Source organism: Sceloporus occidentalis, unplaced genomic scaffold, assembly GCF_023333645.1.
Source record: "Sceloporus occidentalis isolate IW3139 unplaced genomic scaffold, rSceOcc1.0.p SCAF_42, whole genome shotgun sequence".
Taxonomy (NCBI): Eukaryota; Metazoa; Chordata; class Lepidosauria; order Squamata; family Phrynosomatidae; genus Sceloporus; species Sceloporus occidentalis.
This window is the reverse complement of record NW_028317022.1, coordinates 1,447,857-1,575,000: the sequence shown is the minus strand read 5'-3', so window position 1 is coordinate 1,575,000 and position 127,144 is coordinate 1,447,857. Positions and strand designations below refer to the sequence as shown.

The 127,144-nt window shown below is 38.9% G+C and overlaps 1 protein-coding gene across 1 annotated transcript; it reads right to left on the bottom strand.

The window, feature by feature from the left end:
* Positions 1 to 10,519: 10,519 nt before the first annotated feature.
* LOC149289865 (vacuolar protein sorting-associated protein VTA1 homolog) lies at positions 10,520 to 110,016 on the bottom strand. Its single transcript, XM_089490165.1, has 8 exons — positions 109,908 to 110,016; positions 82,176 to 82,270; positions 53,317 to 53,444; positions 49,106 to 49,181; positions 44,662 to 44,773; positions 23,800 to 23,967; positions 22,196 to 22,279; positions 10,520 to 10,665 (listed from the first exon to the last, which is right to left on the bottom strand). Exons 1-8 carry the CDS (start codon positions 110,011 to 110,013, stop codon positions 10,520 to 10,522), a joined length of 915 nt encoding a protein of 304 aa, XP_089346291.1. The 5' UTR covers positions 110,014 to 110,016.
* Positions 110,017 to 127,144: the final 17,128 nt, after the last annotated feature.

Below are 127,144 nucleotides of genomic sequence, written 5' to 3'. Positions count from 1 at the left end.
AATGGGATTGTTTTTAGGTAACAGAAGCTTTTCTACTACCGTAGACATCTGCTTGGTCTACTATAAAGTATTTTACATTGTAACCACTTTTAAGTATGGCTATTCTATTCTTTACTTTTGAGTCCCAATTTTACCTTTATGGGCAGACTAGATTCATGGGCGTAGGAACCCCTAAGAATCTGGGGGGACAGCATTTTCCCCCATCAGATCCCCACATGCATGTATAGATTAACTGAATAAGACATACAACCACTGCACTGCAGTCGGGGCAGCTTTGAGGCGGGTGGCGGCGGCAGCAGGGAGCAGAGGAGACAGAAGTATGCCGAGCTGTTGCTGAAAACAACCGCTCGGCACCCCTCTCCTCCTGCGGCCCTGGGGGGGGATTTCTTCATTAACAGTCCCCCCCCACATGAGTTACTGGAGGGGATCTATCCCCCCCATCCCCACGCCCATGACTAGATGGACTGAAAGATTCTTATCTGCTGTAAAACTCCATATTTCTATGTTTGGCAGTTCTATATGTGGCAGTGTGCAATGCTGTATTTAGGCCTCACAGCGCCCTCGCCTCTACTAGCATTTAAATCTGTGCCACCATCCTTTTTGCTGAGTGCTGTTATATGATGTCATATCTCGGGGTTCCACCTTGTGGAATCTTAGGATGTGGAGAGTGGGTAGGAAGAGGTTAACTGTTTCTGCTATTCGGTGATAAGAGTCTGATGCACTGGGAGGTAACGTTTGATTTCCACAACAACCTCTTAAGGGCACAACTCAGGTACATCATGCTAGACACCGACCTCCATAGTTAAATAGGATGTTTACAAGGGATGCCCAACTGGCTCATTAAGTAACCTGTGCACCTTAAAACCTGACCTCAGAATAGGGTGATCATTAGTAATATGATGTATGTATCCAGAATGATTCAGAAAAAAGACATAGTAAATTAGTATACTTACATTAAATCAACACTATAGCATGTTTCATTTCTTGTGTTATTTTGTTAACACTTACTAATGTGATATGTATACAGAAACCTAATATGGTTTTGACCTCTCCAATAATAGGATGCAGTACAAAGCCAGAATCAAAACTGTGCTAAATTAAAGTTAAATATGGTGGGAGAAATAACCCGATCTACAGAAGTATATTGACATTCTGGAGAGAGTTCAGAGGATGGCTACTAAAATGGTGAATGGCTTGCAGGATAAAAATTTTCAGAAAAGACTAGCTTAGAGGAGAAATGAGAGAGATGAGAAATATGTAATAATGATTTAACAAAAAACTTCAAGGGAGCAGAAACCTTAGAACAAGAAGCCATAATCTAAAAGTAGAGGGTCAGAGGCTTAAATGTAATGTAAGTAATTTTTACTTTACTATGGAGGTGGTAACAAGAAGTGGCAACGGCTAATAAAGTGAGGGAATTTAGATATGCACAAAGTTATTCTGACATAAAAGTGGCTAATTACATTAAAACAAGTCTTTACATCAGTGAAACAGACATACTAGATGGACTGAATGGTTCTTATCTGTCATCAAATTTTATGTTTCTATGTTACATAGATGGACAAAAATAGATAGATAATTATGAAAACAGAAGGGGAAAAAAAGAATTGATGACGATTGTACATGTAACTTTTTTCCTTTGGTTAAATACATACCACTTTCAAAAGTATTTTTCTTTTGGCTCCCCTCAGCACAATAATGAAATAAATTGGAATGTAAGCTGTTTAAATACATGGCATGTATGGGAATTATTTTTCTATGCTTGAGAGTTAGAATGTCATTCGAAATTGGTATTTGCTTAAAAACATTTTTACTGCTCCCTACGTCATTCACCTAAATAGAGGTGATCTTAGTGATGATAAAGGTATTAAAGAGATCTATTCTTGTAGCCTACTCCGTATAGGGCTTGTTTTTTGTTTAGCTTCTAAATCATTTGAGGGCACACCTAATTACACATTAGCCTCCTTTCAAAGCAAAGCCATCAATATACCTCAGCTTACTTGAGGCTATTACATTTTAAGAATATTCATTGCATCATTACTGCACACAGACCAAACCATAATAAACTTAGACTCCATGTGATAAATACACTGTTTCGGGTCAAGGTATCATGTACGTGGTGTTTTTTTATATTCGTTAATCTTTCAGAATGGTCAAAGCACTAATCCAAATCTGATGCTCAAATACAGCTATGATCTATTAATGACACTCTAAATTATTATTTTTCAGATTAGTCAAAGGAACAGACTGGTGACTTTATGTTAGGTACAGGTTATTACACAGGCTACCACATTTTGCTACTGTGATGGTTGTTCATATATCTTATATAAAGCACCTACAGTGTGTGTGTGTGTGTATGTCATTATATATTGCAGTTGGTGAGCTGAATCAATTCACAATTGGTACAATTTCTACTGTTTTATAGAGGATTTATGAAGACTCTTAGAAGCATTTCTGCTGCATACCATATAATTACTTTTAACAATATAATTTACTGGTAAATAATAGTTAAAGGATCGCAATTACTGGCATTTAGACTGTTTTAGTTTTATTGATATTTTCTGGGATATTAATTACATGCATGTGGGACTAACTTCTTAACAATACAATGTCATGGGAGGTGTCATAATAATAATATTAAATACAATAGAAGCATTGTGACAGAGGCTCAGTAATTACAGATGATTATTACATGTAGACATGTAAAATAAAAAAAAATGTTTTAATATTTTAAAGTTGACATGAGGTTCATGAAAAGGAGTTGTACATTTTCGAGTGTCAGTAAAGTTTTGGGCTCAATATCAACTTGGAGTCTAGACACCCACCCCAACACGGGCCATCATCCTAATCCCCTAAGGAACCCTACATATTTGAAAAAAGGACCGCTACTTCTTTTCACAGGCCGCCCCCCCATATTAAAGAAGTACAGCTCCTTTTAGCCCTATGTTGCAAGTACCTACATTGCAAACAATGCATCCATATCCAAGGTAGAGATGCTGGGGTGTACACCAGTGTGGGAATAAGAGGGCCTCATAACTCGTCGTACTCCCTTCATGGTAGCTCTAATCTTCACCATACAACATTTGGTTTGCTTTAAAACACTTTGTTCATGCATAAAATGTTCAGACAGCTATCAAATAGCTGTGTGGGCCGGGTATTTGAAAAGACGTACATAAAGAATGTCTAAAGACCAGCTGAGAGAACTTTAAGTTGTGGTTTCATTTAGCCAAAATATTAACTGGATTTTTTAGCAAGCTTAACAAAAACACCTTATCAGATGTCATTTTATTATTTCCTCTGACGAGTTAATAATAAAAAAAAAATACAGCATAGAAAATTATGAGAAGCCATTTTCAATTTCTCTGACAACATGGTAGCATTCACTTACAAAATAGATTGTGCAGAGTACCTTACACAGACTACCTCTGTAAACGCTCAATTATTTTAAATATGGGGAATAATTATTCATTTTTCTATGCTCACTAGGTAAAATTACACAAACAAAAATTGCATTGCTACTTTATTCAGTACTAACAGGAGGCACACAGTGTTGCTCCATGTTTACAAGCTTAAGGAAATAATATCAAGAGTTCTATGGTTAGTGGTGGCTACAGTTCCTTAAGTTCAGGGGGGTCTTCTACTTTAACAACCAAAGGCAAAAAAACACATTCACTACAGCATCAATCAACAATTCTTGTGTGGTTGAAATTATCACAACCCGTTAAACAAACATGCCTCATGTGGACACAGATGGGCTATGTTTCAGGGTTTTTTTTTAAAAGGTAAAGTTCAACCTGATTGAGAATTGAATACAATCAGAACTATTTAAGGTCAGCTTTCATTTCAGATGGTAACATTTACACAAAGGACTTTCAGCTGCTGAGATCACAAGCATGTACTATTTCCATGTGATTCCTCTGGGGACGTTCCTGTAGAAATCATTTAGTGTTTTCTCTTTCATGGGACACATTTGTGTAAGTCTGGGAATTGGTGATATTTTACAGAAACCCCAGGTCAGACTTGTTAGGAAGGCAGCTCCTAAAAGGATATAAATATAGTGCAGAAGACAGTATTCATGGGATTATGCTTCATCTCTCAAGAGTAACTGAATTAAAGAAGACATTTTAATCACTGGTTCCTATAGAAGACATGCCTCTAAATCATTCCATGTGTGTCCTATTGATAAGGTTGGTCACTTACTTCCAACGTATGAAGTTTTCTGAAATCTACACATGCCTTAAAGGCAAAGTATGGTTTATTTCGCTTTTTTCTGTTAAATAAAATGTATTATATGTCAATGGAAGTTGAAAATTCAGACTAGAGAGATACCTTTTGTAGCCTGCTTAACAATAATTTAATCTCTCATTATATATGTTTATAACAATTTTTTGAAATCTTTCATTTAATAATGTAAATTGGAAAAAAAAACAAACACCACCAACCTAGCTGGTAAGGCCAAACTAAAAAATATAGGATTATGGTCTATTCCAAGTTCTGTTAACGTATCAGACCACATGATTGTTAATATTATTTCAATTAACTTTCATTGACTTACAATCCTCTAGCTTTAAATATTGGCTAATTAATATAATTTCCTATATAGTTAAGATGTTGGAATTATCCATGTCATGCATTTTTGTGTCCTTGTCGTGTATATAGTTTGCCTACGATGCCTTTTTGGCACAGTAAGCTGCTTTGCTGCTAAGTATTAAATGTTTCCTTGTGTAATACCAATGCTGAACACAGGCATAATTGTATTCGTAAATGCCAGCAGCAATAAAGCTGGAAATATTTACAATGCATTTGAGGTGAGATGGAAAAAAAGCCAGAGAAAAAAGTGATGGGAAGGGCTAAAAGACTCTTGTAAAACCAGTTAAAGACATTTTGAACAATGTTATGCTTCCAACTTTGTGGGAACAGTTTATGGAAGGGGTTTTCTGTTCCAACATGACTGTGCCCCAGTGTACAAAGCAAGGTCAATAAAGACAATGTTGGATGAGTTTGATGTGGAAGAACTTGACTAGCCGCACAGACCCCTGACCTCAATCCCATCAAACACCTTTGGGATGAACTGGAATGGAGATTGCAAGTCAGACCTTCTCCTCCAACATCAGTGCCTGACCTCACAAATGCTCTACTGGAGATACACTCCAAAATCGCATGGGAAGCCTTCCCAGGAGAGTGGAAGCTACTATAGCTGCAAAGGGGGAGGGACAACTACATATTAATGTCTATGTATTTAGGATGCAATGTCCAAAAAGTCCCTGTTGGTGTAATGGTCAGGTGTCCCAATACTATTGTCCATATAGTGTATTACAGTTCTGAGCACTAAATAACCTACCCTTTTCAGATTAAAATTAGGTATTTATAGATGGTATATACACTCACTGGTCACTTTATTAGGTCACCTTGCTAGTACTGGGTTGGACCCCCTTTATACTCCGTGGCATACTTTCTACAAGGTGCTGGAAACATTCATCAGATATTTTGGTCCATACGGACATGATGGCATCATGCGGTTGCTGCAGATTTGTCAGCTGCACATCCATGATGCGAATCTCCCGTTCCACCACATCCCAAATGTACTCTATTGGATTTGAATCTGGTGACTGTGGAGGCCATTGGAGTACAGTGAACTCATTGTCATGTTCAAGTAACCAGTTTGAGATCATGTGAGCTTTGTGACATGGTGCATTATCCTGCTGGAAGTAGCCATCAGAAGATGGGTTCACTGTGGTCATAAAGAGATGGACATGGTCAGCAACAATACTCAGGTAGGTGTGCCAAGAAAATGTCCCCAACACCATTACACCACCACCAGCCTGAACCGTTGATACAAGGCAGGATGGATCCATACTTTCATGTTGTTTACGCCAAAGTCTGACCCTGCCTTCTGAATGTTGCAGCTTGAAACGAGACTCATTAGACCAGGCAATGTTCTTCCAGTCTTCCATTGTCCAATTTTGACCTCTGACATCAACAAGGCATTTTCGTACAAACAACCACAGATCACTGGTTATTTTCTCAATCAACAACCATGCCATGTTTAACGTTACTTAAGTCCCCATTCTTTCCCATTCTGATGCTCAGCTTGAACTTCAGCAAGTTGTCTTGACCACGTCTACATGCCTAAATGCATTGAGTTGCTGCCATCTGATTGACTGATTAGCTATTTGTGTTAAGCAATTGAACAGGTGTACCTAATAAAGTGGCCAGTGAGCTTAGATGTGCAGGGGGAGAGCGTGCCAGAAAAAATAGCACTTGAAAATTGTTTTACGTTACATTTTTTTCCTTAACAATGTCGTAGTGTAAATGCAGTCCTCAAATAACAGTATGTACCGTCAAATAAAGGTCAGCATTTGTGACAGTGTAACATTTTCTTCCTGCCTTTTATATCTTTGCTTTATGATGACAGACTTATATGCTAGCAGGAACCCATGAATAACAGAGTTTAGTTCTGTTACCAAATGTAGCATGTACTGTACACACAGAGATTAGTTTCATAGAAACACATAGGAAACATGTAACTGGATTTCATGTTATTTTCTTTTTACTTTATAAATCTTATCTCTTGTAATTTGATATCTTAAGTATATAAAAAAAATCCTACATCTTTTGCATATGGGAAAATATTTTTTGACATATCCTACCACTCAGTAGTAAGAACTGTGGCCGGAGAAGGGGTAGAGGCAGAAAGGTGTGCTGCCCTAGGTCGGTGCCACATTAAAAGCTGTTGCTATAATATATAGCATTGCCTGATAGAATAACTTTAAAAAGTAAAATGCACAACATCACTGATGAGAAACACTCTTCTACTTTTCAAAAGAACCATGTGTAATGATTATTATTGAAATATAATATTGTGCCTTTAATGTGTGTGAACAAAAACACATTATTCAATACTCATAAGCACTATAAGAAAAACATTGGTAAATTTATTAGACACATTGGACAAAAATATGTGAAAATCACTGTTCTTTGTGGATATCCCTGTATACAACATAACCTATGTCGTCTGTATACAATAAAAATAAATTAGGGCTAAGAGATTGCCTACAGAGAATAAAATTGTGCTGAATGACTGTATGTGTGTGAAGCATTATATTGCGCCTTTATATAGCTGGGTTTTTTACGTCCTCTTTTTAATACCCCTCTTATTACTTCTAGGAAATGATTCAGTTAATGCTGAAATATTTGGCATAATGGGAGGTTCAGTGTGACACAGCAACAAAACTGCATATTCAGGAGCTGCTGAGCTTAAAAGAGACCTTTGACATCTGAGATAAAGTTTGAATCCTGCAGTTAAAAAAACAGAAAACAAAATCATGAAATATGTGGCGCTCATTGCAATACAGAAAATAGATAGAATTTGTGTGTTGAATCTTGAGCAATAATCATAATTAAAATACTATTAAAATAGACTAATAATCAAGACTGTGGATAATTTGAAATGTGAAAAAAAAAAAAGCCCAATTGCTGAATCTGCCAAATTTTACAACAAACTAGACTGTTAACTAATGTAATTCATACATTTTCAGTATGGTCAAAGGGCAATTTCCATTGGTTGCAAAGATTTGGTATGTAGCACCAGAATATTTTTTTACAAATATAACCAAACACAGAAGGTGGCATACAATTGTAAATATGTAACGGTGCAACATAAATCAATAATCATACTAATTAGGTCTGTCCTTAGTTTGGCGACAGTTTCAGGGCAACTTCACTTTTGTGGGTAGCTCATTAGCAATCACATGTAATTGCAATGAGAGATAAAGCTGAGAACATGAGAGCTCCCCAATTTCTCACGGTGATTTCCCTGGTGTGCCGCTAGATTCCCAAAAACACCCTGTGAAACAAAACTGTGAAATGCACTAGGCGGCAATTTTTTTACCTGCCCTTGTTGCAATTCCTTTTTGTTATATAGGTATGTACAACTAACCCTACACCATACATTTACACATACATACTCCTCTTTTACCTTGAGTGAAGTCCTGTCTCCAGTGAATCTGGGAGCAGGACCAGTAGGAGGTAGGACCCTGATGAGCAGGCAAGGGGCCTGGATGGCCTCCCTGTTTTGCCCTGTACAAAGGACAGCCCTAATAACAATTGATACATTTATTAAACAAACAAGAGTAGACCTACAAATTATATTTTTAGTTGTAGTCAATTTTACATAGTAAATTGAAGCATGCAATTAGAAAATTAGACTGTCTCATTTAACTACTCCCTTGCCTCTACGGAAGACAGGAAATGTAAGTAGGAAGAATGAAGAATACATGCACATGCCTAATTGCATGTATGTTTGTTAAACCTCAGTGTTTAAGCATACCTGGGATTAGCTGCTGCTGCTCTCGTTTGCTAGAATGGTAGTGCTCCCTGATGTCAGAAGAGGCAAAGACAAAGGTCTTAGTTTCTAACAACAATAAATAAGGAATGCCTTCAACGATTTGATTGCAGTGAAATGGATAGGAGCCCATAAAAAATGTGTAAGAACAGTTTTGGATCTGCTCAAATGCCATAAAGTTAAAATGGGAAAATCCAAATCCATTCATAAGGTTTTAATTGTGGTTTGGGGAGGGGATATTTATATTTTTACAACCATCCTTAATTGATACTTTATTAGAGTTATTTTAGTTCAAACGAGTATAATGATTCTGAATCATATGACACGTTACTCACACAGGTAGATTCCATGCAATTACAGTAATGGTTAAACATAGATCACAAAATAATTTGTAAGAGTAAGTTAATTCAACTTCAGTATCTTCAAATAGGTTTTGCTATTCTTTGTTATTAGTCATTTGTGTTTTCATTCAATTTAGTTAAAAATCTGCTTTCATTGACTTTAAAAGGCATTATAGCATATAAGGTTATGTTTGTGCTTTTCGAACACATTCCCTTATAGAATAAATATTTCAGCTAAGAGGAAGAGCTGTATAAAATCAAGAATACGGAAACATATTTTTTGGTGTTGAACAAATAAGAAATAAGGGGTATTCCCAATGTTATGGCTTCAAATGGGGATGTTTAATAAACATAATTTTTCCTTTTTCATTTTTACTGAGTTTTATAAACATAGCCAAATGGAATTATGGGATAAGATCCCACCAGGTCACGAAGCAGCATGTAATATCTTGCTAGATGCTTACCAGGGCTTTTTATACAGGAATATCCCGACTAGTTTTAGTACTGCAAAAGGCTTCAAAATATGAAGTGGATAATTGTTTTATGCCATATTCCCAGCAATATGGCAGATCTTGACCCTCTGGCTGAAACATGCCCCATTTCTCAACAATCAAGTTCACATGCTGAACATTATTATATAATATGCAATCTGAAGGAGCATTTCTATTAAAATCAAGACAAGGAACATATTTCTGTATTTAGTACTTTACCTTATTTATTCTAACGCAAAAAGAAAATCTTTTCATGCATTTAAAAGTCATGCACCCTTTGTTCCACACTGGGATATGTATTACATTTCAACAACTGGTTAATATTATTAAGTGTACCAGATCCAAGACAGTTAGGTAAATATGATAACAATCAAAATCATAATCAGCTGGAAAATCTGTAATTTTTTTTTTCTTCAGTGCAAAAATAAATTGGGTAGACAAAAATATTTGGGTATGAACAGTAAATATTGGGGTTTTCGCTTAAGCTCTGCCTATCAAATAAAATGTAGCTAAACAAAATTATAGGCAATTAACCCACATTTCTGTGTTATTGGTAGATAAAAGTCGACCAGAAACCTTAATGGAGATGATAAATGATGCAGCTCTAGTGCTTGGTTGAAACAGGATATGTTTGATTTCTCATCACCGTTGATCATCTAAGTGTCTCAGGCACCATTTTTCTTATCTCACGGTATAAAAATAACACAACTAAGTATGGTGTGAAGTCAATGCATTGGTACTACAAACTTTTTATAACTACACAATGGTGGAGATAGATGATTGCAGGCCCGTGTAAGGCATTTGGATGCTTAAGGGATAAAAAATAAATAAGTGTCAGAGTAAGTGCTTAAGCATCAATGTATATCTGGACAACATGTTCTACCCCCTAATATTTGTTACAATTTTAGTTAAGTATGTTTTAACAGTTTGAATTCACGGAACTGTGCGTTTCAAAGCATACTCAGCAGTACGTGTCATAAGTCAAGTCTAGTGATGCATCGTAGAAAGACTGAGAGAAGCTTTGTGTTTACTGCTTTGCTGAACTAAAATCAGACTTCCAGTTAACAACAGACCAAATGTGTGTATTTATTTTAGTGATCCTATAACATGTAAACATAGCAATTTTTTTATTTTTTTTTTAACATCCATATGCATCAAACAGCAACCTCACTTGATTTCCTGGATTATTTTAAAAGAATTGCATACAGTTATGGTAATGTTAGAGGAGGTTTGAAAAAAGGAGAGCAAATTGCTGTGCCTAACAAGAACAAGGGCTTTTCATAAATCTGGTATCTGTGGATAGAGATGTATTTGTAAAGCCCAGCATGGAAATAATGGAGACTTCACTCTCTGCCTGTAGTGAGTAGCTTCAGGGCTTTCTGCAGATTCTGCACGGCTGTGTTCACATCTTCATACTGTAATGCACTCCCAGCGTACTTGCAATATTTCTGTGCTCTGGAAAAGTCTTCAGGGGTCAAGCGAATGTCTCCTGCTGAGAGAGAAAAGCAGAGTTTAAACACCTCTTCACAACAACAATTAATCGGTGGTGATTGATAAAGGTGTCACAGGCGCAAAACATACAAAACCATAAGGGATTTTGTGACATTTTGAAATATGGAATAGAAATGGAATTACAATCAAACCATAAAAAAGTATACAGTCCCATATATAAATACTTAATCAGTTTTCTTATTTGAAAGCCTGAAAAAATTATAAAAAGCCAATAACGGACATTTGGATATACATTTATCCTGAGGAAATCAGGCTGAATTACCAATGAAATGTGTCAAGGAAAGACGGTTTGGATGCAGAAAGACTGATATTGTATTATTGTTCATGATCTACTTTATTTTTGTAATTTGTATTTTATCCATATATATACACACATATACATATAAATAGATTTTTCGAACAATGTTTTTTTTTATATATATATTGATATTAAGCTATTGTGTTCCTTTTTCCCTTGTTGGCAAACAAGAAGCCCATAAGATTCCAAGGATTGTATGAGCCTTTATTTACTCTTGGATTTCTTACATGCACATATAATTTTGAATTCACTCAGCTCTGTATCCAATATATTTTTGCTTTTCACATGGATGTGCCCTGCTAAAAGTCATTTGAATGTGTGCACTCAGTGCTGCACTCCATAAACAGGAAGTTTATTTTGTATTGTATCCTGTCACTTTAAATTCATTTCTTACATTGTTGATTACACATTATTCTATTTCATGGTCATGATTTGTGAATCATGACAATGCAGCACTGTGGACCTACACCGTTGTTGTGAAGAGGTGTTTAAACTCTGTTTATGTCAACATTCAGTGAAGATATGCAAGCTTTGTAACCATTACCTAGACAAGACGTGCAGCTCATTTTGTATCTGTGGCACTCTCCTCTTACAGACTGACTTTTAAAACATAGATGCGTACATTGTAAGCTTCTCTTTTCTATTGGGAAAGCCAATACCTTTGAGAAAGGTCTGTCCTTCAGGTGTGACAGATGAAGGAGCCTTTTATTCTCCAGTAATCACTCTTTCCATCTCCGTACAAGCCAAGGGAAGCCCCAGCCATACGCATCAGGCATTATGCCCCAGAGCTGGTTCCTGGCATTCAGTGTTCTGTTCTATAACCAGGGAATTTGTCTCATTCTTCAATAACATTTTACGACACCTCTATCAAGATGTACTAACTGTAAGTGCAACGGCACATTACCTGTTATAACAATAATTTTAAGAACTGCATTTGATGGTTTTTTCCTAGCTACAATTTTTTTACTTAACAAGATTTTGGCTAAATAATTGTCTCTGAAAACACTATGCTAGCATCATGGAGGTCTAGAAGGCCTTTTCTCCTGAAGGCGTTTCTACTTCCTATCCCACAAACAATTTGATGACTTGAATTAATGATCTAAAACCCTTTGCACAGCATAGCAGCGTGGTAGTATAAGATACAAGCTTAACTTGAGTCAATTGCATGCTAGGTAAGATCCAGCACCAGCTCAGCTTTAAGAATGTGCACAGACGTCTGTATACAGCACCATCTGATTTATTTGAAGTCATAATGTTTTGGACAAGGGTTTTTAGTGCCTGTCATTCAGAAACGGACTGTTCCTCAAATAACAACAAATTTGTTCATGATGCTTGCAAAACAGACCATACGACTTTCTAAAATATATATCTGAATAACCCTAGCAAGCACCCAAAATCCTCTCACTGGAGTTTACTTACTAGAGTGGGAGTTTTTTCTTTAAAAAAGCACCAAACTTTTAGGGTGCGGCCTATATACGGGGGCGGCCTATATCCGAGCCAATACGGTATATTTATATATGATTGATTGCAAGGCCATCCAAGCTATTATTGGAGCCGAAGCTCACTTTAGTATAACATTACAAAATCAAGGAGATAAAACTCTCTCTCTCTTGTGACTAAACCTATTTTTGTTTCCCCACACAAGGTCCGTCTCGCCCCTACAACAATCTATGGTGTCCACGCAGAGCATATTGCTGCCCCTTTTCTCATTGTGTTTTGTCCCTCCACACAGCATGCCATCAGGCTACCTTAAACCTTCTGTCTGACTTGCTTGCACTCTATACAGTTTACAGGAAACCCTTTAGGTTGTATACTATGTATTGTAATCTTTGTGGGTGCTATAACATAAATATACAATTAATTATTTGTGGAAAAATAACACATTCCATGAAGTTTCACTTGAGTAAGAAAAAAAATTACTCTAGTTACTGGAAAGCAAATATATACAAATAAAAATTAAGCAGAGATGTCATATTAAAAATTTGTATTAAATACATTAAGAAGAAATGTCTGTAAATCATTCTCTGTTTTTAGGCATTTAATGAAATATACCAAGACTCTAGGACATTAGGGTATTTCCACGGGAGTAAGCGTACATGTGAGAGTCAAATACAGGGAATCTTGTGTGTGCTACCTGCTGGGAAGTGAACAGTCAGTGCTCACGGAGAGGTTCATTCTTTGAAAAAACAAGCAGGGCTTCAATCCAGCTCTTACCGGAAGCAACTAATCTTATTTTTACAGGACTAACTCTCAATTGCTGTTTTGTCATGCCCAACGCCTCTGATTTCTATTAAGGTGCCAGTCAACCCGACTCTCTTAAATAAAAATAAATAAATAAATGGTTTGTTTTGTTAATTTGGTTTTCAAATGAACAACTTAAGACAGCCTGTGAGTGTTATATACACAAAGGGATTGTAGAGAGAAAACTTTGTATAAAGTACAAATAACACGTATGTGTTTCCACAAATGTCTTGGTGGCTTTACATACATATAAATAAAAAATATAGTTTATTCAGATTCATCATTACGTTGTTTCTATTGGTAGTTTGGTGACTTATGAAGGACACACACACATATTTACAGGTTTACAGAGTAAAGGAGGTCAATATATTAGGATTATCCCAATTTATTGAGAGGGAGTAAGGCAGAGAGGGAGGAAGGGAGAGAGAAAAGAAAGGAAGAGAATGAGAGAGATGGCAGTAGAGTTTGCAGGAGAATTGTGGATTCAGCTGACTAAATTGATACTTTAAAGACCTATCATTGTCAACTTCTCTTTGCAAGAAGGACTGAGCTAGCCCTGTACAGCACACCTTCAGAGGTCTAGGGGAGTCCATGCCTCGATGGGTCAGGGCTTTTTTGGCAACAGTGGTGAACTTTCCCTGGAGAGGCCAGCCTACCAATATTCCTCCAAGAACGCATCAACGACACATCCAAGAAGCCATGTAAAGAACTGCAGGCCTGACTTGTTTCATTTAAGATCAATGTTCACAATTTCACTATAAGAAAGAGACTGTGTAAAAATGGCATCCACGGGAGAGTTGAAAGGCTAAAATCATTGCTGACCAAAATCAACACAAAGGATCTTCTCACATTTCCCAAAAAACATCTTGATGCCCCAAGACTTTTTAGATAATATTTTGTGGAAGTTTTTGGAAGACATGGGTCCCGTTACATATGCAGTAACTTTAATGCAGCATTCTACATTAAGAACATCATACCAACAGTCAAACACGTAGTGTGATGGCATGGGCTGGTTTGCTGCCTCAGGACCTGGTTGATTTTGCATAATTAAAAGAACCACAAAATGTGCTTTCTACCAGAAAATCCTGAAGGAGTATGTCCGGCTATCAGATCCTGATCTAAAACTCAAGCATAGTTGGGTTATGCAGAACAGTGATCCGAAGCGCAAAAGCATGTCCACACATGTTCATACTCGAAAACTCTCAAATGTGGCTAAATTAAAACAATTCTGCAAAGAAGAGTGGTCCAAAATTATTTCACAGCAATGCAAAAGACTCATTGACAGTTATCGCAAACCTTTGATTGCGGTTGACGCTACCAAGGGTGGCACCACCAGTAATATTTTTCCCATGGGTGATATAGGTTTTGATTAACTCAAACTCAATATATTATTGTTTAAAAGTTGAATTTTATGTTTATGCATATTGTCTTTGTCTTATATTAAAACTAAATAATAAACCCTGCTGTGACGTGGACACAGTGAACGGGATGATAATTCTTACATATAAAAAATCAATTTATAAATGACATTTTAGGTATAAATGGTTTTACTTGAGAGAACCATTATGAGGAATTTCCTCCTTGACTGCGTTTTCAGTTGTAGCTCTAGAAAAACTAACATATAATTGTCCATGACTAAATATAAGTTGAGACAAATATAGTCCAACTTTACTTAACCCTTTAAGGACCAGGCTGTTCTTTAATGTTTGTAAACTTCATTACCAAGGCTGTTTTAACGCTTCTGCGGTGTTTAGCTGTAATTTTGTTCTCTCTCATTTACTGTACCCACACAAATTATATATAGTTTTTTTCAAGACAAGAACAGCTTTTGATCACATTAATTTAGAAAAAATAATAAAATATGGTGAAAAGTAAAAAAAATTAGCCATAATAACATTGTAACCCTGATATCTGTCATGAATCCCTAAATTGTACATATTTTTCAAAAGTACACAACCCAGCGTATTCAACTTGGGGTATTTTTGGCACTTTTCATGTAGCCATTTCACCATTTATTTTTGCCAAACTAAGAATTTAAAGGGTTACTAATTAACAACACCCAAATATGTGTTCAGCAACATCTCCTGAGGACAGAGATATCACCCAAGCATCGACTTGTCAGGCTGCTTGGGGGCTAACAGGCCACATTAAGGACATGCACATCCAGGATTTCGACTTCGAATTTTGATAGCTGGTCATCCTGCGCCTATGTCTTATTTGGGGCATCGTTCAAGCTGGCCAATTCACTTTAACGCCATCATATATTTTTGAAAATAATAGTATTTGATAGTAATAATTTAATTACACAAAACAATTACTACCACCAACTTTGACAAAGGCTCATTTGATGATCATTTCCCAAATGCTCTTTCCAGCAACAGAGTGCCACAATATTTTGAGACATGCGTCTTTCCATAGAGAAATCACGCAGGGCCCGTACATTTTATTGTGTAGCTGAATGCCTCAATGTCGAGCGAATGTTGCTTATTTAAGGCACATTATTAGTCCTTAACTGCATGGTTTTCCGTAATGTGCCTGGCTTTTTCACAGCACTGTACATACATACAATAACTCAGGCAAAGTTCTCTTCCCTGGGGTGGCCAGGGAAGAAATTCAGTTTTAAACTGTCTGCCTTACTGAAGCCAGGGCAACTGGATCATTGCCTCTACTGGTTCAGATGTTTCTGAGCTGAAAGAACTAATGCATGTCTTTACAATCACAATTAAAAAATAAATCAGCCAAAGGAAGCAGCCAAACTCATCTAAGTCATAATCTTAATGTGATGATCATTAATATTTACATTCTAGCAGTGCTCAATGCACAAAGCTATTACTGCTAAGGTGGACAGCTAAGCAGAGGGCTGGTATATGTCTGAAATGTGTCTTGTGTGGAAACAGAATGGTGGCTTCACACGTGAATCATAGTTTGCTGTTCACTGAGCACTATATATTTTTCCTAATCACAGTTTGAACTGCAGGCTTCACAACAGAGGAGATGCTTTGCTCTCCATGCAAAGGTGGCCCCTGCCTTCAATCTCACACAACAGTAGTTTCACAGGGTTGGTCAATAGCCGACTGTGGTTGAACTATGTTTCAGAGACTAGCAAATTATTGACAGACAGAGCTCCTATTTTCCCAAACATGGAGAACTTGTCCAAGGCATTCAACTTCACTCAAATGTAAAACTCACTGGCTTGGGCAGAAAACAGACTTGGAAGGGAACCTCTATTAAATATATGTTTTTTAGTGGTCCCTTCGCTCACCAAGGTTTCACATTTTTTGATGAGGTTCACATGGGTATAAACTGGTTATCCAAACGTTCTTGGGATCGTGTTTCAAACTCTCAGAGAAGTGGCACCACAAATGTTTACCAGTTCCAGGTCATGACGGTTATAGCACTACTTAATAAACATGCCCTTGTCTCACCAACACTGCTCTTATTTAAACTCTTCGTTACATGGAGTATGGGTTACAGCTACATTATTTCAAAGTGCAGTGCTTGGATAGCAGCCATTATAAGTATCCCAAAACAGGTTTTAAAGCCAGCATCCAAAAGAAAAAGCAGCTTAAAATTCATGGTTTTAACCCACTGAGTACTACCAAGATGTGCAACAAACTATGAACACCGCATCACAATAATGATACACAGTACAAATTAAGCTAGTGTGTATTTATATAGTTTATATAAATTACTATGTCAACATTAAACCATGCAGTGTCTTAAAGATGCTCTTCCACCTACTGTGTTAAATATATCACAGTAATGTGTATATGAATAAACTGGCCTGCAGTATGTTAAATTTATAGGAGTCCAGTTCTAACCAACCCAAAAGCTTCATGTACAGGTCTGCTATGTCCTGGGTTTAAGATGGTAAAATTGCATTTTTAATTATATTGAGTAAACTATTCATCTGGAAGTGAAGCAATTTATTTTTCAATCCATGACAAGCCACATTTTACGCAAAACCGTGGGACACTATTAAATAACTAGTTTTTGAATCAACAAATAGAGCTGCATGGACCAAATCACTTGAGAACCCTATCCCGTCACAATTTACAGCAAAACAGAACTCCCTATTTTCTTATGTTCTGATATATTTGTGAGCAGAAAAAAACACCAGATCCTGTTTTGAGGGAACAACTTAATACCAGCTCCTACCAGTTCATGTTTACAGTAGGATATTAAGAAGGTCACCTATGATTACATTGTTATTTTGGAACAGTGGACTAAGAATTATTATAGTACACACCAGGATTATAAAAGAAACCTGCATCATAGGACATTAAGAAAATCCTCTTGGCTCCGAAAAATTACTCACAAAATAGATAATTGTAATAACTTAGCAATTACACACAGGGGGATCTATTCATTTAAGGCTGAGTTTGCAGACTTGTGCATTTGGATTCACATGAATTGCAAATTTAACAAATGAAAACGAAGCAAAAAGTTCAGAATTTTCATTAAAATGTTGTGGGCTCATTCACTCACAGTTTCATTCACATTTTCTAACAATCTCATTCACTCACTCTCTCGGGCTCACTTAATATCTCTCCCTGGCCCCTCAACAGCTAGCTTGTGCCATCAGTGCCCTCACACATCTGGTCTGTGTCTTCTTTGCTCCCCTTCCAACATACAACATATTTAACCACACACAAATAACACACTTACTCATACTCACTAACAAACACTCCATCTTACCCCACTTACACATCCATGCTAGCACACACACAAGTACACATGCATGCTCACATATACATATGCAAACACATATACATATAACCCACCCTCTGTTACCTCTCACCTCTGCTGCAGCTTTCCCTCTGGCTGCCCACGCACACTGTGCTAGCAGCCTCAGTTTCACCCTAGGGTCACATGACCCTGATACGTTCTTGTCTTCCTGTGCGAGTTCAAAATAGTTTAGAAAGGGCCCTTCTGACATGGTTCGGTAAGGTACAAGGAGACAGGAAGAAGTAGTTACACCAGTGGTTTCCGTGTCTCCCAGCTCTGGTTCTTCTAGCATCTTTGTCTTCTTCTCTCCTATGTCTTCTTTCACATCTTCTCTCGATGAACTTCCACAAAAATGGTGGAGCTTCCAGTGACAAACACCAGTGCCAAGTTCATCTTGCACATAATATGAATATGTGTGGTAAAGGGATGCGCTATACAACCCGATTTTTGTATCATAAAAAATAAATTACTTATAACAAGATTTATGAAAGTGTATGTATTGTGTGCATCATTGTAAGTTTAATAGGTTTGGACCATTAATGTGTGTTGTTAAAGGGTGAAATGGGCCTCTCTAATCGTGAACTTGCATTTTCTGATTGCCTCACCATAATTGGTTATATAATTTTTATGCATTCAAAGTAGATTTTTTTTAATCACTGTTAAAAAGTATACAGCGGTACAGCTTAATTATGCAATATTGTCATATACAGTAAATAACAAAATGGTTTTCCTATAGGGAAGTCTTCTATTCAGGCTTTTTCTTTTTTTCTAAATTAATATTTTTGGGAGTCCTCTTATAATCGACATATTGCAATTGTCTTGTTAAAACCAGGTACTTATAACACAATAAACCTATTGGCATGTTATATTTATTGTTTAGCCTAGCAGTATGTGTTTGAATAAAACAAATTTTTTGTTGATTATATAAAATAAAAATGATTCATTGTATGTATGTAAAAGTGTTTATACACCTTTTACAGGTTATAAATTGGTTAATCTTAATTTTATAAATTGATTTAACGTCTGTATATAATTATGTGGGAGTGCCAATTGTGTTCACTGTAAATAAATTCTTCCTCCCAATGGGGCACAAACAAGTTTGCGTAACTAGAGGTGAATCTCGTTCCCATTGCAGTGCCCTTTTCAAGATAGACGATAGTATCACGACAAATGATAAAAAATAAGACTATTAACATGTCTATTTTTGAATGCATTCTTACTTTATAGCATTTGTACACACACACACACACACACATATATATATATATATATATATATACACACACACACACACACACACACACACACACACTCGACCATGCAGCTCATTTTCGCTAAAGTATCTGCATATTGTTGTCTTTTAACAGAGTAGCCTTTATTTCTCCTGAGGTTACCTGTGGGGTTTTTCTTTGTATCCCGAACAATTCTTTTGGCAGTTGTGGCTGAAATCTTTCTTGGTCTACTTGACCTTGGCTTGCATGAGGAGATCCTCAATTTTTCCACTTCTTAACAAGTTATTGAACAGTAATCAGTGGCATTTTCAAGGCTTTGTATATCCTTTTAAATTAAATCCTTTTTCATCTTTATAAAGTTCCATTACCTTGTTAAGCGGGTCTTTTGACAGTTCTTTTCTGCTCTCTATGGCTCACTGACTATTTATAAACAGACACCGATTGCAGTGGGAAATTGTGTGTCTGTAACAAGGTCAAACATTCAAGGTTGTGTAACCTCTTGATGGGGGCCATTTGGGTGATATATGTTATCATTATGATTTAAAAAGGAGCCAAACAACTATATAAATAAAAGACTGTTTCTTGAATAATCAGTTATATTTTCAAAATCAATGCCAATATTTGACAATTTCTGCCAGGGTATGCAAACTTCTCTATATATATAATATATATACACACACACAAGATGTTGGAGTGTTTCTGTGGAAATTTTGCCTATTTATCTAGTAGAGCATTTGTGAGGTCAGACACTGATGTTGGACGAGAGACCAAGAAAGATCTCTATTCCCGATCATCCCAAAATATTCACAGGGCTCTGTGCAGGCCAGTCACGTCAGGTAACATTCACCTGGCATCTGCCAAACCCAGATTTTCCCATTAGACTGCCAAATAGAGAAGTGTAATTTGTCTCTCCACAGAACATGTTTTCCTCTGATCCAGAGTCAAGAGTGGGGACACGCTTTACACTACTCAATCTGACGCTTGGCATTGTCCTTGGTGATGTGAGGCTTGCATGCAGCTACTTGGCCATGGAAACCCATTGCATGAAGCTCCTGCCACACAGTTTTCTTTGCTATTATAATGCCAGTGGAAGTTTGCAACTCTTCAGCTATGGAGCCAGCAGAGTGTTAGTGATTTTTTACCATGTGCCTCAGCACTCCTGACGCCTCTGACCCCGCTCTATGAGTTTACGTGGTCTTCCTCTTTGTCGCTGGGTTACTGCTGTTCCTGAAGATTTCAACTTTGATTACATTGTCTGTATTTACATCAACAGACTGGTGGTACAAAGAGACAATGTTTCAGTCCATCCTTGAAAATCATTGATTTATTTAACTTGGATGGAGGATGCACCAGGGTGTGCAAGGTTTCTTTGATTATATAATACACATACACTATATGACCAAAAGTATGTGGACAACTGATCATCACTCATATATGAGCTTGTTAGACATCCAATTTCAAAATCCTGGGCATTAATACGAAGTTGTCCTCTCCTTTGTGGCTACTCTTTTGGGAAGGCTTTCCACAAGACTTTGGAGTGTTTATGCCCTTTTAGCCAAAAGAGCATTTGTGAGGTCAGGCACTGGTATTGTACAAGAAGTATATACATATATATATATATATGCTTCTGCAAGAGACTTCCTTTCCTTACCAAACACACTAAGAAGAAAATGTGAGCAGATACACAGGGCATTCTCAAAGCCACTGAAACATAAGGTAACACACACACAACTCAATAAAAAACTTTTAATCTTTGTGTTCAAATACAGCAGACATTCGGTATCTTAGCGCCTTTTGCACTGATGGGCTTAATCAATTTATACAGCAGGGATATAAAATAACTAAAGCAATCATTAAATTGTAAATGGTTAGCGATATATAAATGCTTGTTGTAAATTTAACAAACAGTGAGAAATTAACAAAAAGGCAATCTAAAAAAATCTCTTTGAAGTGAGCATTACCATTTCACATTACACTTTTGTTCAGGGATGCAATGTACAATTTTCTTTATATATGAGAGGAAAACATAATATAGTACTATTACAGTGTCTGTATAAAGTATAAATCCAATACTCACGTGCAGTGGCATCGATAGATATGTGTATATATTAACAAGGTTAATCTTAGATTTCACAGGGTGCGAGGTGCACATTCGCAAATGAGAGCCACAAGAGTTTCCATACACCTTCAATGAATAAGAAGTATCTCTCTCCATCTGTGAGCCCATAGCCAGAGAACTCCTGGAAGCATTTCTCCCCAGGACAACCCACCAAGCCTGGTTGTGTTTCATGACTCACACCCAACATCACCGAGTAGGAGAAAAGAAAAAGGGGCCCAGAACACTCAGGTATATTGGAAGTCTTGTATTAGGCGAACTCCTAAGGGTGGTCGCGCTAATAATCTGATCCATCTCGAGTTCGGAAAAATTTGCTTTCCAGTATGCCATGCCAGTTTTTTTTGAGAGTCCCAGTCTAAACTTAGGTTATAAATTGAAATCTTAAGTGGTCATGGTCTAACCGTCATGGAAAGTTGATCCAGTGGGTTAGTCATGGAGATAATAATATAATTTTTTAATACAATAGTGAAGAGAAAAAGAAGAACAGAGTATATCATGACTTCAGGACTTTATAATGTAATGTAAGACTAATGCAGAGAAAACAGATTGTTTCCCAAAAGTGGCATACATCCAAAACTCTACAAAGCTGGAAGTTGGAGCCAAAAGAGTGAGGTCATCGTAGCTTTTAAGACCCCCGTAGGCATGACTGGAAACAAAACTCTGATGAATAGCAGGCAGAGGAACAAGTCATTAGACCGCTAGCTGTAGCGAGTCAGCAACTTTTAGCACACAGTTGATCAATAACTCCCAATTCCCTCAGTTGTGAAAAAAACTCAGCAAAAATATCAATTCATGGACTGAATGGTAGTTACAGTATTATCATATTATCACACATTCAAGACTTATACATGAATATAATAAAATACAATGATGGCTTCATTTAGCTGCTTACCTTGTGGTTTTTCAGTGTAAAGGGATGGATCTATAGCAGGTATGTTTTGTGGAGTTGGATGGGTAATAGTGTTGCTTACTACACCTAAAACAGACAAAATAAATAAATAAAAATGACAAAAGAGCATAAACATTTGCTTTTAACACTAGACTGTGTGTTGTTTTTCTGAGTTTAAGACCAACAGAAGTCCTTTTTTGCGTGCAGCCGAAAGAAAGGATATAATGTATGTAAATGAATAAACTGTATTAGTGATTGCAAAGTGGCCAGTTTCAGCAAGACTATGAGTGTTTGAAAACTCCATTATAATAGAATGTGACTTGTTGGTTTTGACAGAATAGGCCAGAATAAGGTGGGGTCTCGTTAGATCCACTTTAACGTTTGCATAAGCAATGTTGTAGCTGGTTTGCAATGAGTAAACTACACATGCGCAATGAAGCCTCTGCATTTTAGGAAGATAAGTCGTTTTTCTCTACAGGTAAAGAATTCATGTTAAAGTACCTTCATTGGCATTCTTCCTTGGTGGGGTTGTATGGGACAGTACACTGTCCCTTTATTAGAAAGCACGAAAATAAGAAAAGGAAATAACCCTATCAATAACAATGTAACACAATAATAAAACGTTTATTGCCGTGAAAACTGCATTTCAAATGAAGCAATATCCTTAAAATCAATTAAGCAAGTTAATGCTCTGAATGGACATCAGATGACTAGCAAAGCACCAACAAAACAAGAAATGTAATCATATGGATAATTTTGACAGCATTATTGCCAAATTACACCTAGATGAACTCTTACATAATTGCCTGCTTACGACAGAAGATAATAACGGCACATAGTGCCAGTTTGTAGTCAATAATCCTATGTGGAGTTCAAGGGAGGTACCCACAAAGCACTCCTTATTAACAATGGAAGTTAAGTAAATATGCCTTAAACAAGTACATAATGTATTCTTTGTAGATATCAGGAGGATTTCCCTTTGATAAGTAGTTTTATTAACACTTAGAAATGATTCAAAGGGTAAACACAGCTTCAAACTGATGAAATAATTACTGCTTCAAGATCAGGATAAGTACAACAGCCAACATATTTTTAAGTTATATAAAACATGTATATGAAGGTTTATGAATAAGACATACTCTTATAATATATGTAGAAAGGGGTTGAGTAAAACAGGGTAAATATTAGTGCAATTCTGTAATTTTTTTCAGAAATGAAGTATTACAGCTCTATGAATTAATAATTAATAATGAAAGAAACTTTTTAAAATAAATATTTAAACACACAGATTAATATAAAGTTCTTATTGAATTGCAATGTCTCTTGTTGCACAAATCAAACAATACAATAAAATGATTATGCTGTAAAGCGGTGTTATCACCATAATTCATTTAGTGGGAACATTTGATGATAACTTTTTAAACTTTGAACCAGAATCACCTCAACATAACATTCATTATGTTACATAAAACATAAGTCTTAAATTTGTCGGTGGTTCCCTTTTAATGTGACACTATTAAATTCTTAACTTTGTGCTCCTCGACGGCATTAAAAATTAAGACATAAAAATGAGAATAGGAGAGTACATAGGGTCGGGGACACTCTACCTGTATTGTGAGGGACCTCTGCTGGAGTGTTTGCTGGAGCATGCGCACCAGGGGGTATGTGTATACCAGAGTAGTTTGCATTTGCTGAGTTTCCAGGATCATATGTTGAAGATGATCGCTCAGGTCCTTGGACGCCCTGAGATGACAACCCTTCTTCCTCGTCTTCATCTATAAAATACATATAAACACATTTATCTTTCACCTTAATAAAAGAAAAGTGACTTTTAAAGTTAAAGTAATAAATAAAACAACGTATGTTATGGGTTTTATCTCGGGTTTTATTTAAGAAACTGTAAATTTGAGGACAAACGGAAGCTCACCCACCTACTTTACTATTCATTATGTATGCAAATTGTCACAGGCTATTGCTACTAAAAGAAGTTTGTCTGCATAATACATGGAAAAATAAGTACGATGTAAAGAAACCATGTGATTTGCAGGGCAAACTTGGAGGAAACACTTGCATGGTTTGTCCCTTCTTAATCCACATTTAAATTGGTCAGATGAAATGGTTCATCTTGGCTCCCACAGCTAGAATATAGAAATAATGACTGTATAAATTCATGCTGTACAAGATATAAATATAACTAAACGCACAAATCAGCTATCTGTATAAAACTCAATTACAAGGTGTGGTCAAACCTACATTAAATAACTAATTGAAAAAGTAAATAAAATATAAAAATCCTACTTACGTAAGGACCAGTAATCTCATAAACCTAGCAGAGTAGGTCGATTAGATCAGAGATGCCTGTTACTGGGTAGCCTCACACCTACAGTGAATACCTCTACAGCAGCCTGCACAAGTACAGCTACAGCTAGGCAGCACCATTAATGCACCAGGAGGCCCCAGTGCCTAGGGGTCTCTAGGTGTGTGCCTAATGGACAGTCTACAATTGCCCACAGAAATATTTAATTTTACTGTATACATTATGTTGTATGAAGGGCAAACTCAGAGCTCTTTAGCTACTATATACTATTTTTGGATTGATGTCTTCAATGTTTCATCTTGCTGCACATCAGAGCATAGCATAGTCATCCTTGATTACTGGTAAAACGTACCATTACTGTAGCTTTTAGCTCCATTAAAGAGGCAGTCATAAAAAAACTTAGCCTAACAGGAAGATTTTTCCCACCCATATAAAATGTTTTCGTAGACTACTCTCATACATGAACAGCTTACGGACCCGCAGAAATGTTACCATCACATTTTCTTAAAACTCACTAGTGGATGGTAACACTGCCTAGTCAATAGCTGGAATGCATGCAGCTACAGCTGGGGGCTTAACTTTTTTTTCTAATGTTTAATATGCTTTCTAAAATGGGAAAAATGCCACCGTTGGAAAAAAGGAAACAATAACTCCCCAGACTAATATTTATAGAGAAAATTACTAGTGATCCGAAACCATAACTCTAGAATAACCCTGGTGAGTCTGAGTAATTCTGGGAAAAGATTGTTCTCAAAAAAATGCTTTACACGCCAAAATACATAGATAAAGACAGTTAATATGGGTTTTATTCCTTTGTGGATTTATTAAATTCATTAAAAATGCTTTAGGTTGTCCTTCGCATAATTTGTAAATGAAACGTGTTGTACTGCACAGTACTTAAAATGTGAAAACTTCACTGTGATTGGTACCTGTTTACACTATACTATATACTAATGCTGTAGCCTATCATAAATATGTTTAATACACTAGATGTGGTTATACAATGGCTATAATACAGCTTTTGTTAATGCCAGTTATTGACTACGGGCATATGCTAAATACTTCTGCTCAACAAATCCATCTAACTAAACATCTCAATTTAAATTTTACATTAATTTGATATTTTTAGTTGACCTTCTCTTACAACTTGATTTCAATTTGGAGGACACAAAACTAGTAAATGTAAAGCTTCAGGAATTAGTAGCGAAATGGATATTCCTTTATTATCCCCTTTATTCTTTACAAATGAAAAAAGTCACTGTTTTGGCATTTCAGTTTAGATCTGTATCATCATTCACACAGATAACACTGCCGAGCTAGCAAATACGGTAACTTTTTGAAGCTTCGGATACCTGGTAGAATACGATTGGAAACTCAGCAAGTTGGTTTTTAAAAAGCTATCGTGTCTATGTGCCTTAACTACATTTTGCTTTAAATTGCCAATGTGCCAACATATTTCTCCATGAACAGCAAGTTTATGTTTTCACAACAGTTCTCTCAACAGATTGCAGAAAATGATGGTAGGATTAATAAATTAACCCATATGAGAAACGTCTATTAACTTAAACAATCTCACTTAATGACCTGGCTGGTATCAGGGATCATATCTTTCTCAAAGAAACTCTGGGTTCTGTTTTTATAATCATCTTGAATACCCACCCTCCATGTACCCAGTGAAATTACAGAATAGCCTGGAGAATCTGGGGTGTAAACCTTCTTTAGAAATGATTAATTACCCATTTACTATTTTTTGCAGCATTCGATCCTTGGGTAGATTTCTTTTTGCATTATAACATTCTAGTAATGATTTGTTCCATAAACAGCAGCCACAGTTCCATAAGCAGAAGGCTCCTTAAATAGAGTGTCAATCCACAGGACAGCTGATTGGTACATGTATGTTTTAAATATATTTCTCATGTTTCACAGTTATTTTGTAAAGCGTAATATTTCAGAGTACACATACTATCCCTCACTCTGCCCATTCTCTTCAAGTTCTTCTGGTTTTGGACTGCCTTCTAACAATTAATTTTTTTGTGCTTTTTCAATCACTATATTTTTTATTATTATTATATACATTATGTACTGAATTTAATGTTCTGGAATTGTATATCAAAGAAAGAGGACAACTGAAGAGCAGGACTTCCCTTTATTGGCTTGTACGTTAACATCTGTCATTAAACCTTAAGTAACAATCATTCGACCAGTATGGTACAACTGAAAGGCATAGTGCCAGTCTGTACAACAGGCACTATAAACATGCTACTATACAAGACACCTACTTTATGGCCTCACATACCTATTCCATAATTTTACACGCCACTTCACGAATGTTAAATCTACTGTCTGTTTTGTCTTTACTGTGGTATATTTAGTGGTATTACACACAGTTATACACATTTCTGTTTAAATAACAATTCCCTCCAGCAGGGATCATTCCTTAAACATCATCTTTAACCATATGAGACATTTTAATTATTCCCAAATGCAACTGTGGACCTGAAAAACAACAAATTATGTAATCAAAATGCACATATGTGGATGTCCTTGCTTAAGCTCTATTTCCTTATAAAATGTCCCATTTCTACATTGTTACTGCACAAAATGACTTCATCAACTTTATTTCAGCATAAACCCTTCAGAACAGGAAGTTGTTCTTCAAAGTAGACCTATACATGTAATCATTTTAAAGACCCCAATTAGGAATACCCCGATTGGAAACACATTTACCTAAAAAGATATACGACTCTAGGAAAGAAAACTGATACTTGTTAAGACACAAAAATTAGATTTATGGGATTAGCCTTTACGATGGGAAGTCAATGTGGAAATACAGCTAGAATTTATATCCAGATGAATCGGTTTTAAAAAAATATGTGAGAAAATTGCAGCCAATGGCTTCCTGTACTCTTAAGTCTTCTCACCTGTAACTGAATCAGACAGTAATACAAAAATGCCCCCCCCCCAAAAAAAAAACAACTCACCCATAAAAAGCTTGTTTTCGCCTTTTCAGGTTTTTTTTTTATTATAAAAAATCAAATCTAAAAAGAATATTTTTCTGCTAAGTACGGTAGGTAGTTTAACCCCTTAAGGACCGGGCTCATTTTTCGTTTTGTACCCTGTGGGACCGAGGCTGTTTTGACACTTTTGTGGTGCTTGTGTTCAGCTGTAATTTTCTCCTCACCCATTTAGTGTACCCACATAAGTTATATATTGTTTTTTTCAGGACAAGATGGGCTTTCTTCAGATACCATTATTTTGATCGTATCATCTTATTTACTATAAAAAAAATAAAAAAAACATGGTGAAAAATTGAAAAAAAAACACATTTTATGACTTTTATTTGAAAAATCTTTTACTCACCTAAAAAAGCAAGTAAAAAAACTAGCTAAATAGATTCTACTACTTGTCCTGAGTTTAGAAATACCCAATATTTTTATGTTTTTTTGCTGTTTTTTGTAAGTTATAGGGCAATAAGTACAAGCAGCGTTTTATGATTTCCAAATCTTTTTTAACAAATCTGGTCAGTCTGCCTCCATCTCCTCTTTGGAACATCTTTGAAGCCGGTTAACTCAATTTAACCCATTCAAACCATATATTTTTGAAAACTAGACACCCCAGGGTATTCCAAATGCTGTTATTTTAACCCTTTCCATGCACCAATTATACAACTACACTTTGTCAAACTTTGTAATAGTAATTTTTTTTATTTTTTTTTCCACACAAATTGTACTTTAGTTATAGATATACAGGTGCTGGTATATGTCACTGTCAAACAACACCCCAATATGTGTTCAGCAACATCTCCTGAGTACAGCGATACCCCACATGCATGGGTTTGTCAGATTGTTTGGCTGGTAAAAGGCTACTTTTGGGGCATGCGTAATTCAGGTGGTCATTTGGTCATTGTGCCTCCCTCTCCTCTTTGGAATATCTTTGAAGCCGGTTAACTCAATTTAACCCATTCAAACCATATATTTTTGAAAACTAGACACCCCAGGGTATTCCAAATGCTGTTATTTTAACCCTTTCCATGCACCAATTATAGAACTACACTTTGTCAAACTTTGTAATAGTATTTTTTTTTTTTTTTTTTCACACAAATTGTACTTTAGTTATAGATATACAGGTCCTGGTATATGCCACTGTCAAACAACACGCCAATGTGTGTTCAGGAACATCTCCTGAGTGCAGTGATACCCGACATGCATGGGTTTGTCGGGTTGTTTCAGATTTAAAATGCCACATTTGGGAAGTGCGCTTATTTTCTCCATTTTGGTCAGTCTGTACCTATGCCCTATATTTGAGCTAGGCCACTCCAATTTACCCCATCAGCCATTTTTTTTATATATTAGACACCCCTTGGGTATTTGAAGTGCTTTTATTTTAACTCTTTGTTGAGATTTTTGAGAATTTTTAGCACTTGCTCAAAATAATAAACTTTATTTTTTAAATTTTATTTTTTTAATACTTTTTTTATATTTTTTTTTACACATTTTGCTGGTACTGGATGGTTCATCTAGTGACATCACTGCATAATTATTTTTAAATGTTAGCACATTTTTTTTTTTTTTTTTTTTCCATTTTTTTTTTTTTTTTAATATTTTACTAATCACATAGTGATTAGAAAGCTGGGCTCCATTGACTTGCATGGTTGAATGCAGTACCTGTATTCAACCAGCAAGTGGAGCCAGTTCTCTAGAGGGTCTGGAGACCCTCTAGCGAACTTTTTCGTCTTTATTGTTTTATTTCCCGGGCCGCCGCCATCTTGCTTGATGGCGAAGATCACCGGCAGCGGCGGCTGTGACCGCTCTCCGGAGCGGTCACAGCCCACCCAGAGGTAAGTGTTTGGTGTCGCTGGATGCCTCCTGATCGAGGCATTCCAGCGACACCATTTAAGTTTAGGAGGCGATCGTTGATCGCCTCCTAAACGCTTTTAAAACGGGCGTCCGCCGCCATACAATGTATGGCGGCTGTTGACGCCCCGGGGAGGGGCCAGACATGGCCCCCGATGCCGATCTCGGCCTTGCTGAATGCCTCGACATCGAGGCATTGCAGCAAGGCCGTTTAAGCGAAGAAAGTGATCCTTGATCACTTTCTAAGCTTATGTAATTTTTTGACGGTTCAGGACCGTCAAAGGTCATTTAGTGACCTTCTTGTTATGACGGTCCTGAACCGGCAAAGGTCGCGAAGGGGTTAAAAAATATATTACTGCCATAGTCTAGATGAGGTAAATACACAATAACAAAAATCATTTTCCCACCAAGACAGGAGGTGAGAAAGTATTTGAAAGACATACATTTCTGACTTCACAGAGATTTCATATAATGTTAATAAACAAAGAGGTAATTTCATGTGTCCAGGAAATGTACCGGTATATTTCTTTCCACACAAGACTAATTATGATTTCCAACTCACAATCTTTGGTGTAGTATAAACCTTGCTTTCAATATATGCCTAATTCAAATGCAATGAGCATACAGGCAAAGTTATGATACATGCTTTGAAGTGGCAAATGTAAAAGTAACGTATGAAGCCCTTATTTTGGTTCTGTGAAGTAGGCCATACATTTTGAATCTGAGAAGATATTAGAGTCACATTGGCATGCAAGGTAAAATACCTCTGAGCTCCTTGTAGAAGCTGCAGATTACATTTAGGTAGGATTCAAGTACAGTTATTAAAACTTGTATGTAAGAGAATATAGAGAAACAGTGCACACTTTTGTTAATTAAATAATTCAAGAAGAACAGATAGCATTTAAAATTAGATCTAACAAGGGCATACAAGTCCCATGAGTCCTGAGAATTTTTTTTTGAAGACAGAAATACCTGTAAACTGCTACTTCCATTCTAGGAGAAAGTGTTTTCTACACAATACAATAGATTTCTTTGAGGGAGAAAATAAAAAAACAAAAAAAAAACTCACAATAGCCAGAAAAAGTTCTGACATGATTTATGTTCATTACTCTAGAAAATATGGAGTAAAAGAATACATTCCTTAAATATTATATGAAAAAGCCCATATGTGTAAATTATATATGCAGCTATCTTAAAATTATGTTGTTATAATCTTCATGGTTATTCCTCACCTACATTCTACCTCTGTTATTTTAGCCCATTCTACTAGGCAAACACCTTGATTAATTTTCACACTGTTTGCAGCAAACAATAGAATGGCTCGGTTCTAATTAGGGGACTGCATTGGGATGCAGGTCCTGCGGGATCCGTCAAAAAACTTGTGGGTGCGGGCGTTTTTTTGGGTGTTGGGGGCGGTCAGACAATGTACCTGTGGGTCTCAGTAATCCTGCGTACTCCGGCAAGGCTGCCTTTGCGTTGCTCACACACAGAGCCTCTTCTCTTGTTCCGCCCAGGAACCCAGCTGAGTCACGTGAATTTAGGTCACGTCACATGACTCTGCTCTGTTCCTGCTTCCCCATGGTGGGCCAAGAGAAGAGACTTCTGCAGCCTTGCCGAATTTGGAGTCACCCAGGACAGTCCGCAATGGGACTTTAACCCCTTGACTAGCAGTCTCAGTCAGGTGCTAACGACGGCACCATGCCGTCACTAGCACTACCCTACCTTGATGGAGGTCTGTGGACCTCCATCACCACCTACCCCGGCGATCTGCCCCTCAAACTGAAGGGCATCACTGGGGCCACCCGATCCGCCCGGTGACGTCTCGCGCAATGACGCGATGACGTCACCGCGCAACTTTATTAACAACTGACAATTGTCAGTTAAAGAGGTATGGGGGCATGCTGCTTAGATGCCTGTATCTCAGGCATCTAAGCAGCTACAGACCCCAAACATATACCGTTGGAAAGGTAATTACTCCACCTTTCCAACGGTAAATAGCTTGTAAAAAGAATAAAAAATTTTAAGTTAAAAAAATACAATTTTAAAAAAAGTTTAACAAATTATTTAAACATAAAGTAGTTTAACTTAAAAAAAAAAAAGTTTAAGTATTCTAGCTAAATGATCCACTGTGGTAGCCAATGTTACCACAGTGATCATATAGCTATAAAAAGTCACATTCCCTTTTTAAAAATGGCCGATACTAATTTTTAATCCCATGATCCCTTTGATCATGGGGTTAAATTTAGCCAACGGTAGAGGGAGGCAATATTTGAAATCCTGATGAACTGCAAATATTAATAAAATCAGCCATTTAGCCTGTGTGGTACGTGAGTAACCATCTTATCCCTGGAGCGCCTTGTATTTTTACTGCAAAACTTATTTTTGCTGTAAAAGTGATTTTTTTCTCCCTTTACCATCATTTCTTTGGGACTGTAAGGGGAAAGAATGGTGTGTGCTTCTGTGAGTGAATGTATGGAAAGTATGGTGTGTGTGCTTCTGCGAGTGAATGTATGGAAAGTATGGTGTGTGCTTCTGCGAGTGAATGGAGATATGAAAGGCATGTGAATGATCAGTAATTAGGGTTGAAGCCTTGACGTGGCATTACTGCTCACGTAGGAAGTTAAATTATGGTACAAAAAGTACACATTTGCAAGAACTTCACCCCTTGGCACATCAAATGAGGGGCTGTATGTGTTTCTAGTACAAACCTGGAGTGCGCAAAGCGACATATTCCATCATTATTTGTGCAGTCAACTTTTGTCCTAGAAATACATGTAGCCCCTCATTTTAAGCTCCAAGGGGCGTAGTTTCTTAAAATGGATGAATTGTCCGAATGAAGGAGAGCATGAGTTAATATGTGGCTGAATTGTCTGAATGAGGCAGAGCATGAGTTAATGTGTGGATGAATTGTCTGAATGAGGGAGAGCATGAGTTAATATGTGGATGAGTTGTCTGAATGAGGGAGAGCATGAGTTAATATGTGGATGAATTGTCCAAATGAGGGAGAGCATGAGTTAATGTGTTTGTGTGTATCATACAGAGCCGGCCTTAGGCGTTGTGGCGCCCTGTGCGGACTACTCCTCTGGCGCCCCCCTCACTGCCCCTTCAAACTACCCCCCCATGCCCCTCAAACTACCCCTCCCCTCTGCCCCTTCAAACTACCCCCCCTGTCCATTCAAACTACACCCCCCCTGCCCCTTCAAACTACACCCCCCCCTCTGCCCCTTCAAACTACACCCCCCCCTCTGCCCCTTCAAACTACACCCTTCAAACTACACCCCCCCCCCCACTTATCTTGTTGCCGGAGTCCTGCGGTGAGAGCGGGAGGCATCCGTCTTCTCTCTCTGCCGCGGTGCCGGCATTTCATGTTGAGAGCCGGAATAGTCCGGCGCTCAACATGAGATGCCGGCACAGCGACGGAGTCACGGAGAGTAAGGGGCGCCGAGCGGTTGCCGAGAACTTCACGAGCAACCGCTCGGCGCCCCTGACCGGGACTTAGATTTAAGCATCATTTTTTTTTTAAACTTTATTTAACATGAATGATGTTAAATAAAGTTTTAAAAAAAACACAAAAAAAACCAAAACGATGCTTTAATCTAAGTCCCAGTCAGGCGCCCCTGCAACCATGGCGCCCTGTGCGGTCGCACAGGTCGCACACCCCTAAGGCCGGCCCTGGTATCATAGATGTATATTTGTAGAAGGGCAAAGATGGCACTAGCAGGATGTTTGAGCCTTGGGGACCAAGATGGCACAGGCAGTGTGTGTATGGGACAAAGATCGCAAATCTTATGTGTGTTATCTGGGTGCTGGCCAGGTTCTATGTGGGCAGTGTGGACGCCAGGGCTGACTTTGGGGTGTGCAACCTGTGATCTATGCAGTAGAGCAGCAGGTAATGCTAGCAGAATGCTTGGTTGTATAGCGAGAGGTATTAGCAGTAGAAAGAGGGAAGAGCTCATGCCATTGTACAGATCACTGGTGAGACCTCACTTGGAGTATTGTGTACAGTACTGGAGACCATATATCCAGAAGGATATAGAAATGTTGGAGAAAGTGCAGAGAAGGGCTACTAAAATGGTTTATGGATTACAAGATAAACCTTACCAGGACAGGTTAAAGGATCTTAACCTATATAGCCTGGAAAAAAGACGGGACAGGGCGGGATATGATAGAAACATTTAAATACTTAAAGGGAATCAACAAGGTTAAGGAAGAGAGTTTATTTAAAAGGAGAAATACTACCACAACAAGAGGACACAAGCATAAACTAGAGGGGCAAAGGTTTAATGGTAACATCAGAAAATATTACTTTACTGAAAGGGTAGTGGATGCATGGAATAGCCTCCCAGCAGAAGTGGTAGATGTTAATACAATAAAGTCATTTAAGCAAGCATGGGATAGGCATAAGGCCAAGCTAGATATAGGATAAGGGCAGGTACAAAAGGAAAGTACTCAGAGGTTGGGCAGACTGGATGGGCCTACTGGTCCTTATCTGCCGTCACTTTCTATGTTTCTATGTAATTTAGGGGGTTTAAAATATACCTTTAATACTGTGTTTTTATGTGAATTCCAATTGACCAATACCTGCAAAGCTGGGTTTCTGTGTTATTCTGTAGATCCATATCTGCTATGCTATGTTTCCATACATTATTTATGTATACCTGCAAATACAGGGTTTGTATGTCTTGTTCAGTTGATTAATACCTGCAATGCTGTTTTCATGTATTTATTTGATCTATACCTGCAATGCTACATTTCATATATTATTATTGTATTAGGGCTGAAACAACGAATCGATAAAATCGATAATAATCGATAACGGAAATCGTTGTCGACGATTTCCGTTATCGATTAATCGAGTGATCGATTCGTTGTTGGAGCACTCGGCTCCTTTTACTTACCTCCGCGAGCGTTCCCCGCTTCCGCTACACGCGCCTTCTTTTAGTTGCGGTTCGCTCTGTGCGAGTGGCTCCGTTCGCACAGAGCGGTTCGCTCTGTGCGAGTGGCTCCATTCGCACAGAGCGATTCGCGGGGGTGGGGGTGGGGTTTCAGGGGATGCAAGGCAGAGTGGGGGTGGGGGGGGCAGGCCAGGGTAGGAGACTGAGTGCAGGGCAGGGTGGGGGTGGGGATGCAGGGCAGGGTGTGAGTGTGGGGGCAGGGCAGGCGACTGGGTGCAGGGCAGAGTGGGGGTGGGGGTGCAGGGCAGAGTTGGAGACTGGGTGCAGGGCAGAGTGTGAGTGTGGGTGCAGAGCAGAGTGGGTGCAGGGTGTGAGTGTGGGGGCAGGGCAGAATGTGGGGGCAGGGCTGGGTGCAGGGCAGAGTTGGAGACTGGGTGCAGGGGCACAGTGCAAAGTGCCAGGGCTGGGTGCAAAGTGCCAGGGCTGGGTGCAAAGTGCCAGGGCTGGGTGCAAAGTGCTGGGTGCAAAGTGCCAGGGCTGGGTGCAAAGTGCCGGGTGCAAAGTGCTGGGTGCAAAGTGCCAGGGCTGGGTGCAAAGTGCCAGGGCTGGGTGCAAAGTGCCAGGGCTGGGTGCAAAGTTCTGGGTGCAAAGTGCCAGGGCTGGGTGCAAAGTGCTGGGTGCAAAGTGCCAGGTGCAAAGTGCTGGGTACAAAGTGCCAGGGCTGGGTGCAAAGTGCCAGGGCTGGGTGCAAAGTGCCAGTGTTGGGGCAAAGTGCCGGGTGCAAAGTGCCAGGGCTGGGTGCAAAGTGCCGGGTGCAAAGTGCTGGGTGCAAAGTTTCTTGAACAGTAATAGTCCACCTCTTTTCAGAATGTTTGGGTGTTATTTTGTTTCATAAATATTGTGTTTGGGTTTTTGTACTTTGAAAATATTGTTTTTTTATTACATCATAACAAAATAAGAATGTTAATGTAAATTTTAAGTTGTTTTTTAACATCCAGTTCATTAAATTATTTTAAATAAACAAAAAATTTGCATATTGTTTTTTTTATCCGATTAATCGATTAATCGAAAAAATAATCGGCCAACTAATCGATTATTAAAATAATCGTTAGTTGCAGCCCTATATTGTATACCTGCAAATACAGGATTTGTATGTCTGATTCTGTTTATTTGATATATACCTTCAGTGCTGAGATCACAAGTGAATTTCAATTGATCTATACATGCAAAGCTGGGTTTGTGTGTTAATGTGTTGATCTATACCTCCTATCAGCAGCAGGATATAATATTTATATATATATATATCGGCAGCAGGGACTAATATTAATATATATGGGCAGCAGGGGCTAATATATATATATCAGCAGCAGGATCTAATATTAGGCCCTGAAATCATTTAGTGCAAAAGTTAAGGTATTGTGTTGTTTAAAGGATTTCAAGGATTAGTCATACTAAATTGTGGCTTCAGGCTTCCCATGTTGAATGATCAAGTATTGTATTGTCCAATAACAAAAGTATCATTCCATAGCACATAACTTTTGGCAATATATATATATATATATATATATATATATATATATATATACGTGTGTTTTTTCAGTGTTATGATTTAATGGTGGAAATTATTAATGCCCCCCCAGTTTGACTGTGGTATCTTGTGTGCCCCCCCTATATATTGTTTCTAGAGTCGCCACTGAATATAGTAGCGTATCAACTCACAAATGAACTGAATAAGCCAGGCCCATCAAAGAATCAGTAGAAAAGGATCTTTAATATCTTCTACAAATTCACTAAAATATAAATAGACCGGCAATAGCGCAGTATATCCGTAATGTAGATGGTTCAGATAGGCAAAAGAATGCACTCACAATTTGATGGGGCACTGCTAAACCAATAGAGTACATACGAATGTCAAGGTGGTAAAACAGGATCAGCCTCTATTCCGGTATAACGTTCTGCTTCTGAAGTGACAGCAGAAGCAGAACGTTATACCGGAATAGAGGCTGATCCTGTTTTACCACCTTGACATTTGTATGCACTATATTGGTTTAGCAGTGCCCCATCAAATGGTGAGTGCATTCTTTTGCCTATCTGAACCATCTACATTACGGATATACTGCACTATTGCCGGTCTATTTATATTTTAGTGAATTTTTAGAAGACTTTTAGAAGATATTAAAGAAGCAGTGCCCCCTCAAATTGTGAGTGCATTCTTTTTGAACCATAGGCACTGAACTGATAGGCAATCAGGGACTCAAGCTAAAATGTAAGGATGGCTATCACTTCTGCTTTCTCTGCTCTGATCTTCTTCAGGACTGTTGGAATGAGGGTAGTAGAAGGGATATGTACCCTAGGAAAAAAATCTTGATGAGATACTCTGGAAAAAAATCTCTTGATTAGAAAGGGTGTTCTCCTCTTCAACTCCTTCTTGACAAGAACCTTGAAAGTTGTCAGAACATCCGAAAGGCCTCTGGAGACAGTTTCCACTCTTGGTTGCCCACTATAGTGCTTGCATAAGAATTATATAAGAGCAATTTCAGAAGCTAGGCCAGCAGACACACATGTTTTAGCCAAACATCAGGTCTGAATTTAATAGGATCTCCCGAAGATGTCAGGAAGGGCAGAACTTCTCACCAACTTAAAAATAGCAACATTAACTTTAAGAGCAGCCACAAGCCTGGCAGAAGGTACGTCTGGAATAGGGTAAAGGAAAAAGTAATTGCTTTGAAGAAACACTGTTTTGAATTGTTGCTTCCAGTCCAATAGATATCACTTTGCCATACTCATCATCAATTGATATAGTCTGCTGATCCTCTGGGTAGTAGGCTAGGAAGGAACCATTCAGCTCCTGCAACTCCCTGGATCTCTTCTAATGGAAGGCTTTCAATAAACCCTGGGACAGTTTCTGCTTAATCCACTTATTGATGTTGGACATTGACCTGAAGAAGTGGCGTTTCATCCGGAGTCTCCAGGAAAGACCTGGAGATTTCCCAGGTATGGATGTGTCAGAAACTGTGCCCATAAGCACTGTTTATACTAACTAAAATGGTTATTTCAGCTTAAGAGGAAACTGACTATTTTTGTTGGCGCACCTCGCACACCTATAACATGACCTGTTAGAGGCAAAAGAAGAGGCCATGGGCTGTTTCTGCTTAAGAGGAAAGTATCATAAGGAGCCAGAAACAAACAAACAAAAACAGGGTAGATCTGCAGGGGCTTAAATAAATGTGGAGACACTGATAATCCCTCATTTGCTATTAAAACCAACCTAATTGATGGTTGAACACATAACAGTGATTATAGAAGGACAGGTGTTCTATGGATGGTATACTGAACCCTCAGAAGGCGTGAGAGGCTGAACTCCCTCTTGGAAGGCTATATAAAAAAGAGCCAGTGGCCAGCAAAGAAAAAATTATCTGGGTAACAGCTGAGAGGACAAGAAAAAAAATTACTGCAGAGCTCTAGCATTTGGTAGTTTTTAGCATCAAACTGCCCAATCAGCTGAGAGGGGGGAGCCACCCAGAGGTCATGCTGCCATGGATAGCAAGGGATGTCAATATTTTATTAAAGCAAGTTTGCTTAACCCCTTCAATCCCCTATAGACGTACCGGGACGTCCAAAAAACACCCACTAAGAAACCCCTATGGACGTACCGGTACGTCTAGCCCTTCGTGCAGCGTCAGGGACACATCCCTGCCGCTGCACGGGAGACCAGGCTGTCAAACGACAGCCTGGACTCCCCCCCGGCAGCAGAAGCCAGCGTTGCTGGCTTTCTGCTGCCCGATCTCCTGTAACAGCTTCCGGCGCGAAGCCGGAAAGCTGTTACAGAGAGAAATGCTCGATCGCGCGTTCGGGCTTTCCCTTCCAGGTCACGTCACTACTGACGTGACCTGGAAGTTCACGGGAGGATCGGGTAAACAGATCTAAACAGACCCTGCTGGGCTACCCGATCACTCAGATGAGGAGCTGTAACAGTTTCCGGGACTAATGCCGGTAAACTGTTACAGCTGGAAATGCCCGATTCACAGGAGGACAGGGTATCCCTGCAGGGTCTGTCTAGACCCTGCTGGGCTACCCTTTCACTCCGATGAGGTTGGAAATGCCCAATCGCGTGATCAGGCTTTCCCTTCCGGGTGACGCCACTACTGATGTCACCCGGAACTACTCAGGAGTGCAGGGTATCCCCTGCAGGGTCTGTCTAGACCCTGCTGGGCTACCCGATAGTTCCGATGAGGGAGCTGTAACAGTTACCGGCACGAATGCCGGTAAACTGTAACAGATCTATGCCCGATCGTGTGATCGGGCATTCCCTCTGGTATGTTACTAGCCCTGGGGGACTGCCCCACACCCGGGGCAGTCCCCCAGTGCCACACATCCGGCAGCAATGTCACACGATCGCTGTGATGAGTAATCGTGCAGAGCTGCAGAAAAAAAAATAAAAAATCAGTACATAACCCTAACCCTAAATTAACCCTTTACTCCCCACGATCTTTAAAAAAAAAAATAAAAAAAAAAAAATTGGGTTTAGTTGGTGGGTGCCCTGTAATGTCCAGAAAACCACAAAAAACTAGGCATGTGGGGTATTTCCATAATTAGGAGAGGCGGCTGTACACTTTAGGCTGGATTTCTCTGCCGTAACACATACCCTGTGCCAAAAATACTCAGCAACACAGAAGTGTTTGTGAAAAAAGTGCACAAAATTAGAGCAACAGCTGACTTTGGCAGTGATTGGCGGACAAATGGTTGCATGAAAATTGTCCAAATGCTACTGGTGAAATACTCTGGTAGACCGCTTTCCAAAAATGTGTACTTTTATGGGAATATGTTCTCCTGGGGGACTGCTAAGCTGCTTCATAGATAGCATTGGCTTAGCACACACCGTGATCCAGTTTGCCGGCACGTTACAACTTATGCCCTGTAATGTCCAGAAAACCACAAAAAAAAACTAGGCATGTGGGGTATTTCCGTAATCAGGAAAGGCGGCTGAACAATTTAGGATACATACCCTGTACAAAAAATCCTAAGAATACTACAAAAGACGCGTTGGTGAAAAAAGTGCAGGAACTAATTTCTGTGGCCACCTTTGACAGTGATTGGTGGCCAAATACCTGCATGTAGAGTGCCCAAATACCCCTGATAGGATAGCCTGGATTGTCTGCTTTACAGAAATATATACCTTTGTGGGTGTTTTTGTTTTATTTGTTTAAAATTAGAGTTGCAGTCCCATCATACCTAATGTAAAAATTTAACGGCTTTGTATAAAGTCATGTACACCTTATAGTATGTTGCCTATATGTGCTGGGAAAATATGGAAAATCTATATAAATTAGGTATTTCTGAAATCAGGACACCTGAATTGATAAATCTGGATGGAATTTTCTGTCTCTTTACCTAATTTTGTTAGGATTCAGAGGGAAAATGTAAAAAAACATGTTTTTTTCTAATTTTTGCTAGTTTTTACTAAATTTCTCATTCTAAATTTTCAGCTAATCATCCAACTATGGTATCAAAAGAAAGCTCTAGCTCTCCTTGAAAAAACAATATATAGTTTATATGGGTACACTATTCACAGGAAAAGAGAATCATCGCTGAACCGACATAGCGCAAAAATTGCAAAATTGCTCTGGGCTTTGAGGTACCAAAACCCCTGGGATTGAAGGGGTTAATTCAGACTACTTAACATTACAGAGAGCACAAACTGATTCTATAACCATATCATATTTTCACAAAATACTATTTCAGTCAATATCAAATATAGTTTATGGTATTCAAGTGAGTATGTGTTTGGTACAAACATATTTATTTCAGACTTTAATGGTATTTAGCAGGAAACCAATGGCATTAAAACTGGTTTAAAAAGTTACTGAATTGGAAGAATGTTGAGAAATAGTGTTATAGCACATGCACACACCTGGCGGATGTTTACAAATGGACACAGTGGATTATATTAACAACTAATAAAAAAAATGGTTATTTGGGCAAAAGACCATAACTACTTTTCTAAAATAATTTTAATGATGGAGGCAAAAAGAAATAGACCAGTGTTACTGATGTATTTTAAATTTAACAACATCCATCTTTCATGGAACATTAAAGACAAAAAAATAATCAGCTCTTTGGGGCATAACTTGTTCTAGTGCCATTGAAAATATAATGTGTTCACATTGCTCTAAAGCATTTTTTTAAACTTCTGAATAGATGACCGAGGGATACCCATTGCTGACCTCTCTAAGATTAAGCTATGTTCTTCTATTTGGTTTTCCATGGATTAGTGGTGCACTGACAACATTAGCCTCCTCTCTAAAGTAAGAGCAGAACTACAGAGATACACAGAGGCCACCTTTGTGACTATGAAAACATTGGCTGGCGCTGCTGTGTGGTTTCAAGAAGCACATGGGAAATGGTAGTTTAAAAAAGTGAAATACGAACCCAGTAGATTAAAAAATTTATACCTAAATGTGAGTTCTTCTGAACATTTTTTTCGCTTATTTGTCCCTTTCCGTTAAAGAAAGGGATAGGTAGCATTTATAAAAATGTAAAATTAGCAAATTGACAAATGAAGCTACATCTTTTACACAAATTACAATAATACCGGTTCATGTGTTCACCTCTTGAGTTTTTTGATTGTTTTTAATTCAACAGCAGTGTTTCTTGAAGAACTTTAATACAAATAAAGGTTCCAAATATTTGAAGACACCCTCAAAGTGCCACAAAGAAAAAGAAAAAAACGTATGAATACTCTCCTTAATGGACAGGAAAGGATCTCTTGAAAGAATCTAGTGTAATTTTCAGATGCTCAGAGGATGTATGAGCAGAGGGAGAGCGTAGACTGGATAAAATCAAATTCATATACTTTATTATGCACTTACAGTTCTATATGGCACTGAGACAAGCTCAGGTGCCGACACACATCAAAAAGCTAAAAAAAAGAGTTAGTTTTGGTAGTGTCCCAGGACCTCCATGCTCCACAGGCTATCCTCCGATAGAAGGTAGAGATAGAAACTTCCTGGAGTTGTGGCTGGATGATAGTAAAACCATTAAAGTTGATGTGTTCAAAGGAAAAAAAAAAAAAAAGGCAAGCATAAGGACCTGAACAACTTTGACAAGGGCCAAATTGCGATGGCTAGATCACAAAAACGTCAGAGCATCTCCAAAACTGCAGCTCTTGAGGGGTGTTACTGGTCTGCAGTTGTCAGTCCCTATCCAAAGGAAGGAAAAGTGGTGAAATGGCGACAGAGTCATGGGCGGCTAAGTCTCATTGATGCACATGGGGGGGCTGGCCCTTGCAGTCAAATCCAACATACTACTGTAGCTCAAATTGCTGAAAAAGTTAATACTGGCTCTGATAGAAAGGTGTCAGAACACACAGTGCATTGCAGTTTGTTGCGTATGGGGGTGCATAGCCGCAGACCAGTCAGGGTGCCCATGCTGACCCCTGTCCACTGCCGAAAACGCCCACAATGGGCACGTGAGCTTAAGAACTCGAGCATGGAAGAAGGTGGCTGAATCACGTTTTCTTTTACATCACGTGGATGGCCGGGTGCGTGTACATTGCTTAGCTGGAGAACACATGGCATCAGGATGCACTAAGGGAAGAAGGCAAGTCAGCGAAGGCAGTGTGATGCTTTGGGCAATGTTCTGTTGGGAAACCTTGGGTCCTGCCATTCATGTGGATCTTACTTCGACACGTTCCACCTACCTAAGCATTGTTGCAGACCATGTACGCCCTTCCATGGACACAGTACCTGATGGCATTGGCCTCTTTCAGCAGGATAATGCGCCCTGCCACAAACCAAAAATGGTTCAGGAATGGTTTGAGGTAAACAACGAGTTCCAGGTGTTGACTTGGCCTCCATATTCCCCAGATCTCAATCCAATAGAGTATCTGTGGGATAGCAGGACAAACAAGTCCGATCCATGGAGGCCCCACCTTGCAACTTACAGGACTTAAAGGATCTGCTGCTAACATCTTGGTGCCAGATACCACAGCACACCTTCAGAGGTCTAGTGGAGTCCATGACTCGACAGGTCAGGGCTGTTTAAACGGCAAAACCCTGGGGGTCATTCTACAGCATCTCTAATGGGTGAAGGTCTGGGGTCTGACTGTGCTACTGCAAAAGGTTGTTTTTCTTTTTTTAAGTAATTCTGCAGTAGATTTTGTATGATGTTTGGAGCCATTGCCCTGCTGTATCACCCAACTTCTTCTGAGGTTCAGCTAGTGGATAGCCATCCTGACATTATCTTGTATGATACCTTACTAAACTTGGGAATTCATTGTCCCCTCAATGATGCTCCCTCTACCATACTTTACCGCTGGGATGATGTTCTTATGTTGGTATGTGGTGCCCTTTTTGTCATACATAGTGCTGCATGTTTTTTGCTAACAATTGAACCTTAGTTTCATCAGTCCACATAACATTTGTGTTGTGGAATGTCAAAGTGCTCTTTGGCAAATATGGTGCGCAGCAATGTTTTTTCTGGAGAGCAGCATCTTTCTCCATGATGTCCTGCCATGTACTCTATATTTTTCATATGGTAGACTCATGAACAGAGATGTTAAGAAGTTCCAATGATTACTTCAAGGATTTAGCTATTACTCCAGGGTTCTTTCTGTTACCTCGTTGAGCATTCTACCTTGTGCTCTTGGAATCATCAACAAGGGGAATTTGTTCAGGAAAAATGAATGGTCTAGATGGGACAAATGGTTCTTATGGGATGTCAAATTCTTTGTTTCTATGTGTGCCCCATCTTGATTGTGACTGTGGATGTCCATGTTGCCAAATCATGCACAATTTACTTTTGTTTACAGTGACTTTGAGATGATCTCAACTGTTTAGGTTCTAAAATATTCTTGGTGATTTGCAAGTCTGATATATTTGATGAAAACGACACAGATTAACAAAGACGAAATAGAAAAATGAACTGCATTTAGAGCCACAAAAATATGGCATCCAGAACTGTATGCAGCTTGACAGCAATGCGAACAGATTATTATAGTACATTATTGAAACCTAGGTTCAAACACAAATGCGATTACAACGCTGATGACGCATTCACGATAATATGAGGTTTTAATAAACATTTACTAACTAGTTTTGCATCACATTTACTCTGAATATTTAACAGTTCAGAAGTAATTTTTCATCTTTGTTGTATTTAGATTGTATTTAATCCATCTGTCCACGAGGAAGAACCTGTTTTTTATTTAGAGGCTGTTGTGTTTTAAATATTTCTGTACGATTTAGTAAACAAAACAACACAGAGCTATTGTCAAGGGAAATATGTATACGTTTTCAATAAGCTATACATTTGCTAAGGTAAAACTGGTCATAGAAACATAGAAAGTGACGGCAGATAAACATTTGGCCCATCCAGTCTGCTCAACCTCTGTCAACACAGACAGAAATTAAGAGTGTGTACATGCCTTTCCGGGTGGAATAATATCTTCAACTTATTAATAGAGAATATATATATACGGGATAGAAACAGAGGGTTTGTATGTTGCATCAGGTATCTACAACTGACAAAAAGTGTAAGTATAACTGAACTAATAGGAATGTATGTGATGATATTAAGAGGAGTATTCATTAAACCAGAAATTTGCAGACAAGCAATTATTTAAACTCACTGACTTCACTGTGTATTGAAAGACCAGACCGAGTGAGCTTCACCACAAAAAGGGATGACCAGCCTACTTACAATTAAAGAGACACTCCAGCCCTCACATGACCTTTAATGCATTTAATAGGTGTGTGCCATTATTCTCTCCACCATTAATTTGCCTCTCTCTGACCCCCAAGCTCCTTGGTTTTCAGGAGGTGTGTTCAGTCAAACACATGCTGTACTCAGTGCTATTAAGCTCCAGTACTAGATTCCCTGCACAAGAGTGCCAAAGGGTCCAATGAGACCATCCAAGAGTATGGGTAGAAAGCACTCACATTGGTTTCAAGTAGCCCAAACTTCCATTTAAAAAGTATTTTTTTAGGTCTCAGTGGGATGCTGTTTGCTTTGTAGTGAGTGTTTATTTCTATCTTTGTTCCCTCTCCCTATGTCAGTGCTGTGTCTGGGAACATAATACTGGGATATATATGAAAGAAAAAAGCATATTGTGTCCATTAAAATAACACCATGTGGATTAGAAATACAGTGTAGACATTGATAATGTTATAAATGACGATTGTAGCTGGAAACGTCTGATTTTTAATGGAATATCTTCATAGGCTTATCCTATATTCCAATGGCATGTGGTGTTAGCTTAACCAACTTTTGAAAGTATGTTACAAAGTGACCCCTAACTTTTTAATGATTGTGTGTGTGTATATATATATATATATATATATTATACACACAAATCCCAAAGCAAATGTTTGACTTCAAATTACCAGTGCTAACCAGTTGACTTACAGTAGTCTTCTCCTTCTAGACCTATAGGCCCTGATTGTGGAGTCTCCCCATTCTTCAGGCAATTGTGAATGTATGTTGCCTTCCATCTTGCGTATTTTCTGTGTTGCACATTCTAAAAGACACATGAAGGTAAAGGTTAATAAAGGTTTTCTAAAAGTGTTTTTTTGAATGGTATTCACTAGGCATGTACTGAATTCTTGCTTTGTTTTGTATATTTTAATTTACACTCTAGTGTTACACACACCTCCACAGTATGCAAAATAAAGGAAGACATCAAAGAAAAGTATGATATAGAAAAAAAAAACGTGTAAACAAAATTACTACATCCATATATATGTATTATGGAAGTACACTGTAAAATTAAAAAAAAACAAACAGAAAATTGTATAACCAGAAAAAAATACAATACAACATGACACAATGTGGAAATCCACACATTTAGTGTGGAACTCAAGATTTTAATTCAATAACCTGTGCTGTGTTTGCAATTGTTTGTTATCCATGGTAGCAGAGTATGTGTGTGTATTTTTGAAGAAAATGGTTAAACAAAGAATTTTTTTTACAGCATTTTTATTTTTTTTTACAGGGAAAGTATTGTATTTGGTGATACAGTAAAAATCATCAGCAGCAGAATAATGGAAGTCTCTTTCTATAGAACCTTGAAATTAAACATTTTAGATGTTTGGAGATTTTACAAATTCTGCCCAAAACACACCATAGACATGGAAAATCATCAGGAAGTTAAATGTGGTTTACCCAGCACCTTCTTGGTTATCAGCAATGTTCCTCAAGCGTAAGTGGCAAGAATGTGTGAGAGACTAAATATCGGGGTTGGACGACAGGACATTAACAAAATAAAAACCCTCACTATGCCTGCAAAAAATACTGAAATATGTGATGATTTTAAGGGTTAATTAGAAGATTATTAAATTTGAAGCACAGATGACTGTAAATAAGAACCATTAGGCTCCACTAGTCTGCCATGTTTTATTTTTTTCCCGCTCACTTTAAAAAATCTCTGCCACTTCTGCTGCATTGGATGTTCCACTTATACATTTGTGCTTGTCTTAACATTTATATTTCTCTCTTCTACATTACTGAACTTTCTTTTTTCAGCTAAATCTCATAAGACTATCTATGTTTTTAGTTGTTAATTGTTGTTAATTGTGACAGGAGGAGAAGGGAAAGGACTTCCGGAAGGAAACCGATTAACCCTTGCCCCTTAGAAACACAGGTCTCAGCCACTATTATGCGACGTTTTTAAAGTAAATATATCCAAACCAGTTCCGCTGCATGATAAACAAAAGGCACACGCTATACATAGTTTTAATAAAATTATTTAGTTATGCCAAAAGCTGTGACAGCCATAGCTCCCCCTTCAGCTTTAAACCCAACAGTAGCTACAGTGTGCTGGAAGCTCCATTGAGAAAATCTGCAGCACAGCCATTCCAGGTGCTCCAAAACTTTATTTTTCAGTATAGTTTAGTTAAGGTAGGAATACATTAATCAAAGCACCTTATGAGCCTCTGGTTGAAAAGTGATTGTTTGTGTAACAAAGATCCCCTCTTTTTGCCGGACACCTACAACTGAGTCATTTACTAATGACACTGTTGTCAAAAATGGTAATATGATCGGAATGGACTTCTGAAGGCCCATTGTTTTTCCCTGCTTTACAATGTGAGCAAAGCTCTTGTAATTATGTTCACATGTAACTCTGTCTATTCCACTGGCTCGCAGTTACCATAAATGTCCTTCTGGGAATAGGGGAAACTCAAAGGACCATTGTCTCGCCGTTGATACAGGTCATTGCTAGCTTGAAAGCAGAGCGTATAAATCAGCCCACCTCTAAAAAAAACACACGTACTACATAACACAGAATTGGTAATGTCTTTCAGAACCAGCGCTCTGTTGAGATTTGACAGGGAAACATTATACTAACCAGTTACTGAAAATGATGTGTAATTGATGGAGTCATGGAGTAATAATTAAAGTAACAACTATTTATCAGGTGCTGTCAACCGGTTACGTCTGAGGCTGTGTGCGATGAGTTATAAACCAGCATTGGGAGAAAGGACTATATAGAACAAATAAGACTTCTAAGACAATGATTTAATGTATATACCCCTTTAGCAGTTAAAATCAATAAACTCTACAGCCCTTACGTCCTGTCCCTCTGCCTGACCATGATGTAGCGCCCTGGTCCACACCCCAGTCCTCTCCCTTCCTCTGGCCCCAACACCACTCCCCCCCCCTTTTTTTTTTGTGCCCGTGCCAAGTGCCCGTGCAGGGATTCCGTGCTCCGTTCCTGGCGCCTCTACGCTGGTAGTTGCGCTCATTTAGCACTTAATGCCACTCTCCGGCCGTTCTCTCGCGCCCTTCGTTGCAACGCTGAAGTCAGCAACCTTTGAGGCACCTCGCTCCCTTTCCTAGGCGTGCTACTCAGGACATGTGTCTGTCAAGGGTCTCCTGATGTTATTTTGTCGCAATGCGGGCGATTGTCGGGGGGGTGGGTTGTCAGGGTGACATTGTTCTGATGTGTACCAACTTGGATGTCACAGTTTTTGCTCCCCTCCCTTTTCTTTTCTGTATCCCACATATTTGAAAAACTCCAATAAACATTGATTTACCCTAAAATCAATAAACTAATGTTGGTTGTTGAAGCAAAGTTGACAGTTGGTGGAAGTGAGAGACGTGTATATGTTTTTAATAAATCAAATAAGTAGTGTATTTGTCCCTTAGGGGAACTTTTAAGGCACAAAAACCTTTTAATGAGCAGTTTGTGTGTGTGTCTGAAAGCTCTAATATTTTCATAAGCATTGAAAACCACATGTTCCATTTAAGGATGATTCCACATTTCCTTCATCTCTTTGCCCAAGCAAAAAAAAAAAGAGTGGTTCATTAAGGTGCAGTCTGTTTTTATTCCTGCAATATTAAAAGTTGTAACAGCCGCAAAATATTACCCTACGTTAAACTATTGACAGCGATTATAATAATCAAGGGCATTTAAGGTCATGAGGCTTGTAGAATAAAAAAAAAAACATTGCACAGGACACAAAACTTGATTTAACTTCTCAGGAACAAAATTTTGCTTATTCAACTACATGATTCATATAATCTGCATCCGGGCTCATTAAAAGACACAATCATAATTTTATTTTGCTTAATAAGGAGAGAGGCTGCATTTGTCAGGGGTATTTATAGTTGGTTCACATTTATACTATAAAATGTAGATTATCACACTGTGTCCACTCTGAGTCCCAAGATTTAGTGGGGTCAAATCTTAGAAGGTTGTATGCCGCGTATATACATCACGGACAATTGTCTGCAGGTCAATGACTACATAGAAGATGTCATAGCTGGCCATGCCTTAACATACATGGAAGAAAAATGATTCTTGTATATAAAACATAAAACCTTTACCTAAAACAACCATTTGTATAAAAACATTTTATTATGCAAATACATTGGTTTTACAGTCTCTTGGAACCTGAAGACATACACAAAGTCAGACAATGCACAATGTGTTTTGAATTACACATTTCCCTACAAAGCTTTCACTCACGTCAATGCTCTTCCTCATCAAAAGAAATCTATATGTTTTTGGTTACTAGATGAATTTATTTTCTAAACTGGAACGCCATAGATTTACTTATTGTTTTAGAAACACTCCCCACACAAAATTCAACTGTATCTACTTATATGAGAGTGGTACTAGAAGAGAAGCATGTCAGACCAAAAAGAAGGCATCATCTAATGTCCCCAATTAAGAGCCCAGTGAGTCCTATATGGTCTTGCTATAGATGCCGTTGTTATTATTTATTTTTATTTAACTGTTTATAGACAAAGTGCGCCTCAATTTTCTAAATACTTTCTAATTTAGAAAAAAAACATAGAAACAAAACAATATATAGGCCTACACTTAGTGAAGGAAATGTTAACCAGATAAAAAGACTACTTATATTTATTTTAATAAATCGGTTTGAGGTCCAATAAATCAGTTATTTGTCAGTCACACCAAAGAGGTACCCACCCGAGTCTACAGGTCAACCCTTCAACCCACACAGTTTGACGCATTGCTATAACGAAGGGAGTAATGTGTTAATAAAGCCCATAGACTTGTTCTAGGTGCCTGGGAAAGTTTGAATTTGAGACAATTATTAGAATAGGGCCTCCGATAATATGGATATCTTTAATAAATTTGTGGGACAGCATACCAATATGTGCACGTAAAACACAGAAAGGCAAAAGAAAAATCCCAACACATTAAAAACCAGACTGTTGCACATTCTTTTTGAAGTGTTTCTTACTGACCCAGAGACAAGCTTGAGTTTGAAATAAAAATATATGGACCGCTGAAATGTTACTAAGTTTTATCACTATATTGACATGTCCAATTTCCTGTGTTATGACAAGCATCAATACACAAAAGAACCATATCACTTACCTCTTCGGTAAGCTCTCCGAATACAGACAATGTGTCAAGCAGGAGACTGGCTGTGTAGAATGACTTTATCATATTCCTAAACAAAAACAAGATATGTCGTTAGAGTACAATAACTATTAAAGCACTTTGAGGTTTGTTATCTAGCAGTTTTGAGCTAAGGAAAGGTGAGGTGAAGAAGCAGTGTATTCTACAGGTCCATGGGGTGATCCGTCAGCCCTTGTGTGCCTTTGTTCAATGGGCCAGTTACAACGGAGACCTCTGATGCCTGAGTTGCCTATATGGTGGGCTCAAACTTTCACTATGGTAATCAAACTAGACATTTCTTCCAGAACATAGGTACATTTCATATGTTGCAGACCAACACAAGTGCAAATTAATGTGTGTGGCTTAAACGTGCTGTTCCACAAATATTAATTGTACTCTCACATATTTTAAGGGAATAAAACTTTACACAGAAAATATCAAAACATTTGTATAGAATATTGCTGTCTTTATGTAAGCCAATCAATAGTTAAAAAAAATGACAATATGTGTTTATTTTACTCACAAAGAGGAAATATAAGCATATGAGCATGATGAAATTAAGCACGGAAGCTTTCTCAATTTCTTAACAAATATACTCGACAATATTGCTGTCTTTATGGCAGCCCAATGCATTTTGTTCTAAAAGATTATCATTCACAAACGATTAAAACCAAAATAATAGTCCAATATCGCTATAGTTTATTGTTTTATTCTTGTTTATAACTATGTATGTGAATGCCTCTGAGGAAGATCCTTTGGACTCCCATAAATACAGCAATAGTCTAGTATATCTGTGGAAAAAATTACATTGGTATGCTAATGCTAATAAATAATATAGAAAAAACAGTGTATTTTTTTTAATTTTTTTACATATTACTCTGTAGTACTATATTTGTTCTTAAAATACAAAGGGAGAAGACCAGATTAAGCCCTTGAGGGTAATATGCCTTTTACTAATTTATGTTTCTGACTGCAAGGTAAAATCTATTTATTCGCTGTAATATACTGGCTTTATTTTTCTAGGTTGCTATTCTGTCTATTTATAACTACGTTGTATCGAGGTCAGAGGGACCCCTACTGTAAAGATCAATAGGCAATATGGGGAGTATATTCATCTATTCAGTTTTTGCTGGGTAGATTTGATGAAGGCACATTTTTGTGGTCGTTTCACGATCTGTGCTGGGAATGATGCTGGAACAGTACCTTTAATAAACATCTTTAAATATTTTACGCCACTCATTCTGATTGCACAATCTGATTTTTATTGACATGACATTTGCCTGTGCTTCATCCATGCTGAAAGTTGTCAGCTCACGATGGGAAGAATATGAAACATCCTTGCACTGATAGAACAGATTTCTACAAACACCTTCAGCATATATGACTTACTATAAACACATCTACAGAGAAAATCTCCTTTTCGTACACTCTGTAAAGTGGATTAAACATCACAGGGAGGAGGGCTGCTGGCTATGGAAATGATTATTAAAAACGTGATTTTTCAAATGGAGGGTTGGCTGCTCGGGTTGAGGACACTCAAAGTGAATACACACTTCTTCAGGTGCAATAATGTAACAGAAGAAAAGTAAGCTTGCTTTAAGTCCCAGTCTAGTTATTACGATCATATGTATATAACCACAATAAAGCTTATTTTATTGTTTTAAGAATATCTGGTTTTGTCAGTAGCGTACCTAGCGGGGGGCGGTCCGCACCGGGTGCCGCTCATCAGGGGGGTGCCAACTTGCCGGCACCCGGCACCCCTCCAGAGACGGACAGTAATGTCCGCCGCTGGAGGAGCAGGCTCGCTAGGGAGCGGTATCTGAGGTTTTTAACAGACCCCTGGCTCCCTTGAGTGATTTTAAGCCGGTTCAAGGATCTCCCTGTTAAAGACCTCCGATACCGCTCCCTTGCGATCCGCGCGGCAACAGCTGCTGTGCGCCGGGGTTTGTTGTCAGATCCCGGCGCACAACACTGAAGCCGCGCCCACCGCCGTCCGTGCCCTCCGAACCGGAAGAAGACAGAAGAAGAGGAGCGAAGAGGAGGAAAAGGAGCTGTAAGGCGAAAAGAGGAAAGGTAGGAAAGCATTCAGTGAGAGTGGATTAGTGTATGTGTGGATTGGTATGTGTGTGGATTGGTATGTGTGGATTAGAATATATGTGTGGATTGGTGTATGTGTGGATTGGTGTATGTGTGGATTGGTATATGTGTGGACTGGTATATGTGTGGACTGGTATATGTGTGGACTGGTAAGTGTGTGGACTGGTAAGTGTGTGGACTGGTAAGTGTGTGAGAGTGATGGGTGTTATGCTGTACCATTTCCAATGTATTTTTCATTATATAATTATGCTCTAAAGTACATCATAACTCCCATCACTCTATACTGTTCCATACAGTGGCAGAGCTGGGAGACAGAGGCCTTGCACCCCCACGGCAGGACTCCTGAAAGGTAAGTGAACTTCAAAGAGGGAGAGAGTAGATAATTAGGAGGGGGTAGATAGGGAGAAGGGAGTGAGACGGGGGATAGGGGGTAGATAGGGAGAAGGGAGTGAGAAGGGGTAGATAGGGCAATCATACTTCTATCATGCCAAGTCTGCGAGTACATCCTGGAATCTGGGTATGCCTGGGCATGATAGGAATGTGATTGCTGTTAACAATCATATTGTTATTTAATTGTTTTGTCCTATTTTGGTGTGTTACCTTACTTTAAATAAAAGTGTTAGATTTTTTTTATGGTGTGGGGGGGTCATATTCGGTTTCGGTCAGGTAAATGCTGCATTTTCGGTTTCAGTCCAGAATTAGTTTCGATGCATCCCTAAGCCACACAATGAAGTGGCAGGCCTACACCACATCAATGTTTGGCTTAGTATATAGTGATAGGAGTTATGCTGCACTATTGTCAATGTGTGGCTCAATGTATAGTGATAGGGATTACGCTGTACCACTGTCAATGTGTGCCTCAGTACATAGTGATAGGTGTTATGCTGTACAACCGTCAATGTCTGCCTCAGTATATAGTGATAGGTGTTATGCTGTACCACCGTCAATTTCTGCCTCAGTATATAGTGATAAGTGTTATGCTGTACCACCGTCAATGTCTGCCTCAGTATATAATGATAACAGTAATGCTGTACCACCTTCAGTGTCTGCGCCGGTATATAACGGTAGAAGCTATGCAGTTTTAAAGTGTGTCTGTGGGGGGGGGGGGCCACATATAGGATCCGCCCCAGGTGCCAAATACTCTAGGTACGCCCCTGGGTTTTGTATATTAATTTAGTGCATACGTTGTATTTCCATACAGCCAGCTGAAATTGCAATTTTTGGGTTACTAATATCAGTTTGTCATTTTATAACAACATATTTTGTTACCGAACAAAGGTGATCCATGTTTTTTTATTAAACGCTTTGTCCGTATTACTTTCTTTGTTGTGATGGGTGGTAAATCTCTAACATAAGTTATGAAGTTTGCTTAGGTCCCCTAAATTCCAGAGGTGGACCATGATTTGACGTAAAGCTAGGAACTCTTAATTTTTTTCTACTTCATGAAATTTCTCTCCCAGTGGAGGTTTTGTATTACTCTATAGCATAAAAAAATAAAGACTTTAACAGAAACATAGATTCTGAGAGCATGTTAACAACTATTCAACCTTAGTTGGTCCTTGGTTTTGTTTAATATATTTATGATGGCTTTATGCCTTTATTATGCATGTTTTGATAATATTAATTTGTTGTTACCAGTTTATCTATAACCACCAAAAAGCGTACAGCAAGTCAAGCAAACTTCTTAGTTTTATGGGCTCTGGAGACACCAACTTCTGCATCCAGAACTACCAGATCCCTACTCGTAAATAATTACATTCCACCCAAAAGGGCCTGTCATGTTCCCTACACATGCACATATGATGAACTACTAGGAGGACTGTGTGTCACCAAGCTCCAGTTATTTCACAGGAATGGTAATTCAAGTTGGCCACCGACATGACAGAGATCAAAATGAAATCCATAAAGTGTCAACTATCATACTGAAATATGTTTATGTATAGATAATAGATTTTTAATCATACCAATTAAAATCTCGAGTGCATTTAAATATGCACCGTTTACAGTATCTTACATTTACTTAAATCATTGCAATGCCTGGCAGTAAGTTTGAGTGCATAACAGTGAACACACCATGTGCATTTGCTTACTTGTGAAATCGTTCAGCCCTGTCTTCATTGTCGGCATACAGGAACATTTTGAGGGCATAATTTTCCACATGAGCACTGCCCACTATCTCTTGAGTGATGGAGTCACAGTCACCAAGCTGTTTCTTTAACTGCAAGAAAACATAAGCGGCATGATTAAAAATGGATATCTGGTTTTACGGTCTATGTTTGCTACTTAGAATAAACAAAGTTTCTGATGAACACGGCAAGTAGTTATGGTTAACTGGCCTTTATGTATGTTTGCATTCTTTTGCTGTTTGACACAGTGGGTTAATCAATTGGATTTTGGCTTTAATAATAGGGTTCATTCATAAAAGTGGTTTCAAGTGACATACTCCATCATGCATTATGAAGGGCTATCACTGGCAAGTGTCTCCTGTGTAAAAGGCTGAGCTGGCCCTACAAAGTTAAAATGGGGTTTATTCACTCAACTCAAGAGAAAGTTGACAGGAGTCTTAGTGGGAGAGCCAATCCCAGTAAACTTCTCGTGCAACAAGAGCTTGGCTGGCCCTATGTAATGTTTGGTTAAACCAATGAGATTTCTCTTCACCCACTTAATTATATATTATATAGGTCCAGCTCAGCCCTTCTTACCATCAGTGTTGAACGTTCATAATGAATAGCGAAGTAATATTTTGCAAACTCTCCAGCTAAATGTCTCTGCAACAGCATTGCCAGAGATATGGCATAAATGTAAAATAAAAACATAAAAATATAAAAAAAAAAAAAAAAAAAAAAAAAGAGTAGAAACAAGACCATATGAAATGGATGCTTCAAAGTAATGCACCGTGGAATTTTTCAAGATTTTATTTTTTTTTTGCACATTTTTATTATTAGGCCGTCATAATTTTCTGTAGCATTGCTCTTGATTATACCAGATCCTGCAAAGTCATAGATCAGACAATTTCTTTAATTCAGAAGCCCTTTCACGGTAGACTTTGTCCTTCGGGATGAAGATAGGCAACCTGCCCTAACCAGTTTAGTAACTCAAAGATTAAATGCACTACTGTTTCTTAGGCCATACTCTAATCCAAAGACCTCTTTTAAAAAGATGTCCCAGGATACAAGAGGCCTCAGGTTTCCTAATAAAATAGAAAAAAGCAAATAACTCCATTACAGTTACAACAGGTGGACTTAAGAGTTCTAAATGGACCCTCTGTTCACTACTGAGGAAACCTCCAGTTATTCGTAGAAAACAAAAAGCAGGATTATCACACTTCATACTAACCTCCAGTTTTTGAGCTGCCAAAAGCTTTAAAAGGAGGCTTTCAGTACTGGATGGATTCTGTTCTCTTAGTGAGCGTATGTGAGAAAAATTGCATCTCTTAGGCTAGATGTTTACCCTGTTAGAAACTACACCAGTTTTTTTACAACACATACAGTGATGGCAAGATGGGTTGCTGGATGTTTTTAACTTTAAAACATAAATACTTGATGTTTCGCAAAGGACAGCAAAGCATCTTCACTTTAACCTACAGTACGATAACAGGAAAGAAAGGGTAACAAACTGTCCATTCAACTAATCATTCCATGTTCATTTTCATGAAGCTTTTCAGTTTATGCTTTTTATCACACGAGAATTACATTCTGGCAAAGATACTAAATTAGACAAAAGTTAAAATGATAAAAAATTATTTCTGAGAAGGGTTTAGACATTTGACATTATTAGAAACCGTGTTTCTAATGCTTCATTTGGTTGCAGAAGTGTTAAATATAGGGACTAGATTGTACGCTCCCAAGAGCAGGGCCCTCTTCTCCTCTGCACCAGTTTGTTAATGTATGTGTTTCTAAATTGCCCTTCTGACTGTAACAGCGCTGAGGAATCTGCCAGCGCTTTATAAATAAATGTAATGTTTAATATATATAAACTGTCACGTTCTGCCCAGGCTGCGGAGCTGCATATCTGTCTTGCTTCAGTTTCCCTGTTTTGCGTCGATCCATTCCTGGATTTCCTTTTGCTCTGTTCTGATCTCCCATTCCTTGCTTCTGCTTCAGCTCTTTGCTTCAGCTCTGTTTCCTTTATAAGGTGTGCCCCACCGGTGTGTTCTGTTTGTCTCAGTCTGCAGTCTAAGGTATGTCTCAGTGCTATGTGTTTTGATTACATGTTTGGTTTGTTTCGTACCACTGTCAGCAGGGATTAGCGTTAGGACCCACCTAAGCATACTATGGCCATATGATGTGACGGAATCTCCAATTGTTATCACATAGTGCTAGGCTAGTTTCTGTATTCTTGTTTGTCTGTCTCTTATGTACCTTTGCCCTTCTTCCTTGTATCATCTGAGGATTCTGGTTCCTCTCTCCTCTCCCCGTGTCCTAGTTAATATGGCCTATCCTTGCTTAAAGGAGAAGCGTCCGAGGATTCCGGCTCCTCACTCCTTCCCTTGTGTTCCTTGCCTTGTTCCCTGTCCTTTGTTGTGCCCTGTATCATGTATATCTTGTCTAGTAATGTTTATTCCTTGTCTGGTTCACTGTAGTGCCCTGTAACATGTATATCTTGTCTGGTTATGTTTCTTGCCTGGTCTCCCTGTCCCTTGCTTGTTATGTTTCTGCTATATCCTTTGCTTAGCTTCCACACTCCCAGCTGCAGCATCCTGCACATGACTTGTGCAATGTCTCATGCCTGTTCCAGGGAGCCTGCAGGATTTAAGTTCGTTCTGGACTACATCCGCTGCTATATCAGGGCGCTGGTGTTTGGCTGCACAACCCTAGGTGCTCAACACATGGGTGAGTGCGGTCGCCCTGCAACCAGGCCCTGTCCAACTCCACTACTGCACTGTGACTCCTGCACACAATCTTTGGGCACGCTGGGTCCTTTCAGTTATCCGTATGGACCCAGTCCGTGACATAAATGTATTTTGGCCTCCAATTTAGAGCAAATACTACTTAGGACGTTTTAGGAATAGTTGGAGAACTTTATTAGTAGAAATATGTTACTTGAACAGTAGGCATCACAGAGCGATCTATTACAAGTTAAGGACTGATCTAAGAACTGATATGACTTCTAAGTAATGGTTCTTTTACTATGTTTACTGCAAGTGCAACAGGTACAGGAGGTGGCAGCAATCCCCTTGGTACAAAATCCGGGGCAGATCGCCTGTGATGAAGCCCCCCGGTGTCCTGCTAAACAATGGGCCGGTTACAAGGGAGACCTTTGATCTCCCCAACATTCCTATTTACACTATGGACTGTGCCGGCTCAGCACAGTCTCAATACAGTTCATTAAAAGACGCCTTTTAGTGTACTAGAGATCCGACCACAGAGGTGTCTGGGAGAGCTTCCTATATATAGTGCTACTCCATGTTTGATCCAGAGTGAAATATAAAGGTGTTGTTCCACCACTTCTGCTTATTTTAACACTTTTCTAACTTAATGCAGCATTGCCATAATTTCCAATACCACCAAATGTCAAACCTTTCTGATAATAATTATTTAAGCACACAAAAGCAGGTTGCTGCCATAGAATTCTGTGTGTACACTTTCAGATAAAACAATACAATGATAGTTCATTTTTAATGCGAATTGGAAAAAGACTGATGCCACAAAGTATTATTCCCATTTTTTACATATTCCAACTTTTGTGCAATAAATGCTTGAAGCACAGATACATAAACTTAAACTACATAAACTACATTTTCAGTTTCTTGCCAAGACCTGTATTGTAACTCCAGCTGGTTGCCTTTGCTACCACTGATACTTTTTATTCAAGAATCAGCAGGTATTTAAAAAAAATAATCGTTTGAAACTTTGTCAATGACGTATTTAGAAAATTGTCCAGTAAGTGTGAGGCGAGAGATATAGATATAGATATAAACACACACATATATTTTCACAACACATTCCAGGCAACCTGGCACTTCAACAGCGTGGTCGTTGTGGTTAGTGGTTCTGAACGTAAAGGCACGACCTAACTGTTAGCTAAGTGTTTTCCTACAGAGCGCCTTAGTATCAAGGGAGAAAATACAGAATATAATGACTTAAAGAAAACTTTAATAGGGCAGAAGAAGTCCTTGCTCTCCTTCAGTAAGAGACAAACCGACTAGACAGGATGTAGATCTTCTGGAACCAGTGCAACCAAATTTTATTCCAGCCCTTTTTATGCATTCAGAATTGTAAGTCACTACTATATGGGCAATATCAGAAAATATTAATAAAGAGAAAAGATGTACACATGAATCTTCATGCCAAGTATATATTTTATAACTCCCCATAGTTATTCTCTCCAGTCATCATACGCCCTTTACATTTTCCTGTGGACTCCCTTGCAAATGCATGGAGGAACTATACTGGATCCATGCTATCCCTTACGAAAAATTAATGCAGTTTTTTCTGAAGTAACACTGCAGTTTTTTGGACATAAAAAACTGCAATACTGCACTTTTACTGCATTACTGCACATTTACTGCACTTTTACGATGCGTGCAGACAACCTCCGCTGCTGCCGGCACTTCAGCCCGGGCTTCTATTATGGCGCACCGGCATGACGTCACCTTCCGGTCACTGGCTGTCCCCACTTGACACCAGGGAGTCTGGAGCACGAGGGGGCATTTAGGGGGGTATAATGCATATTAGCGGGGCAGAATGGTAAATAGTGAGGAACAAGGCATATCAGGAGGCAGAGTGGCATATAGGGGGGAATAACGCATATCAGGGGGGCATAGTGGTAAATAGGGAGGAATAAGGCATATCAGGGGGACAGAGTGTCATATCAGGGGGGGGCAGAGTAGGAAGCCATGGGGCATATGTGCATAACAGGGGGGCAGGTTGGCAAATAAAAGGAAATAAAATCATAGTTTCTATTAAATATGAAAAAATAGTGTACATGTCAATTAATATTTACTAGTTGTGACGGAACCCTCCATCACTGGGGCCACTGGAGAGGCCTGACTGCCAGCCTCCTCCCTATTGGCTTTGGGCCCTGACTTTGTACTTCTGTGTCACCCCCAGCAGTATATCATCCCATCACTTGCTGAGGGGATTATATCTGCCAGACAGACAGGATCTGCAGTGACCGCCATTGTTTTAGTTTAATGTTGTATAAGTCAGCACCCCTCACCCGCCCCCAGTGCCGCTACTACATTTACCCCAGCCATCCCTGGAACTGATTTTGGCCAGTGATAGATAGTGGAGTTGGGACCCTTATTGTATTGTTATTCCCTTTGCTGCCCCTGTTGTCTCTGGGAGGCAGATTAAGGGGGCGGTTTGTATTCCAATATCTTGTTTTATGTTGATGTGTGTTTTGCTGGATATATCTAGCCCTGTGTGTGAGAAAAAAAAATAGGAAATACCGAGGAAAAGAATGTGTTGTCCCAGGCTAAGGGAGCACAAGTCAGTGGAGGTAGTCGGTCGGACTATCCAGCTCCGTGACACTAGTGAAACTTTGCTTTTTCTTTTTTTCTAAATTAATATTCAAATTTTGGGGGGGTGGTCTTATAATTATATATATATATATATATATATAAACCAAGCAAATATATATATATATATATATATATATATATACACATACATACATACACACATTCTAAATACATGTGATAGATTCCTCTCTTATGGGAAGGCTTTACACAAGATTTTGGAGTGTTCCCCTCCGGCATACCAAGACATTTTTGCCAATGTTATGCTTCAGACTTTGTGGGAACAGTTTGGGTAAGGCCCTTTTTCTATTCTAGCATGGCTGTGCCCCAGTGCACAAAGCAAGGTCCATAAATACATGGTTAGATGAGTTTGGTGTGGAAGAACTTACAGGCCCATACAGAGCTCAACCCTATAGAATACCTTAGGGAACTGGAATGGAGACTGCGAGCCAGGCCTTCTTGTCCACAAATGCTCTACTGGATGAATGGGCAAAAATTCCCACAGAAACACTCCAAAATCTTGTAGAAAGCCTTCCCAGAAGAGTGGAAGCAAAGGAGGGACCAACTATATATTAATGTCTATGTATTTAGAATGCAACTTCATCAAAGTATCTGTGGGTGTAATGGTCAGATGTCCCAATACATTTGTGTGTGTGTAATGTATATATATATATATATATATATATATATATATATATATATATATATATATATATAAATAACACTACTGTTCAAAAGTTTGGGGTCACAGAGAAATGTCTGGTTTTGAGAGAAAAATAAATTTGGTCCATTAAAATAACATTAAATTGACGTTTTTAATGTTGTAGATGACTACTGTAGTTGGAAATGGCTGATTTTTTATGTAATATGTTCACAGATGTACAGAGGCCCTTTATCAGCAACCATCACTCCCGTGTGTTAGCTAATCGAGGTTTAAGTTTAACAGGCTAATTAATCATTAGAACACTCTTTTGCACCTATGTTACACAGGAATGAAAACAGCTAAGTGACCCCAAACTTTTTTTTGGGGGGGGTGTGGGCACACAAATGTCTATTTAATGCTGCCAGGGAGGAAAGTTTAATATATAATTTAGAGGCATATATGCTGCTTGATAACACAGTAAAATAAACACTTTGCGAAGTTAACAGTTCTACATTATGCCCAAAATTTTTATTTTAAAGCTTCCAAGATATTCAGATTTAATCAGGAAATGCTATGATAGCTCCAGGGAATTCAAACTATTACTTGCTGAGTATTACGTCTCTGTTATAGCTAGGGGAAATTGGATTACACATTTTGGATTAGCACACTTGAATACATAAGTTAAGAAGCTTTTTTTGCTTCTTAAATAGTTTGAAAATATTTATATGATTTAAACTGAGTCATTCTATTCATTCTAAAGCTTGGTGTAGACTTGGCTATTTCTTCGGTAAACAAAAATTAACTCAATTTAGGAAAGTGACACGTGAAAACAAACCATTGAGATACAAAAACATAAGACTTGGTCTCATTAAATAAGAAGTGCATTGGATGGTTAGTATTTTTTTAGCACTCATATTTATAGAATTTCAGGAGGTTTGACAGATTACACACCTCAATTATGCTATGTACACATTATGATTTAGGCTTTTAAGACACAATATAACTAACTCATCTTAATACAAGAGCTCTTGTGCTTCTACTTCATATTGATAAATTTCTGCAGACATATTCTGTTCACCAATACACATTTTATTTATTATTATTTTTGCACCTCCAAAGAGCTTTTGATTAGACCCAATTATTTGTGGATTGTGACTTTGTATCTTACCTCTACTTGATTTGGAATACTGACATGATATATATTATGCTCCACATTACTACTATTTAGTGAAATTCATGGTTTTAGATGTTGCTATTATGGTATAGTTCTTATTCTATGTTGTTTTTTTTGATTAAATATATAAACATTTATTTTTAAATTGTATTATTATACAATTTAATTATTTTCTCCTTGTAATTACATTTTTATATTGACAAACAAAATAGTAATATAATTTGAATCGCCTTCTGTTTATCTGTTTTGATTTGACAGTGGGTAACGCTTTTGTCCCCCTAAGCCTCCTATATATTTTTCATAATGCATGGAGGAAAGTTAATAATATTTGAATAAGCTAAGATACTGCAATGTGTAAAAAGGGATTCTTTTGGTGCAAATTTTTTAATATTGTCTTATCACTATAACAACCAATGAAATGTTACAATCAACAGGGGATTCAACTGTTTGGGGTGTGTGAGATGTGCGGCCATCCCATCACCAAGGCCAGGGCCGTACCAAGGCGGGTGCACGGGGCGTACAGCACCCAGGCAACAGGGAGAGAAGGAGGGAGAGGGGCATCGAGTGGTCACACATTAAAAAGTTTTCAGCAACCGTTCGGCCCCTCTTGTCTCTTCTGCTCCCGTTGCCGTTGCGGTGGTGGGAGCGCGAGGCCTTGGTCGCGGTACTTTGTGATGAGCGCCGGAATATGACATCATATCACGACGCTCAGCAGTGAAGCTGCGCATGCCGCGGCAAGGCAGCTAGACTGAAGCCTCGCGCTCCCAACACAGGACTTCACCAGGGTAAGTGAACTGCAAAGGGGGGGTAGATAGTAAGAAGGGGGAAGAGATTGTGAGAAAGCAGTAAGAATCTTGAAATAAAAAGTGAGAATGAGTACGATAATGAAGTAATGTGTGGATGAATTGTGTGAATGCATGAGAGAATAAATGAATTAACGTGTGGATGAATTGTGTGAATGAGTAAGATAATTTGTGTGAATGAATGAGTATAAACTAATGTGTGGATGAATTCTGTGAATGAATTAGAGAATTAATTAATGCATGAATGAATTGTGAGAATGCATTAATGATTTGTGTGAATGAGTGAGTGACTGTATAAGTGTTTTGTGTGTATCATAGATTTATAAGTGATTTAGGGAAAGACAAATATGGCACAAGCAAGGTCTTTGAGCTTTGGGGACCAAGATGGCACGGGCAGGTTATTTATGGGACAAAGATGGCACAGGCAGTGTGTTTATGGTACAAAGATGGCACAGGCAGGGTATTTATGGGACAAAGATGGCACAGGGCAGACTGTTTGGGGACAAAGATGTTTTACGCTGGGCTGTTTGGGGACAAAAGATGGCTCACACTGGGCTGTAATTTGTGTGTGTAATCTGGGTGCTGGTCAAGTTCTATGTGGACACCAGGGCTGGCCTTTGGGGTGTGCAACCTGTAATCTATGCCTGTAATTTAGTTTTTTTTATTTATACCTTTAATGCTGAGTTTATTTGCGTTTTATGCTGTTGATCTATATCTGTTATGCTATGTTTACATACATTACTTATTTATACCTGCAAATACAGGGTTTGTATATCTTATTTGGTTGATCTATACCTGTAGTGTTGTTTCCATGTGTTGTTTATTTGATCTATACCTTCAGTGCTGAGTTTACATGTGATCCCCAGTTGATCTATACCTGCAAAGCTGGGTTTGTGTGTTATTCTGTTGGACTATACGTGCAATGCTATACACGCAAATGTTGTTTACATGTGTTGTTTATTTGATCTATACCTGAACTACAGGGAGGAAAGAAAAGAGGTGTGGCTTAGTGAACAAGGGGACAAAGGGAGTCTGGGGAAGAGTACAGGAGAGAGGACCTTTCAAAGTCACGGTAGGGAAGACTACACTGACTTTAAATGTCTTCCCCTAATCTACAGTCAGTGTGGCAAATATATTTATGTATTGGCCCGAATATAGGCCGGACTTTCCCCCCCCACTTTAAAGTGCGCCTATAATCGGGGTTTAGACGCAGGGATGCACAATTCTTATTGCCCGACGCCTTGCAGCAGGGTTAGGATCCAGATCCCCCACAGGGCTGCAGGGGACCTGGATCCTGCTCTCCGGCAGCCACTGGATGTCTGCGCGATGCACGGACAACCTTAGCTGCCGGCACTTCCGCCAGTGCTCCGTTATAGAAGCTCAGACGGAAGTGCCGGCAGCGGAGGTTGTCTACATAACCTTCCGGTGCTCCACCATAAAAGCCCTGACAGGGCATATAAGGCATATCAGGGGCACAGTGGCATATAGGGGGTAATAGGCATATCTGTGAGTCAGAGGGGCATATCTGGGGTATAAGGCATATCTGGGGGCAGAGTGGCTTATCAGGGGGCAGAGTGTTATATCTAGGGTATAAGGCATAGCAGAGGGTGCTATGGCATATAGGGGAGTAGAAGGCATATCTGGGGGGCAGAGTGGCATATCTGGGGGTATAAGATATATCAGAGGGCACAGTGGCATATAGGGGGTATAAGGCATATGTGGGGGGCAGAGGGGTAGAGCTAGGGGTATAAGGTATATCTGGGAGTATAAGGCATATCTGGGAGGCAGTGTGGCAAGTCTGGGCTCAGATGTGCATAACTGGGGGGGGCAGGTTGGGAAATAAACACAAGAAATGCATTTTTCTCAAAGTTTTTTATTCTGCTGTTTGTTATTAACATCCAGTTATTTAAAATAAATGAAAAATTTACATTTATTTTTTTATCCGATTAATCGAAAAAATAATCCCAACTAATCAATTATGAAAATAATCATTAGTTGCAGCCCTAGTCTAGAACATAATACTTATCAACCTGCATCTGCCAACCTCTTCCTAGTTTTAATATCTCAAATCACTTTCAACAAACAGTGCCTGTTCATGGATAAAGAATATGGTGAAATGGGCTACGTGACCATGTGCTCTGCTATGTAAACAAGAAACCTCAAGGGCCATATTTCTTCACCACACAGGGTAAGTGAAAGATCCACCTGTCTGAAATGAACCTCACAGCAGAAAAAGAGCCTGTTCATGCAGAGGAAACCCAGCTCTCAGTTTACAAAATGAAGCATTTCTCCTTTTTTATCTGCAATGATTTATTATATCAATTAAAGCCACGTGTTTATTTGCTGGGACAGTTTCTGTCTGGAGGAGAGATGTCAAAAAACTGACTACTTTGGCACAACAGCTCATTAACAGGGTGCATGACAAGGTGTTCAGCCAAAGACATATTGGTAGTTTACGGCGGCTGACACGAAGCCAAAAAGAACAGTTGATTTTAACACCTTGGACGCGAATATATTTCAACAGCACAACACTTTGCTGTGTCTGCCCCACTCATAAAAGCACACAGCCATGTAAGTCAAATAGGAAAACGAAACAGATACCTATTATCTAAGTAGGGCAGGCTCTGTTTGTTGATCTAACCAACCAGATATAGTAAAATGTACCATTCTAATGTACTGCCTAATTAAGAGAAATAATATATTGATAGGGAGAAGATTTTTTTGAGGAGGTTATAATTTGACAATTTTTTTAATAGCCTATAAGCTACTTACACATCGGCATCTGCAGAGTAAATGTGTGCTGTCCTCCAATGGATCGAGTCTTGCTTAATACCAGCAATGGTTTTAGGAAGGACTGGGCGAATCCCCAAAACCAGCTAACCAAGACTACTTAAAATTTACTGACAGAAACCAAAGTTTTCCAATATCTTACTAATATCTCAATGATTGCAGCCTGTGGCTAAAATAAATAAACAATATATAAATATTTATATTATATATAAAGCTGGCTGATAAAAGAAAAACCCTATGATGTTCCTAAATTCTACATAGGTATATCCAGCTCTGTACTTTTTCTCATGTGGGTTAAACATAAATCTGTCTCAATTGCTACACTTAAAAAATACGGTTCTATTTATTGTTATAAAGAAAGATGCAAGACATGTTCCGTGTGTGAGGTCCAACTGGAAGATCGTTCTCATTAATTAGAAGTGATTAATAGCAAAGTGTCTAAAAATGTATTAGTTGTGTGTTTTGACACAAAACTGCCTCTATTTAACAGTAGTCACTCAAGGTGACTATAAAGGAGTTGGGCACGGGGTTGTTTTTTTTCCAACTGAGTGTGTTCCAGTGACACCGCAGACGAGACAGAGGGGGAATAGATTGCTTGATGTCATGAAAACATCCATGTGGAAAAATACTCAGTCTACATAGGGGAGCTCCATAATTCATTTTAGGTTCTCTATAGATCCAGAAAGGCTTATTCTCTTAAATCTGTGCCAGTAAATCTCAAAACAGCCCTACAGATTTGGAACCATTAACACAGCATCCTATCACAGGACTACGCTTACAATCACTGAGCTGACCCATTTTTTCCCATAAATGTTTGCAAATGCAGACTGCATTGCTAGGTGCTTGATTTTATACACCTGTGGCAATGGGTTTGATTGAACCATCTAAAATCAGTAATCAAGAGCTGTGTCCCAATATTTTTGTCCATATATTGTGTGTTACTGGAGGGAAAAAAATGGGATGTGTGCTCCACACACTTAATGTGCATATAATACATAAATGGCACCTTTATATTCAGGGTCACAAAGATGTTCCAAGTAAAACATGAAAAAATAGAGAGAGAGTGATATGTCTAAAAAAGCGATAACACTCAAAACACTGTAGGCAGTGGCCACTCAACCTGAATAAAACCGAACACTGCTCATCTGATCCACATTAACTGGAGACCTATACGGTTACTGTGTTACTTACTCCAAACCTTGACACTCAAGAAGATGAAAGAAGAACTGGTATTAAAAAAAACAAAGCAGCATCTAATGTTACATTAAAATCAGATGATATCCTCCCAAAGACTAGGTAAAAGGTAAGCCCCCAGGGAAGTCCTCACATTTGTGTCAGGTTGATAAAGTAAGGGAATTTAAAAGGTGCATCGCATAAACCTAAAGCCATCCTGAATCTAAGACAAGACCAAGGGCCGATTAAAGTCTGACTCTCTACATCATGAAGAACGGACAGACTAGATGGGCTGAGAGATAATTTGCCGTCAAATTCTACATTCTTATTTGAAGGGCCTCTCAGCAATCATATGCATTCAAGGAGGGGCATTAAAAATATAAAGGTTAACAGAAAATTAGAACTGCTGTTTAAAATGCATGTAAGTTATTAAGGAAATAAAATCGTTGAAGGAGCACCCATTATTGTCTCCCTCAATTAGCTCAAAATAGGATGTCAGAGAATGATGGGGATGGGCAGAAAACGGATATGACTAAGAAAAGCATGTCGGCATTAGGGAAAGCAGAGCAAGGGATACAGAGAGAAAAAAAAGTGCAAAACAAAACCCCAAACACCAATATTAGCACTAAACCAGAAACATCAGACATGGTTGGTATGACTTAAGACATGATCTTGTTTGGTCTTTTTTGTGTATTTATTTGGATATGCTCACTAAGAAAAAGCTACTTATTCTTTATAAATCTTTGTAAATTTGATTAACTGATCTTTTTGTATCAGTAAGATCAATGTCATGATGCTCACAGAACCCAAACTTACACACACTCCCCTAAAGCATTGTATGCTCCCTCTTCAGTAACTCCTCCTTTTAAATTGTGTAATTTTTTTGTAGTATTATTATTATGGTCTCCTCCTTTAACCACACAAAGATCTGCTGTTTCCTGCTCCGCAATATAACGTTGCCAAGCAAAGATAACACTTGTGAAGGAATCTCAGGATTTCAACATCAGAAACTGTGACTTTTTGAGGAAGTTGAAATAACAGCACTCAAAAATCCAAAAAGAAAACCCCCACACAATCTAAACAATTGTAGAAATATACATACATACATTATTAAGTAGTGTGTGGTGTATAAAGTAAACTAGGGGTTTGCAGGAGAGTTGAATATTTCAAGCTTCTCCCACATGAGGGGCCGAGCTGGCCCTGCATAATGCATAGTGGAGTAAAACCTTCAACTCACCTGCAAACACCTTGTTTAGTTAATATACCCAAAGCTTCATGAAATATAAACCTTACCTTAACCATTTGAGTGGCAGAGGGCAGGTCAACCAACATCTCGAATTAGAGGCAGGTAGATTTCCAGTGCTACTCAAGCACTTTTTATCTGCCACTAGACCAAACTGAAAGCATATTAAAGTGCTTCTTATAAACCTTTACCTTAAACTATAGGGCATTATAAATGTTTAGACTTGATACAACCTTCTCTAATGTTCTGTTCCTTCATGGCAAGTTTGCCAAATGAAGGTGATACCGTTACTCATATAACTGTATTATCCTTACATGTTACTCGGGCTGTCATCTTTACATGCTATTACATGCTTATTTCTGGCAGAGCATCAGTTAAAATACAGAATATGATTTACTGGGAGATGGACCTACACACTACCTATGGGCAGAAGGTATGGCACAAAGTGGAGTATGAGGATGCTAAGGGCACTGCGAAAAGAAGATGCTGGTTTGCACATGGTCGGATGTGCAATATTTCATGTGAGTGCAATTGATACATTACCTATATTTGCTACTAGATAAATATACTGCACCATTGGGTGTCTGGTTCTCTTTTCTAGCATATGCCGGGGAATACAAGAAATATCCAAAAGCCTGAAAACCTTAATATTCTTGAATATTGATTCATTGGTTGAAATTGCCTACACTATTATGGTTGTCTTTCTTTCCTTTTTTCTTATATGAGTGCCCCAAGTGGATCTTTTTTGATACATTATGGGGAGTAAGATGCAAGAGAGACAGAGATATTGTGGGAAGCAAAAATTTGTTTTCATGCATGTCATTTTAATGACAGCCACATATATTAGAATATATGTGATATATTAGGAGGCTATCCTGAACCTAGACTGTTACATTTTTGTAACGCAGACATTTTGAATGCATCATAAAGGAAATTCTGGTAAAAGTGGTCATTTCACAATTGAAGCCAATGGACTTGCCCAATATGCAAGGTACATTGCCTACTATGGTGACAACAAGTATACCTGGGTACTTCCCAGGGCTGGCTGGCTGGCTGGCTGGCTGGCTGCCTGGAGCTTGTTCTCCCTTGTTCATTATAGAAGGCAGTTGGACTTTGTTAGGGTTGTGAGTAGACAGGGGGAAGGCAAGTGAGCAGGGCATATCACTAACCATTGCTTTCATGCCCAGAGATTAAAATAGAAGCAGTTTTCCCAGATTATGTTCCCACAGATCATCAAAATTTTCACCAGAATCAGTTTGTATACATAAACTCCAATACGTGAAATCCATAGCATGCACTTATTGGGTGTTACTTTTAAGATAATTTCATAAGGTTTGCGCTTATTTGCATCAACTTAAGTTACGAAATGTTTAATTTGCTTTTTGACTGCTGGATAATTAACAACTTGCCTTTGTATATTTTACTAGTCACTAGTAGAAAAGGAAAGGTCATGAAGACCCAAGGGGGCCTTAGTGTCCACAAATGGAGACTGAGACAACAGAGGCTCTCTTAGATGACACATTAGCTCTGATGAATGAGAGACTAAGTTCTGTAACTGTACTAGAATGCACTATGTTGCATTTATTCTAAAATATTTGTTACATTTTATTCTAAATAAGTGTTAGATTTTGAATAAAAAATTGAAATAAATTTTTAATTGGGTTCTGATTTTTTTTTTTTAAATTAAAGATATTACCAATTTAAAATGAACATAAGCAGATCTAAAAATGTCATCCATAATCCTAAAATAGGGTTAGTAGTCATGTAGCGATATCTTTGGATTCCCTTCACCAGTTTTTAGTCTGGTCTGCAAATCTTTTTCTCAGCTATGGGACAACAGTGACATTTAAGAGTACGGGTTTGAATTACTGTTTGTCAAACAGTCATGGTTGTCGAGGAAGAACTTTAATTTAAAGTAAAATGCTTAGAAGATTATCTAAATATCTTAACTTCCTTTTAAAAAAAATGTTAAAGGAAATAGGTTTTACAAAGATGAGAATTAAACACTTGACATTCAATGATCATTTTGTGTTTTTGCACAATGAGGCTACATAGGTCTAGCTCTCACTGTACCCTGGAGGGTACTATGCCATACAATTCTCTATTTATCACTGGGCATTTGAGGACTGCAATTCAGTGTAGTCTTCCTTCACTGTAGAACAGTGACAATATATGATGGGGTCATTTTCTTAACACAGCTCCCTTTAGATCGACAACAATTCAAACACTAAGCTTATTTTTAAGAGACAGAATGGTCTCCGTTAACAGGACAAGGCTTGTCTTTCGTTTCAATGTATTTCTTTGCCTGGGATATTTTCAGTGTTTACCATTAAGTCTCAGGTTTTTACCCCAATCTCAGACCCTCCAGGTGAATGGGGATATTCCCTGACGGTCGCTGTCTACAGCCAATCCCTTTATATATATATTTTATACTGTATATATTAGCTAGAAAATGTATTTTACTACCATTATAGGATTTAAAACTTTACTGTCAGTGCATATTACACTTCCGCTCCCGAAACATAAGCAAAGGAAGTGATTTTAAGAAATGTAGCTATGCTGAAAGCTGCAACAAATGCAATTTAAAGCCATATCTAAAAGCAAATGAGTTTTCCTTTTCTGGAAAAATAACTATTTTCAGCAACAATTCATTTTACCATACAGCTGGCTGGGAAGTCTTACCAGGACACAAGCCTATAAATCAATCCCTTCCCACAGGAATGGGATAAAAGCCTCAACATAAGTGTCTCATTTCATATTTACATCAACATCCAATAATCAACCCATAGTACCTGCTCCAGTTGGATAGCCCTTGAACATTAGGTACTGTAAGTGGAACTCTAAAGGAAAATTGGACCTAAGGAAATGAAGGGAAAAACGTGGTTGAAGGTAGGATATTTTTCTTCCCAAAGGGGTAGACCACAAAAATGTAAAGGGACCACACAGCTATCATATGATGGCTGCAGTGCCCTATTAAAGACACAGTATTAGGATGTTAGCTGGCAGGTCCCTCTTTGAGCCAGTATATCTTAAGATGTGTTCATTTTTTATATTAACTGTTACTTCCCCCCCTATGGTAGGAGTGCTTCAGAATCTGCTGGTGCTCTGTTAATAAACTGTAATGTCATATACACCATATGACAAAGTATGTGGACACCTGGCCATTACATCCACACTATATAGAAACATAGAAAGTGACGGCAGATAAGAACCAGTAGGCCCATCCAGTCTGCCCAACCTCTGAGTACTTTCCTTTAGTACTTGCCCTTATCCTATATCTAGCTTGGCCTTATGCCTATCTAGGGCTGCAACTAACGATTATTTTAATAATCGATTAGTTGGCCGATTATTTTTTCGATTAATCGGATAAAAAAAAAAAAAATTAAATTTAAAATGTAATAAAAAACGTACAATTTACACTTTCATCTCTTTATCACAATGGCCTCTCTCTATTCACCTTCTTATTTTACTGACATAATAATAAAAGCTACAAGAACCCAAACACAGTGTTTCTCAAACTAGGTCTTAATACAAAGTTATTAGTAAATATTAATTCATATGTTAACTATTTTTCATATTTAATAAAAACTATGAGAAAAAAGCCTAAATTTTTTTTTATTTACCAAACGGCCCCCGGTTATGCACATCTGACCCCCAGCTTGCCACTCTGCCCCCATATATGCCTTATACCTCTTATATGCCAGTGATATGCAACTGAGCCCCCTGATATACCTTTTACCCCAGATATGTTTTATGCCCCCGATATGCCTAATATCGATATGCCTTATACCCCCTATATGCAACTGAGCCCCCTGATATACCTTTTACCCCCAGATATGTTTTATGCCCCCCTGATATGCCTTATACCCCCTATAACTCACCCATACACCACTCTGGATTTTATCGATTAGTTGTTTCAGCCCTATGCCTATCCCACGCTTGCTTAAATGACTTTACTGTATTAACATCTACCACTTCTGCTGGGAGGCTATTCCATGCGTCCACTACCCTTTCCGTAAAGTAATATTTTCTGATGTTACCATTAAACCTTTGCCCCTCTAGTTTATGCTTGTGTCCTCTTGTTGTGGTAGTATTTCTCCTTTTTAATAAACTCTTCCTTTACCTTGTTGATTCCCTTTAAGTATTTAAATGTTTCTATCATATCCCCCCTGTCACGTCTTTCTTCCAGGCTATATAGGTTAAGATCCTTTAACCTGTCCTGGTAAGGTTTATCTTGTAATCCATAGACCATTTTAGTAGCCCTTCTCTGCACGTTCTCCAACATTTCTATATCCTTCTGGAGATACGGTCTCCAGTACTGTACACAATACTCCAAGTGAGGTCTCACCAGTGATCTGTACAACGGCATGAGCACTTCCCTCTTTCTACTGCTAATACGTCTCGCTATACAACCAAGCATTCTGCTAGCATTACCTGCTGCTCTACTGCATTGCCTGCCTACCTTTAAATCCTCAGAAATAATTACCCCTAAATCCCTTTCCTCACACGTTGAGGTAAGGACAGTATCAAATATTCTATACTCTGCCCTTGGGTTTTTATGCTCCAGGTGCATTACTTTGCATTTATCTACATTAAATGCCAATTGCCACAGCTCTGACCATTTTTCCAGTTTACCTAGATCGTTTGCCATTTTGCTTCTTCCTCCAGGAACATCAACCCTGTTGCAAATTTTTGTGTCGTCAGCAAATAAACATACCTTTCCATCAAGACCATCTGCAATATCACTAATAAAAATATTAAAGAGAATGGGTCCAAGTACAGATCCCTGAGGTATCCCACTGGTAACAAGACCTTGTTCTGAATATACGCCATTCACTACAACCCTCTGTTGTCTGTCACTCAGCCACTCCTTAATCCATTCAACAACATTGGGATCTAAACCCAGAGATTGCAGTTTATTTATAAGTCTTCTATGTGGGACAGTGTCAAAGGCCTTACTGAAATCCAGATACGCAATGTCTACTGCACCACCTTGATCAATTACTTTAGTCACCCAATCAAAAAAATCAATAAGATTTGTTTGGCAAGATCTTCCTGAGGAAAACCCATGTGACTTCAGATGTTCAACAATCCTTTCCTTTAACATTGTTTCCATTAATTTCCCCACTACAGATGTAAGACTAACTGGCCTGTAGTTGCCCGACTCCTCCCTACTGCCTTTTTTGTGAATGGGCACAACATTCGCTACTTTCCAATCCCCAGGGACAACTCCCGTTACCTATGATTCGTTAAATATATCAGTTAACGGTTTTGCTAGTACACCCCCAAGCTCTTTTAATAACTTGGGGTGTATCCCATCAGGCCCCATCGACTTTGTTGTCTTTACCTTAGACAACTGAAGTAGAACCTCCGCCTCGATAAACTCACATATTTCAAATGATTCAGTCTTTTTTCCCAGCTGAGGTCCCATTCCATCATTTTCATCTGTAAAAACTGAACAGAAATATTCATTGAGGCAGTCAGCTAAACCTTTATCCTCTTCTACATATATTCCTTTTGTTTTTAGTCTAACTAATCCTTGTTTAACTTTCCTTTTCTCATTTATATATATCTAAAAAATGTTTTATCTCCATTTTTTACTGAGAGGGCAATTCGTTCTTCTGCATGTGATTTGCCAGCTCTTATAACTTTCTTTGCCTTTTCTACTAAAGGCTAACTTCTTGTCTTTCACGATTTTGGCCACTTCTGCAGAGTACCACAGCGGTTTCCTTAATTTTTTACTCTTACTGACCAGCCTAATACAATTTTCTGTTATCTTCAATAAAACAGCTTTTACAAAATCCCATTTCTCCTGAACGCCATTTAAATTGTGCAGTCTGATAATGACTCCTCTACACTTATTCTCATTTTAGAAAAGTCAGCTTTTCTAAAATCTAAAACTTTTGTTTTTGTGTGGTGTGACGGTCACTGTTCGTATATTAAACCACACAGACTGATGATCACTAGATCCCAAACTTCCACCTACAGAAATATCTGTTAACAAATCTCCTTACGAGTTGGTTCCTCAACTACCCGTTTTAAAGATAATCCCAGTAAGGAGTTTAGAATATCCGCACTTTCGTTTTCCAGTTTACATCAGGGAGATTAAAGTCACCCATGATTATAACACTCCCTTTCACTGTCATGCTAGCTATTTCCTCCACTAGTAGATTATCTAGTTCTTGTACTTGTCCCGGGGGTCTATAAATCACACCTATGCGAGTTACTTTACTTTTGCCAAATCGTACTGTAACCCAAACCGACTCTAAGTTCTCCTCGTGTTAAATTAGATTTTATGTTATTTTTCACATATAGGGCCACCCCTCCCCCTTTCTTGCCCTTTCTGTCTTTTCTATATAAAAAGAGTACCCCGGTATTGATATGTCCCAGTCATTTTTCTCATTATACCATGTCTCAGTAACAGCCACTATATCAGCATTCTCAGTTGCCCTAACTGTTACAAGTTCATGGATCTTATTCCCTAAACTGCGAGCATTTGTAGACATGACCTTTAGCTTGTCATTTAACACCGATGCTGCAATCGCTTTCTGTCCTTGCTTTGGGGGGCAAAATATATGCTTCTCCCTATTACCTGTATAGACCAAGACCTAAAGTTTATGGCCTTGCCTCCTAATTATTGAGTTTAGGTGTTTCAGCTACACCCATTACTAAGAGGTGTATAAAACCTGGCTGTAGAAGGGGTCCTACTGAAGAGGATAGAGACTTTAAAGGTGGCACTGTCATAGGACGCCACTTTTGCCACAAGTCAGTTGATTTGCGTTGCGTTGCGTTGGCAGCCACCTTGTAGCGTACGGAAACAGAGTGCTGGGATAGGTGCCTTGGCCACATGAAGGTGTAAATCACAGCACAGGGGTACCTCTTAGCTCACCAACAGGCCAATGATCCCTACTGCCCTTAAAACAGTGATGGGGAAGCTGGAAAATTGGGACTGCCTCACACAAAATGGGACATATAAGACGTACGCATTAAACTGTTCTAACTGTCTGCTAAATCTAGACTTAGATTTGTTTTTAAATAAATTAGTTGCTTGTTCTTCTCTGATAGGATTATTTTCCTTTAACATAATACAATTTTAAAAGCTTGTTGACTACCCTTTAATAGAATTATCTATTGAATAAATGAAAACCTTATTTAACAGCTCTAGTAAACATTCCACTCCACCCCCCAAAACAAAATTATATATATATATCTAGGACATGGGCTTGCCCCTTTGTAGTCACAAATGAAAATATAAGTTGGTCTTCCCCAAATGCCCTGAATCCCTTTAATTTTGTTTTCGCAGAAACGAACATATGGAAAATACATAGCAACAATACACATCTGTTCAATGCCTTCCCTTCAGGCATCTCGCACAAAAGAAAGGACATTTTGTGGTTGGGTTTATTTTGGAGAAGGGCTTTTAGAATCAAGCACCAAGATAATGAAGGATATATTATATCGTGTCAGAAACAAATGTGATCATATTTACACAAGACACTAAGATGAAAATGATTTTGAGTGGAAATTGTTTTTGAAAAATTAGGGCACAAAAAAGGAATTAAGATGATGAAAGATCACAGAACGTTTAACAAACCCACAGAAACGGTAACGATGTGTCAAACATCACTTGTGGGTAGGGAAATTTGGAGGGGGGGGGGGAATTAAATAAATAAATAAAAAAATTACGTAATCTAACTGACTGAGAAAGTGCTATATCCTATCTCAAAGGATGACAGACAAGGCTTTAAACAAGTAGCAGATGTTTTATCTCGATAAGAGAAAAAAAAAAACGTTAGGTTCACTAAAATTACAGACAGGGCTGTGAGCATTCAACAAGAAATTGAATCACGAGCTTTATTCGCACATGGAACAATACTAACCAGATATGTATTATAATAAGAAAAGCAAACTATTTTGCACAGGGGGATAACATGCATATTATATTTTTGCATCCACACAAATTGTACATTAAAAAAAGGCGGCTTTTTTTATTATTTTTAATTTGTGACACCTTCCATATGGCTGCCTAAGCATTAAAAATAAACCATATATTAAATGGACATTCCAGTGTCCCAAGGGCCTCCTAAACAATCAACATGTGTGAAAGTACTTTGTAAGTACTTTCATACGCATTGTCTAAAGTTTTACGGAAAAGTGTGCCTACCAAGCTGTGTTCCGATATTTCATGGCACTAGTTGGCTCCCAAGTCTGGGGCACTCGCTGAGCCAATACTGGAGCTGACTACCAGTATGTCACGTGCCAGGAGATGTGTTCAGCCAAACAACTCCTGCATGGAAAATAACTGTGGGTGTTTGTTTTAGATTACCAAAAAGTATTTTAGTCCATGGAACAGAGCAAAAAAGACCACTGATCAGGATCATGAGCATGCATGTTCTTTGCGAGAGACGGTGTTGCCATAAGATAGACTAGGTGGGCTTGGGTCCCCAATGGCCTTTTTTAAGGGGTTTATGGGAGAGGAAAGCAAAGATGCTGTGACCTAATGATAATCACGTTCTCTAGATCAGTCTTTTTTGTTACGGGAACGTACAGTTAAATTAAGTTTGAGAATTAGGTGCCATCAGAAGACCTTTATAGTCTTACTCTGCTCAAACATATTAAAGCTCTCCTGGGGAAAACCTCAGAAAACCACGCTACAGATTACTTAGTACCTAGAGTCTATACCATATAACTCAATTTGTCATACGCAGAGTTTGCAACCATGTACTCTTCTTTCTTAGGAACACCTACTGTACATTGAGGTTGAGTAGGCCAGGAACTTCCCATGATAAAATATAGCAACTAATTACACAATTTGTTGCTATCAACAGCTAAACAGATTCTAACATTCGTCCCATTGAGAACCAATGGTTGCATTTACATTTTAAGTATCTCATAAAAACTAAAAAGCAGTGTTATGTATTGGGTACGATGGGCAAGTTTATAATTAACGGTTTCCTCCAATTTGTATGTGAGTAGATCAAACAATTTATTAGGCAGGGCTCCATAAAACGTTTGTTACATTTTTTAATGCATTATTAGAGCATAAGAACTGCTTTAAAAAATACTTCTCAAAAAATATCTAAAGCAGGGGGGCAACAGCTAAAGGTCCAGATCTTTTGAAACTACATATCCCGTAATGCTCTGCTAACCATTGTTTTGCTGACCATTGTGACCAAGAGAATCCTTGGAGTTTGCTCTAAAATTCTCTCTCTTTTTCTTCTGTGTACACAGGTATACTGTCCCCGTATAGACACCTAGAAAGTGACGGCACATATAGTCTGCCCAAACTCTGAATACTTTCTTTAGTCCCTGGCATTATCTTATATCTAACTTAGCTTTATGCCTATCCCATGCGTGTTTAAACGCCTTCACTGTATTAACCACTTCTGCTGGAAGGCTACACCATTCCATTAACGTCCCCACTACTGATGTAAGAGACACTGTGTACAACCTACCACTTAAAACCTCTACAGCAAGTTAATATTTTCAAACTGCATTGTTTAAAGTCACTTTCCCCTTTTGTGGACAGCCTTGTGTACAGATAAACGTATGGCCAACGAAGCTGATGGGCTTTACAATGCATCTCATAACAGTAGTGTTTTTTTTACAAAGCACTTTGTTCTATAAAACTGTGTTATTGCACCATCATATGCAACAGCTCTGTACAATTAAATAACGTATAATGGATTTCAAACCACGGAATGTATTGGTCTTTCCAGATATATTTCATTGTGTCACCAAATTAGTCATTTCTGGCCCATTTGCTCACTAATATCGATAGTCGGAAGATACACCCTGTCCCTAATGATTCATTTCATTGGGATTACTTGGGGTGGATCTGCATATTTAGGCCACACCAAGCTAGAGGACACTGACCTCATTAGTGTTCACAAAAGAAAAGATATGATGTAGGAGATATGAGGGCCCTACCCAAAACTAGTGCACACAGATTAGTTTTGACTGGGTACAATTAAGAGAGACTTTTGGAATACTCATCCCATTAACTAAAGACATAGCATAAAACTGTACTCAGGGTTGCTGCTGATTTTGCAGTTAAAGCATATGATGCATATGATTAATGCCTAGTGGGCCCCCTACAAGCCTAGGAGCTGGGGGGCAAAGAAAAGTGGTAAGTGCATACGGGGAATTCTGCAGAATCCCTCCACGCACTTCTAAAGGTGACAACATGAAAATTTAAAGGGACTGCTCCAGCCAACATATGCAAGTTAATGGATAGGATAGCTGTAGTGATGATAGTGGCCATGGAGGAGGTACTGCCGTAGGCCTGACCCAAGATAAAAGGTAAATACTGGCTGTAAGGCAAGCCAACCCTGGTGAGCATCTCTTCAAGAAGAACCAAGCTGGCCCTGTATAATGCATAGTTAATGCACGGAAATGATTGATTTAACTAAGCATTAAGCACACCTGGCCGGTCCATCCTGTAGGAGAAAAGTATTGCATAGGGAATTTGAGAAGTTGAAATGTAAACAAGGATCGGGATAAGGTATAAATATTTATATGCTTCAAAGAAAGCAGTCAAACAAAACTGGATGGAAACCACCTTTTTGTTTCTCAAACACATGTTATATTATTAAAAAGGTTACAATCTGGCAATGCAGATGGATTTAGGAGCCCCGTGACAAGGTAGCTAGCTGCCAAAATTCTGTGTGAAATGCAAATGCTTTATTACACCACATCCAGTGGATTTGAATAGGTCCATGGTAAGACCCATACTTCTGCAATCTCCACTAACCCAGTTACTCTTTGTTCTACAGAACCCCTGCTACTCTACTTTGAATCCTATTTCTAAAACAGGCTTGTTTATTTATCATGGATAGTTTATGCAAACAGTACTTTGATATGGTAACGATGGAACAAAACAGCGGCATCTATGGTGCTGCAAAGCACGTCACAAAATTAGAAATGAAAAGTAGTAACGAAGAACGAGTACATTGTTTCAAAAATGAACAGGTATGCTTTCGAGTACTGCATTTTGAATGATAGACACACCAGTGAAGACAGTATGTCACTCAAATATCGGAACACTATTGATTTACTATAATATTACTGTTTAAACCCAGATTTGCCTACTCAGTGGTTTTTAATGAGCTAAATGAGCAGCGTTTCACTTACAAACACCACTGATATCGTTTTCTTTCAAGAACTTCTGGGTGTACTATGCATGCACCCAATTCTTACTCCAACAGTGACAACAGAACACTAGCCACGGGTGATGACACAGGAGCTGGGACCGATATTAATAAAAGAATAACAAAACAAACAAAAAAAAAAAGTATGAATACTCATCTTATAGAGCTGTGCAAATCTGTTACCAACGTTGTCAAGATACACCTGGTAATTATTATATCAATGATTAAACTGAACTAAAATTGATTTTATCAGTGATGATCGCAGTCATTGATACTGTTGTTGTACTATGCTGACATGTATATCAAGGGAAATAGCTAACTATTTACTTAAGTGCCGAAAGATATACTCCACATGTGGAAGTCTGATGCCTTTTGTACTTACTTAAAGTATTCTTCTGAAACCATGTGGATATCTCAGAGGTTGTAAGTAACACAATAAATTATTCCGACAACCAAAAGCAAAAAATATCTATAAGAATTTCACCTAAATAGAGTATTCCACATTAACAGGGGAACTTTTCAAAGGAAGTGTATACTGATGGTTCAATAAAACATTTGAATGAGGAAAATAAGTTGTGTTTTTTCAACTAACAGTATATGGAGAAATACAGAACTTGCAAAAAGGGAAATGGAGACATACCAAACAATTCTATCTAGAGGTACTTCAACAGAAATTAGTAATACAGAACATGCACAAAACAAGCTAAGGAACATAGAAAGGAGGTCACAAGTTACACCCAAGCAGCCATGTTACCAAATATCTTTGTAAAAATAAAATATTAAAAAGCGGTATGTTGACATTCATGGTAAACAGATGGTACATCGGCATTCTGAAAACATGAATATGAGTAACATTCGGGTGAAATGAGATGCAGGGACTACAGGTATAATTACATTTCAAACCCACAATGCCTTGACACTAGAAAGACCTTTCAGACTCTCAAAGAAGTGGATAGCAGCGCACAATGGATATGGATTGGGTTATGGGTGTGTATGTTATATGTTATGTTATGCCACTTTATTAGGTACACCTGTTCAACTGCTTGTTTACACAAATAGCTAATCAGCCAATCACATGGCAGCAACTCAATGCATTAAGGCATGTAGATGTGGTCAAGACAACTTGCTGAAGTTCAAACCGAGCATCAGAATGGGGAAGAAAATGGATTTAAGTGACTTTGAACGTGGCATGAATGTTGGTCCCAGACGGGCTGGTCCGAATTTCATAAACTGCTGATCTACTGGGATTTTCACATACAACCATCTCTACGGTTTACAAAGAATGGTCAGAAAAAACAAACAGTAAGCGGCAGCTGTGTGGATGAAAATGCCTTGTTGATGTCAGAGGTCAGAGGAGAATGGGCAGACAGGTTCGAGATTGCAACCAAGGTATGCAAAATACCATCTTTGAACGCACAACACATCAAACCTTGAAGCAGATGGGCTACAGCAGCAGAAGACCACACCGGGAGCCACTCCTGTCAGCTAAGAACAGGAAACCGAAGCTACAATTCGCACAAGCTCACAAAATCGGACCATGGAAGACTGGAAGAATGTTGCTTGGTCTTATGGGTCTCGATTCCAGATGAGACATTCAGATGGCAGTGCCAGACTTTGGCATAACAACATGAAAGCATGGATCCATCCTGCCTTGTATCAACGGTTCAGATGGTGGTGGTGTATTGGTGTGGGGGACATTTCCTTGGCAGAGTTTGGGCCCCTTAGTACCAATTGAGCATCATTTAAATGTGACAGCCTACCTGAGTATTGTTGCTGACCATTTCCATCCCTTCATGACCACAGTGTGCCCATCTTCTGATGGCTACTTCTAGCAGGATAATGCACACAAAGCTCACATCATCTCCAACTGGTTTCTTGAACATGATAATGAATTCACTTTACTCCAAAAGCCTCCACAGTCACCAGATCTCAATCAAATAGAGCACCTTTGAGATGTGGTGAAAGGGAGATTTGCATTGTGGATGTGGAGCCAACAAATTTGCAGCAACTGTGGGATGACATTATGTCCAAAAGGGACCAAAAACTCTGAGGAATGTTTCCAGCCCCTTGTACAAAGTATGCCACAAAGAATGAAGGCAGTTCTGAAAGCAAAAGGGGGTCCAACCAGGTACTAGCAATATGTACCTAATAAAGTGACCAGTGAGTGTATACCATTCAATGTAACCAGTGTATGCACATGAATTAAACAACTGGTTATCAGGAGATTTTATTTTTCTCTTGTGGCTCAGTGGTCACAGCTACGATCTTGCTGGCATCAACTACATACAGCTGCTGAATAAGATGACACAATCCCGCAACGAGACTACTAGACCTGGAGGGTTCAATTTTTAAACACTGGTCTGAACTACACATGCTTAGAAATAGTCAGGATTTCATGGAAGGAGATACTTAAAACACTAAATATAGCTAACTGAAACATCTACATTAGAGTCCCATCTAGAGTTTAGTACTTACGCCATTATACACTAAATCTGTTAAATCAACAAACTCATTGATTTTTGTGGTTTAGTAGAAGCCTGTTTTCCTTCTCAAAAACACCTGACTGGCAGGTTTGTTTCTAATAAAAATTAAATTATCAGTAATTACTTTCCCTTTTCACACATAAGTTTACAAACGTAACCACCACACTGTGTTTTCCGTGTTGTTAGAGGCAATTAGGATTTGTTCTCAAGGCAGGCAGTTTAACTAGCTGTCGAAAAATAAAACAAAAGTCAACAAAACCTTCTAAATGAGTAACGAAAGACAAAGCAATGTGTATCCAGATGGTTATTGTTAAAGGAACTTTTCATTTCAGGGCAAAGTATGTACTTCATTTAGCTATTGATGTTCTGACAGGACAAGTGCCTTTCGGCACGTCACTTTCTACAAAGCTTTTCAACAGCCACCAAACAAAGATGGAACACGGAGAAAAAAAAGCGGTGAGCAAATGGTGAAAGAACAAGGTCATTATGACCATGATGTACTGGATAATCCCGATTATAACTGAACCATGTGGTTATCTGGAACGTGCTAATTGAAGTGTGGACTACATCTCAATCAGCACTTTTTAAAACACACCTAATAGTAAAAGTGGCATATGGGAGAAAAAAAAACCACAGAAAATAAAATGCCAACATACATTGCGAATTGTTCACCAAGTCGGCACAACTATAAATTCTCAATACCAGAATCAGATTTCACATTTGACTGAAAGGATTTTGTAACATATTGCAAAAATCTATAATACTTGGGGAGGGGTAGGATATTATACACACCATAGTTAGCAAAAATTGAATGTCCAAGGCCAAGATATTGGCAAAATTGTGACAGCATTTAGGACTATGAATTAGAGAACAGGCTAAATCTTTAGTGCCAGAAATAATCTATTTCAGTAACTCCCCAAGCGGTAACAGTAACACCAATGCATGGCAGTGCTTATGAAGTAGGGCCCTGCAAAAATGTAATTTTTCAAATCGAATCGCTACTGCTTATTTTAGTCTACATCAAAATGTCTTTAAAGATTTGAAACGTTCAATTCTCATTGATCGATCAGTCCCTCCACATGCAGTAAATGCATAGAGAAGCACTAGATACCAATAACAAAAATTATGGTGTTTTTGGTATCTTGTGCTTCTCCAAGCCTCAAATATTAAGCCAATATCACAACCTCATGCTGACGAGTCCCATTAAGGACGAAACAGCTGTCCATCAGTGGTGATCTGGCTATTGGACCTCTTTCCCAAGTTCTGTCTAAAGGCTGTGGTACAGCGCACATTTGCTCTCAAGGGATCCATGTACAAAGTGGATATAGAGGCGGATTGTGATCATTGTTGACCTCATTAGCATGTGCTTACGCAGAATGACCTGTGATTGTGGCAGCAGCACAAGATTACTGAGGGAAAAAGCCTTCTGGTAACAGTAACACGAATATCAATATTTCATATGTGAGAGTCAATAGTATACACCAAGTTAAACACACAGGAGTACCGCATGAAAACGATACATAGAAATTAAAAATCATACCTGGGAACTGCTCAGGTTTGACTCAGAGTCTCCAGGTAAAGATCTGCTTCCTGGATTTCAAGTTGGTTTCTCCTTTCTCTGGTCAAGGGAGCGGTGTTTGACCACACCACTGCCCAGATTCTACTACAATAAAGGCTGTCTTGGCCTTTACTTGCCCCTAGTTTAATAACAATGATCCTAATAGGCAAAGCTCAGACCAAAGGGCGTTTTATCATTAAACTATGATCCTTTTGTAGTGGGTTATGCAGAACTGTGATTACTGTAGCTGTAAATGTAGCCATTTCATATGGAATTACAAACAACCTATTTCGCAGTACTGTACTAGAGGGCAAAATCATCATGGCTAGCAGAGTGAATAGATCAATAGAATCAAATGTAGAAATACATTTGTAATCCACTTTAAACCAGACAGTTGTTTTATGTGTTCATTTAAACTGTTACATATAAAGCACATTAGACATACATAAGCATGCAAAGAGCTTACTTACAGTTTCTAACTGATCCATAAGCTTAGACAAGAATTTGCGGCACTCCGGGGACTTGCTATCAATCTTCATCCCAGTCTGCATGGCATATAAACGGCCTGCATATTTGAAGAAATGATACATATGAGTGTTAATACCAGATCATTACTCAAGAGAGAAAATCTACTTATTACAAAAATTTTTTAAATAAAAATCTCTGGTACTTATTAAAGTAGAAAATTTTTTTACCACTGCATACACATTGAGGAAATGTTGGTGTGATGTCATTTTGCTCAAATAAACTTAATTAGTCTGCAGACCTGGAAGCTGCCATTGTTTTCAGTCATGTGACATTTAGGGTGACTTTACCTGCTGAAACACTACAGTTGATTAGTTGTTTATGGCAGTGGTTATGAAGTAGGGCCCTGCAAAAATAACATTTTTCAAATCAGCTACTGCTGCTTTTAGTCTACATCAGAAGTTCAGGTCTCACAGGCCGCTGCCTCCCTCTATCGATCAGCCCCTCTACGCACAGTAAATCCATGGAGATACTGAATGGAGAAGCATAAGATACCAATAACAAAAAATATGGTGTTTTTGGTATCTTGTGCTTCTCCAAGTCTGAAGTATTAAGCCAGTATCACAACCTCATGCTGTTGGGTCCCATTTAGGGCGGAACGGTTGTCCATCAGTGGTGATCTCTTTCCCAAGTTCCGTCTAAAGGCTGCCCATGTATAAAGCGGATATAGAGGTGTAACGTGATCATTGCTGACCTTATTTGCATGTGCCTACCCAGAAACCCTTGTGGTTGTGGCAGCACCACAAGATTTCTGAGGGAAAAAACAAGCCTACTGGCTTGTCTGATGAATATAGATTAGTGCTTAATAATGCTTCTGCTATCTCCTTAATTTTTCCATCACCTTTACCCACCATAACTATATGTTTAAGAGTGTAAAACAATGCATTACATTTTTCCAATGGTAGATATGATTCCTATTCAAATTTTTGGTCAAGATTCAATTCAACCACAAAAATGTAAAAAATTGCAGGGCCCTATAAGGAAATCCTCTATAGGTTTTCATCAGTCAAAGACTGATCCACTGTTCTGTGTACCTAGCAGCAGATCAAGCTCAGGTGTATATATAATATATACATAGACTGCTCTAAGATGACAGTACTAAAACCTGTACAAATGATTAATATGTAGCTGCCTGAAAACATCATGCAAAAAGTAGAACCGTTTAAAAAAAGGAAACTGCAAAATACTTCTTTATTGATAAGAATTGCCATAAAGACTGAATACTATAGGAATCAATTACTTGTTTCATTTTAATTGATCAATTACGATATATTTCCCATTTATTTGGTGATCAATCTCTTGGTATAAGCATCAATTTTAATCAAATTTATGGCTCAAAAAACTAATATATAGCCAACAAGGAGAACTTTACCAAACAAAATGCATCCAGGTATAATGATGTGTCCTATAATTGGAAAAGACCAATATAAGGGCCAGATCTGTAAAATATATTTATTATTGGCTATTATAATCATAATATTGTTAAATTGGTTACTTGTTTTTTTTATTGTGCATTATGTGTTTGTTTTTTAAATCCCTATAACAGATTTTTATATTCTTGATATTATGGGGATATTGTCATACTCTATTTAATAAATAAAAAAAGTGGTTCCAGTTCTATATTACTATAGTAAAATGGCCTAATTCTGGCTTCTTCTTTTCTGCATTTCCATAAATTTGTAGTGTAGTAAAAGAACAATTTCAAGAATGGACCAGGAAATTGTGAATTAACATTCTATGCTCCATAAATTAGTACTGTGACCGGTATTCTGAAAGCTGGCGTCTTAAGGCAGACAAGTCTCACAATTTAAGGAAGAATGACATCTCAGATGGTTCTTGGAAAGTTAATGCATACAACCAGACTAAGAAATTATTGTTTCCAAGTGACCAGTCTTAATCTCCCTTTTATGAAAATTCTTGTGCGTGATAGAGATACTAATAACTCATCTCCAGTATATGAGAAACAGTAGGTTTCACATGCAAGCATCCAGTATGTTTTTTCCCTTGTGTGCAGGAGGGTATAGTTCTCAAGCGATTATAATATGTCCTATTTCAAAACTTTAGTTTAGTAGTTATCAGATTTCCTCTATATGCTATTACAGTAAACAGACTGGTGGGTACAGAAAGAAAAACGCATAACAAATATATCCAGTTACACACACTTTAAGAGGGGAATACCTCCCAACAGTACAGACTTTTGTGGGACTATCCTGGGTAGTTGCCTGTCTGTACAGTCTTTTGCAGACAGGAAGGATCAAATGAGCCAGTAAAGGAGCTCCTCTGATCCCCCTTGACTGGCCAAGGGAGTTGTAAGATCAATGGAGGTCTGTGTTGTTGCAGAAAAGACCCCCACTGAAGCTCCCACAAGACCACCTATCAATGCTCTATAGCTAAGCAAGGTGGCCTCTTCTGTAGGGCAGGTGGTCATGCCTCGACTATGCCCACTTTTGGTGCTAGTCAAATGAAGCCTCTTGCCTCACTCGCAACATGTCTCCCGATCTGGACAAATGAAATGTTGGGGGTTATGGTTGGGTGCTACATCCTTAAGAGTGGACTAACTAGTCCATTAATAGGACATCACGCCTCCTTGGTGGTGCTTAACTATAAGTCATCATCTGAGCATATAGGTGACTATTCAGTAAACTCTTAAGTACCGCAGTAAGTTTAGGTCTACATTACCCAAAAATTACCCTTTTTGATATAGCTTATTAAAACCCATTTAAGGAAATCTATTCACTGAATTAATATTATCTACATGTACCGTCTCACATTATATGAGAAAGCATCATTGCTTGGCGTTATATACAACTATTAAATAGGCAGTGATATCAGCAGTGCATCTGAGTCCAGCCTGGGTGAGAAAGCACAAATGTTTCTGTTGGCCTTGCCATATATATATATATATATATATATATATATATATATATATATATATATATATATATATATATATATATGTATGTATGATCTACGGTATATTTAAAGTAATGCTACCACATGCCTAACCAAATCCACAACGCAACTCAACACCACAATGTCTCAACAGAACTGAAATATCTCAAAAAAATACCAAAAGTACTCTACACTTTAATACTCTGTGCTTCTTTGTTCCATCGTACAAGAGTACTGGTGATGTTTCATCTGTCATTGAAAAATGTCAAGCTATCAATTTATAGGCGGTACATTTCCCCCTATACATTGTGCTAGCCAATTGCTCATCAAATGTGTAAGTGAAAATGTATTTAAACTGTATACTTACTTTTGGTGCAAGCTGATTGGGTAGGAAGCGTATATGTGAAATGTTATTTAAACGCCTCCCTCTCCCATTATACATGTGGGCATGAAGCAGGCATAGAGATATAAAGACGATAAATAAGGTGCCCACCCACAATTTTCTCTTCCATCTAACAGAATGCTTTGTGCACGGATGTACATGTACAGCATTCTAAAGTAAAGACAGTCTGGGTGAGCGAATGTGGCACTCTGGCAGCCATATTGAAAAAAACATTAATTACCACCAGTGACATACCCAAGGTGGACTCTCAACCATATATTTGTACTAAACTCTACTGAGTTTTCTCACTGGGGCAATCAGGAGGGGGCACACAGGCACATAGAAATTCTAGTGTATACTAGTATGTGGCCATGCATTTACAAAGCAAAAGTGTTAATAACATGAACATGCATTTGCTGCAGTACAAAAAAAAGAAAGGAGCATATACATAGTTCTAATCGGATATTAATGTGTTCTTTTAGTCATGGAAGACTTCATTACAGAAACACGACCTTTATCTTGTGGAATTCCATCTAACGGCTCTTCTTTGGTGGCTAAACTTTAATGTTGATGGTGCCAAACAATGTTGTTACAGGAGAAAGAAAACATACTTGTTTAGCCTTGCATCAGAAAAGTTTACATGATGAATGTGACCATGCAGAATAAAATACATACCAAGTGGCTCATTTGGGACAGAGCACAAAAAATGGATAAACAATGTACAACAGAAAAAAAAACGGGTTCACTTGTTTCCTCTCCAGCAATTAATCATATCAACTCCAGATTTAGTTATAATTTATACAGATTATTTACCCTCTCTTAAATGTTGTCTTGTTAAATGGGAACTATCGTCATCATAATGCTTTGCCATAACAAAATTAATTAAAACAAACCATATGTAGTTGAATTGTCAATCTTTTGGAGATATATTGTTTAAAAGTTTACATCACAATAGCTCACACATGCGTGCTAATGTTACACAACTAGTATATACACGCAGTTTGCTGTCCTGTAGAGGGGGAGTTACATTCCCCCAGTACCCTTACAAAGACTGCATGAAGAAATCAAAAACAACCAACCACTTAACAACATGGCAGAGATAATCTAATAATTGATCCAAGGAGATGCTATTCAGCAAAGATCAGACTTCTTTATTTTATCATTATATGGCTGATTAATTAAAGTATCCATCAGAACTGTGGATGTAAATAGGGTTAACTAATCATGTTGCATCAAGATAAAAATAGACGTTAGGAACAATTATTTATAGAATTATGTTTTTCTATGTCAGCTATTTTAGTCAACCTGAAACCTTCAATAAAGGACCAGGGAACCTGATTTACTTTCAGGCACAATATATATATTAACTGAGCTATATGTATTGCCTTATGATTTCAGATCACAAGGTCTAACTAGCATACAATAACACAAGCTGTACCACTTTTTCCAAAAATCTAGGTAAAAGGTAAGTAAAACTGCATTGCACAGCAACCATTTGTAAACCCACATATACAAGCAATGAATACCTTCCATTACTCAGGTTATTCCGATAATCAAAATCAAAGCTAAATGTAGCAAAGGGTAGACAAACCTGTCTTGGTTCAGTAAACAATTTTCCGTTTTAAAAAGGTACTTTGGCACTGTTTGTACAAAGAAACACTTCCTATTTTTATATTAAAAGGGCTTCAAGTTGCACATGACTTTTTTCTTCCTATTCATTTTCCTAGCCAGGGTAGTAGTAGTAATAATGGAATATTAATAGAGCAAAGTCTTTGCAGCTTTTGCCCCAAAATAATAGGAATACATTTTAAGAATGAAGACCATTTCTGACTAGACTTCTCCGCACAGTAGATGGGTGTACCAGAGTCCCACTCTTTTCCGGCACTGGCCAGTTAATGGCACTGCTGGACATCTTCCGATTGTTTAGGGAAGTAAGCATGATGTGCGTTTCATTTGCTGCACAGCGTTTCACTGGCCGACCACTGGGTCTACAGTCCACAACGTTGCCCATTTCTTTGTGCTTCTTCTAAATAACGTGGATATAACAACTGGAAACCCCTGTCCACCACCCCTGCCTGGGAGAGACCTTGCTGAAGCGGTATAAATACCTTGTGTCTTGTTACTGTGCTCTGTCTTGCCATGCCGTATGACTTTTGACATTAAACTGTTTTTAGCAAACTAAACTCAGGAGTACACATAATTCCTGGCCTATTTGGGGCCCTTTAGTACAGTTGTAAAGCCTGAGCTTAATTATACTACTTACATCTTACCAAGGAGGGTTCATGGATAAATGCACTAAATTAGAGTTAATAAGAAACACAAAACCCACCAGAGGCATTGGAACACAAATTGCAGAGCACACTAGGATACAACCCCGGTAACACATTCGATACGACTGGGCAAGGCACAGGTAATGTGATTGTCAAATGGAGTCGGCTGTGTCAGAGGACTGGTTCGGAGAGCCCGGAAGTTGGCAGGTGATGCCATAAACAAAGATAACTTTGTACTCATTTAAGTCCTTTCAGAGACAAGCTTCATAGACTTTCTAAAACAAGTCAATGTGGACTGTGGCTAAATACAGGAGAGTAATTAGTGTTTTCTGTGTGACAGTTGTGTGTTATATCCAGTGTAATTAAAGCTGAGAATAATAGACAGGGTCATTTTTAGACTATTCTAGACAAGGCCATTTAGACTATTATCCTTCACTAACATAGCACCAACAACTTCTGCGCCACTTCCAGTATATAGAAAGGGTAATACAAACCAATACATTAGGTAAAGAGGGTACATTATTACAACGTAGACTATTGTTTTTGTGTTTGTTATTACTGTCACCTGTAAAAGTATAATCTGTGTGCATATATACACAGAGATACACACTTTTTTTGTTACTCTATCTTTGACTTCAATAGAAAGTTATTTGTTGTTTTTTAATCTCCAACCAATGATCCTTTATCAGTTGGCTTTCATGTTTTCATCAGACAGAAGCTTTATTGGTTTACAGGTGGAGTAAGGTCATTCATTGTTTCCACATTACAATAATTAATCTGTGTAATCTGGGTGCCTTCAGAGCACAGAGGCTTTAGGCAACACACAATTCTTTTTTTTATTTTTACTAGTCCTAGTTTTTTTTTAACCCAACAAAAGTTTCCTTACAATATAGAGTTTCAACGATGTAAACTAATATATCATATACAAATATTTGTTTAATTTAGTACTTGTAATACAAAAAGAATAGGTAAGGGGTCTAAATACTTCAACTAGATATTATTTTTTGGCCATATTATAAAGTTATATAACAACCAAATCGGAGAAGTCAAATTAGTGTGTGATTACCAGTAAGAATGTAGCCCACGGAACATATACTAATTGTGACGTTAGTTGTGATCATATAATATTCTTTATCTGGAACATGCTTGTTGCCTCAAGCAATAAAGCATAAGCAAACAAACTGTAAGCTTTCCATGAAAGGCACCGCTATAAAAATTTAGAAAGACGCATGCCAACATGGGCAGCTTCCTCTCGATATTTGGAAATGTGTTGTGCAACTGTTTGATTAGCATGCGGAAAGGTTTCAACCACTGAATTAAGCTGTAGTTCTGGACAGTTATATGAAGGAAGGCTTACTAGAACGATCACATCAAAGTGCATCTTCAGAAGGTTATGTTTTTCACAATAAGAGAAAACATGGACTTTCATTTACTCTTATTCACCACAAAGCAATGTCTACCTATACCACAGTTTCAAAAGGTCTGAACAATTGTTCTAGGAGCTTCTTTTCCCATTGGTAGATCAGATTGTGTGGTTTTTAAAAATAAATTGGATTAAAAAATGATTATTGTTTTTGTTACATGTTTCTAAATTCACAGAACAAAATAACAGCCCTGTGACATATTATACAGAACTTGAGATGATATAGTTAACTTTCACTATGTTAGCCACAGACTGAGAGAAGCGACCAGTACATCTGGGACAAATTAATTAAATAATTAAGGTTGGATTAGAGGGCTATAAAAGACAGCTCTCAGTCTAGTCTGGGAGAGAGACCTCAGAACATAATGCCGATCACCAAGCTGCAGGTATAATAGGCTTCTGCCTTATTGGGTCTGGTACAGATAGATGGACCAGCTCTGGATACCAAATCCGTTTGGGTCAGTCTAGAGCAACTAGTATCCCCTCTGCCTTGATCTTTTTCAGGGTTTGAGCAATCAGCGGTTAATGAGGGAACACATAGCTCATCTGGAACAACCATCTCTGGGTGATGTAGCAACCCTCTGAAGTATTCTCCTTCTTGTGTCTTACTGCCTCCCCAGACCTTGACTACCTTATTGAGGGAAAATATATTAATTCTCTAAAAAGGATTGGCTCTCTGATGAGGAAGTCTGCTCTGGTGTTATTCAAACCTCTGATATGATTGGCTATGAATCAGTTAAGATAGATGACTTCCGGCCTAAATGCCAATCTTCTCAATTAGGTCTTCTTGTGTCACCTAGCCTGTTCAGGTAGGCAACTACACTCCAATTCTCAGAACAAGATTATAACAGCCTTTCCCATGAAAAGAGAGCCTTCCAAAAGCTCCAGGAGATTTACAGGCAGGGAATTCTCTGAAGACATGTGTCTTGAAGACATTTTGTCTCTATAACAGCCCCATCCTTTTAAGCTGGCATCAGTTGAAAAGACTGATGATACAGGGATGGCCCAATAGCGGGAAGCCATTGTATAGGCAACAGAGCCCAAGGTTCCGCATATCTTGCAGATGTAATTAGCCCTAGTAACTTTATCACCTGTCTGAGACTGCACCTCTTCTGATGCATAACAGCAAAAGTCAAATTTATAACTACCATAAAGGAACGCTTTCTAAAGGAAGGTTTGGAGGTTTATCTCGTAACCTGGCATAGGTTCTAGCTGAATCTTGGCTTCTATGGGCAATTACCTCCTTCTTGGTAGATATTTGTCTCCAGCTGCTTTGAATGCTTAAATTTATATGAAGCCTTCTTTGGGACAAAAGTGTGTTCAGATAGCTCAGGCTTGTCTGAGGACATCACACAAAGTAAAATAAATGTAGTAGTCTAGGAAAAACATAAAACGCCACGCACACATTATTTATACAACATATGTAAATACTACTTGGGCAGCAGGGTGGCACAGGGCAGAGAGGACAAATATGCAGGAACAAACACCAGCATCTGGTAGCTGTATGGTCCTCGCCAGGGCTGTAAAATAATTGTATGCAAAACATTTTGTATGCAGTTCCACATAAAGCCACCAGGTCCCATATTTAGACCAGCATGGAATTAATGTAACCAGGACAGAGGTGATGTCACATGATGTTGAGTGGAAAAGGAGAGGGGCTGCCATACAGGGGAATGGGGGGGGGGAGAAAGTACAGAGATAGAGGGAGACACAAGAGAGGAAGGAAGCAAACCAAGAAAAAGAGAAAGAAGACAGAAAGAGAAGAGGGAAGGAATAGAAAGTCATGAATAGAGGAAAGATAGACAGAAGACGGGCACCTTATGCTGATCAAATATAATCAAACATCCTGTGAAAGGGAACATGAATGGGTCTAAGGAAATCTAGATGTGAATCATTTCTCTGTGAGTGTTCAAGGAAAAACTATGTTTGACCCAATAAAAAATGACCAACACCGTTAATTAAAGAGCAAGCAGGTTCAATCGCATGTCTGTGCCACTGGGCTACAAGGAATACATTTTCATATTCTGTTATTATGAGATTAGTGGTGAAACACAGATGAGGCATGGCACGTCATAACTTGAGGTGTACAATCAGCCCACTTTCATTACTGGTTTTACAAACCAAAATAGAGATTAAGGACTAATAGTAAATTATTCTGTTTCATGTTACATCTTCATGCATCAATGCACGTAAAAAAACGATTCACTTTATGGGTAAGCTGCTTGTATTAAAGTACAAGTTCATAGCAAACCTGTCTAATGCTTTGCCATCTTTAGATTTTAAAATGCGGGGAACAGCATATTTACATGTTGAAAGTTCAGGTTTCACAACCTCCCTCTCTTGCAGAATATTCCCTACTCTGATCTGTTAAGCCCACCAAAATGACACTGAATTATGTCAGGTTTATAGTTAGGTCACTGCTGCGGTTTTCTAATTATCATATTGCCGAATCCAGCTCCACTCTCCTTTTATTATACTCCTGCAGGATTACTCATCCATATGATTCAGGCATATTACTACAAATATCAAGGATTGATTGATTCTGTGTTAATTATAATCATCAACCTTCTTTTAACTTAATTCCCAACAAAACCCAGATTTTTTTAATCAATGGCAAACAGATTAAAGATTTGTATTATTATGGAGTTTAGAAGTAATACAATAATTGGGTTAGTAGCGTAAGGTCAGTAAAAGATGTACACTAATGTATTTGAAAAGGTAAACCATTTACAAAAACAGTCAGAAAGCGTTAAATGACAGCAAATAAAGCCTAATAATAAAATATTAGAACTGATTACACTAATGGCATTCTGAGGCAGAATAACAAAACTAATCTCATGTTTACATGATCCATGAATTTTGTGATTAGACTCTGGTTCTACATTCTTATATCACTATTACAAATAAAAGTGTTAAACAATAAAATGATGTTAATTCACTTAAGGGAGAGAAGACAGGAAAGTTTGAAGGGGGAGTTGTGTTTCAGCATCTTAACTTATAGTTAAATCAGCGGGATATCTCCTTACACATTGAATAAGCATTATACAGGGCTAGGTCTCTCCTTCACACTTGGGAAATATGCACCTGTTGGCCCCTCATAATGAATAGTGAAGTGATAGCGTTAAACAACTCTCCTTTCCAAATCTCCCTGTAGTGAATAAACCCTGAATGTGCCAGTTACTCAGCAGGATTTTCTGCCTAATTAAAGTCAATATGGCAAAGGACATAATTAAATTAACACAACTTTTTTAGCAATATCACAAGTAGTCGGGTCAGGGTGCTGTTCAAGCAGCCTTCGGGTCTGCAGATAAAGTAGGTTTAATTGAACAAAGTAGATGAAAAACAGATTTTCCTTCTGTGTCAAATTAAACTACAATAGTGTATTCAATAATGTACTTACTGCACAAAAAGGATTTCCTTTTAATTATGTATCCAACAATTGGTGTCAATTCACTAAAGGGAGAGTTTAATATTAATATATATTAATACATTAGGCATTTATATATATATATATATATATATATACACACACACACACATACCGGTATATTATATACACCATACATGCATTATACAGAGCCAAATCAGCCCATTGTTCTGGAGAAATCAAAGTGTTGTCCCTTCATAATAAATTGCAAAGTAAGAGAGTTGAGACTGCAACTCTTTTTCAAGCCCTCCTCTCACTTTAGTGAACAAACCCCATTGTGTAACGTCTCCTAAGAACTACAATATCACTGCTTATTACCCACAAAATGTCCATTTTCACATTGCTGCAGTGCAATAGGTACACTAACCCAGGAGCTTACAGGAGCTCACCAGGTTTGGTCCTTTATAACGCATTGTGAACCTAGCCATATACAATTTCGAATCTGATAGCAATTTACTGCCTTTTACCAGGGGCCGTAGAATGTGTGGTAAATAGACTTGAGGCTTTCAGAACCCTATATATCATTTAACGTTTCAGATAGCATGACCCTGTATGCTGTGAAAATTGAAGAGAATGTTGACTTTTAACCTAAACAGCATGTTCAATGTCATGGTTTACAGCTTTCCTTTCAAAAACAAGAAAATGGTCAATAATGGCTCAGTAACTCACAGCATGACTGTTAGCAACTTTATTAGGCTAGGTTTCCACTTGGGTTTTTTTCCTGCGTTATTTTCTTGATGAAAAACGCCAGGAAAACTGCCACTGCATTTTCCTGTGTTTTGGCGTTTTTTCCTGGCGTTTTAGCCTTTCTGTGGAAATTGCTTTTTTGACCTAAGTTTTTCCAGCCTTTACAAGTTAGAATTTTCACCCAGCTAAAAGGGATTAGCATAAATGGCAAGTATCTGCCCCCTCCTGATGTCATTTCCTTGGTAGAGTTCTACTTAAACATGCCCCGGCGGACCCTTTTGTCACTTTTCTGTGGTTTGTAAGGCCTGCTTTATTCCGAATGTCTGCTCCTCTAGGAAGATTGGCCCCAAATGATGGTGCAAATTGTTTGCTGTTGCTTTTGGCACGCAGGATCCAGTTGATGCGTCGCGTATGTTTGTTTGTAATGGCATGTTTGTTCCAAATGGTGTAAAATTCAATATGAACTTTGTTTTGTGTGAAACTGTTTGTTTCCAGCCTATTTCTCGTAGGACACACAGATACTGGGTCCATCCTCTGCATTGTAACTGTGGGGAAAAACGCCATGAAAAACCCCAAGGCAACATGGCGTTTTCATGGCGTTTTTCTCTCCCATAGACTTCTATTGGAGAAAAACGCCAAGATTTCCTTGCAAAAAACACCAGTGTCAACAAGCTGTGATTTTGAAAAACTGCCAGCGAGCCCATAAAAACAGTAAAACGCCATGGAGGACTGAAAAAACGCCAAACAGAAAAATGCCAAGTGGATATGGCATTGTGCGTTTTTTTATTGAAGAACAGCTAACATCTGGCCGCAGCGTTTTTTCACTAATGAAACGCCGTGTGGCTGAATTGGCGTTATTATGGGCGTTTTTGCAAAAAATACCCAAGTGGAAACCTAGCCTTAATCAGTAGTAGAAGAGAGTTTAAAGTATAATGCAAGATCAGAGCAAGTAAATTAAGAGTTGATATGACAGCAACCAATTAAAATTGTTTAAATAATTTTTAAGGGCTAAAACAAAACATCAGGCATTTAAGAATTTTTTTTAAAATCCATGACATTCAAGTATATTAAATAAACAATGGTTGAGTTGACTGAAATGAGTTTGCTAGTTGGATTTTTCAGTGTACTTCTATGTTTGTATTCAATATCTGATGGGTCTTACATATTCTACAACTCCATCATAGACAGTTCTGCAAAATTTTTATTTCTTTCACATATTTTTATATATATCGCAAAAAACACAGCAATAAAAACAGCTGATTTTGACAAGCTATTTAATAAGATGGCAGCACCGGTGACCAAATGGCAATACTACATACTAATACGAATTATCCCCCTCTAGAGATGTTCCCAGCAGGCAGATGAGGAGTCTGTGTAGGAATATGAGGGAGTGTCATAGTACTGCTTCTGCCGTTGTGTTACACACACACACACATATATACATACAAATGCTCTGCCACATATAGATAGACTGTCCCTTGCACATACATACAAATTCTTACACAAACACAAATAAATATATTCCTGCCACCACACCTCTCACTCCTGTCTGACCTCAAATATGTAGCTTTGCCAGGAAAACATTAATGAGCATATTATATATGCTGGAACACGTTGGTATGTATAGACTTAGTTGTGCAAAGCCACAATGTGCCCTACACAGAGATGTGAGGTAAAATTATGAAATAAATATTTCCATAAGTTAGGCATGCGTGTCAAGTATAACCTTTTCTCTTTGTTCTGAACTCCTTCTCAATAATATATGGGGTCATGGGGCCAGGAGGCAAGTCAAATCTGGATTTTGCAGGAGATAAACGGGCAATGAATTCCATATTTTACCACCTGCATACAGTTTGCCCATATACAGACTCTGTAATCAGCCTAATCAAAGACCAAAAGAGTTAAGCTACTTTATCTGATATCTCATGTCATATTACCCTGGAAACCTTTGTATTTCCAAGTTACGAGGATGTGTACTATTCCAAATCAGAATGCATAACATTATATATTCCTTAAATATTAAGGCAGGTTAAAAAAAAAGTAAAAACACACATTCACAGGTCAGGCAACAACTGCTTTGTTATGGGAAATCATAACATTCTAATCAATTCCTTTTCCCCAGGGTTTAGAACATAGAGAAATACTATTTTATCTAAGTTACATGATGCAAGCATATGATGGTTGTGAAATAAGGAGGAGTGGAGAGGAGAAGACCTGGGCAGAGTTTTTCGTGAAAAATGTAAGAAAATAGAGTGTGGAATATGTTCTTTTACAATGATAAATAATATGTTTATGATATGATGCTCAAACAATATAGCATGAAGAGCTTCATGAAAGAATTCTGAGGTTTTTTTCCACAGCCTAAAAATTTCCAGAAATTTTACATCTCTAAGGGGGAGTCAGCCCTGTTTTTATTACCATGGTTTTCCTATGGTAAACACTTATTGGTCCTTGAATTGACCCTTTTTTTTTTACTTCACCTGTATCCACAGTGTTTAACCCAGCTTCTAATGGAGTTTATTGGTGTGGGCTCCGTTCCAAGGTTTATGTAGGGTTTTGAGACAAATGCCTATGACATGGTTGTCAGGGTTGTTCAGAGCTGTGCCACGATTTACATAGTCCAGGAGGTTTACTTTACCAAGACAGTGGTAGATGAATGGAAAGTCTCCAATCAGGAGTAGTGGATGCTAATACAATGATGATATTTAAATATGCACGAAATAGGCACAAAATCTTTTTGAATTTAAGAAAAGATCAATAACTGATTAAGGTTCAGAGTCTCTAGGCCTGGAAAAACGAGCACACTAGATGGGCTGAATGATTCCTATTTGTTGTCAAATACTAGGTTTCTGAGTATCCCTTTTGATTCGGTTAGACCCTTTCCTGCTCTTAACATTACTGGTCACCACCTGATCCCTTTTTACTCCACATATTTGAGCTTTGTATTCTCCAAGACCAATATTATAAAGATAACCCCTGGGTTACCTGGGGGAATCAGAAGTTTGGCCTGACAGTTTATGGCCCAATCAGACATGTCAGGGACACCAGTGAAGATTTCACGAGAAAAATACATAAGGCTTACCCAGTCATGCAATTTACAGAACACCTCAATAATTTTTCAATCACATTCCCCATATTTTGTGAATATCTGGGCACCAATTATGCTGGGTTTAATTGCTTGCAAGGTAGCCATTCTAGTAACTCATGACAGGAACACATCTTTAAATATTTTAAATATATATTTATATTCTCAACATGTGATTTTATGATGCTGTGCCCTGAATAACCCATTTTAGAGCAGATGTCCCAGTATATTTTATGACACTGAAGGCCCTGCTCTGGTGATGTTATCTACTCATTTAATTTGTGGCCAAGGACTGAAGAGTATCATGTATGCCCCTGTATCAAAGACTACACAAATATATACATACAGAGGCCCAGATAGGTCAACTCATGCCTTGGCGTGAGACACTTTTACACCCAAATGTATATTTCCTTACTAAATGATCATCATGTCTCACATCCCACATTAGAACATTTCTGATCCCTTCTTGAATAATCCAAGACCCCCAAAAAATAAAATCTCTGTAAAACAGAACTTGTTTCCCTCTACCAAACAGGTGACATCAATGTAGCAGAGACCATAGAAAATACACATGTATCTGTATTTTCCAATTATCCAATACATCATAAGCAGGTCAACAATATTTCTCACAGAAATTATTGCCACTAGATACATTACACTAATTTATTTTTGTTTTATCGCCTTTCATATAAGCATACCTGGGAACTTTCTGGGAACACTTCTCCGGTTCTCTGGGTTAACACTCAAATCCTCCGAGTCGCAGGAGTAGGGTCTTGACAGGCCCCGCTCCCCACCCATTTTCCATTTAAATGGGGGTGCTTCCCGCGATATCTCATGACCACCCACTGGCAGCAAGGGGCAGTTCTGGCCACATCTCGCAAGGGTAGGCTCCTGGTAGCCGGAGCCCAGAATTTCCCAGGTATGCGTATAAGACATGGGAACAGTGGTACATAGGTCTCTGGCACGGTAAAGGATTAAAACATGTAAATATTTGCATTTCTAGAGGCAAAACATGATGCCACATAATGTCATCTTCTGTTAACTGAAAATTGCTTGGATTTGTCTTGAACAGTAAAGCAGACTTAATGTCATTTCAACACAGCTATTGCTATAGAAAACTGGGAACAGGAAGCAGAAAGGAATGCCTTTTGCAAAAGAATTCTGCCCATTGAAGTACAAGGATGTCATTATACCCAAACAGTTTAATTGAAAGATTGGATTCCATCCAGAGCTGAGGATAACTTCAAGGTTCACTAGTGACTTTTCCATGACTAAATGTTTTTGATGATAGGTTAGTACATTTTACACAAAAAGAAAAAGATACACTGGAAAGATTAAACATTGCAATAATGGTAAGCATATTTTTTATGCAAAATACAAAACTATTATTGGTGCTGACTGCAATGAAAAATAAAGCTACACAAAACAAATGGCTTTGTCCTGTCTATAGCATAAGGTCCATACAAGTGTTTCATTGCTGGTAGTGACTTATGTACTTAGGATAGTCCTGGGTGTTTACATGATTTTAAAGTTCTAGAATATGTGTGTGCTAAATCATGTTGCTTGTGCAAAAACACAACTTTGAGATACCTAGGGGCTTTAAATAAACCGAAATAATTGGGTCAGTCTCTTTTGTGATATCACTGGACAAGAAAACTTTAAATACCACAATCCATACTGATATAAAAAAAAAAAGCACATCAACAGAGTATTTCATATTTAACGGTCACAAAATGTGATAAACACAGACAGCCCACATATCTACTGTTTCATATATAAAAAACAGCCACATAAAAATTATGTACATCTTCTTTTTAACTAGTCGTGTCTTATGTAAGATTTACACATTAAGTGACTAGAATATACACTCACTGGCCACTTTATTAGGTATACCTGTTCAATTGCTTGTTTACACAAATAGCTAATCCGCCAATCACATGGCAGCATCTCAATGCATTTAGGCATGTAGAGGTATTCAAGACAACTTGCTGAAGTTCAAACCAAGCATCAAAATGAGGAAGAAGGGGGATTTAAGTGACTTTGAACGGGGCATGGTTGTTTGTGCCAGACGGGCTGGTCTGAGTATTTCAGAAACTGCTGAATTACTGGGATTTTCACCATCTCTAGGGCGGCAGTTGTGTGGCCGAAAATGCCTTGTTGATGTCAGAGGAGAATTGGCAGACTGGTTTGAGATGACAGAAAGACAACAGGAACTCAAATATGCAGAATACCATGTCTCAACACGCAACACGTTGAAACAGATGGGCTACAGCACAAGACCACACCGGGTGCCATTCAGCTAAGAACAGGAAACTGAGGCTACAATTCGCAGACTCACCACAATTGGACAATGGAAGACTGGAAGAACAGTCTGCCTGGTCTAATGAGCCTCGATTCTAGCTGCAATATTCAGATGGCAGGGACAGAATTTGGCAGCAACATGAAAGCATGGATCTATGCTGCCTTGTATCAACGGCTCAGGCTGGTGGTGTTGGTGTGTGGGACATTTTCTGGGCCCCTTAGTACCAATTGAATGTTTCCAGGACCTTGTAAAAAATATCCCACGAAGAATGAAGGCAGTTCTGAAGGCAAAAGGTGGTCCAACCCGGTACTAGCAAGATGTACCTAAAAAAAAAATAGCCAGTGAGGGTATAAATGGTCTGCAATGAGAATTTCTTGCAGGACTTCAGTACTCAATGGGTTAAACCAAGGTGGCTGGAACACTTTTGGGAACAGACCTTTCAGTTATATCACAACATCAGATGGATACATCCCAATACAAGTCGCCTATAACAAACTACACAAAGTTAAGTAAAAGTATAGTAATCCGACAGCAAACAAAGACTGTTTGGTTTAATAATCTGGCTAAGCAACCTGAAACCCGAAAAAATGTACACAAAAACACTGAGATGGCAAGGGCTGAGGCTTTCAACAAAATATACACATACAACAAAATGTAAGAATTACCTGCCTTATTTCAAGTCATGTGATATTTAATATAATACCGTATTTGCTCGATTATAAGACGACCCTGATTGTAAGACGACCCCCCAACTCAGAATATTAATTTAGGAAAAAAAGAAAAAGCCTGAATATAAGACGACCCTATAGGGAAAAAAAGTTTTACCAGTAAATGTTAATTCATCTAAACTATTTTTTTTTTTAATTAAAGCTATGATTGAGAAAAATATTTTGGTTTTATTTCCTTCTATTTTCCAACCTGCCCCCCAGTTATGCACATCTGCCCCAGAAATGCCTTATACCCCCTATATGCCACTGTGCACCATGATATGCCTTTTAACCCTCTAAATGCCACTGTGGATAGGGACCACATGGGGTGGGCGGCAGCAATAGCAACTCCCCTAAGAGGTTTGCCGTGACGTGGCAGGCGAGCTTCCATTTTAATGGCCATTGGAGTGAAACTAAAAACCTCCATTTGTCTAAATAAGCACAGGTGTTTGGGATAGTGCGCAGGTAACTATTTTTAGGTGTTTGTTCTATGTATTTTGGGCTGATGAATACTATAGCCGTTGCTGCCGTCCAAGACCGATGGGAGTTTGAGCTCAGGGCTTTCTTCTGTGTGTTTTGAATTTAACGCTAGAGCTAATATATATGAAAGTTAGGTAAAAACCTTATGAAATAAATAAAAAATGATGACAACATCAACCACAATTTGAGCAGAAACATTATTGTTTTTACATTTTACATGATTGAAATTTGAGCTCCCATTATATACTTAATTTAATATATACCAAATTATCAAACCCCAATTCATTATATAAGAATACAGTTTCTGTCTCCATCTTCTTGTTAATTCTTATTTCAGTGTTACATGCTTTAAGATTTCAAGTAAAGTAGTGGAGATAAACTGCAACATCGAAGCCTTCCTTTAGCCAGAACTGTAGATGTAAAGCTGTCAGTGTAGAAGGGCCTTAACTGCAATTACTTATAGCCAGCTTACTTGGGAGGTCCAATACTACAGATTTCCTTAACTGGCACATTTTAATGATTTTGACTGCTGGCAATATGAAGGATTGCTTGGGAGATTTGACGGATAAGCCTTCAATTCTGTAGCAACATGAAACTTTATTATTTCTTTAAAAAAATTCTAAGACACCCAGCTCTGAACCTATTGAAAACCTGCAGCTTTCTTCGCAGTAGTATTAAACATGGCATTATAAGAATATCTGTGCAGAGGTGTAATACAAATTCTCACTGTATATGGGACACCCAATCACTATAAATTAACAGGCTAACCATACGTGTTAAGGAAAAAACTAAAATAGATATGTAATTGAATTATTTGTTCAAAGGGTTGTTCACAATAAAAACACAGAGAGCTTTTTCTCCTCATATGGCAATAAAATATTTAATCTTGTAAAATACTTCTCTGTGTTACAAAGCTACCAATAAGCATTTCCTGCAAAAATAATAAGTAACAACATCATGATGCTATTAAATTATTGATCAATGAGTGATGAATGGTGAGGCATCAGTATGTTTAAATGTTTTGAGGTAACAAAAAGCATGACCTTGAACCATAAGTTGGTCTCTCCACTCAGACCCATAGCTAGCTCCTTTTGCTTGCGCCCAAGGCGGGAATAGAAAATTGTGACCCCCAGCTTTTTTTTTTTTTTTTTTACAGAGGTGATTTTATTTAAACTACCTTTACACACACCTGTCCATAAACACACATACACGGTGCCTTTATACACACCTGCCCATTAACACGGATATACGCATACACTGCCCTTACACACGACTGCCCATAAATACACATATACACACTTACACTGCCCTAACGCACTGCCTTTACACATACCTGCCCATAAAACACACATATACACATACACTACCATTACACACATATACACACCAGCTTAAAAACATAAAAATACCTACACTGCCCTTACACACACACCAGCTTACAAACACACACGCGTATATACACATTCACTGCCCTTACACACACCTGCCCATTAACACCCATATACACATATGCTGCCCTTACACAAGCCTGTCCATACACACATGTATACACATACATTGTCCTCACACTCCACCGCCTTTACACACATACGCTCACACACAAATACCTACACTGCTCTTACACAAACACTGCCCATACACACACACACACACAGCCCATACACACAGCCCTTACACCCATTTCTCACTTTTCTCATCTTCCCACCTGTGGTGGGAGTGCGAGGTCTGTTACTCCAGGCCTCTGCTTTAGTGCTCCCTCATCACTATGCGCCAGCTATTGATGCAGAGCGCTGGGGTGACGTCATATCCCGGCACTCTGCATCATTTGCCGGTGCGCGTGCTCCCTAATGTATAATGTTATAGATACGCTGTTTTTTTTACGGGCTTCGTGGTAGCAATGTGAATCACCACAGAGCCCTGTTTAGCTGGTTAGAGGGATCTGTGATCTCCCTTACCAGTCCTGGACACTGTAGCTGCTGATTGGGCGGCAGACGCCCCCTCGCAGCTGCGCCCGAGGCCTCTCTCACCTCACCCTTCCTATGGCTCTGTATCCATTAAAGGGAGTGTTGCGGTCTCAACCCCCTCCCCACTTCACTATACCATATGAAAGTCCAACCTAAGTTTCTGCTGCAGGAGAAGCTTCACTGGAACCATAAAATGAATAGTTAGACATTGAGCTTACCTAACCTTTACTTAGCTTACTAGTGTTGGCCCTTTATAATCAATAATGAAGCAAGGTTGTTGTAGCTTATCATACGTATAATTATTAATAGTGCCATATTTAAGTAATGCTGTATATCTTATTTATTACAAAAGGGATGGCCAGCTTAGCAATACAATTTAGAGTTGATAGGGTTAAACAGTACTTTATTTTAGAGTATAATATCCTTTAATCCTATGTGCAAACATCATCTATGAAGAGCTTCCTACCTTTGAGTCCAATAACACGCTGTAAGGCATGCCACCTTTCTGTTTTACACAACAAACATATAGAACTAACGTGGAGCAGACACAGAAGCTACACAGGATAAAGACCCTTCTAGAGTAAATCTTTTGTTAATTTCAGGTAACAAGTTAACAATAATGGCTGTGATAACATAATTGTAACAGTTTTCTAATGATCAATTAACCTTTTAAACATAAACTTGGATCAGTCAACACAATGTGCAATTGGAACACAGGAGTGATGGTTGCTGATAAAGGGCCTCTGTAAGCCTATAAAGATGTTCCATTAAAAATCAACTACAATACAACATTTACACTGTTTCTGATCCATTTCATGTTATTTCATGGACCAAATTTGCGCATTTTTCAAAAACAAGGACATTTCTAAGTGACCCCAAGCTTTTGAATGGTGGGGTACACTCGCTAGCGAAATCACTAGAAAACGACACCGCTGGAGAAAACAACCGTCAATTCTACTACCCAGCTCTTTTACGGAGGGGTTTATTCACTTAAGAAGGCATTGGTAGGAGGGATTCCCAGTTAGCTTGGATAATCCTGAATAAAACATATTTAAACTAGAGATTGTAAACCCTTTTGAGCAGGTCCCTTCTTACCTGCTGTTTCTGTATGTTATCTTGCTATGTTATATATATATATATACTAATTGTTATGTCCTGTCTACCGTTTGCACAGCTTTGCAGAATCTGATTGCAAAACCTATTAGAAAAAGAGGGCCTTCCTCTTAAGCTTTAATATAAATGTATTGTTAAGAAGTGCTGTGTAAATTGTTGGCGATATAAAAAGATTATCATAATAATAATATGCTTCTAGTCATGCCACTGTCCACATATATCCTTGGCAAACAAATGTGAAATGTGCTTGTTCTGTTTCACTTCAATAGGACAGTCGCATGCAAAACATATCAACCCTGCTAACAGAAGGTTACATATACAAAGTAGATAGTTGATTATTTATGTTCTTCTACTGCCACCTGGTGTTCAAAACAGCTATGAACTCATCCAATAAGGCCTTAAAAAAAATCCAGCATAAAATGGAAATGTTTTTACAGAACACAAACGAAAACATTTGGTTAATTCTTAATGGTGCATTTCCATGAAGACATTGTTTGATGAGTTTGGTAAGGAGGAGGCAGTGCCTCCACATAGCCCTGACCTTAACCCCATTGAACACCTTTAGGATACATTGGAACACTGATTGCATGCCATAACTTCTTGTCTGACGTCAGTGACTGACCTCACACATTCTCTTTTGCCTGAAAAGACAAATTCCCACAGACACACTCCAAAATCTTCTGGAAACCCTTCCCAGAAGTGGGGATAGCCACAAAAGGGGGAAAACTCCATAAATATGCCTGTGGTTCTAGAATGGGATGTTCAACAAGCTAGTACAGGTGTGGTGGTCACGTGTCCACATACTTTTCACAATCAAAAACTAAAGGAAACTTACATTAACATTTATTGAAATGCCCTAAAATAATATCTAAAGATAGTGTAGCTATAGAATGCTTGAGAAGTCTTTAACTAATTGAGGCATGATTGGCAGGGTACTAACATAACTCACTATGCTTTGTGCTACAATATCTAATCGTTCTTTAAATCAGTACCCTCCCAGGTATCTTCAGTGGTGACAGTGTATATTTTACATCTGCTAAATATCACAATAGATATAACAATCAGTTCAGAATTATGCTACGATTAATGACCACATAACTTTTTATGTTATTCGGTTTGGATGGATCAATTCACATGTCCTATTGTTAAAAAGTTTGGTTTGGCTGTGGTGCACAAACCCGTTTACTTTTATATTTCAGTAAGACTTGTTTGACAGTTCACATAAATTCATTTTTAGTAACAGTGTTGATGATGTCAATGGAACTTCATAGTCTCAAAGAGTGATTATGTATACACAGTTGACCTCTGATCCACCCACTGCCAAAACTGTGTTTTATGTCTGTATGAATGGTAACTGTGCTTTAGTAAGTAGGTGAATGTTAAAAGAAAGGTGAGTTGCAGGGTGACCAAATTTTCACATGATGAATTCTCACAGTGATGTATTAAGAATGGAATGCAGATGCCACTCCTTGCCATGAAACCACTGGTATACTAAGTGTGATAACATCTCCTATGTCAGGTTGGGCTTGTTAGTCATCTGTTCTAGACAAACAAGTTAGTTGTAATGATTAGTATATGTTGTCCATATTAGAGCGTTTCAATATGAAGTTCCAGTGTTACAGTACAAATACTGCACTATTTAGCCCATATAACATATAAGGGGTGCAGATAACCTTAAAACACATGGATTATCTCAAAAGGCATCTAGACAGCACACCAATGCTGTCATAGAAGCCCTGGCAGAAGTGCTGGGCAGCAACTAAGGTCTTTTGCACGCATCGTGCAGATGTCTACCGGCCGCCAGAGAGGAGGATCCAGGTCCCCTGCAGCACTGGAGCTATCTTGAATATAAGACGAGGGGTATTTTTCAGAGCATTTGCTCTGAAAAAACCTTGTCTTATATTCAAGCAAATACGGTACTCTAGGTGAGGCCTTACCAGAGATCTGTAAAGTGGCATAATCGCCTCCCTCTTCCTGCTACTAATGCCTTGCCCTATGCAACCTGCTTGCTTTTTGAGATGCTTTATTACATTGTCTGCATGAAAAAGAAGCGCTAAACTGGTCCTTTATAATGTACAGCTAAATCAGTGAGAAGAATCTCCCACATTACCTATGCATTACCTGATGTTCTATTGCGACCACGTCAGCATCTGTTAGCAGACAACCCCCGCTGCTAGCCGCACCTCCTCCTGGCTGCAGCGGAAGTTGTCTACGCGAATTGCGTAGAGCTCTACACGCTGCCCGGACTAAGCACTGGGGAATCAGAAGCACCGGTAAGTTGGAGGGGGCATAACAGGAGGATCCAGGTCCCCTTATAAGACAAGTGGTATTTTTCAGAGCATTTGCTCTGGAAGAAAAAAAAAACTTGTCTTATAATCGAGCAAATACGGTAGTTAACATATGAATATTTACTAGTAAAACTTTTTCCTATAGGGTAGTCTTATATTCATGCTTTTTCTTTTTTTCTAAATTAATATTCAAATTGTGGGGGGTCGTCTTATAATCGAGCAAATACGGTATTGTGTACAGTTCTGGAGACGGAGACCCCATCTCCAGAAGGATATCGACACATTGGAGAGAGTTCAGAGGAGAGCTACAAACATGGTAAGTTGTTTGCAGAACAGAAATTATCAGGAAACGTTAAAAGGATCTTAATATGTACAGTGAAGGAAAAAATTATTTGATTCCCTGCTGATTTTGTACGGTCGCCCACTAACAAAGACACGATCAGTCCATAATTTTAATGGTGGGTTTATTTGAACAGTGAGAGACAGGATAACAACAACAAAAATCAGAGGTGAGACGTTTCTTGTAGTTGGCCACCAGGTTTGCACACATCTCAGGAGGGATTTTGTCCCACTCCTCTTTGCAGATCCTCTCCAAGTCATTAAGGTTATGAGGCTAACGTTTGGCAACTCGAACCTTCAGCTCCCTCCACAGATTTTCTATGGGATTAAGGTCTGGAGACTGGCTAGGCCACTCCAGGACCTTAACCCGTTCAGTCCCCTATGGACGTACCGGTATATCCTGCCCTTATTTAAAAAAATAAATAAATATATATATATATAAAAAAGATAAAATATATTAAAAAAAAAAAAAAAGATTAAAAAATATATATATATATATAAAATTCTACAAAAAATTTACACCTTATATTATGTTCCCTATAAGTGCTGGGAAAGTACAGAAAATCTATATAAATTAGGTATTTCTGAAATCAGGACACCAGAATTGATAAACTTGAAGGGGATTTTCCATCACTTTACTTAATTTTGTGAGGATTCTGAGGGAAAATTTTAAAGAAATTAGGTGTTTTTTTCTAATTTTGGCTAGTTTTTACTAAATTTCTCATTCTAAATTTTCAGCTAATCATCCAACTATGGTATCAAAAGAAAGCCATATCTCTCCTTGAAAAAACAATATATAGTTTACATATGAAAATAGAATAATCGCTGAACCGACATAGTGCAAAAATAGCAAAATTTCTCCGGGACTTGAGGTACCAAAACCCCTCGGATTGAAGGGGTTAATGTGCTTCTTCTTGAGCCACTCCTTTGTTTCCTTGGCTGTGTGTTTTGGGTCATGCTGGAATGCCCATCCACAACCCATTTTCAACGCCCTGGGGGAAGGAGGTTCTCACCCAAGATTTGACGGTACATGGCCCCATCCATCGTCCCTTTGATGCAGGGAACCCAGTTCTCTGAATCATTCACATGTTCATTGGCAAACTTCAGACGGGCCTGTACATGTGCTTTCTTGAGCAGGGGAACCTTGCGGGCGGTGCAGGATTTCAGCACTTCACAGCGTAGTGTGTTACCAATTGTTTTCTTGGTGACTATGGTCCAACTGCCTTGAGTTCATTGACAGCTTAATTGACAAGATCCTCCCGTGTAGTTCTGGGTTGATTTCTCATTGTTCTTATGATCATTGAAACTCCACGAGGTGATATCTTGCATGGAGCCCCAGACTAAGGGAGACTGACAGTTATTGTGTTTCTTCCGTTTGCAAATAATCGCACCAACTGTTGTCACCTTCTCACCAAGCTGCTTGACGATGGTCTTGTAGCACATTCCAGCCTTGTGTAGGTCTACAATCTTGTCCCTGACATCCTTGGACAGCTCTTTGGTCTTGGCCATGGTGGAGAGTTTGGAATCTGATTGATCGCTGTGGACAGGTGTCTTTTATACAGGTAACACGCTGAGAATAGGAGCATTCCATTTAAGAGAGTGCTCCTAATCTCAGCTCGTTACCTGTATAAAAGACACCTGGGAGCTAGACATCTTGCTGCTTGACAGGGGATTAAATCCTTATTTCACTGAGTAAAATGCAAATCAATTAATAAATCATATTTTTGTTGTTATTCTGTCTCTCACTGTTCAAATAAACCTACCATTAAAATTATAGACTGATCATGCAGGGGATCAAATATTTTTTTTCCTTCACTGTATAGCTTGGAGGAAAGAAGAGAGGGGGGATGTAATAGAAACTTATAAATACTTAAAGGGATTTAACAAAGTACAGGAGGCAAGCATATTTGAAAGGAGTAACAATGTTACAACAAGAGGACATGGTCTAAAAATTGAAGGCCAGAGGCTTAGATGTAATGTAAGGAAGTTGTACTTTACTCAGAGGATAGTAGATAAATGGAACAGCCTCCCAGCAGCAGTGCTGGAGGCTAATACAGTAAGGGAATTTAAACAAGCATGGGATAGACATAAAGCTTTCCTCACTATATGACCTGACCAAAGACTGAAAGGGGTTTAAACCCCTAACATAAGGAAAATGGGCAGACTAGATGGTTCTTATCTGCCAACTCCCTCTTCAATGTTTCTGCCAACTCCCTCTTCAATCAATATACCCCTAAGTCCTAACTTAACTTGTTTGGATTTGGTCACAAAGTTTGAAAAAGTGACCTCATAACAATACCAACCAAAACTACATCACTGTTAAGCTGTTCCTTTCTAACAGTAACAGGGTTATCAGCCTTCCAGAAGACTGTCCTAAACTCGGAGAGTAAGGGAAATCACATTGTCTATGCCGTAGTCTACGCCACCATTTCTCCGATCACACCTACTGCAACAGCTTCCCCCAACTGTTGAGGTTTCCTTTGCTTTAGAAAATCAAAAACAAAAAAGTATTGAAACCAGGGTCTTTGATACAGCAAACTACATATAGCAATATTGTTGTCACATCTTCAGTCACAAGCTTAGTCACTGATAAATGTCTGTTTATTTCTGTCAAAGGAATTGATGTATTTGGACTAGACTATGCAAGACAACAGAAACCTAGGGCCAAGCAGGAGATGCAGTCAAGCAGACCAAAGGGTATGTAGTGAAATTACCATCTCTGATGGCCGACTGATACTGCTCAATTATGGATGTTATGTTTCTATGATTATGGGTCTCCGCAGGTGATATGACAGATGGACATGGCTTAGGTTTGTGGAAGTAATGCATTCTTCCTATGATTTGTCTCTGCCGATGGATATTTCTTGTATGATGCTGATAAATAATAATTGTGTTATAATTTAGACTCAGAGTGCCATATAGGGGGTTCAATTAGATTCAGAAGAACAATTCCCCTATGACAGGAGTGTCAACCTGTGGCCCTCCAGCTGCTGCAGGACTACATCTCCCATACTCCTCAGCCAGCCCCTTAGCTGAAAGAGCATTATGGGAGATGTAGCCCTGCAGCAGCTGGAGGGCTGCAGGTTGGACACCCCTGCCCTATGACATCCACACTATATTAGTAATGGATAGACTCTGACTCGTTCTTTTGGGGATTATCTAAGCCTATAGAATTTATAGCATTGTTTTCTATTAATAGGAACATAAACATCATCTGTAACTTTTTTGTTACATTGTAAGTATACTACTAGTGTCAATGGTATTTGGCTTCTGTCCAGTCTCCTTACCAGTTATTATTGTATTATTTTAATCTAGTAACTAAATTTAGTGATTTTATCTTCCACCTTATCTACTGGGTTGCCGCTTCAGCCATTTTTTTTTTAGGTACATAAACACATGATGCTAATCGGCATATGTAAACTGTACAGCCTAGGGGTTTCCTTAATTGTATTATTGGCCACATAGAGAGATGGGAATTGTTTTACTTTTCTCAAGAACAATTAAACTTTAAGCGAATAATTAATATTATGCTTGTGACTTCTCAAGACCTGAGTGTTACATATCATCTGAACGGCTAATAAGAAAGCTTGCTAAAAGCAGCTATCAAACTCTAAATCAATAATCATTGTCAATAAGGGGTGCAGGAGAACTTGTTCATCTGAACCCAAGAGCTACCACTCAATCATTTTCATTTAACGGGGCTTCGGCTGTCATCATGCCTGATGTTTTGTATCAGTGTTGACACTAGTGACACCCCTAATTTTGTTTGGTAAGCATTGATGCAATGTCAATACACAGGGAATGTAATGATAAATAATCAATAACTAATGATGAAAATTAAAATCTAATTAGCAGTTGGGAAGCTGATGGAAGTTACTTACCAACTTAGCTGTACAATTTAAAACACATTTGAAACTTTTTCAACCCATCTTTCTAGAATTATAAAGACTGTCTAACTGAATGGTTTATGGACAAACAATCATAATACTTCCCTCAATGTGTTTTCTGAGGCAACATTGCTTATGATCAGTGCCCTTCTTCAGGAATATACGGATACCGATAGTATAACACAGGACACTATTCTGTTAAATAAAACATACATGAGTCTCAAGTAGACATTCTGGACATATTGTGGCTGTTTCTCCAGATATATATATATATATATATATATATATATATATATATATATATATACTCGGTGAGTGTGGTGTTCAATTATATCATACTACTAACATATAGAAATACTAGAGGCGATCAATGTGCAGTAGGAGTAGGCTGAGTATACTATCGGGTCTCTAAGTAGATAACGTCTACTCACAATAATAAGCCACCACCGGGTCCCTTTTGTCATGTTCCTGGGCTGTTCTCAGATGATGCTGAATGGACCTGAACTGTGGGGGTAACGGGGGCAGCGGGGTCGCCATACTGTGAATATACACCGAGTAGTACTAGTAATAGGAGTGCTTGTCCCAAGCAAAAAGCTGTCACAGGGAGAAAAGCAAAAAGCGTACACAGATCACACTTCCGCTTCCGCCTGCGTATAAAGGAAGGGGGGCGGTCGGCCCGGGAACGAGGGAGGGTGGCAAGCTTTGAGAGGAATTGTGTGTACGAACCGAAAAAGCACCGGCAGAGTTTATTTTAACAGCAATGGGACGACAAGTGACATGGGGGGAATAGCCTCTCGTTAGGGCTAAGGCGCATAAAGGGTTTAATGAATATGTAGTAGGGTGAGAGCTGTGTAATGGATACTATTGTCACTACAATGTCACTCTTAATACAAAGCACCCACTGATGTACATTGCACTGGACATGAGTATAGGGGAAGGAATATATATACACTGAGAGTTTGTTTTATAAACGCTAATATTTTAGTAGGAAACATTTGTTACTACTGTTTAGTCAGTTGAGTTATGATCAATGCCACCCTGGCAACTAACATATTAGTTGGGTAAAGTATCACATGGAGAGGGGTAACTTTTGTTGTTTTTTTAAAAAAAAGAAGAAATGGTACACATATGCAGACAAAGGTGTAGGAAGTGGGCATATTTAAGACAAAGAGCCCGTACAAGGATGCCGGTGTCCGTGCTAAGAGATGTGATGGTCCTTAGAACATGATTAAATTGTCCACCACAAACCCCACTAAATGTCCACCATGAGCAATTTTGATCTCAGTTGTATCGATAGCATACTCCAATGCCCACCAGTGTCAATAGCCCTAAAGGAAGTGCAGTCTGATGGTTATATGATCAGAAAGGATGTACAATATCCCAAAATACATTGCTGGTCTCTCAGCTCTAAAAATAACTCTAAAATGTGGCTGGGGTAATTTATTCCCAAAATGTATAGGTGATTTCTTCATGAAGCTATAATATCATGGTCTTGGTCAGAAAGCCAAGAAGCAACATCCCTAGATCGACTGAGTTTACTCATAGATGGCGTTTAGCCCTAGGTCATGTGGGTCCTAACGATCATTACTTGGTTAATATCTTTATTTCCTTCATTCTTTCCTTTACAAGGATCAGTGGTCATGGTCCCTTTGCAGAAAAACGGCCCCAAAGCATGATATTTCAACCCCCATGCTTCACCGTAGGTATGGCGTTCTTTGGATGCAACTCAGCATTCTTTCTTCTCCAAACACGACAAGTTGAGTTTCTACCAAAAAGTTCTACCTTGGTTTCATCTGACCATATGACATTCGCCCAATCATCTTCTGGATCATCCAAATGCTCTCTAGCAAACTTCAGACGGGCCCGGACATGTACTGGCTTAAGCAGGGGGACACATCTGGCACTGCATGATTTGAGTCCCTGGCAGCGTAGTGTGTTACTGATGGTAGCCTTTGTTACTTTGGTCCCAGCTCTCTGCCTGTCATTCACTAGGTCCCCCCGTGTGGTTCTGGGATTTTTGCTCACACCGTTCTTGAGATCTTGCGTGGAGCCCCAGATCGAGGGAGATTATCAGTGGTCTTGTATGTCTTCCATTTTCAAATAATTGCTCCCACAGTTGATTTCTTCGCACCAAGTTGCTTGCCTATTTCAGATTCAGTCTTCCCAGCCTGGTGCAGGTCTACAATTTTGTTTCTGGTGTCTTTCGACAGCTCTTTGGTCTTGGCCATAGTGGGGTTTGGTGTGTGACTGTTTGAGGTTGTGGTCAGGTGTCTTTTATACTGATAACAAGTTCAAACAGGTGCCATTAATACATGTAACGAGCGGAGGACAGAGGAGACTCTTAAGATGTTACAGGTCTGTGAGAGCCAGATATCTTGCTTGTTTGTAGGTGACCAAATACTTATTTTACCGAGGAATTTACCAATGAATTCATTAGAAATCCTACAATGTGATTTCCTTTATTCTTTCCCCCCATTCTGTCTCTCATAGTTCAAGTGTACCTATGGTGAAAAGTACAGGCCTCTCTCATCTTTTTAAGTGGGAGAACTTGCACAATTGGTGACTAAATACTTTTTTGCCCCACTCTAGGTACCTCTCGCAATCACATCACTTAGCTCATTTTTTGGTTTTTTTTTGGTATATTTTTATTTTATTATTTTTGGTGATTTTTTTTTTTGTTTGGAGGGAGAGAACGTCTTCATTAGGAAACTCCACTCACATGCAGCTGACTGTACTGACTGTAAACTCAGGAGAAATAAAGGCTGCCCTGGAAAAAGACAGTGTGATTGTTTGAAGGAGCACAATATGACGATACTTGAAAACAAATGAGCTGCATGGTCGAGTTACCAGAAATAAGCCTTTACTGCGCCAGTGCCACAAAAAAGCCCAGTGCCTGACAATCCCTTGACACGCCTCACAGCTTCTGGCACACTGTAATTTGGAGTGACGATACCAAAAAAGAGCTTTATGGTCACAACCATAAGTGCTATGTTTGGAAAGGGGTCAACAAGGCCTGTGAAGCATGGTGGTGGCTCACTGATGTTTTGAGAGGGGGTGAGCTCTAAAGGCCCACCAACGTCAGCTGGCAATAAGGTGAGCAATACAGGAATCACAAAGTAGCTTTGTACCACACAAGGGCTCTGAGCAAAGTAAGGAAGGGGTTTAAATACCTGGCAGTCAGCTGAAGCCATAAATGATCCTGCAGATTGGGAGTGGAGCGACTCCACCCCCTAGATTATGTCAGTAAGCAGTGTCAGGAGGAGGGCAAAGCTCTTCTGTCTATGCCTGCTTTGTAACCATGTGCACCCTATATTTGCCCTCCGCGCACGCGTGCCTCCGCATGCTGCCCGTGCCCAGAGCAAACAGGGAGAAGAGAGAGCTGACCCCCTCCCATGCCTGCCGAGTGACACAGCCGACAGAGGCAGTCGGCTGGCAACGCGGTCGAGGTAAGCATCACATCTAGTGAGTGTGTTTGGATTTTTGGTGCTAGCCATGAATGAAATTGCCACAGAAAATCCTTAACAAAAAATTAAAGTGAATGTCTTGGATATACAAAATATGTGTATTTGTCTTTTTGGCTTCAGAGCGTAGGAGTGTACAGCGCTGAGGGTATAGATCAAATAAACAATACTTGAAATCTGTGCAAACAACTTCTATTGTCCCGCCCCCGGGGGAAGAAGGAACGGGTTCCTGCTTCCCCTGGCCAGTACAAGAGACGCTGCTCGCACACTGTGCGAGCAACTCGCAGGAAAGCAGCAGGGCTCCTGCGGAAGATTATTTTCAGTCGTTTTAATATTATTATTTCACCATTTGCCGATAATGCCCTTTTCGGCCGATATATATTTCGGCCACCGATATATCGGTGCATCCCTATCGTGGATATCAATTATTAGGAGTGCAGTTAAGTTCTAGAAAAAATATGTGTTAGTTAAAGCAAAAAAAAAACATATTGGGTATAAGCAGTGGACATTTGCCCGATTGTGAGCTTGGATAGAACCCTAGTCACATCTTCGCTTCATCTGTGGGTCCATCGCAGTTCTCCAGAACTATGCTTGTCATGCAGGGAGAAAAAAACATGTTGGTGCGCTAAGCTAGTCTCAGGCTCAAATAATAAAAATGTATAATACGAGGCCTACCTAACAGGTGTAAGCATGCTGCAAATACAGTGTATTGGCTGTACAATGTATACAAAAAAACAAAAACTGTCTGCAATTAAACCTCCTCCAGGGGTTAATTGGGAGGAGGTTTAATTGCACCTCCCCCAACAGGTAGCAGTATAAACTGCTTTGTGTGCCCACTATGTAGGAGGTGAGAGTAGGTTCTCACCCTATTGAGAGTGTGCATTGATGAGCACAGGAGAAGGAGAGGACCCATTACGAATATCTCCTGAGGAAGCCCCGGTGCCGAAACGCGTAGAGAGGACTATAATAAGGTCGTTGTATGGACTTTTTTCGCTTTTTATATTTTTTATCTGATCCATTTTATTTATTGAGTTTATATTTGGGCTAGTCCCTTAATAAATATATCGTTTGTATATCGGGATTTCATCAATACAAAGAGAGAAAGAAGAAAATATATGAAAATCCGTGGGAATATAACCATGCTTATTTGCACACGATTGGATGTGTAAAATCCCATGTGAGTGTAATTGTCTCATTACTAAATAAGTTACCAGATTGACATACTACACCATTCTGCTTTTGGTTTTTTCCTTTAGCTGGAATTGCAAGATATACAAAGAACAGGCTTGAAAATCACATCTTTATTGTGAGTGTAATGGTTGAATTTCACATTGAATAATTGGCTTCTATTGGCTACACTATTTGTGTTTTTTTCTTGTATGACCGCCCCCAAGTGGATTTGTTCTGGTTGTGTTCAACATTTGGAGAGTGTTGTGGTTGGGAGGCAGCTATAAGAGGAAAAGGAGGAAGTATATTTATATACATATATCTATTTTTCACTTTCACTGTTTTTTGGGGGGTTTCTCAACACTCACTATATATATTTTTTTATATATAGACAATTCATATAACCAAAACCTTTCATTTATATTATGTTTATATATTTGTTGCCAACTTTATTGGGGTAAGAAGCGCAGACAGTTTTTTTTTTTATGTTTGTCATGCGATGTACTTAGAGTAATGTAGGGCTACATTATAATGGCGGTTTAGACACTATGGCCCATACTTGGGAGAGGTTTGTGGAGGAGAACGGCCAGGAGTATTCTGATTTGTAGAAGTATTCAGCGGTGTAGTAGGTTGGAGGCCTCATTTATCAAAAAGGGCTAAATCCTCTTCTGGCATGGAAACAGTCGAGAATAAACCATCTTTAAACCCAACAAGTCGGGTAGGGAACCTTCATCTGAAGGGGATCTTGTGAGCTCGTAATGTAGCTGTAACTGCCTGGAATGTTCGCAGAGCTTCCAATTGTTTGGAGGGTAGAACATGTGTCCTCAACAGAGTTGTGGGCTGCTGCAAACGCCTCCATTTTGTCTTCCGAGTGGCTTGCATGTTCCCCAATATCTTTGATGTCTTTGTAAATTTGGTCGAGTTTAGCAGACATATCCAATATTAATTTTTGTCTAATTTCTTCGAGGAGAGACTTTAACCCCTTCGTGACAAAGGCTGATTTTACTTTTTGTACCCTTCGTGACAATGGCCGTTTTAACATTTCTGCGCTGCTCGTGTTTAGTTGTAATTTTCTTCTTTCCCGTTTACTGAACCCACACACATTAGATATTGTTTTTTTCAGGACAAGAAGGGCTTTCTTTAGATGACATTGTTTTGATTGTATCATATTATTTACTATTAAAAAAAGTATAAAATATGGTGAAAAATTTAGAAAAAAAGGACTTTCTAACTTTTAGTTGAAAAATCTTTTACTCATCTATAAAAGGTAATGAAAAAACCTGCTAAATAGATTCTACTATTTGTCCTGAGTTTAGAAATACCCAATGTTTTTATGTTTTTTTGCTTTTTTCTACACATTATGGGGCAAAAAGTACAGGTAGCGTTTTGCTATTTCAAAGCCTTTTTTTCCAAATCTGGTAATTTTTCCCCCCATGTGCCATTTCGGGTATCTTTAAAGCCGGGCAATGCAATTTACCCCATCAAGTCATATATTTTTGAAAACTAGACAGCCCAGGGTATTCTAAGTGCTGGTATTTTAACTCTTTGCATGCACACATTTTACCACCAGCAAGTTTGCAGTAGTATTTTTGTGTGTGTATTTTTCCCACACACACCTACTTTATGTATGAATTTACAGCTCCTGGTATATGCCGCTGTCACACGACACCCCAATATGTGTTCAGCAACATCTCCTGAGTACAGTGATACCCCACATGCATGGGTTTGTCATTTTTGGGGGGGACTAAAAGGCCACATTTGGTACATGTGCATTTTTCTAATTGGAAATTAGATGTATGGCCATCCTTCCCCCCCCCCCCCGTGTTATTTGGGACATTGTTGAACCCAGCCAATTCAATTTACCCCATCAAATCATAAATTTTTTAAAAGTAGACACCCCATGGGCATTTAATATGCCAGTATTTTAACTCTTTCCATGCGAAAATTGTTTTAAGCTAATGTGCTAATTTTAGCACTTGCTCACAAAAATATATTTTTTATATATATATTTTAATTTTTTTTGCCTTTTTTAAAACATTTTTTAAAAAAATTTTCAACTTGAAGGTTCCCCTGATAGTGACATCAGTGGGAAATTATTTTTACATTTTACTGTTTTTTTACTATTTTTTTTCTAATGATTATTAATTTTATTTTATTTTTAATTTATTTTTTTCTAATCACACTGTGATTAGAAAGCTGGTCTCCATTGACTTGCATGGTTGAATGCAGTACCTGTATTCAACCTGCAAGTGGAGCCAGAGTTCTCTAGAGGGTCAGGAGACCGTCTAGCAAACTTTTTCGTCTTTATTATTTTTTTTCCCGGGCCGCCGCCAACTTGCTGATGGCGAAGATCACCGGCAGCTGCGGCTGTGACCGCTCTCCGGAGCGGTCACAGTCCATCAAGAGGTAAGTGTTTGGTGTCGCTGGATGCCTCCTGATCGAGGCATTCCAGCGACACCATTTAAGTTTAGGAGGTGATCGTTGATCGCCTCCTAAACGCTTTTAAAACGGGCGTCCGCCGCCATACATTGTATGGCAGATGTTGACGGCCCAGGGAGGGGCCAGACATGGCCCCTGATTCCGATCATGGCGTTGCTGAATGCCTCGAGGTCGAGGCATTACAGCAACGCCGTTTGGGTAAAAAAATTGTTCACGGATCGATTTATTTTTTTTTTACCCGTTTTAACAAATGACGGTCCTGGTACGTCATTTGTCGTTAACGACATGTTTTTCCGTGACGTGCCCGGACCGGCAATTGTCATCAAGGGGTTAAGGAAGTGACGTTTACATTTTGTTCACCCATAGCAGGATCTATGTCTTCAACGGAGGGAGAAGGCGATTAAAGGCCCTGGAAGAAATCTGAGTCTTCATCCCCATCTTGTGCAGGTAAGATAGAAGCCCGAGCTGAGGCCTGCCTCTGTGTTTTGGGAATTTAGATGTAGACTGCTTAGATTTTTGGCTGGTCATCTTAATAAAGCGTATTTTTATAGATGCCAGCAGGACTGAGGTGTATTAGAGGCGATTGTAGTAATATTTAGTAGCTTGCTGGAGACAGCACCTGTAAAACACATCGGTCTAGCTTGCCATGCAGACCACGCCCCCTGCAATACACAGTATTAAGAACTAAGGGTTCAAAAGAACTATTTGGGGCATCTTTGAAGCCAGTTAGTTCAGTGTACCACACCAAACCCTATATGTTTGGAAACTAGACACCAGAGGGTATTCCAAATGCTAGGATTTAAACTCCTTCCTGCACTAATTCTACTACCAGCCTTTGTCAACCTTTGTGGTAGGAATTTGTTTTGTGTTTTTTTTCACAGACATTGTATTTCAGGTATGAATTTACAGCTCCTGGTATATGTCACTCTCAAATGACACCCCAACATGTGCTCAGCAACATCTCCTTATTATAGTGATACCACCCATGCATGGGTTTGTCAGGTTGTTTGGGGACGAGACTAAATTTAAAACATGCGCAATTCAGTTTTTCAACTTGGAATTTTGACATGGCCATTTTGCCCCATGTCCTATTTGGGACATCTTTGAATCAGACCAATTCAATTTATCCCCTCATACCATATATGTTTGAAAACTAGACACACCACTGTATGCTGGTGTTTTAACTCTTTCCATGCACTAATTCTACTGGTTGTGGTTCAGGAATAAATTTACCGCCCCAGGTATATGTCACTATAAAACAACCCCAATATGTGTTCAGCAATATCTCCTGAGTACAGTGATGCCACCTAAGCATATGTTTGCCAGGTTGTTCAGTTTTTCAAATTGTAATTTTGACTGGTATTGTAACTTACCATTGCACACATTTTAACTTGGGATTTTGATATTTGATCACCCTGGGCCCATGACTTATTTGGAACATCTTTATAGACAACCAATTCAATTTACCCAATGAAACCATATGTTTTTGAAAACTAGACAGCCCAGACTATTTCAAATGGTGGTGTTTTAACACTTTCCATGCATTAATTCTACCACCAATCTTTGTTAAAGTTTGTAGTAGTATTTTTTCCCCCACACATTGTACTTCAGGTACAAGACGAACAATAAAAGAGAAAAACAAATCTGAGCAATACAGTGTACTGATCAGAGCAATCTTAGTAATAGCACAGGGTTGCAAGGGTTAGATTAAATTTAAAAAAATCACAACATTGACTTTGTCATGTAATTGTCAGGGATTGCTGTGGTTGGTTAATAACAGTGATCAGCTGACCCTAGGATGACTTATCAGGTCTAGGAACTCTGCCTCCACTGCGAGGCAGAGTCCTGGACCAGGGAAACACTGAGCATCATAATAATGCAAAGGGATTAATAGACTGAACTGGAATGGCAACATTTTTTTCTGACCAGTTCTTGATCAATAAAACAGCTGCAGACACCTGAATTAATTGGTACTTCAATAGTTTTGCTTTAATCTTCACAGGAATGTAGGGCCGCCCCTCCACGGCCATCCCCTTGTTTCGTACCTTGATTTCAAGGCGCAAACCACTTTTTAAAGTGTAACCAGTGATCAAAGATCTCCCTTGGAATGGCCCGTTGAAAAGCAGGACACCAGGATCCTGATCGGTTATGCGCTGGGGTACTGCCATCCTCTGGAGTTGCCGCCCTAGGCCTGGGCCTATTTGGCCTAAGCCTAAATACATCACTGTTCATCTTTGATATACCGTATTTCCCCATGTATAAGACGCACCTTAATTTTGGGGCCCAGGTTCCAAGTTTTATCATGCCCAGGTTCCAGGATGAGTGTGATGTTAGCTGTGCTGGAATCTGGGTATGCCTGGGCATGATAGGAGTGTTATTGCTGTTAGCAATAATGTATATTTAATATAGCAATCACACTCCTATCATGCACAAGCAGCCAACACATGCACATCACTTTCAGCCTCCCTGTGCCCTACCCCCCCCACTTACACATCCATGCTATCACACACACATATTCATTCATTCACGCAGACTCATAACCCTCCCCCACCCTTACCTGAACTGCAGATCTTCCGGTGCGGCTCGCAGACTCTGTTACCCTCTGCGTTGCTTGAACTCTAAGTGAACTTCTCTTGTCCTGCCCAGGGGAGCAGGAACGGAGCGGAGTCATGTCATGTGATGTACATTCACGTGACTCCACTGGATTCCTGTGTCTCCTCGATGGAACAAGAGACGCTGCTGAGCAACTTAATATAGGATTTGTCTGTGAAATAAATCAATGCTTAATTATAACATATTCAGAAGTTGGCTAGTTGTAGAATATTTACTTACAAAGACTAAATTGTATGTGTTTTTGTAGTAGTTCGAGGAGATTTTAAAGTTTAATAGTGCTGCTCTCCAAAACGGTATCCACGTATCTTCTGTGAAACCACTGATTATGCCACTATTCTTGAAAATGGTGTACCCTTGATGACTGAAAGGGGATGGAGACTATTTGGGCAGAGTGCAGTGTTCCTATCTGTTCATTTATATTCTAGTAAGTGGTAGAGTTTTTGAGTTTTTAACATTGTTATTGTGCACCAATTATTCATGTATTTAAATTACCTTGTAAGGTTGCTCACACCTTAAAAAGGCCAATTTCAATAAGATAAGGGCAGCTTTACAACTTATTGACTGGCATAAACTCTTTAGGGATAAAAAATTGAGTATTTTCAAACAAATTGAAACCAATGTGGCTTAGTGGGGACGTTAAGCAGAAAATTAAAAATAAGAAAATTACTTTTACAGCATTTAAATCAGACGAATCAGAGGCATCCTATATAAGATATAAGGAAGCCAATAAAGCATGCAAAAAGGTGATTAGATGGGCTAAACTAGAAAATGAGAGAGTGATAGCCAAAGAGAGCAAAACTAACGCCAAAAAATTCTTTAAGTAAATAAATTTAAAAAAAATAAACACGTAGGTTTATTAAAAACAGAGATGGGAGTGTTGGTTAAGGAGGATCAGGAAAAAGCAGAAATTTTAAATAACTATTTTTCCTCAGTATATATATTAAGGAGGAACATATGGAAATGGATATACATAGGACTACTGAAAAAAAATTGCAGTCAAACTGTGATTGGATGGCTCAGGACAAGGTGCTGCAGCAACTAAAGAAAGTTAATGTTAACAAAGCTCCGGGGCCTGACGGTATTCACCCTCGAGTACGAGCTGAGTCAGGAAATAAGTGAACCTCTGTTTCTAATCTTTCAGGATTCTTTTCTTTCAGGAATTGTATACAAAAAACAAAATATTGTCTGCGCTTCTCACCCTAATAAAGTTGGCAACAAATATATAAACATAATATAAATGAGAGGTTTTGGTTATATGAATTGGCCAAAGCATAATTAAGCTCACCCGCCACGTCAAGGCACACTCTCAACGTCAAGGCACACTTTTCCTTTCAGGAATTGTACCAGAGGATGGGAGGAAGGCAGATGTGATTACTATATTCAAAAAGGGTTCAAACTCTGTGCCCGGAAATTATAGACCTGTGAGCTTAACTTCTGTGGTTGGGAAAGTATTTGAAGGCTTATTAAGGGACAATATTCAGGAATTCATAGGGAAGACCAGTATTATTAGCAAAAATCAACATGGTTTTATGAAACATAGGTCCTGTCAAACTAATTTAATTGCATTCTACGAAGAAGTAAGAATTCCCCCTCCCATACACTGCTCAGCCTCTCTCCCGACTCCCTGGTGTTTTGTGAACCTCCGTTGCTGACAGGCACTTTCACTGCAGCTTCATAGAAGCCTCAGCGTAAGTGAAGGTGAGTAACGGAGGCTGTCTGTGTGCATCGTGCAGACCCCCACCTGCTGACAGAGTATCGAGGTCTCCTGCAGAGGATCATCCTCTCTGTCAGCTGGTGGGGGTCTGCGCACATCGCATGGGAGGGGGTGGAGGCAGAGTGGGAGTATGGGAGGGGGAGGCGCCAGAGTGGAGTATGGGAGGGGGGAGGAGCCAGAGTGGTGTATGGGAGGGTGGCTCCCGTACACCCCTCTGACTCCTCCCCCCTCCCATGCACCACTCTGCCGCTCTCTCCCGACTCCCTGGTGTTTTGTGAACCTCCGTTGCTGACAGGCACTTTCACTGCAGCTTCATAGAAGCCTCAGCATAAGTTAACATCGCACAGACAGCCTCCATCACTGCCCTTCACTTACGCTGAGGCTTCTATGAAGCTGCAGTGAAAGTGCCTGTCAGCAACGGAGGTTCACAAAACACCAGGGAGTCGGGAGAGAGCGGCAGAGTGGTGTATGGGAGCCACCCTCCCATACACCACTCTGGCTCCACCCCCCTCCCATACTCCACTCTGCCTCCTCCCCCCTCCCATACTCCACTCTGCCTCCTCCCCCCTCCCATACTCCACTCTGCCTCCTCCCCCCTCCCATACACCACTCTGGCTCCTCCCCCTCCCATACACCACTCTGCCTCCTCCCATACACCACTCTGCCTCCTCCCCCCTTCCATACTCCACTCTGCCTCCTGTCAGCAACAGAGGTTCACAAGACACCAGGGAGCCGGGTAGAGAGGCAGAGTGGAGTATGGGAGGGGGGAGGAGGCAGAGTGGTGTATGGGAGGAGGCAGAGTGGTGTATGGGAGGGGGAGGACCCAGAGTGGTGTAAGGGAGGGGGGAGGAGGCAGAGTGGAGTATGGGGGGGAAGCAGAGTGGAGTATGGGAGGGGGGAGGAGGAAGAGTGGTGTATGGGAGGGGGAGGAGGCAGAGTGGTGTATGGGTGAGTTATAGTGGTGTATGGGGGTATAATGAATTTCAGTGTAGGAGAGTGGTGTATGGGGGTGTAATGAATTTCAGGGAGGCAGAATGGCATATCTGGTGGAGTTAGAGTGGTGTATAGGGGGAGGTAGAGTGGTGTATGGGGGTATAATGAATTTCAGAGTGGCATATCTGGGGGAGGCAGAGTGGTGAATCAGGGAGTATAATTAATTTCAGGGTGGTGCAGGGCATTTATGGGGAGCGGAGTGGCATATCAGGGTGCACAGTGGCATATAGGGAGGTATAAGGCATAAATGGGGGCGAGTGGCATATTGGAAGTTATAAGGCATATAGGGGGTATAAGGCATATCGATATTAGGCATATCAGGGGGCATAAGACATATCTGGGGATAAAAGGTATATCAGGGGGCTCAGTTGCATATCACTGGCATATAAGGAGTATAAGGCATATCGGGGGCACAGTGGCATATCAGGGGGCACAGTGGAATATCTGGCATATAAGAGGTATAAGGCATATATGGGGGCAGAGTGGCAAGCTGGGGGTCAGATGTGCATAACTGGGGGCAGTTTGGTAAATAAAAGGAAATATAAACGGCTTTTTTCTCAGTTTTTATTAAATATGAAAAATAGTTAACATATTAATTAATATTTACTAATAACTTTGTATTAAAACCTAGTTTGAGAAACACTGTGTTTGGGTTCTTGTAGCTTTTATTATTATGTCAGTAAAATAAGAAGGTGAATAGAGAGAGGCCATTGCAGTAAAGAGATGAAAGTGTAAATTGTACGTTTTTTTATTACATTATTTTAAATTTAAAAAAAAAATTGCATTTTTTATCCGATTAATCGAAAAAATAATCGACCAAATAATCGATTATTAAAATAATCGTTAGTTGCAGCCCTAGTTACATCATTTCAATATTACAATTTTCTAGTGCTCCCTAAGATGTCTGACATTGTGTATGTGCTACTTTTGCAGATAATATAATGTTTATTTGGGAGGAAGAGTGAATTAGATCTAAAATAATTTTATGGATATTTATCTTAACGTTAGATAATAGAGGAGAAATTACAAATATACGAAGGCTTTAGCTATACAATTTCAACTGGTCAAACAGAGGTTTATGGAAAGGGACTGTAGTGAGAAGTATATTTTGATACGATTTTGGTGATTTAAAAAATAAGGAATCAAGAAAATTACTGAGTTATTGTCACGCACAGCGTATGGTAGAACCTGTAATCAGGTAGAACAGCATGTGCAAGTCCAATAGACAGAACACCAGAGTCCAGTACAGAATAGCCGATGAGCAAGCCAAGGTCAGGAAGCCAGAAGTCAGAATCGTCGTGAGGAAAGCCAGAGTCAAACGCCAGGAAATCGGTAACAGGAACAAGCCGGGTCGGTAACGGGAAATCAACAGGAACGCGTACTGAGAAGACACTATGCAAGATAGGTACAACCATCAGAAGGCAAAGCTGGATGGTTTCTGAGGCTCTTAAATAGCAAGAGGAAGTGCAGACATCATTCAGCGTTTTCCCGCCAAAATTTCCAAACTGCCGTTACGTCACTTCCGGTCCACGGCCATCTTGGGATTGGCGAGATCTTAGATTCATAAAAGAACCGGTAGTACCGGCAGGCGCCACTAGGTGGCGTGCGGAACGTGTACACGCGGCAGGACCGGACCAGGTTCCAGTAGGCGGTGGCTGCCGTGTGGAGTTGCGGGGTCTTCCCGTCCTCGCGGCGGCAGAGGCTGTCTCGCGGAGGAGGGGGGTCTTCCTCTCCTCCGCGGCGGTTGAAGCTGCTGTGGCAGGGCGGGGGGTCTCCTACTTCTCCTCGGCGGCAGCGGCAAGGCGGGGGGTCTCCCCCTTCTCCGCGGCGGTAGAGGCTGCTGCGGCAAGGTGGGGGGTCTCCCTCTCCTCCGTGGCGGCTGATGCCGCTGTGGTGAAGCCGGCGGTCTCCCCCTTCTCTGTGGCGGCTGAAGATCCGCGGACCCGGAGGAACCGGCAGCCAGGTACGTTACAGTTATTGGAACAATTATAGTGGATCAATCCACTTAGTATTCTTAGCATTGTGATATTTAAGGGCATCATATTTTAATTACCAAGCATACTCTCACATAGTATTACTTGTCTATATGAAGCAACCCTGATATAGGATTTTTTTATGGAATAATTAAAGTCTTTGATTATTATTCTGTTTTTTGTTCCTTTTTGGGGTGGGGAGATTCCTGTGTTTTGAGTAATTGTTTGAATTAACTAGTGATTTGCTATTTTAGAAACACATTTCAAATATTTGGAATATTTGCATATTGTTATTTATTGATACTTGTTTAATTAAATATTCCTAAAGAAAACAATACCTAAATTTAATAATTCAGATCCCGAGAACACACGAAACTAAATCCAAGGGAAATGCAAATTTAATTTGGAATTGGTGAGTTGGCTTAATTTAGGAAAGCAATTAGCAAATGTTTACTTATCTTTGGGAAACTAAATATTTTCCCTCCTTTTTTTCTTTTATTCTTTAAATTTGAACCTTCCATTGTTTTCAGATTTTTTCCCCAAAGTGTACCATACAGAAAGAACAAAATATTTTGACACATAAAAATAAAGTTATATAAGAACACTGTGAGAGAATACCCTAAAAATCCACTGGAGGAAGCTGTTGGCTATTGTCAGGGTCCTACCTCACTCCCCCGTCGGCAGCACAGGTCTCCACCCGATGGTGGAGTCGCGGGACGCCCAGGACTTCGTCCGCGCACCACGCGGCCCCGTTGTACGCGACCCCGAGCCACGCGGTCGCGGCCTACGGTAGGCCGCATCCCCGGACTCCAGTGCGGCGAATGCCGCACGGGAGAAACGCCACACGTGGAGTGATGGCGGGGAGGCGTGGCCGGTGCCTCCAATAATGAATTACTCCTGGTCAAGGGCGGGACGAGTAGTGATGGACAGTCACTACTCCATTGTACATACTGAGGAGGGGAGGGGTCTCTGTTATTGGTGGGGAGGAGCTGATTTCTAGAGGGCTATTTAAACCCACAGCTTCTAGGCCTCATTACTTGATTGTTCAAGTCTCTACCTACCCATTTTGCTGATACCTGTATGCTGTTACCTCTTTACTGGATTTACTGGACTTTTGACCTCGGCTTGTTTTTGGACTTTGATATACCTCTCCTACCCTTGATCTCGGCTTGCTTAATGGACTTTGCTACACTTCACCTACCCTTGACCTCAGGATTGCTACACGGTACAGTTTATGCCTTTTTCTATTCTGTGGAATAAACTTGCTGATATTCCTGATACCGCCTGTTTTGACTCTATCACATATCTGGTGTCTCACTGCGCTACGCTCCAAACCCTGCAAACCCTACAGCTATTTTGATTTTACAAAAACAAAAATTGGGAGTGCTTCATATTTCTCAATTTGACTGCTAGTAGACAGCTAATGTGAACATTTTCAGAGAAAGTATTTATTTTTCTTTGGTTTTTTTTTCCATGTTTCTCAAATTTGTTTCATATCTGATGGCAAAATGTACATGTGGAACACAGTGCTCAAATCTAACCTAATCTATATAAATATAATCTAAATGAGTAGAGACTTAGACTTATATAGGGGACAGACCATACTACAGGAATCCTCTCCTGTGTAAAAAAAAAAAAAAAAAAAAGACATGATTAGAGCAATCCGCACAAATGTAGGAAAAGCAGAATAGGGGGAATGTGCAATAGGAGGAAAAGTAAGTTCTCACATGGAAATGGAAGTGACACAAAATCTGAGAATTTATATCTATAAACAAGAAATAAGAAGAGATGAACTTGAGCTGAATGTGAATTGTGCAGAGTGTGTAATTAATGTGGTATACTGATCTCTTTGGCTAATATACATAATTAAGGTGCACACTCTACTATAAACAACCTCAGCTGTATCATAGGTAAATTAATGAACCATTAATGTGATAAATGACCATTATAAAGGCAAACAATAATGCCATTATGAAGCTTCTTAACCCCTTGATGACAATTGTCGGTCCGGGCACGTCACGGAAATTCAAGTCGATAACGACAAATGACGTGCCTCGACCTCGAGGCATTCAGCAACGCCATTATCGGCACAAAGGGGCCATCTCTGGCCCCTCCCCGGGGCGTCAACATCCGCCATACTTTGTATGGCGGCGGACGCCCATTTTAAAAGCGTTTAGGAGGCGATCAACGATCGCCTCCTAAACTTAAATGGTGTCGCTGGAATGCCTCGATCAGGAGGCATCCAGCGACGCCAAACACTTACCTGGGGATGGACTGTGAGTGCTCCGGAGAGCGGTCACAGCCGCAGCTGCCGGTGATCTTCGCCATCAGCAAGATGGCGGCGGCCCGGGAAAAAAATAAAGTCTAAAAAGTTCGCTAGACGGTCTCCAGACCCTCTAGAGAACTCTGGCTCCACTTGCAGGTTGAATATAGGTACTGCATTCAACCATGCAAGTCAATGGAGCTCAGCTTTCTAATCACATTGTGATTAGAAAAAATAAATTAAAAATAAAATAAAATTAATAATAATTAGAAAAAAAATAGTAAAAAACCAGTAAAATGTAAAAATAATTTCCCACTAATGTCACTATCAGGGGAACCTTCAAGTTGAAAAAAAATGTTAATAAAATTTAAAAAAAGGCAAAAAAAAATATATATATATAAAAAATATATTTTTGTGAGCAAGTCCTAAAATTAGAATATGAGCTTAAAACAATTCTCGCATGGAAAGAGTTAAAATACTGGCATATTAAATGCCCATGGGGTGTCTACTTTAAAAAAATTTATGATTTGATGGGGTAAATTGAATTGGCCGGGTTCAACAAGGTCCCAATTAACACGGGGGGAAGGATGGCCACACATCTAATTTCCAATTAGAAAAATGCACACGTACCAAATGTGGCCTTTTAGTTCCCCCCAAAAATGACAAACCCATGCATGTGGGGTATCACTGTACTCAGGAGATGTTGCTGAACACATATTGGGGTGTCGTGTGACAGCGGCATATACCAGGAGCTGTAAATTCATACATAAAGTAGGTGTGTGTGGGAAAAATACACACACAAAAATACTACTGCAAACTTTGAAAAAATGCTGGTGGTAAAATGTGTGCATGCAAAGAGTTAAAATACCAGCATTTAAAATACCCTGGGGTGTCTAGTTTTCAAAAATATATGGTTTTGTTGGACACACTGAAATGGCCCGGCTCAAAGATGTACCAAATAGGGCATGGGCAGTGGATCCCCAAATGCCAAAGTTCAACATTGAAAAATGTGCATGCCCCAAATGTGGCCCTTTTGCCCCCGAAC

Excerpts from the sequence above, each read along its gene's own strand:
- LOC149289865 (XM_089490165.1), bottom strand. The coding sequence starts at position 110,013 with ATGGCGACCCCGCTGCCCCCGTTACCCCCACAGTTCAGGTCCATTCAG. Across the intron at positions 23,968-44,661 it reads TCTAGAAGGAGAAGACTACT|ATGAAGACGAGGAAGAAGGG; the intron begins GTAAGTCAACTG and ends TGTATTTTATAG. Across the intron at positions 22,280-23,799 it reads AGAGGTCCCTCACAATACAG|GTGTAGTAAGCAACACTATT; the intron begins GTAGAGTGTCCC and ends TGTCTGTTTTAG.